The following is a 131,740-nucleotide window of genomic DNA, read 5'->3' as shown; positions in this document are numbered from 1 at the left end:
CCTCACGGGGCAGCCTTGGCCCCTCCACCCTGGCACAAACCAGAGCTGGGGGGTCCCACCCTGCCAAGGACCCCACAATCAGCAGCTGGGTGAGCTCAGGGTTCACCAGCCCTCCCCAAAACCTCCCAGAGCCAGAGGCTGCCTCACCTGGGGCAGGAGGGATGGAGGGGCCGTGGCTGCTGGGGCTGATGGCAGACCCAGGGTGCTTTGCTGGGAGTTTCCTTCCCCCTGCCTGTGGAGCTGCAGCTCTTTGTACCCAGCCCTGGCCTTTCATCTCAGCCTTTCAAAGCACTTTCCAAGCTCAAATTAATTCTGCTGCAGCAGCTGCCCTCCCGTGCTGTTTAGCATAAGCTCTGTCTCCAGGCAGGGCTGCCCCCACCCCTCAGGGCTTCCAGGGATGATTTTCCCTGGAACCACCTCAAGCTGCTGAGATGGGATGGGAGAGCATCACCCTGTGCTTCCCAACACCCGCTAAGAACTGCAGTAATGCCCATGCCGTGGAAAATCCCCTCTGAGCCTTCCTCCCTGCCCTGGGGAAGATGCTCCCACATAAAACATGTCCCATGGGAAGCTGGGGTGCTGTTCAGGCTGTCACAGCCCACCCTGGGTGCTGGTGGGGAGCTGGGTGGGGCCTGGGATGCAGGATCCCAGCGGGAAGGTGGGCCTGGAGCGGGCAGGCGTGCTGCCTCCCTGCGGGGCATTAATAATTAAGCAGGCTCGTCAGGCTCGGATGGCAGCTCTTATTTAAGGAGCCGATATAAATACCGCCCAGACGGCTCTTACCCAGCACCTAAAAAAAGCCCTGCCTGTCTCGGGCCCTCCAGAAGCTGCTCTGAGCTCTGTGGGGCTGGGAGGCAGCACCAGACAAGGTGGGGACAGGGCTGTCCCAGACTCTGAGTCGGAGAGGTGGCAGCATCTGGGGCAGATGCTGGAGCACAGCCCGTGCCTCAGTTTCCCTCTGCAGCAGGGACCTGCCTCAGCCTTTCTCCTGTGCAGCAGCAGGGGCGGATGCTCAGCTCTGTGTGCTGGCTTGGTGGTGTGGGGTAGGAGATGGGGGGATCTCTGCCCACCCACCACCCCCCTCCACCCATGCCAGGGAAATCTGCCTCGTGTTCCAGCGGCTGCTGAATGTCCTTTGTGTTTGTGCTGGCAGCGAGTGACACCCCGCCTCTGCTGTCCCCCCATGTCACAGCTACCCCTCCTGGGACTGGGGTCGGGGACACTCACACCAAGAGCAGCTCAGTCCTCCCTTCTCCCTGCCCAGGAACCCCAGGACGCCCATCCTGGAGCAGCCCCGTATTGAAGGGCAGGGGGGCTGAGGAGGGTCACCAGGGTGGGGAACTTGGACACAGCCACGTCCAGGGGAGCAGCGGGGCCTCCCCAGCCTGGACACCGAGCCCCGCCAGCGTGCTGGCCCCGGGGGGCGGCGAGGAGCCGGGGGCGGAGGGACAGGGCTGTCACAGCAGCCTTGCTGCAGTCCTGCTCGCAGGCTCTGCAGCGTGACTCAGCACAGCCTCAGCGCTCCCGGCCCCACCGCCGCGGCCTCTCCCCCAGCCCGGGGGGGAACACACGCTGCCCACCTTCCCCCTGCCCTCCCACAGCCCCTGGCACCCCAACACCACCCCCTGGTCCCGCTCAGCGCTGTCTGTCCCCAGCCCAGGAGCAGCAGCGGCTCCTTCAGCCCCAGCTCAGGCAGGGATTCCTCCTCCAGGGCTCGGAGCGATGGAGAGCAGGGTGGGGTCAGCCTGCAGGCGCCCATCACCTCTGCTGTGCCCAGGGATCCATCTGGATCTGTCCCTTCCCACCCAAACTCCCTATGGGATCAGGGGAGCTCCTGCTGTGGCACCTCTCCAGGCGTTGGGAGAAAGGATTTAGGGTGGTTTTCTTCTTTTTTTTTTTTTTTTTTTTTTTTTTTTTTCCTGGGGGATGGGACTGAAAGAGATGTCAGGTCACACAGAACAGTCTGGAGATTTTTTTAAAAGGATTTTTTGAACTTCACTTTTGGGGTGTTTGGAGCCTGCCAGGATCAGCTTGTCCCAGCCTTTCTTTACACATCCCCTCTGCCATGACCTGAAGGTTACCGGGAGCTGAGGAGAGTGGCCAGAGGGACTGAGATCCCCAGCTGTCCCCTCTGGCTGTCCCCACATCCCCAAGGACACCGCGTGGCAGAACGCCACCTCTGTGCCGTGTCCCGGGCTCGGGTGTCCCTCCAGTGTCACCGCAGCCCCTCCACACCCCCATGGCTGCCCCGGGGCCAGCGCTGGCTGCTCCCGGAGGATGCACACCGCATTTAACCGGGCACCCGGGAACAGCCGGACCCCCCCAGGCCGCAGGGCATGGCCCTGGCACACACAGTCCCTGTGCTGCTGCTGCTGCTGCCGCCTCTCTCCAAACGCCGGCGGTGGCAGCGAGCTGGCTCAGCAGCCCACGTGGGGAGGCTCCTGCCGGGGGAGCGACAGCAAATTAAATATTAAAAAAAAAAAAAAAAAAATGAGAGAGAGAGAGAGAGAGAGAAGGAAATGATAAGGAAATGATGGATGGGAGGATTGGCAGCCGTGTCCGTCTGTCCTGGCGGAGGGAGCCTGCAGGCGCAGGGATGCTGGCGGTGCCCGTGTGGCCCCCGCCATGGCACGGCACGGCACGGCCCGGCACGGCTCGGGGGGGAGCAGCCGTGCCCGCGGTCCCCCCGCTGCCTTTGCCAGCCAGTCTAATTGCGCCAGTGACTTTGCAGTTCCCAAAATAGCTGCTGGCTCCGGCGGGTGACGCAAGCGGGAGCCGCGGCAGGCCCGGCGGAGCGGGAAGGAGGACGCGGCCGGTACCGGGCTGTGCAGAGCGGCCCCGGCACCCGCCGCCATCCCGCTGGGTGACCTTGGCACCGGGGGCACCCCCGCCAGGGAGAGAGGATGCGGTGCCGCAGGGATGCCGCAGGGAGGTCAGGTCCTCCCTCATGCATCCTTTCGGAGGAGGTGGTCCAAGGCTGTCCGTGCTCTGCATCCCCGCCTTCCCAAAAATTCTGGCTGTAGGGGCTGCGGCAGGCTGCCCCCGAGGGGCAAATCTCGGCGTGAGGAATGTCCCTCCGGACAGGGCAGCGGCGTCCCTGCAGCTCAAGAGTGTCGAGGAGTGAGGCAGGATCACCCTCCCTGTGTCCTCCCCGGGGAAACTGAGGCAGCAAGGAGGGCAGGGGAGGGCACAGTGAACCGCGGGGCACAGAGAACCGGGGGAGGGCACAGAGAGCCGGGGGACAGAGCAGAGCCCAAGGTCACCCAGGTGGCGCAGGGAGCAGCAGAGCCAGGGATGCTCCCGGCCCGGGGCTGCCTCGGGCACTGACTCACCGTGCCCGATAGCGCCCGGCTCCTCCGGTTACAGGCACAGGCGGGATTGCCTTAACCGGGCACGGCCGTGGCAGCGCTGGAAAGGGCACCCCGGGACCGGGCACTGACCCACGGGCCCCTCCTGCCGTCCCTGCAGTCTGCAGTCTCCCCCCACCTCATCCCAGCCAGAATAATTGCTTGTACTGGTCCCATACTGGTCCCAGAATGGATTGCCCATCCCTCGCAGCGCAGCTGGGGTGGGATTTAATCACGAGTGTCCTCTCACCTGCCCCAGTTCCCGGGCAGCAGAGCTCCTGAGCCCCACACAGCACCCAGCCAGAGGCCAGCTTATTATTCCAGAGCGTGGCAAAATAATTAAAGCCTCCTCCATTTCCCCTTGCTGATTTGTGCTCCTTCAGCCTGGATTAATGGGTCTCTTCTCCCAGCACAGACTCATTCCTTATTCCTAATAGCCCATAAATCCCAGCCTCAAAATAACCCCAGCTTTTGCCTGGACCTGCTGAAATATTTATCCTCTCCCCCCCTGCTACCCCCCACACCATCCCCTCTCCGGGGATGGGGAGAGGAACCAATCGATGACATCGACCGGTGTGGAGCTGCAGCTGCTCCGGGCGCCGGGAAACAGCTGACGTCGGCAGGAGGATGGGAGCTGGGCAGGAGCTTCTCCCGGCTCCCCCGCAGCCGCTGCAGCCTGGCTGGGCTCCCGTGGAGGGATGCTCTCACACCCTTGGCACCCCTGCGCTGGTACACCGCTCCGGAGCATCCTCTGTGCTGTCACTGAGCTCCAGAGCACCCCCTGTGCTGCTACCGAGCTTTACAACATTCTTTGTGCTGCTACTGAGCCTCAGAGCATTCCCTGTGCTGCTATTGAGCTCCAGAGCATTCCCTGTGCTGCTAATGAGCTCCACAACGTCCCCTGTGCTGCTGCCGTGCTCCGGAGCATCCTCTGTGCTGCTACCGAGCTCCAGAGCACTCCCTGTGCTGCTGCTGAGCCTCAGAGCATCCCCTGTGCTGCTACCAAGCTCCAGAGCATTCCCTGTGCTGCTACTGAGCTCCAGAGCATCCCCTGTGCTACAACCTGGCTCCACAACATGCCCTGTGCTGCTACTGAGCTCCAGAGCATCCTCTGTCCTGTTACCGAGCTCCAGAGCATTCCCGGTGCTGCTGCTGAGCCTCAGAGCTTCCCCTGGGCTGCTACCGAGCTCCAGAGCATTCTCTGTGCTACAACCTGGCTCCACAACATCCTCTGTGCTTCCACCAAGCCTCAGAGCATCCCTTGTGCTGCTGCCCTGCTCCACAGCATCCTCTGTCCTGTTACCGAGCTCCAGAGCATCCCCTGTGCTGCTGGCCTGCTCCAGAGCATTCCCTGTGCTACAACCTGGCTCCACAACATCCCCTGTGCTGCCACCAAGCCTCAGAGCATCCCCTGTGCTGCTGCCCTGCTCCAGAGCATCCTCTGTCCTGTTACCGAGCTCCAGAGCATCCCCTGTGCTGCTGCCCTGCTCCACAGCATCCCCTGTGCTGCCAATGAGCCTCTGAGCATCCCCTGTGCTGCTGCACCCTGCTGCAGAGGCAGGGCACCCTGCACCCCGCTATTCCTTGCCCCAGGTGCATCCCCTTGCTGTACCCTGCTCCCACCCTGCCTGCCCCTCCCTGCTCCCAGAGGAACAGGAGGGGATGCCCAGCTGGGCTGTGCAGTGTCTGGGGGGATCCCTGTGGATCTCAGCCCATGCCAGGCTGGCTGCAGGAGGAAAGGCTGGAGACAGGGAGGCAGCTGCTGCCTTTCCTGCCTGGAAACCCTTTGCTTGCCGGGTTGCAGGCTGTGAAAGGCAGAAACTCCAGGATACCGGGACCTGCTCTTCCCAGCTCAAAGCCAAGAAGAGCAGGGTGTGGGGTAACACCAAAAAACACAGCCCAGCTCTGCCAGCTCAAAGCAGAGTCCCCAAGAAAAACAGGGAGAACCCATCCAGCCTTTCTTATCTTTCTCCTCAAGAGGCAGCAGCTTCCAGAGCAACTCCTGGCCCCACTCCCATCTCCCGCAGGCACAGGGAGGGGACAGCAAAGCTGGAGGAGCCCTCAGCACCCTCTGACCCATCCCCAGCTGGTGTGGGCTGTGGGATGGGCTGGGAGCTGCTGGGACAGCTCTGTCCCCTCCCTGTGGGGTCCCAGCAGGACCAGGCACGGCCCGGCTGTGCTGGAGGCAGGAGGTGAGGTGGGAAGTGAGGGGGCAGGACCTGTGAGCACAGGGAAAGGAGGATTTTGTTCCCACACCACCTCTCTGCCCTCTCCCAGCAAGTCTTGCCCAGCTGTGCTGCCACAGCCTGCCTGGAAGATGCTTCCATGCCTCAGTTTCCCCACTGATGGAGATCTGGACTGGCATCAGAGTGCTGGGAAAGCTCCATACAGATGGTGATAGATTCCATGGGAAGTGGAAGAGAAGCAGCCAACAGGAGCCTGAGCATGGGGCCAGGGCCACCCCACAGCTCGTGTGACTGCTGAATCCCACTAGGAACAAACCCAAAGAAAATCCAACCTCAACCCCTGATCCTGATGGGGTTCAGGGTTGTACCCCAGAGCTGGGGTGGGGAAAGGCCCAAGCTGAGCTCTCAGCTGAGTGGGAATTAAATTAATTTCAGCCCCCCTGAGCAATTTGAGCCTGGGATTTTGGACAATTTCTGGCACCAAGAACTGAGCTCTCTCCTCCAGTTTTGGGGCATCTCCTCTTCTCCAGGTGTTTGCTTTTACCCAGGGCTTTGAAGGGATGACAGGAAAACAAATCAGCTCTCAGAGCACTTTCAAAGGGCTTTTATGTATTCACAAAAACAAACCCACACACATATAAGAAAAAAAAAATTGGAAAATGAAAAAAAACCCAACCCAGGAATATGCACGGTCTCTTATCAACAACAGAATTGCACAGACAGAGGAGTGAGCTCTGTGCCACTGCAGGAGCCCTTCCCCACCCTTGAACCCCATCCATGAGAACATGGAAATCCTTTTCCCAGTGTCCCAGCAGGAATCAAACACTTGGTGGTGAAGGTGACTGGTGCTGCAGGCTGGGTCTTTCCACGTGAGCTGGGAGGAAAACAGCCTTTATACCCCAAAGGCAGGGCATTGGGGAAGCTGCAGGCTCCTGGGTCCCTTTCTTTGCTCTGGGAAGGGATTTGGGGTCTTCCCTATGGTTTTCCATCTGCTTGTGTCCTGTCTGCCAGCTCCCTGCCTGCCCTGGGAGCTTTTGGGACAGAGCAGCCAAAGCCAGCACAGGATGGAGAAGGATGGGGGGGACTGCAGGGTATCCCCATCCTTTCCCACTCCTCAGGAGGTTTTTAGGGCATGGACTGGCTGTGCTGAAGCCCCCCAGGAAGGGAAATCTCATCTGAGCTCCCCTGAACCCCCCCAGTGTTTGCAGAAGGAACAGGTGAAACAGGCACAAGGATTGCAGATGGTGTGAGATCCAACGCCTGCATTTCTGCTGCATGGGAATGGGGGAGGAATTGGTATTTCTGATGCCAAAATGGGAAGAAAAAGCTGCTATTGGGATTGCTGGAGGGCTTGCAAAGCAAATTGCAGAACAACAGTAACTCACTGCAGAGCCACTGGAGCATCCTGGTGTGATTTCAGCCCCCTTTTTACATTTTCTGAGTATAATTTAACATCATTTTCACAGCAGAAAATCCATTTTTCTTTCCTCATCTCTTAAAAGAAATGGCTGAAACCAACCAGATTTCACACCAGAAGCAGTTTTGTTTTTCCAAGGGGCAGTCTGGGGATGGGTGGAGGTAGGGGGAAGCTTCAGCCACTACTTCAGGAGCTGAGGAGAACCCAGTCCTCACCCAACTCTTCCCATTCTCAGACCCCAAATATCCAATTCCTGGGCAGCAGAGCTCCTAAGCCCCACACAGCACTGAGCCAGAGGCCATTCCAGAATGTGGCAGAATAATTAAAGCCTTCTCCATTTCCCCTTTTGCTCCTTCAGCCTCCCATTCTCAGACCCCAAACATCCAGTGCAGGGAGTGCATCCAGACCAGCACCAAGGGTCCAACCCCTCTCTGTGGCACTGCCACCAGCTCCCTGCAGCCTCCCTGTCCCCCCTTACCTGTGGGAAGGTCATAGGATGTCACAGACAGCACCGGCATCCTCGGAGTGGTCGCAGTTGTGGACGTCCCAGCGGATGTGGGAGCAGCGCAGCAGCGAGGGCTCGTGGCCCTTGCACTTGAGGTTGTCCAGGAAGATGTAGCCGGTTCCTTGGCCATAGTGGGCCTCCCCCCAGGCTGCCAGGGCGTGCCCACAGCCCAGCTGCCTGCACACCACCTTGGCATCCCGCAGGTCCCAGGCGTCGTCGCACACGGTGCCCCACTGGCGCAGGTAGAACATCTCCACGCGCCCCTCGCACCGGTGGCTGCCGTTCACCAGGCGCAGGGACCCTGGGAGGGCAGGGGGTGAGGCAGCTCCTGCCTCTGCCCACCCCAGAGCTGTGTTGCACTCTCCCTGCCTGCCCTGGGCTCAGCCCGGAGCTCCCCTACTGCCTTTTCACCTGTCAGAGCTGGGGATGGCCCTCAGAGCATCATGGAACAGACAATCACCTCTGTTCCCACCTCTGCCCCTTTGGTCCATCGCCTCCTCTCCCCACCCTGATGTCCACCACCTCTGCCTGAACCAGTCTTAGGGGCACCAGGAGAAGCCATAACTTAACAGTGTCATCAGTTTTTCCCCCTCCCCGTGATGTCCCCCTGGTTTTTTAAGATTTTCTAAGCCTTCTGATGTTGACATTCTTGCAATGAACTTTCTCACACACATTCTATAAATAACTCATTGTTTTGCATTCCTTTATGGAGGAGGAGAAATTTGATGGACTGTTAGTTTATCCAGTGTCATTGGAGAGGTGGCACTGTCACCCTCCAATCCACTGTCACTTTTGGAACACTATAAATGTTGGAGTCAGAAAATAAACTTCCCTTTCTTCACCTTGAGAACAGCAGTGTGCACTTGTGTTCTTTTGTGTCCTATAGCAACGTCATGGGCAGCTCTAGGCACTGCCAGATCTTGTGTCTCTGCCTGAGCCATTTATTTTTCCACCCTGTGCCAGCATGGAGCATCCCCAGTGGGCTGGCACTGTGTCCCCAGGTGACACCCCAGTACTTACCCTCCTTGGGACGAGTTGGGGCCAACGTGGTGGTTGTAGCAGTGGCCTCTTGGAAATGGTCATCAGTGTCATCAGCACCTGGTGCAGCAAAGGAGAGGTGGGAAAAGTGACTGAAGGGAGAGGGTCAGTCAGAGCCCCCCATGCTGTGGGATGGCTGCAGGGATGTGGGGGTGGGAGATGTCCCCCAGCAGTGCTGTGGGATGGCTGCAGGGATGTGGGGTGGGATGTGTCCCTCAGCAGTGCTGTGCTGCAGGGATGTGGGGTGGGAGGTGCCCCCCAGCAGTGCTGTGGGATGCCTGCAGGGATGTGGGGTGGGAGATGTCCCCCAGCAGTGCTGTGGGATGGCTGCAGGGATGTGGGGTGGGATGTGTCCCTCAGCAGTGCTGTGCTGCAGGGATGTGGGGTGGGAGGTGCCCCCAGCAGTGCTGTGGGATGGCTGCAGGGATGTGGGGTGGGATGTGTCCCTCAGCAGTGCTGTGCTGCAGGGATGTGGGGTGGGATGTGCCCCCAGCAGTGCTGTGGGATGGCTGCAGGGATGTGGGGTGGGATGTGCAGCCACTCTGCACAAATGGGGACCACAGGGAGTGCCACACTCCAGCCATCACCCACACCATAGCACTGATTGCCACTACTCATTCTTCACCCCAACCCCATTGGGGGACCCCATTTCCCACACCCAGCCTGAGCATGGCCAAAATCCTCCCTACATCCATTGACTTTCCCACTGAGCTGGGCTTCATCAGAGACCTCCTGTCACCCTCTGTTCCAGATTGCAAGGCAAGATGTGTTCTATCACCATCTGTATGGCAGTTGTCTTTTGTCACATGGGCAGTTTGCCTTATCTCTCTCTTTGAGTGACCACATTCACACCTCCCTAGGGAGGGGACACCAGCTGATAACAGCTACTGAATGTCCCTGCATGACTGATAAGAGCTACAGCATCCCATTGGGAGATGTGAGCCCAGGGGGAGGAGCCAAGCATTCCTACATGGATATAATCTGGAGGTTCTGGAACACCAGGACGGCTTCTCCATGGGATTCCCCAGAGGAACAGCAGCTGTCTCTTCTTCCCCTGGATCTTCAGAGGAAGAATCCATCCTTCTTTACAGGATCCCTGCTCCAGCAGAACCACCCCTGACACTGCAGGAGGGCTGAGCCACAATTCCAATGGGACTGCTGCCAACACCCTGACCCACAGGGTGTCAGGTTGGGCTCTGACTCTGTCACTGTTGTGCTGGTGCACTGCATTGTTTATTTTATCCTTTCATTTTTCTTCCCTATTAAAGAACTGCTATTTCCCGCTCCCATAGATTTTTTTGCCTGAGAGCCCCTTAATTTAAAATTTATAGCAATTCGGAGGGGTGGGGAGGGTTTACATTTCCCATTTCAGGGGAGGCTCCTGCCTTCCTTAGCAGGGAGTTTTGGGGTTTACATTCTCCATTTGAATTTGAATTGAAAAGCTTCCTGGCTGCACAGTGCCTGCCAGGAGTGAGCAGAGCCCCTTGTTCTCAGGGGATGGGTGTCATAGACATCTTTTATGAAAAACCCTTTCCTTAGCATTTTTCCTCCTGAGAGGCCTCAGGAACAAAATGTAAACATTGATTATCTGCTGCTGTGGAATGCAACAGGTGCATCTGTGATTGGTTTTGGGTTTACATTCTCCAGTTCAGGGGAGGCTCCTACCTTCCTTAGCAGACTCCTATCTTTCCAAACCAAGACACCCTCTCCCCCCCGTCTCACCTCGGCAGATGACCCCGGCATCCTCGTGGTGGATGAAGAACTGCTATTTCTCGCTCTCATATTTTTTTGCCTGAGAGCCCCTTAATTTAAAATTTATAGCAATTTGGAGGGGTGGGGAGGGTTTACATTTCCCATTTCAGGGGAGGCTCCTGCCTTCCTTAGCAGGGAGTTTTGGGGTCTGAGAGAGTTTTGGGTTTACATTCTCCATTTCAGGGGAGGCTCCTACCTTCCTTAGCAGACTCCTATCTTTCCAAACCAAGACACCCTCTCCCCCGCCGTCTCACCTCGGCAGATGACCCCGGCATCCTCGTGGTGGCCGCAGTTGTGCTGTCCCCAGCCCAGGTGGAAGCAGTCGGCCAGGCGCGCCTCGCCGCCGCCGCAGCCCACGTTGTCCAGCAGCACGGGCCCGCTGCCGTAGCCGAAGGAGCCCAGCACGGTGGCGGCCAGGGCGCCGCCGCAGCCCAGCTGCCGGCAAACCACCTGGGCGTCGGGGAAGTCCCAGTCGTCGTCGCACACGGTGCCCCAGGTGCCGCCGTGCCGCACCTCCACCCGCCCGCGGCAGCTCCCGTTGCCGTTCGCCAGCCGCAAGCCGCCACCTGCGAGCCACGACCCGGGGGGAGCGGGGCTACACAGGGTGTCCCCTGCTGTCCCTCCGAGGGCGTGGGGTGAGCCCCTGGTTTTTGGGGTAAGCCCTGGGGTTGTGGGTACACCCCCCTGGGGATGTGGGGCAAACCCCTGTGGGCGTGGGGTCAATCCCTGGGGTATAAGGTAACCCCCTGGGGACATGGGTACACTCCCTTGGGGATGTGGGGCAATCCCTGTGGGTGTGGGGTGAGCCCCCAGTTTTTGGGGTAACCCCTGGGGACATGGGTACACCCCCTTGGGGATGTGGGGCAAACCCCTGTGGGCGTGGGGTCAATCCCTGGGGTATGGGGTAACATCTGGGGACATGGGTACACCCCCTTGGGGATGTGGGGCAATCCCCTGTGGGCATGGGGTGAGCCCCCAGTTTTTGGGGTAAGCCCTGGGGACATGGGTACAACCCCTGGGAGTGTGGGGCAAAGCCCTGTGGGCATGGGGTGAGTCTCTGGAGTATAGGGTAACATCTGGAGAGCTCAGGGTGACCATGGGGATGTCAGCTGAGCCCCTGGGGACACAGGGTGAGTCCTGGTGATGAGGGGTGGCACTGGGTACATGGGGTGATCCCCAAGCAGCACTGTGAGCATGGAGCAATCCCTGGAGATGTGGGATGAACCCTTGAGTGTCACGGGGTGAGCACCCTGTGGGCATGGAGTAAACCCTGGGGATATGAGATAATTCCTGGGGCATGGATTGAGCAGTTGGAACATGGGGTGACCTCTGGGGACATGGAAGGAGCCCTGGGGATGTGGAGTGACCCCCACCAGGGACATGGAGCCCCAGCAGCAGCTGCACACTTACTTTCCTGCTCGATGGTCAGGAGCGTGGTGGTGACCACCTCAGTGGCCTGGGAGGGCTGGTCCCTGCTGTCTGTCACTGCTGGGACAAGCGTGGGGGACATGTGGGCATTGAGGGGTCCAGACCCAGCACCCACTGCCCCATTCCAGTCGGTGCCAGTGACCACCAGCACCATTTCTGTCCCCTGCCATGGGCAGTGTCACCCCTCAAGCGTCACCCACGCCTGGCAGAAACCCCAGGGTGGCCAGGCTGGGTCACAGAGGACACAGAGGGCACAGCTTCCCCCGCAGATGAGTGACTGCCAACCTCCTACCTGTGGCCGTGGCTGTGAGGGTCTCCTCAGAGTCCAGGGCCAGCGAGGTGGTGAATGATGTGATGGTGGATGTGTCCAGTCCTGTGGTGACACAGAGGGACAAAGGTGACACCTGGGAGATTTATCATCAGGATTCATTAGCATTCATACTTCATTATCCCCTGCCCCTCTAAGCAAGGTCTAGGCGTGGTGGTGCCATTGAGGAGGAGCCAGAGGGGACGGGGATGTTTAGGCAGGAAAGGACCAGCCTGAAAAAATTGTCCCTTTTGTCCTACATCATCCCCTTTGTCCATTAACAGCGAGAAAGGGAAAGCACTGGCACTCACTGCTCCCGTCATTAGCCACGATAATGAGGGAATTCAGGGGGATTATTAAGATTATAAACAGTAATCAGTGGAGGATGGCAGGAATACATCATTTCAGGAGGGGAAGGGGAGGCAGGCTGGGCCTGGCACCGTGCCCAGCCCCTGGCAGCCTCTCCCTCCTTCCGGACACGGGCAGCTCATTTGCAGCCAACAGAGCAGGGAAATGGCAGAGGGAAGTGCAGGATGGCAGATGCATTTCCCTGGCAGGATTGTGGGTGCATTTCCCTGGCAGGATTGCAGGTGCATTTCCCTGGCAAGATTGCAGGTGCATTTCCCTGGCAGGAGGGGCAGGTGCATTTCCCTGGCAGGAGGAGCAGGTGCATTTCCCTGTCAGGATTGCAGGTGCATTTCCCTGGCAGGAGGGGCAGGTGCATTTCCCTGTCAGGATTGCAGGTGCATTTCCCTATCAGGATTGCAGGTGCATTTCCCTGGCAGGGTTGCAGGTGCATTTCCCTGGCAGGATGGCGGGTGCATTTCCCTGGCAGGATGGCGGGTGCATTTCCCTGGCAGGATTGCGGGTGCATTTCCCTGGCAGGAGGGGCAGGTGCATTTCCCTGGCAGGATTGCAGGTGCATTTCCCTGGCAGGAGGAGCAGGTGCATTTCCCCGGCAGGATTGCAGGTGCATTTCCCTGGCAGGATTGCAGGTGCATTTCCCTGGCAGGATTGCAGGTGCATTTCCCTGGCAGGATTGCAGGTGCATTTCCCTGGCAGGAGGGGCAGGTGCATTTCCCTGGCAGGAGGGGCAGGTGCATTTCCCCGGCAGGATTGCAGGTGCATTTCCCTGGCAGGATGGCGGGTGCATTTCCCTGGCAGGAGGGGCAGGTGCATTTCCCTGGCAGGATTGCAGGTGCATTTCCCTGGCAGGATTGCAGGTGCATTTCCCGGGCAGGATTGCAGGTGCATTTCCCTGGCAGGAGGGGCAGGTGCATTTCCCTGGCAGGAGGGGCAGGTGCATTTCCCGGGCAGGAGGGGTGGGTGCATTTCCCTGGCAGGAGGGGCAGGTGCATTTTCCCTGCAAATCCCCACCCTGGCTGTGCTCTGGGCTCCTGGTGTGGGGTTGCTACTCCAGGGTACCATGATGAGTGTGGATAAGGAACAAGGATGCTCCCACAGCACAGAGCTCAGCCTTGAGCATCTCAGCATCTCCCTGAGGCCATTTCTGCTTGGAGAACAGGCTGCCCCTGGGTTTTTCCCCACCCTGAAGGTGATGCCCTACCCGGTACCTGCACAGATGACCCCGGCATCCTCGTGGTGGCCGCAGTTGTGGATGCCCCAGCCCAGGCTGTAGCAGGCAGACAAGAAGGGCTCACTGCCATCACAGTTGACGTTGTCCAGGAGGATCCGTCCTGTTCCATAGCCAAAGTAGGCATTGCTCTTGTAATCCAGGGCTTGCCCACAGCCCAGCTGCTTGCAGACCACGCTGGCATCGCTCAGGCCCCAGTCGTCATCGCACACGGTGCCCCAGCTGCCGCGGTAGAAGATCTCCACCCGGCCCTGGCAGGTGTCGGGGCCGGCCACCAGGCGGACGCTGCCGTCACCTGGGGGTGGCAGCACGAGGTGAGAGGGGTGTGATGTCCCCACACTGCCACCGTGCCCGTGGTGGCAAAGGAAATGAGTGAGAAACAGAGGGGAAGGGGTGAAGCTTTAGAGCAACGGGGCTTGGGAAGCTTGGGAATTTCTGGGATAGGGTGTGGCCGTGGACAGTACAATGATGGGGTTTGGGGTTCTGCAGCTCAGAGAGGCTTCAAGAGGGACAGCAGGTGACAGGGTGTCCCCCTGCAGGCTGAGCAGCTTACTTTCCCCGTCCTGTACCGAGGCTGTGAGGGTCCTGGTGGTCGGTCCTTCGCTGACTTGTGTGGGTGAGAACTCTGCAAAGGGAAGCAGAGAGGTGGCACCTGCTGCTGCTGCTGCTGCTGCTCCACCTGGGAGAGGGAGGGATCCCTCCCACCCCGCTGCTCCAGGAGGGTCTGCACCAAACCAGCCCCAGCTGAAAATAGAGAGGTTTGCAGCTGCACCAGAGCTCTCTGCCAATGCCTCCAGCCTTTATTCTGCCCTCAGACCCAGCTCCCCTCCTCCTTTCTCTCTCCTTCCACCTCTCCTCTCCAACAATTACATGATTTATTTTCCTGCTCGATCCACAACCTCTGTTCTCTGGTTGCTGTCAGTACAACCCACCACCAACCCAGCATCCCCCTGCCTTTCCATCCCTCCTTTTCCAAGCCCTGCTTCTGCAGGACGTGGGGATTCACAGAACAGCTGCTCCAGGTCTGCAGAGCCTCCCTTTCACAGCTCACTGGTGCCTGGCTGATGAGCAAACCTTGCACAGCGAGGGTGGAACGTGTGTGGGGTACATAAGGGTCCTCACAGAGCCGTCCCACTTTCGCTTGCCAAGTTCAAACACTTTCCACTGCTTTTCTCACCTTTAGGAACATCTCCTACTGAAAAGCTCAGCAGTTTAAAGAAACACAAGTCAAAAGGGGAAAGAGCAGTTGGGCAGCAACTGACTCAGAGGCAGGAGGGTGGGTGGGCATGTGCTCCTTCCCCAGGGATCGTGCAAAGTCCCTGATCTGGGAGTGACAAGGAACACAAAACAGGCTGGTCACCTTATGGAGCTGGGAGGCGACCTGGATTGAGCAGAGGGGTGAGAGGAGAAGGCAGAAGATGTTTGTCTGACCCAGGTCAAAGAACCAGGCTCTGAGACTCTTGGGCTCCACCAAGGCAGAGTCAAAAGGGGAAAGAGCAGTTGGGCAGCAACTGACTCAGAGGCAGGAGGGTGGGTGGGCATGTGCTCCTTCCCCAGGGATCGTGCAAAGTCCCTGATCTGGGAGTGACAAGGAACACAAAACAGGCTGGTCACCTTATGGAGCACCAGCCTGTGGAGCTGGGAGGTGACCTGGATTGAGGAAATGGGTGAGAGGAGAATGCAGAAGATGTTTGGCTGACCCAGGTCAGGCTCTGAGATAAGACTCCTGGGCTCCACCAACCCCACTGCAGCCCCAAGCCTTGCCCTCCACAGTAATCCCATGCTCTCCTGTCCCCCGAGGAACCCACCCTCATTACCATTGCACACCACAGCCACATCCTCATAGTGGTAGCAGTTGTGGATGCCCCAGCCATGGCTCCAGCACTCGCTCAGGGCCGCCTCCGAGCCCTTGCAGTCCACGTTGTCCAGGAAGATGGGCCCGGTGCCCTGGCCGAAGGTCATGGCAGCGGGCAGGGTGATGGCATGGCCACAGCCCAGCTGGCGACACACCACGTTGGCATCCACCATGTCCCAGTCATCGTCACACACGGTGCCCCAGGAGCCGTTGTAGAGGATCTCCAGGCGGCCCTGGCAGCGGCTGGGCCCGTTGGAGAGGCGGATCTCTGCGAGGAGGGCACACAGAGCTCCCTCAGCAGGCAACAGGCCGTGGGGAGCAAATCTACATCAAACTCCTGCTCCTTAGAGAAAATCATGAGGATCTCCAGCTGGCTGGGCCCGTTGGAGAGGTGGATCTCTGGGAGGATAGCACAGAGAGCCACCTCAGCAGGCCATGGGCAGCAAATCTACACCAAACTCCGTAGAGAAAATCACGAGGGTCTCCAGGAGGCCCTGGCAGTGGCTGGGCCCGCTGGAGAGCCGTATCTCTGGGAGGATGGCAACACAGAGCTCCCTCAGCAGGCCATGGGCAGCAAATCTACACCAAACTCCTGCTCCTTAGAGAAAATCATGAGGATCTCCAGCTGGCTGGGCCCGCTGGAGAGGCGGATCTCTGCGAGGATGGCAACAGAAAGCTCCCTCAGCAGGCCATGGGCAGCAAATCTACACCAAACTCCATAGAGAAAATCATGAGGGTCTCCAGCCAGCTGGGCCCACTGGAGAGGTGGATCTCTGCAAGGATGGCAACAGAAAGCTCCCTCAGCAGGCCATGGGCAGCAAATCTACACCAAACTCCACAGAGAAAATCATGAGGGTCTCCAGCTGGCCCTGGCAGCAGCTGGGCCCACTGGAGAGGCGGATCTCTGGAAGGAGGGCATAGAGATCTCCCTCAGCAAACCATGGGGAGCAAATCTACACCAAACTCCGTAGAGAAAACCATGAGGATCTCCAGCCAGCCCTGGCAGCGGCTGGGCCCGCTGGAGAGGTGGATCTCTGGGAGGAGGGCAACACAGAGCTCCCTCAGCAGGCCATGGGCAGCAAATCTACATCAAACTCCTGCTCTTTAGAGAAAACCTCTAAGGAAAATCTCTACGTCAATCTCCTGCCCCTTCTCTGGGGCACAAGGCTGTTGTCATCTTGTTGCAGGGGTTCCATACTGTTGTCTCCTTATCACAGAAGTTTCACACCTTCTTGGTGTTTCTCCTCAGAGAAACCCTGAAGAAGACCCTGTTCTTCACAAAGCAGCCAGCTGACTCCAGTTTCCTTCCCAACTAGCCACCCCACTCTTTTATAGCATCTTCTCACTGGTCACAGCTGTGGCCTCTTAAAGTCAGGCTTGTTCCTAATCTTTGATAATTGGCCCAGTTGCAACTCCTTAGGGATGAGATTACTTTCTACATTATCTTTATTTTCTTATTTTCTATCCCCCTACACAAGGCAGTTGTTGGCTTGGTGCTGCCCTGCTGGTGGGACATGGGCCTCCCTCCATCTGCTGGCAGCAGTGGCTGTGCAGACACAGCACATCTCAGCCCAGGAACGAGATGCACCATCACCAAGGCCAGGCTGGATGGGGCTTTGGACAGCCTGGCCTCGTGGAAGGTCTTCCTGCCCATGGCAGGGTAGAGTGAGATGGTTTTTAAGGACCCTTCCAACCCAAACCATTCTGTGGCTTTCGGTGCTCCCATCATCTCCCCTGCTAATGGGCAAAAACCCAAGGGTGAAGGAAAAAGCAGACATGTGGCACCACATCTTGACTTAAATAGGTGACAAGTGACAAGATGCAATTAGCAAATTCTTATTAGCCTCAATGAATGCTTCCAGAGCTGGTGGGATGGATGGAGATGATCTCTCAGGCTGCTGGTGATGGGGTGCAGGCATCAAAGTACCAGGTTCCACCACATCAAGGGAATTATTTACTTGTCTGTGATACATGGCACAGGGACAGAGACTCAGCAGGAGGTAGAAAAAAATCTCCTCTCAGGATAATTAGCAGAATAGGGATAATAAAGAATCTTTATTTTCTTTCTGTAAAAGAAGTTTAGCTTTTTCTTGCTGCTTTTTGTTCCAAACCAATATCTTTCTTTTTTTAAATTCCCCAAATCCCTTCTTTTACCTAAAAAGTGCATTTTTCAACTACAAAACTTCCTGAAGAAAAGCGACTTTCAGAGAAGAATCTCACCTGGGAATGGCAACATCTCAGGCTCAGACTGCAAGGGAGTGGTGCCTGCAAGGGAGAAAAGGAGGGATCAGCTCTTCCCAGGGAGGAGGAGGTGCAGCTTGGAGAGCGATGGCAGCAGGGATGGGATGGAATGGTGGTGGGGACTGGCAGGACTCAGCAGCCCTTGGATCCTTCCCTTTCCTGCAAAGTCCTGGAGTTTATAGGGGGAAAATGAACACTCTTCCCCAGGGCATCACTTCATCTACTTCATGGGTGGGGAAACTGAGGCACATGAGTGACTGTGACTCTGGTGGGATGTGAAGCACAAGGTGACATGTGTGACCCTAATGAGCCCAGTGGCCAGCAGAAGCCACTCCTGTCTTGGGCCAGGTCTTGGGGACCTTTTTGTCCACCCCTGGCCCCATTGCTGCCTTGCTGTTGGCCCTGGGCAGCTCCTGCATCCCCCTGCCCCATCACCCCCATGGAAAACTTGGGTGGTGAGATGGGAACAAGGAAAATCAACCCTGCCCAGCTTGAGAAACCCAGTGGAGATCTCCTGATGGAAGCCTTCTGATGAAACCTTTTCTTCTATTCTTTTAGTATAATTTTAATGTAATATATGTAATAAAATAATAAATCAAGCCTTCTGAAACATGGAGTCAGATGCTCATCTCTTCCCTCATCCAAGAACCCCTGTGAACACCGTCAGAGATGGGGGGTATGGAATGAGATCAATTTTAAGGTCACTTCCGACCCAAACCATTCCATGATCCTGTGGTGCCTCCATGCTGATTACAGCACCCAAGGGCTGATCAACACCTCTGGTGCCTCTGTGGCCTCTTTTCCTCCCTCTGCCTCAGACCAGCCCTGTCCTGCCTCACTCTCAGCCCACCAGCAGAGACGTGGAGTGTCACCCTGGTTTTTTAAGATTTTCCAAGCCTTCTGACGTTGACATTCTTGTAGTGAACTTTCTCACACGCTTTCTGTAAATAACTCATTGTTTTGCATTCCTTTATGGAGGAGGAGAAAGTTGATGGGCTGTTGGTCTGTCCAGTGTCATTGGAGAGGTGGCACTGTCACCCTCCAATCCACTGTCACTCTTGGAAAACTACAAATGTTGGAGTCAGAAAATAAACTTCCCTTTTTCTTCACCTTGAGAACAGCGGTGGGTTCTTTTGTGTCCTACAGTGACATGGAGGTCAATCCCTGCTGCTCTGGGGGTGGATGTCACCACTGTGAGAAGCAGTGTGAGCTGGGGGGACAGTGGAGAAAATGAACCCACTTCCCTTTTCCTTGCTAGGATGTTACCTGGGAGACCATTAAGTCAGCCAGAAATCAGGGCTGTCAAAGAAAGACCTAGAAACCCCAGGAGAAAGGAGAACAAGACAAATGTCTGGCTGTATCCATGACTTAGCAGGGATGCTGGGGTGAACATCAGCAGCCAGGGAGCTCCAGCGTGGTCAGTGCTCCTGCCCTACCCAGCTGGAGCAGGCATGGAAAGGGATGCTGGAGCAGGCATGGAAAGGGATTCCAGCAAGAATTGGGGATTAAACAGGTGAGACCACGGCAGCAGAGAGGACAGGGGAGGATAGAGCAGCCCCATGGGCTGGACAACAGGGTAGAGGTAATTCAGCTCACCAAAAGTGGGGAGATGTGTGGGTTTCTAGGAAGAGTGTTTGATCCTGGCTTGTATTGATTTTTAACACCTAGTCCACTCCAGTGCCAAGAAAGCAGTGGATAAAAAGGACATTGATAAATATTCATCTCCCTTTGAGTCAAAATCAAAGCTCTGAAATATTCATTTAAGAGCATCCTCCAGCAAAGTCAGGAGAGATCTGAAAAGAATATGTCTGGTGTGTCTACAATAATAAGGGGCTGTCTTTTTGAGGAGAGATGGAGCCCTCCATGTTTCTCTGATCCAGCTTCACAAAGCCAAAGGAAAAAGGGAAACTGCTCTAGTAAACAAAAACACCAAACGGGAGGACAAACGGCCCTTCATTAGCGACTAATCCGTGCCCATTAAGGAGGAGAACGAGGAAAGCCAGGCGATGCAGGGGACAGGGACAGAGCCACCAGGGTCCCCACACCAGAGTGTGAGCGCGGATGCTGCCACAGCACCCGAGGGGGAAGGGAAGCACCAGCAGAGCGGGTGGGAAGGTAAAACCCGATTTAAACTCAATTAGGATGTCTGAGCACATCTGACATTCCCAGTTTTCCCGCTGGCTGTGCCTTGGTGGGTTTGTTGAGGCAGGAATGCGTTCCCCACTGTAATGACATGGACAGAGTCACACTGGGATCACCTCGCTGCCACAGCACTGGTGTGGACCCGCCTTCCAGAGCAGGAATGGCTTTTCCCAGGTCTATTGAAAAGCTTCCTGGCTGCACAGTGCCTGCCAGGAGTGAGCAGAGCCCCTTATTCTCAGAGGATGGGTGTCATAGACATCTTTTATGAAAAATCCTTTCCTTAGGATTTTTCCTCCTGAGAGGCCTCAGGAACAAAATGTAAACATTGATTATCTGCTGCTGTGGAATGCAACAGGTGCATCTGTGATTGGTCTCATGTTGGATGTTTCTAATTAATGCCAATCACAGCCCTGTTGGCTCGGACAGAGAGTCTGAGGCAGCTGCCTTTGTTATCATTCTTTGCTATTCTATTCTTAGCCAGCCTTCTGAAAAGGAAATACTTTCTTCTATTCTTTTAGTACAGTTTTAATGTAATATATATCATAAAATAATAAATCAAGCCTTCTGAAACATGGAGTCAGATCCTCATCTCTTCCCTGAACCTGAGACCCCTGGGAACACTGTCACAGGATGGGTGCTCATTCCACCCCTTTCCTTGGCAGGACAGGTCCCAAAGTCCTGGGCAGCAACTTCAGGAGCATCCCTTGGCCATCAGCATCTCCCCATGGGTGCTGCCTGCTCCAGAGCCCAGAACTGCTCTGTCACCAGTGCTGGCAGCACCTGCCCCATTCCCCTGCCTGCCCTGCACGCTGGGCCTGCCATCACAGCCAGGTCACGGTGGGACATAAAAGCTGAACTTGCTCCCCCATCCCTCACACACTCAGGAATGTAGGGGACACCACAACAATCCTGTGCCTGGAGAAAATCTGCCCACAAATCTGATGGAGAGGGATCACGGTGCTTAAACCCCCTCCCACCGCCCCAGGCAGGAGCTCACCGGTGGGGCTGAGGATGAGGAGGATGAGGAGCGTGGCTGGCATCAAGGAGAGAGGCAGCACCTCGGTGTCCGGACAGGGACCGAGTGTCATTGCTGCTGTCAGCCCCTCCTGCAGGCGAATTTCCAGAGGACACCTCCCTGAAACATGCAGACAGCAGAGTTAGTGGTGGTGGCCTGCAGAGCCTGTGGTCACCAAGGGCTATGCAGGACCTGTGAACATGTCACTCCTCAGCATTTCCAGGAGCAGTGACCAGAAGACACATGAAAATCTGGATTAATTGAGAACAAGCAAATTGTTTTTGAGTGGCAAGATGAAGCTGAAGGGCTGTATTCCCCCGCCTGGGAGATACTCAGCAACAGGGAATGTCAGCAGAAAATGAGGAAGAGATTCAGTATCGTAAGATTCTATTTCCCCCTCATTTACTGCTCACTGCCAAGGGGCGGATTTCCAGCTCTGTCTCACTCGAAGACTCTCGAGGAGGGGGATGGGTGCTGGTCCAGGACTCCTCTGGGATCCCAGACCCGCATCCCTGCTCTCCCAGCTGGCGGCAGCGTGGCTGGGGGAGCAGTGCCATCGTGAGGATGCTCCCACCACCGGGAGGATGCTCTGCCATCCTGAGGATGCTCCCACCACTGGGAGGATGCTCCTGCACACCTGCTCCAAAGCCTGGCTGTCAGGCTCAGCTCTGTTGCCACCTTTCTCTTCACAGAGCAAAGCAAGGCACAATTCTTCCCAAAGATTTCTGAGATCCACATTCTCTGGACCTCAGAGAAAGGGAAAAAGCAATTCTTATCACTTGCTGTGCCTGTGTTTGTGCCAAAGTAGAAGGCAATATGGAGATTGTTTATCCAAAGTGATGGTGTTTTGTTTCCTTGGCCTATCGTGTGTGTGTGTGTGTGTCAGGACTGTTGGGTGACAGTCATGAGATTCAGAGCAGTTGTGTGCAGATTCAGTTTAGATTAAACATATATAGTATACTATAATAAAGTGATTAATTAGCCTTCTGATATCCATGGAATCAGATGCATCATTCTCTCTCCCCTCATTGGAGCCCCCTTTGATTTACAATAAAGCTCAGCCAAGCCCCAAAATTAATCCTTGCAGTCCCCACAGGGCACACCAGCTCCTGGAGGGATGCACAATGACTGCTGCCACTGCAGGCATCTGCTGGTGCTCAGAAACTCAGGAAAGGTCATTGAAATCCACATTGAAATCAGTGGCTAACCCTTCCTTCCCATGGAAAACCCTCATCCAGCTTCTAGCTTCTTGCTCTTGAGAAGAGCTCCCAGCTGGTGTCCACCCAGCCAAGGTCCCTCCACACCATGGGCTGGGGTGTCACTGACATATTTTATGAAAAATCCTTTTGCTAAGACCTTTTCTCCTGAGAAGCTTCAGCTTCTCCATGTTTTGCTGCTTTGGAGAATTGTTTACCCAGCATGTGAAATTGTTTTTATTTGATGACCAATGACAGCCACCTGTGTCAAGGCTGTGAGCAGTCACAAGATTTTATCATCATTCCTTCCTTTCCTTTCAAGCCTTTTGATGAAATCCTTTCTCCTATTCTTTTAGTACAGTTTTAATATATAATTTTCTTTTAATATGATATATATCATAAAATAATAAATCAGCCTTCTGAAACATGGAATCAAGATTCTCATCTCTTCCCTCATCTCTGTGAACACCACCACACTGGGGGGCTCCAGAGCATCCAGACCAAGGCTTGGACCTTGTTGCCTTCACTATATAGTTTTAATATATCATTTTCTTTTAACATGATATATATCATAAAATAATAAATCAGCCTTCTGAACATGGAGTCAAGATTCTCATCTCTGCAAACACCACCACACTAGGGGGCTACAGAGCATCCAGACCAAGGCTTGGACCTCGTTGCCTTCACCATATACTATTATTATATAATTTTCTTTTAATATGATATATATCATAAAATAATAAATCAGCCTTCTGAACATGGAGTCAAGATTCTCATCTCTTCCCTCATCCCTGTGAACACCACCACACTGGGGGGCTCCAGAGCATCCAGACCAAGGCTTGGACCTCGTTTCCTTCACCATATACTATTAATATATCGTTTTCTTTTTATATAATATATATCATAATAAATCAGTCTTCTGAAACACGGAGTCAAGATTCTCATCTCTTCCCTCATCCTGGGACCCCTGCATACACCACAACACTGGGGGGCTCCAGAGCCTCCAGACCAAGGTTTGGACCTCATTGCCTTCACCAGGGTGAGATGATGGCGGACCAAAGGGTTTTCTGGGCACCAGCAAGAGGTGATGGAGGTGCAGGAAGGAGCTCGTTTAGGTGGGACACAGCCCCGCTCCATCTCCCCGATCTCTGCCCGGCTCCTGCTGCCCAAGCCTCCGGAGGAGACAGACAAGCTCAGTGATGGGGGCTGAAAACCAATCCACTGGCTGAGGTGGTGGCTTTCAACACTCCATTCATCCCTCCTGCAGCACCGAATAATGTCGCCTTTTGTGCCTCGGGCGCTCCCCTCTCCGCAGCAGGGCAGGGCTGACAGATGGCCCCGGCCCGGCAGCGCGTCCTGCCCGCAGGGACCTTGTCATCGCCGGCCACTCTTGTGACAGAGCCAGCGCGTTCCTGCTGCCTCGCAGGGTGGCAGCGGGCATTAACCACTGCCGCGCTGTGCCACGGCTGACCCCCGAGAGGGAAAACCCAATTTTCCATCTCCATCTGTGCTTTTCCAGCTGCTTCTCAATCCGCGTCCCCAATGCTCGAGATTCAGCTGAAAATTGATGCTCCTTCCTTAAACCCAGCAGTGTTTGGACATTTTCAGATTAAAATCTGATTTTAAGCCTTAATTAGTTGTTATGGCACTGTAGCAAAACCCAGCATCCCTTCTAACATCACTCAGAGCAGCTGTGGCTGCCCCATCCCTGGAAGTGCCCAAGGCCAGGTTGGATGGGGTTTGGAGAAACCTGGGATAGTGTAAGATGTCCTGCCCATGGCAGGAGGGTGGAATGGAATGAGCTTTAAGGTCCCTTCCAACCCAAAATTTTCTATAATTTTGTGATGATTCTATGATTTGAAGAGTGACGATTTAAAGAGCTTCTCAATGTGAGTTTATGGAAATCCCTTCACACCAAGGTTTTCAGGCTTTCAGGTGTCCTGTGAAGCCACCCCTCACCATAAACCTGCTGGAAAAGCAGCAAATCCTCCATCAGCCCCATGCTGCACAAGCACTGACCACCAGGGATGGAACAAAACCCACAGGGGAGGATCAGGGCTTTAACCTGGGGCACAGAAAATCTCTGCTTTCACCCCAAATAACACAGCGCAGCAAACACCCTGTGCCCAGCCAGCCCTCTGCCCTCAGTGAAAACCTCCTCCCACCTGTTAACAGGACCCCACAGGTCCTTTCATCCTTTTTTGTCCCCTTGGCCACAGCTGGAGTAAACCCTAATTCTCTGTTTATCACTTCTTCCACTTTTTGACTATTCAAACAACTTCAGGAGAAATCAGTTTTTCAGCTGCCACCGCCCTGCCAGATCATTATTTGTAATTACCACCCTGACCTAAAAAAAAAAAAAAAAAAGCATCATAAATCCACATACCTGTTTGGTATTTTCTCTCCAGTATAAGGATGGGTGTATCAACTCCCAGAAATATCTGTCCTCTTTTGAAATAAACAAAGGAGCTGGCTAGTTAGCTATAAAATCTTCAAAAGTAACGACTGAAATTAATATTCCTGGTAAGATGGGATGGGGATAAGGTAGGATTTTTTTTTTCTTTAGGTGAGATCTTGCTTAGTAAATTAAAAAAAAATTTAAAAGGGGGAAGAAAATGGATTTCATCCATCAACGGAACAGCTCCAGCCTGTCATCCCTTGGCAGTTCTGGGGCTGCTGCTGGGTTACAGCAGGATGGCAGCCCTGCAACCCATCCTGGGACAGATCATCCCCAAAGCAAAGCAGAAAGAGAAGGTGCAGGGAGAAGAGGAGGAGGAAGAAGCAGAAAGAGAGGGAAGAGCGCTAAGGAGACATGGCGGGGAGGGAATGGCTCGGGTTTCAGGGAGGCAGGCAGGGACACATCCTTAAATTGGGTGCTGGCAGAGCCTCAAGGGGAAGGAAGAAGCTTTTTCAGAGGATTTGGGCTTTTCAGCTCCTTCCCACCTCCCTCCTGGGCTGTGTGAGTGCCCACCTGGAGAGGAGGGCAGCAATAAGCACCTGGCTGGGATTCCTCATGTGGCTGAGCCAGCACTGGGGTGCAGCAGGAGGGGATGGCTCTGACTCCTTCCCTGCCTGGGGACCTGTTGCTTGGGCAAAACATGGTCTGTTCCTAGGCAAGAAATTACCTTTAGAGGTCCCTTTTCAGGGGATTTTTCCTGTCTGACCATCCAAGGCATCTCTGCTGAGGACCTGACCTATCCCTGTGCTCTCAGCCTGTGGTGAGGGATGTCCTGTGGCTGGAAACCTTCCCCCATCCACCTCCACCACCTTCTGCTCCACACACTCATGTTGTCTTCTTCTGCTCCTGACCATGGCATCTCTTCATTTTAAAGAGATTATGTAATTTTTTTATTTAATTTTATTTAATTTTTATTTAATTTTTTCATTTTAAAAATTTAATATTATTTTAAATTTTAAAAATAATTTTAAATAATACAAAATTTAAAATAATTTTAAATTTTATTTCATTTTTAACGATTTAATTTTTTTATTTTTTAAATTTAAAAATATTTTTAAAATAATATAAAATTTAAATAATATAAAATAATTTAAAATTTTATATTTTTTAAAATTTGTATTTAATTTTTTTACTTTAAAAATAATTGTGTATATTTAAGAATTTTTAACTATCGCAGCCTTTATACCATTTTCACCATCATTGCAAGTAAAAGCCAGATAATGTGAAACTCGTGGGTCTCAGCAACCTTGAAGACCACAGAAAAGGAACCTCCAAACATAGTGGATTTCCCAGCATTATGAATTTTTAAATTCCCCAGCAATTTTCAGAGCCTGATGTGCTTTTGGCTTTGAGCAAATTGATTTTATGAGCCACAGGATTCCTGCCCTGGTTCTCACAGGAGGCAGAATTTGCCTTGTGGCTCTTGCTGTTGGATTTTTCACTTGCTCCTATGCAAAGCCCAGACATCTAAATGCCCTAAAAAGTCTGAGTTTTGTATTTTAGCTCTGCACAAAGCCAGCTCTGGCTGCAACTGTGGCCAACTGTTCCTTTATTGCAGGGATTCAGTAATTAGCAATTAGGCACTTTCATTTCCCAGTAGCAGCAAAGTTCTAATTAACCAGATCATGAGCACAAGTTTCAAAGGTGCCTTTTAAGTCTGTTTTGCCTAAACTTTGACAAACCCCCCACAATTCTGGCTGTCTGCCAGGGCCCATGGGCTGGGAATCATCAATCCACAGCCAGGTTTTGCAGACCAGGAGCAAAATGTGGACATGAGTAGGATGCTCTCCACCCCATCCAGGATTTCTGCAGGCATTGGGGCAGCATCTCAGCTTTTTTCCACGTTCCTGTGTGTGCTTTGAGCAGCTTGGCAGTGTCAGGCTGGGGGATTACGCTGCTCTGAGGAAAAGAAAACACAGCCAGCCTTATTCAAGGAGCAGCCACAACATAAGAAAGGCTAATTAGAAAATTCCACAGGACAGCAAGGCTGTTCTCTTGTGTGCCAGGGAAGAAAAAAAAAAGAAAAAAAAAGCTCTTTTTGTGCTTTTCCTGATGGTCCTGCTGCCCAGTCAGACAAGGACACTCCAGAGATGCTCATGGGAGAGAAGCTTCTGGAGGACTCAGGGCCATCCCCACATCCACTCAAGCAGCTGCCACGTGCCACCAGCAGCTTCCTATGGCAGCGGTGGCATCTCCAGCAGACCTCTCTTCTGGCAGCAGCTTGGCCATGGGTAGAAACTGGAGAAAACAAGTGGCCATGAAACTGCAGAAAACACAAGGCCTCCAGAAAAAAAAAAAAAAAAAAACAAAAAAAAAACACCACAAAAACCAAAACTCCAAAGTGATTTCCCTTTTCAATTATTCGGGAAAATACAGAGAAAAGAGATGAACTCATTTGTCCAGGCTATACCATGGTCAGGAAAGCGTTTGGGATGTAAAGAAGGGCCTGGTGCCGGATGAAAAAGCCGAAACAAAAGGCGTTTTCTTGCTGCCAGGAGGGAAACACAGGGCTGAGAACACCAGTTGCTGTTTCAAGCCATTAGCTGGTTCATAAAGAGCGACAGGATTCCCTTGCTGAGCTAAATCACTGGGTATTTAGGGGGCTCCTGCTGCTGCTTTCACTTTTGGGAGCACTGGCACCAAAAATGCTGCATTTACAGCAGGATGGAGCCTCCCCTCCTTCCTCTGCTGCTCCAGGACACAGCCAGGGATGGGACCCTGCACGGTGGGGTCCTGGCAGCTCCCAGACCCAAACCAGCCTGTGTCCTGCAGCCTTTGAAGAAGGAAAAGATGCAAATCTTTCTGTAAAAATACCATTTTGGTTCCCTGTCCTGACATCAAGCCCTGCCTTGATGGAGCTGTGCTCCTAGCACACCCCTGTGCTGTTTGGGAACCACGAGCTAATTTTAAGGTGTTTTCTGGCAGTTCATAAGCACTGAAGGAAAAGCAGGGCTGAGAAAAGAGCATCTCTGGAAGCCCCTAGGGAGGATCAGCATCGCTCTGGCTGCAGCAAACTGAGCTCAGGGAGAGGTACCCATCCCCTCCTGGGACAAAATCACCTTTGTTCCTCCCTAATCTGTTCTGCTTCCTGCAGAAAGCACCTGGGGCAGGTGGGAAGGAGCAGCCCAAGGACACGGTGCTGACAGGAGGCTCTGCTCTCCAGAGGGAAGCAGCCCCAAGCCCTGGGCTCCAGCCTCCATCCAGGGCTGGGGAGGGCAGGAACGGATCACATCAGGGTGGCAAAGAGGGAGCTGGGTCCTCTCTGTCACCAAAGGCACTCAATGTGAACCATGAGCTTTAGGGTGTGTCTGGAGCTGCATTTTTCTTTCTGCCATCACTTCTGAGGGTGAAACCTCACCTTGTTGTCATCTTGTTGCAGGGGTTCCATACTGCTGTCTCCTTATCACAAAACTCTCATACCTCCTTGATATTTTCTCTCTTCAGAGCACTGACACTTTCTTCTTCACAAAGCAGCAAATGAACCCCAGTTCCCTTCCCAACACCACCCCACTCTTTTATAGCATCTTCTTCTCATTAATTACAGCTGTGGCCTGTTCAAGTCAGGCCTGCTCCTAATCTTTGATAATTGGCCCAGCTGCAGCTCCTTAGGGGTAAGATTACTTTCTGCACCATCTTTATTTTCTTATATTCTACCCCCCTACATCACCTGGCAGCAGGATCCTATATATATGTATATCTTATAGCCATATATATGTGTGAAAATGCACATTTTATGATTGGCTTTTCACAAATATTAAAATGAATGTTAGATGTGTTATGTTAGAAAGTAATGCTGTGTTAATTCTCTTAAGTACTGTGTTAAATATAGTTTTAGGTTATAACATAATGCTAAAATAGAAACTATGCTATGTAGGATACTTTTTCTAAAGAAAGGACTTGCACCAAGATAGCAGCCACAGGACACCTAAATCTTTCAGAGACAATGAATTTATTGCTCCATTATCAGAAGAAACTAATTTTTTCCTGCCTTGCTCGTCTCTGAAGACACTGTCAAGATTCAGAGGAAGAAGTTGGCACTGACCAGACAGAATCCTGTGTTTGAATGGAATTTATGCATCACATATGAGATGTAATGAATATTCAACAGGCTATTGCTTTTAAGGGTTAATCCTCTGTTAACAGGTGCCCTTTTTTGGGCTCCTGCTGCCCAGAAAAAGGTACCCGGACATCCTCTAAAATCTCTAAATTCCTTGGAGTTTATGTCTCGGTTTAGCTGCAGGAAAGCTCGGGAGGGATGGATGGAAAGCCGGCCCTGGTGGCTGCTGCGAGGCTCAGTGTGCACTAGGTGGCACGCAGCAGCAGGGAGAGGCTGGGATTCGGGAAAGGAGAGGAAATCTCCGCTGGGAAAAGCAGGCAGGAGGCAGAACGGGATGAGTTCTGCCCCTAATTAGCGTTAATGGCGAGGTGAGTGTGGCCAGAGCAGGTGAGACAGGAACACAACCCAGAGGACTCAGCTCCAGAATTTCCCAGCTGGGTTTAGCAAAGACAGGGATAGAAAGAGCGTTTTAATTGGGGTCAGGATGATGGGAGAAGGGGCTGGGGCTCCAAATGAGAATGGTAAATTTAGGATTGGCATAAGGAAAGAATGTTTTATGATGAGTGTGGTGAGGCCCTGGCACAGGGAAGATATGGATGCTGGAAGTGCTCAGGGTCAGCTTGGGTGGGGCTTGGAGGAGCCTGGGATGATGGAAATGTCCCTGCCCATAGCAACAACCCGGGCTAGTCCCTTTCAACATAAACTGTTCAAGATTGTGTGATTTCCCCAGAGAAGGCAGGCAGTGGAACACAGAGAGCTGAGCTGAGCTCGAGGGGCATCTCCCAGTACAAGCAGGGATGAAGAACATGTCCCTCTGAGCAGGTAAATCCCAGGGCTTGGACAGCAAGGTCACCTGTCACAGACATCTTTTACGAAAAATCCTTTCCTTAGGATTTCTCCTCCTGAGAAGCTGAGAGGCCTCAGGAACAAAATGTAAACAATGGTTATCTGCTGCTGTGGAATGCAACAGGTGCATCTGTGATTGGTCTCATGTGGTTGTTTTTAATTAATGGCAAATCAGACTCTCTGTCCAAGACAGAAGCTTTTGTTATCATTCTTTGCATTCTATTCTTAGCCAGCCTTCTGATGAAACCTTTTCTCCTATTCTTTTAGTATAGTTTTAATGTAATATATATCATAAAATAATAAATCAAGCCTCCTGAAACATGGAGTGAGATTCTCATCTCTTCCCTCATCCAGGAACCCCTGTGAGCACCATCACAGTCCCCCAGCAGCTGGGGGAGGATCTGGCCCACATCAGATCCATCCCTGCTGTGTCTCACTGGCCCCTGGCAGGAACCAGCAGCAGCTGCTGCAGAGGAAAATGAAACGAAATTTCACCTATTATCCTTTGCCTGCAGAGGAATTTCTTCCTAATTCCTGTCACTTTGGGTTTGTCTGCTCAGGGAAATTAATGTGAAATCGAGTGGGCTGTGAATTGCAAGTGCTGCAGCAATCCCAGCAGAGCTTGGACAGGCAGTTTCCTAAGTGGCCAGGCCATTCCCTGGAGCACCAGGCTAAGCCTGGCAATTTAACAGAGCCTCGAGCACCAGGGTTTGTAGACATTAATGTAGGACCTCGAGCCAAAACCCTGTGAGAGGGAGCAGCCACGGAGAAATTAATTCAGCAGCCTTCCAGCAGCACTGCAAGGAAAGGAGCAGGGGGAAGGCAAATGTTTGGCTGGTTACCCCAGAGTGTGGATGGATCAGACAGGAGGTGATGGCTCGATGGAGGACTCAGTGCTTTGCATGCTGATTTGGGGAGCATGCAGAGAAGGGTGTGGGGAAGAGCAGCACCGGGAGAAAGGGGTCCAGCTGAAAAAAAAAAAAAAACAAAAAACCAAAAAAATAAACCTGAAACCCCTCCCCAAAAAAACCACCCCCCAAAACATGAGGGACTATGTAAAAACCTGGGGATCATTAAGGTAAAAATCATGTAAAATATAAAATATTTTTGCAGGCAGTGAGGATTTTGAGGTCTGCATCCCTGTTTTCACAGGGTCCTTAGGGGCAGCAGGACACTGAGGTTCAGCTTTTAGACTTGGGGGTTATTGAGGATCTTTACAGCCACCCTCACATAGCTGGAGGAGGTTGTGCAATGGTGTCTGACAGGCTTAGGGGATCACGAGACCCCTCATTCATGTTGCCCATGGCTCTGTTAACCCCTTCCAGAGTGTTGGATCATCGTGGAATCACTTATCACAGGATAAGTGATGGAGAGGTGTGAGAAAAGGGAGACTGAGGACCAGCCATGCACCTGTACTGCTGAGCTGAGGCACCTCAGCCACTCACTGTGCCTGGCAAAACCCTCCAGGGACCCTGATGCAAAATCAGACCATGAATCCCTGCTCAAAAATAAAAAATTAAATAAACCCAATGCAATTTAAGACTCTTCCCACAGCTCAGCCACCACCTGGCTGCTTTATCTCTTCCCTCCAGCCAGGAGATGCACCCAATTCACCTCAGCTCTGCCCCACCCTGCAGCCCTTATCAGCATCACCCTGAACCTCACCCATCATCCCTCACCAGCCTGGGCTCCTCACTGGGAGCATCCCTTTATCTCCCAGCCATGCCAGGAAGGTCTGCAAGGCTCAATAGAAACCTTTCTTCACCATCCTCAAATCTCCCTGAAACCTTTTCCTATTAGGATCACAGGATATTTAATATCTGTCCAGCCATGCAACCACATGGATCACACAGTCTGCTCCCAGCACAGCTCTATGAAGCATTCCTATCTATTTTTCTGGAAAAGCATTCCTATCTATTTTTTCAGGGAAAAAAAAAAAAAAAAACCCTCTGGATTGCTCTCCAGTTTCTAATTACAGCCTCAGGAGACAGGAATCCCAAGCACCTGAGTTGTAAATGTGAAGCTTATTGCTCAAGCAGACACATTACAAGCAGGCTATCAATCACTTCTGGCAATTATTAGTACTTTGTGAGTATTTTGAACTCAGGAATGTGACAGTCTCATCCATCCTGGAGCAGAGAAATCCATGGGCATTTGCATACCAGGCTGAGCTGTGGGGGGAGGCAGCTCCAGAGGTTTTCACTGCACATTTTGGGATGAAAAACAACTTTATCCAGGCTCTGTAAAGATGAATCTCACATGTTTAACCCTGGAAGAAGAGCTTTATAATATCCCTCCATGCCTACAGTATAAAGTGCTTCTATATTCTTTGTTTGTTTGGGTTTTTTGGGGGTTTTTATTGTTGTTTTTTTGTGTGTGCGTGTTTTTGTTGTTGTTGAGTTGTTTTCTGTAACTACTGACTCCAAACACAATTTCCTTTATTTTATAAACCTTTTGGGGCAGGTGTACCATGGTCTGGGTGAATCAGTGCTGCTGGGTATAAAGTCCAGGGAGGTTTCAAGTCATTTGATAAGGACTGGTGAACATTTCCTGGTTCAGAAGGAGTTGTGATGATCTTAAGGGGCTTTTTCAGCCTAAATTATTCTCTGGTTCTGGGTTCTTTAATTACTGCTGCTGAGGTGTTGGTGGGGGTCCCAGGAAAGGGAAAAACCCAGGTGGGGCCTGACCAGCCTCGAAGAGAGCATGAATAAGTGATGCAGCACCTCCAAGATGCTCCAGGATCAGAGGAATTCCTAAATAAACACACACACATCTTGCAAGGGTGGTGATGGAGGAGCAGTAATGTCTCACCCCCCAGTACTACCCATGCTCACACTCACACGGATGGTATCACACTGACATGGACAGTATCACACTCGTGCACAGTCACACACATTGTCACACTCCCACTGTCCCACATACACACACCACCAGTTCTCTCTCTCACACACCATCACTGTCACTATCATTTACACAATCACTTTTCATGATACATTCGCACTCACTGTGACACACAATCATTCACACACTCATTATCATTCACTATCTCACACACAGTCACTAACACACGCTCATTGTCACACACTCACCGTCACACATCGCCACTTGCACTATCACACAGTATCATACACACTCATTATCACTATCACACACTCATTACCACACTCATTATCCCACTCATTACCACCCTCGGTCCCTCACACTCATTATTACACTTATTACCATATTCATTATCACATTCATAACCACTCTTGGTCCTGCACACTCACACTTTTTATCACACTCATTACCATATTTATTATCACGCTCATTACCACACTCAGTCCCGAACATTCACACTCATTACCATATTCATTATGATACTTATTATTACATTCATTACCACACTCTGCCCTGCACACTCACACTCTTTATCACGCTCATTACCATATTCATTATCACACTCATTACCACACTCGGTTCAGCACACGCACACTCTTTACCATATTCATTATCACGCTTATTATCACTCTACTACACTCGCTCACACATTCACTACCATATTTATTACCATATTCATTACCACACTCATTACCATATTCATTATCACACTCATTTCCACACTCGGTCCCGCACACTCACAGTCTTTATCACACTCATTACCATATCATTACCATATTCATTATCACACTCATTACCAGCCTCGCTCCCACCCCGCCTCACGCTCGCCGTTCCTCTCCCTCACGCCTCCACCAATCACGTCCCTTCCTCCCCGCGTGGCCCCGCCCCCTGGGCCCCGCCCCCTCAGCTGGCCCCCGGCGGTCTCTGGTGCGCACGCGCGGAGGTTCCGTGACCGCGGGCCGGGAGCGGCGGCGCCGGGCCCTGCTCGGGGTGAGGGGCCGGGGGCGCGGCTGAGCGGTGACGGGACCGGGGCACAGCGGGACAGCGGCGGCGCCGGGACGGGGAGCTGGGTCGGGTTGGGCCGGGCTGTGCTTCGCGGGGCGGGCACCCGCGGGCGGGCACCCCCGGCACCCCGTTCCCTGTGCCGCGCAGCCCGGGCCGTTCGCGAGGGACCGCCGGGGCGGTTGCGGCCGCTCCGGGCCCGGCCTGCCTGGGGTCCCGTGGGCCCGCGGGAACGGGCGCTGTTCCTCTCGCACCAGGCCCCCCGCCCCGCCGCACCTTCCGGAGCGGTCGGTGTCGCCCGGACAGCCGGGGGTGTCTGTGGTACCGGGGGCGGTGGGAGCCAGCAGCGGCTGCGGTGGTGGCGGTGCTGCCCAGGGCCGGGGGAGCTCCCTGAGGGGCGGGCGGCCCCCATGGGCTCCTCAGGCGGGACCCGGCTTGGCCCTTCCGGAGCTCCAGGGGCTCCTGCCACGAGCCGAAGGCATTGGGGAGTTGGAGGAGCCCTCCAGATGGTGCCAGGCTCTCACCTCACAAATCAGCGATCTCCCCGTAAATAACAACCCCCCTGCATGCCCAGAAGGACCCAGGAGCGGTCGGGCTGCACGCAAAGTGTGGTGAGATCCCGTGGCCGGGTGGGATCTGTGTCTGGCTGTACCTGCCCTCTTCTCGCTGCCTCAGTTTCTCAATTCACCCGTGCCCGAAACCAGCCCTCGGCTGAACTGTCAGGCAAACGCTTTGTTCCGCCTCAGTTGCCGTCTCTATTTTCCCCCTCCGAGGGGAACTTGCTTAAAAGCTTGTTTTGAATGGAAGCAGTCCAGATTTGGAGCAGCCGGGTTTTATTTCTTGTGTTGTTTTGGCTGTCAAGCCAGGCACCTTGTGCCGTGAGGATCAGCTTAGGGCAGGACTGGGATGGATCTGCGTCTTTCGCTGTTCTTTCTCTTTGGTTGGCGCTGATCGGTGCTGGGTGCTTGTGTAAGGGAAGGTGTGTTTGGGTGTGAATTACCTGGCAACAGCTTCCAGTCCTGTTGCATCGCGTTTTGCTGTGCCCACAAGTGCAGCTCAGCTGGTTTGGGGTCGGGGGAGGGCACAGGGCACCTGTAATGCTGCTCCAGTCGTGCCCCCTGCACAGGGTCACGTTTTACTGCAGCCCTGTGGGCTCCTCCCTGTGCTTTATGTGCTCCCCTAATCCCTGGGTAATCTCTTCCCATGGGATCTGTGGTGCCTTCCCAGTCCTGTCTCTAAAAGTGGTGTCGTGATGTTTAACGATCCCTCCTGGGCGCTCTCTTTTCTGAACAACCTGCTGGAAAGTCTCTTATTTTACCAATCTGGTGGTTTTTATTTTTAATTCAGCCCAGCTCAAGAGCTCCCGAGGCTCCTTTTCTTTTCCAGGTACAAGCTTGCATTTCGTGATAACTTTTATCAGCTCTGGCAATTCAAGTTCAGAAACTTAACAAAAGGAGTTGGCATTTTTAGAAATCGTCTCAGACCCATGAATTTTAAGATCCTACATTTAAAGCGAAAGAGAATTCTGCTTTCTGGAAGTAGAGCAGAGAATTAAACACAGCTTTCAAAGGTTTCCATTTCCATTCTCCAGCTTTCTCACCACCATTTGCTGGAGTTGGAGGAGCAGGGAGTGAAGCTGCTGGAAAACACATCTGAAATGCACTCAGCTTTTTTCCTGTCCAAGTCCCCAATTAAAGCCATGTGGACAAATGTTTCAGAGGTTGTGCTGGGAGTAAAGTTCCAACCAAACAAATCCATGCTCAGACTCTGAGCCAGTGTTGCCAAATACCTTCAGAGTGAAGGGCATCTGGCTGGAATATTTAAGTCTGCACTTGAATTAGCCAAGGTTTTGTTTTCACTGGAGGAAGGGTGGCTCAGAGGATTTTGTGACTGGAGCCACAACTGTTTGGTGAATAAGAGCTTTTAGGGCTGATGTGAATTTCAGCTCTTCAAGGTACTTTTAAAGCTTGAGGTGAAGAGTTCTAGTCCATGGGATTTGAGTAAAGATGTGAGCTGGGATGTGTAACACATCCCAAACCACGTCCCACTCTTCCCCAAACCCTTTTTGCTGTGGTGTAATGCTGAGCACTGTACAAGCAGCTCCAGTATTGAATTTCTCAACTTTTACTATTTGTGTGCTGCTGAACTCTCAAAGAGAAATCAGGAACTGCAACTTTAGGTCTTTTCTTTGTTATCTGCCATTACTGCAGGAGACTTGTGTAATTCTGGCTTACTGATGCTCTCCCACATTCCTCACTTCCCAATCCATGCAAGCAGCTGCTGGCTCCAGCAGCTTTAGCAAGAGCTGGCAGGAGGCTGAAATGCTCCCCTTGCTCCTCCTTTGGAGCAGCAGTCCCAGCACAGGAAATATTTTCCCTCTGTGATGGGGAAGTGGATGCTGGAGCACGCGACGCTCGCGTGCAGCACCTCCACGTGTGCTGCAGCACTCACAGCATCGCTGCCACCCGGGGCTGAGGGACAGGCTGGTGTCACCCTGCTGTCACCCCTGAGTGTGAGGTGGCACGGGAAGGAAGGAGGTGGCTTTTCTGCCTCGGTGTCTGCTCGTTTGCGTTTCCTGCTGCTGTTTCAGAAAGGAAGGAAAAGGAGCCGCTGGGTGCCTCCTCACAGCCTCCCTCTCCTCCCTGCTCTGCGTGTGGCTGCTGATTAATGTTTGGTGACAACTTCGGGGGGGGGAAAACAGTGTTGGTTCTGTATTTGGGGTTCAGAGCTCCTCGTGCAGCTGGGGGGGACAGAAAATGCCACAGCCTGGCTTTTGCTCTGAGTTAAGCATGGACAATGCTGGTGGTCCTTGAGCTGGAAAAGTGTTGGTGTGAAACCTGCCATAAAGTGCTTCTATATGTTTGTTTTGTGGGTTTTTTTTTGTTTGGTTTTGTTTTGTTTTTGGGGTTTTTTTTTTCTGTAACTACTGACTCCAAACTACTGACTCTTTATTTTATATGACTTTTGGGGCAGGTGTATCGTGGCATGGGTGAATAAAAGAAGTGGCAGAGGCAGGTGTTGGATTTGATACCTTAAGTCTTAATTTGCTGTTTGGAGCAGTGAAATAACTGTCCTTGGAGTGGATTCCTAGGAAAAGATTAATAGCAGAGACCAGGGTAGCATCTTGGTGATGTTGGTTTGTCACCGAGACCAGTTGAGCTGAGGGTGTTGTATAAAATCTCAGAGCAGCTCATAAAGTGATTTACACTGAATTCCTGGGGAAACTGTTGCCTTCCTCTTCTGAATGCAGACGTGTGGGTGGGTGTGTCTGTTCTGTGCTCACTCTCCTCTGTCTTTTTTAAGCTATCAGGCCACACGGGCGTGACGGATGGGACGCTCCACGGAGCGTGGGCTCTTCCCCCATCCGGCAGGGATGTCATTCTCTGTGCAGATGGCATCCTCCAGTGGAAGCCACCCACTGCTGCTCTGCCTCTTGGGAGACCTGAACTCCTCCATTGGATGGGGAGGAAGCTCACGGCTCCCTGCTGGCTGCTGGGAGTTAAGCGAGCAATCAATGACGCGAGGCCTCGCAAGGGAGAAGGAGAATTTATTTTAAAACAAAATGAGTTTCACTCATTCACAGCCGAATCCACCTACACACGAGCACTAGAGCACTAACATGGGGATCTCCAAGTGGTTGTCCAGCATTTGGACAGATGTGTGTGCAGATAGTTTGGACAGGATTCCTTGGAATGACACAACAGATAAGGAATGTTAAATATCAGACCTCTGGTGATCACGTGATGCCTTTGGATCTGTTCTTTTTACATCCCTTGGAGGCTGAGATGGTGATCTCTTCTTGTTGGAATTTATTCACTGTCCTTTGTGTCTTTGTCTGGTCCTTGGGCTCCTACTCTTTCTCTGTTCTTCTCCAAATCATCTCTTAAGGGCTTGAGTCTCTAATGCTGCTTGTCCTTCATTTCAAGACGGTCCTTGTTTTTCAACTGAGAAGCTGCAAATAGGTGTGCTTTGATCTTGAAGATCTCCTAAATCAGTGCCCTCAGCACAGGCAGTTGATTGTGCCCTGTGTTCCTCCTGGCTCTCTTGTACTCCTTCCCATCTGTTTTTTGCTGGGATCACACTGAACTAAAGAAGAGTTTGTACCGTGATTTGCAAACTGTGCATTAAGAGTTGTTTCCTGGCTCTGTTTGCATGTGTAATGCCTCACAGGAGTCGCAGGACTCATCCTGGGCCAAAACTAAGTGATCAGAAGCCTGAATGGAGCTGATGGTGTAGCCCTGGAGCTCAGATCAGTGTGAAGGGTTTGGGAACCGTTTGTGTGACTCAGTCATTTCTGTGAACGAGTGTTTGGCCAGCATTGGGGTGGTCAGTGTGGTGCTGCCAGGAGCAGTGCTGAGCATGGGCAAGGGGCAGAATGGCAGCTTGCCTTGGCACACTGCTGGCTGCTGAGTGTCTGCCTGAGCTCATGCCAGGGCTTGCAGGTCTGCCTGACACAGGGAGGGTTTGGTACAGATGTCTGGTGGCTCAGGTGGTGTTTGGTGCCACAAACCATAGGAAACAGTGTCTCCCTGAAGAGTGCTTGCCCTCAATTAGCACAAATTGCCAGCACTGGCAGGGAGTGAGTGGTGGTACCTCACTCACCCTCAGCCAGAGGGTTCTGAGGCCAGTCTGCTTCTCTGGAATCCCTTAATCCATAGTGGACATCCTCTGTGAAAGTCAGAGCTTGTTCCCCTCTGTCCTGGTTTAGGACAAATTAGGGGAAATCTCCAAAAGGGAGCCCCCCCAAACAAAACAAACCTCCAGCCACCCCTCACCCAACACCGGGTTCGGGAAGGAATTTCTCGGAGGAGCAAAGTGGAAAACAAAACCTATTTATTTACAAGTAACAAAAGAACACTCCCCAACACAAGAAAAGAAAAGAAAACAGACTGTGTTGTGAGGGCGCTAAGCTTCTCTCACAAGCTCCAGGTGTCCTGGACGTCTCAGGTCAGGTCCGGAGCCGGTCCAGTACCTTCAGGGGAGGGTAAGAAAGAGGGAACAAAAGAAAAGGGAAAAAAAAAACAGCGCAAAAAGCAGAAAGCAAGCAAGCAAAGCGGCTAGCCAAGCCAAGCAGCCAAAAGCAAAAAGGCCTGGTCAAACACTCCCCACCTCTCTTCCCCGCCCCGCCACAGCAAGGCGGCCAGGGTGGGGGGCGGGAAGAGAGAAAAGGCACAGCTGCCAGACACAACACACGATATTGGCATAAAGGCTGTCACCCCACGACACTCTCTCTTATGTGATGTGGGGTGGGGTGATTTGGGACATCGTTCTCAGCTCCCTGTGCTTTCTCTTTCTTGCCGCAGGTCCCCAGGAGAAGATGGTGTAAGGCCAGCTCAGATGGCTTGTATGATGTGGGGCGATTTGGGACATCGTTCTCAGCTCCCTGTGCTCTCTGTGTTTCTTGCCGCAGGTGCCCAGGAGAAGATGGTGTGAGGCCAGCTGGGCTGCCCCTCGGAGCCGCGCGGTGCCCGGAGCTCAGGGAGGAGCATGGCCGCAGCTCAGGGAGCGGGAGGCGGCTCAGCCTCGGCCGCGCCCTCGGGCCCGCCCGCTTCTGCCGCGGGGCTCGGCGGCGGCTCCACGGCCGTGGCCGTGTGGGAGTGGCAGGATGAGTTCGGCAGGTGGAGGCCGTACCGAGGCAATGTCTGCAGCTACATTGAGCAGGTTATCCAGGCCTCGCAGCAGAAGGGCCGGCGCTCGGGGTCGGGGCTGGTCAGCAGCATTCCTTTGGGACACGCCGATCCCGCCTTGGCTCCCTATGTCATCGACATTCCAAGCCTGACACAGTTCCGGCAGGATACAGGTAAGGGAGATTCCCCACCCGTTCTGCTGGTGTGCTTGGGGACAAGCAGGGCCTCGTGCTGTGTATGAGAGCCCTGCAAAGCTGTTTGTTACCGTGCTGGGCAACTCTGAGCATCTGAGCAGCATCTGCTGCTCTCCTAATGCTGTGTGGAAAAATCTCTGGAGCTGGGGGCAGGCAGACAGCCATGATCTCTGCAGGAGCATCATCAGGGGACCCCTGGAGCTCCCAGCCTGTGAGCCAGAGCTGTCAGAGCTGGAAACTTCCCTCCCCCCCCCAATCCATTCAAGATCACTTGCGTAAAAAAGGCCTTTTTACGATTCCAACCCTCCTGCTTGAATCCCTTGCTCCCTCTGGAGTTGGAGTGCCAGCTGCTTTGCCTTGGCATGCAGCCCTGCTCAAGCTGCTTGTGAGTGCCTGCAGCCCCCGCACGACACCAAAACGCTGCAGCAGAATCTTCCCTCCACTTGTGCTGGGTGAGCCCGGCTCGCTTCCTCCCAGGGAGAAAGGGCAGGGTGGGATCAACAGCAGAACTGAAACCTCATTTTCATTCTCCTGTCTCTGGGGTCACTGGGAGTAGCAGCTCAGAATTTGCAGAGATGACTCCTGCCCTTTTTTGCTGCAGATGTGCTGAGCAGCTGGAGCTTAGAAAAAGGGCAAGGGTGGAATGCATGCACTTCATCCCTGGAAAATCCAGGGAGATCCCGAATTACACGCCCCAGATGAATGGCTGCTTTGGAAAGTTTTTCATCCATCAGTTTCCCCTTTGTCAGTGTCTCTCCCATCACTCCAGGACGCAGTTGAGCATCATGCCAAGCTTTGTAGAGGGGCATGTGCTGGTTTCTTGCCAGTTGAAACAGTAAATGAGCAATATTTTGAATTAACTGCATGATCAGCCAGTTCCAGCAGGAAAGGGAAGTGGTTGGAGCAAATGTCAGTGGTCATCACATCTGCATCCGTGTTTTTATTCTGACTTGGTGACCTTAGGCTGAGTTTATCTAGTGGTGTCCTGGGTGAGGTGAGGAGCTTCTAAGCTGGATGTCCTGGCAGGTGTGCTCAGCTTGGCCTGTTCAAACACCTGGAAGGCCAGCTGAGGCTGTGGCTTTGAGTGGTACAGTGTGGACCACCAGAGCTGGCACCAGCAGCTGTTTCTCTCCTGGTTTTTTTCATGCCAAACTTGTGAAGGAGCCTTCCAGCCTCTGGCCCTTCCAGTCAGTGCTCCAACCTGTGGGCAGCAGCCCTAAGCCTTGTGCTGAAGGTGAGCAGAGAGCCTGTGGGGTGGGTGAAATGTGTCCCAGTGTGAATGGGACATTCTTTTCCACAGGTACAGCTGTCTGTCCTTAGAGGGTTTGTATCTCTTTAGGTCCTCAAAGATCTCTTTAGGTCCTCAAAGATCTCAAAACAGCCAGTGAATATTGTCCGTTTTAGGGTGGTTTGGAGCTGTTCTTCTCTGGGGGACAGTCCAGTTCAATTCTGGAAATGCTGTTGGCTGATATGATCTCATCTTTCCACTAGATCTGAGTTTGAGTTAATAACAAAAAGGCTGATTCTGCTCCACAGCTCTCCTGCAGTGTTTCCCATTGATCCAAAGGGATGCTGATCAGTGCTGTGAACTCTCTCCACAAATACCTGTGTGCTCTGCAATGTGACTGTTGGAAAAGCTCTCACATCCCCTTGCCATGGCCCAGTTCTGAGCAAATCTTTTTCCCTCTGCAAGGCTCTGCCTTCAACGTGAGCCCTCCTGAGCCAGCCGCCAGCTGAACTTTGTCATGTGCTGGAGAAAAGAATCTCTACAGGAAACATCCCCATGAAAAATCTTTAAACAGTGCAAAAAATAGGCTGTTGTATTCTGCTCATTAGCTGTTAGACAGATAAATAGGCTCTTCAAAGGAAGCCAGGGAGAATAACAGGAAGCCAGTGTTAAGGGGAGCAGCGTCCCCAGCAGCAGGGAGTGACAGCTGTGCGGGGGATCTTGGGGCAGAATTAGCTGTGGGCTTCAGCTGCTGCTCAAGGCAGATTAGCTGGGAGTGAGTGCAGGGGAGCAGCAGGAGTTGTCCTCTCCCCACAGCTGTTTGCCCACCCTGGAGAGGAATGCCAGTTTCCCAGCCAGCCTGGGGGAAGGGAGATGTTTTCCAAGCACATTGCCTTGCTCTTGTTGTTGACTCCTAAAAAAATCTTCTTTCTACTGCTGTTTGAGGGTGTTAAAAACACAAGTTGCTTGCAAGTCCTGCAGTCCTCTTTGTGCTCTTTTAGCTTCTGAGCTGCCAATGGAGCAGGGGAAGCCTTGCTAATGTCCTGAGATGTGTCCCACTGGATACCTTGTCTTACCTGTAGCAGTCCCCTTTCTCTGGGAGCAGGTTCCTTGCACTCATGTCTCACCATCTCATTCCCAGTCCAGTCCCATCCTCCTCCTGCTCAGGGGTTCATTCCTGAAGTTATCCACCTTTTGAGGCTGTTTGTGTTTCTGAAACTTGCTGGATAGGAGAAGTCATTGCTAGAGTTTGCTTTTGGCTGTTTAGTCTGCTTTTCCACTAAGGCATCAATTCCAGGCTGGGAAGGTCATCTTGGTTCTGATAGTTTCTGCCAGAGGAAGGTCTGGTGCCACAGCAGTCCTGAGCTCCATGGTTGAGCTGTTGGGGAGGTTGCTGTAGTGTTTTAAGTGTGCTGCTGAGATGTTTGTTGGCTGGTGTCACTGGAGACTCCTGCTCTACAATAAGCAGGGTGCTTGGTGCTGCTCTGGAGCAGAAACACAAGTCCTTGGTCTGGCACATTCTGCCTTGGAGAGAACCTTGGCCTTTGTGTCAGCTCTGGAGCTCCAGCAGTGCTGAGATAAGGAAACAGTTACAGTTTTCACAGCTGTTGGGTACAATAAGAGCAGCATGATCCTCATGCCAGCATGCAGAGCCTGAACACAGCAGCAGTTGGATTCTGGCAGTGTGGAGTCCCACATGGGCTGTCCTCCCTCTTCTTTGGGATGTGCTTTTGGGTGTGAAGCCTGCCTGGATTGTCTGTGCCCCACAGAGTCTCCAGTGATATCCTGGGGCAATTCTCCTCAGGCTTTAGGTGTGGGTATTTGTAAACGTGCCAGTTTTCACCTGGGGTCCTGGAACATAGTGCCATAACTCTCATGACCTCTTTAGAGGCTGTATTTTTTTTTTCTCTTGGTGCTCTTCTTTGAACTCATCCTGTGCTGTAACATCTCACTGCACCCCTGTTCACCCTCACCTTCTTGGATCCCCAGACTTGCCTTCCCCACAGCCTTTCCTGCTCCTCTTTCTCTGTGCAGAATGCTGCTGAGGGTTTTTTCCTGCAGTAGCAGTTTTGACCCTGCTGCAAGAACCCATTTTCAAAGATTACAGAGCTTCTGTCCTGTTTGGTGGCTTCCTTCCCTCTCATTAGGCTGCTGCTTTTTTGAAGTAAGGGATGAAGTACCCAGGAGTGGAGTCATCCTGGAAAGCCAGGCTTCCAGGGAGTTCGAGCTCCAGCTGTCGCTGTCGAGCGGCCTTGCAAGAGTAGAGTTTCTCCTTCCATTTCTCTCCTTTGTCTGAACAGCTGCTCTCTCCAGTTTTAAGTCACTTCATTGTCTTCCCCTCTCTAGCCTTGCTCTCTCAGCAGTCAGAAGTTTGCCCTTCTCCAGAGTCTTTGCCCTTGCCCCTTGTGGGACTTCCCCCACTCTCCCAAGACTGAAATTTCCCCGTCCCTTGTGTAACAAAGTGGGTGTTCAGCCCCTTAAGTGCTCCTACAAAGTACTTCCCGATGGTGTCTTGTCTCTATAGTTACTCTGTTGTCAAGGCTGTGGGAGTTGTGTTTTTTTTAACCAGATCTGTGCCTCAGCCTGATTTTTTTTTTCTTTTTCCTTTTTTTTTTCCTTTTAACGTCAGGGAGGCATATGTGATCACTGTGCCTTTGTGCTTGGGTGTGTCTGCGTCTGCATCCTCTCTCCTTCCCTCCTTTCCCACCCTTCCTCCTTGCAGCTTTTGAACCTGCTGCCAGCCCACAATCAGATTTGGCAGAGGGACAGGGATCTCAGGGATGTTGCGTTTTTCTGAGCTTCATGAGCAAACCCAGCCCTTTTGGGAAGAGAAGATCTTTTAGTGTCCTTCTTGAAGGGACAGGGAGAAAGGCAGTGTGGATCTGTGCAGAAACAAATCCCCAGGACAACATCCCTCTTGGTTCTCTGCTGGCTAAATGGTTGTGTGTGACAGTGTTCACAGGGGTCTCAGGTTGAGGGAAGAGACGAGGATCTGACTCCGTGTTTCAGAAGGCTTGATTTATTATTTTGTGGTATATATTACATTAAAACTATACTATAAGAATAGAAGAAAGGATTTCTTCAGAAGGCTGGCTAAGAATGGAAAAAGAAGGAAGGTTTGTGGCTCGGGTTCTTTGTCCAAGGCAAAGAGGATCTGACTCCATGTTTCAGAAGGCTTGAGTTATTATTTTGTGATATATATTACATTAAAACTATACTATAAGAATAGAAGAAAGGATTTCTTCAGAAGGCCAGCTAAGAATAGAAAAATAGAAAAAGAAGGAAGGTTTGTGGCTCGGGTTCTTTGTCCAAGGCAGCTGACTGTGATTGGCCATTAATTAGAAACAACTAACATGGGCGAATCAAAGATCCACCCGTTGCATTCCACAGCAGCAGATAACCATTGTCTACATTTTGTTCCTGAGGCCTCTCAGCTTCTCAGGAGGAGAAATCCCAAGGAAAGGGTTTTCCATAACAGATGTCCCTGCAGCTGTGTTCATTGTGCCCTGCTCTCCCCACAGGGACCATGCGGGCTGTCCGCAGGCACGTCTTCCCGGGGGACTCTGCCGCTGGCCAGGGCGTGGTGTGGGAGTGGCAGAACGACGAGGGCGGCTGGTCCCCGTACGAGATGAACGTCTGCGTGTTCCTGGAGCAGGCCCGTGCCACCAACCACCAGCGAGTGGATCTGGGGCCCTTGGGCTACAACTATGAAGTTGACTTTGTGGCTCAGGTGCAGACCAACAAGAGCACGCGCTTCCGCCGCAGCGTCCAGAGGCGCTTGGACGCCCCATACCCGGTGACCACCTCCACCACGCCCCTGCACACTGGGGTGGGATGTTCTTGCCAGCAGTGCTGGCCAAACAGCGGGACTGGCCCCATCACCACGCGCTACCGACACTCCACAAACTCTCCCAACTCTGCCACTGCTCACCAGGTTCCCGGGAGGACAGCGTCTGGAAGTTCTTCCAGCGTCGGCTTCGTGCCCTATAACAAACCCGCTTTGACTGGAGCGAGGTCAACACCAAGACTCAATGCACAGAGCACCTTGGTTTTGGCTCAGACTGGGAGCCTCAGTGCAGCATTGGCAGCATCTAATGGAGTCAGGTACAGATCCTAATTCACCTTTAAATACCATATCTGTGTCCAAGAGATCCTAATTCACCTTTAAATATCATGTGTGTGTCCAAGAGATCCTAATTCACCTTTAAATACCATATCTGTGTCCAAGAGATCCTAATTCACCTTTAAATATCATGTGTGTGTCCAAGAGATCCTAATTCACCTTTAAATACCATGTGTGTGTCCAAGAGATCCTAATTCACCTTTAAATACCATATCTGTGTCCAAGAGATCCTAATTCACCTTTAAATATCATGTGTGTGTCCAAGAGATCCTAATTCACCTTTAAATACCATATCTGTGTCCAAGAGATCCTAATTCACCTTTAAATACCATATCTGTGTCCAAGAGATCCTAATTCACCTTTAAATACCTTATCTGTGTCCAAGAGATCCTGATTCACCTTTAAATACCATGTGTGTGTCCAAGAGATCCTAATTCACCTTTAAATACCATGTGTGTGTCCAAGAGATCCTAATTCACCTTTAAATACCATATCTGTGTCCAAGAGATCCTAATTCACCTTTAAATACCATATCTGTGTCCAAGAGATCTGCTGTGCTCAAGTTTGCATCCAGGAGCCTCTCTATCCCACAGGACCTCCCACAAGGGTCTTGTCCCTAGGAAAAAGAGAGGTTTGTGCCTGTATGTCCAGTACAGTGGATGAAAAGACTTCCCCTCTGCTTTCTACCTCTTTTCTTCCCATTTGAAATACAATCCCTGTCTACCAGTCTCCCTGAACCACAGGCCAATTCACTCAAGTTGGGATTCTGAAGGCTTGAGAAAATTAATAGTGAGCAGTGGTATTTTGAGTTAGGTTAGAAAACAACTTTGAGGGGAATTCAGTGAAGGAAAAGGGGACTTGTAAACACACCTATTTAATTCAAATTAGGCAGTAGAGTGGAACACTGCTCTGCATTCTAAGCTCTTCCTCTTCAAGGAGGGACCACAGGACTCATTGCATGTGGCTAGGACTTCATGAACTCCCTGTGAAAATCAAGTTGTTTTTCAGGCTAAGTGGTGATGAAGAGCAGAGGTGCCACTGGATCCATTTTCACTATGGCTCTTCTCTGGAACCAGTGTGCATCTCTCAGCCCAGGATTTCAGCTCCTGTCAGCTAGAGCCAAAGGAGGGCTGTGTTTGCACCTTACTGGTGGGGGAGGAAGAGCCTCACTTCTCTTGAGGCCTTTTGGTTGCTGCCAGCTCAGTGAAAAGCAGAGGCTTGTGGTCTGACAGCCTGACTCCTCTCCATGGCACGGGCTGCTGGGGCCAGCCACAGTTGGTTATTCCACTTGCAGGATCTTAACTCTTCCTGTGCTCCAGCCCTTGCTGGCAGAGGTGTGTGTGGCCTGTCTGTGGCAGTGCTGGCACCAAGTGTGACCCAGCAAGGGCTGGCTGACTGCTCCCTCTGTTTGTGAGTGGCTGGAAGTGGCAGAGCCTTACACTCACCTCACTGGGAGTAATCCAGCTGTTGAACCCCTGAGAAACTGCAGGGAACTTGCCAGGGCTGACTTACCTGTCCAAGTACACAGGTAAGAGATCTTAGAAGCACATTCTGCTAATTGCATGAGGCACAGGGGTTTGAGGTTTGTTTTGCATCTCATTTGTGTTTTAAACAAGGCTGTGAATCTTGAGATGTTTTTCTTAGTGTCGTGTCAGGACTTTACCCTCTTGAGGGTCACCCAAGTGAAATGACTTCTGACATCCTGTTCTTCTTTCTCACGGTCTTTTTTTGGTGCTTTTTTTCCACCTGGTGATTTTTTGTGTTGCCTTAAGCATCCACAGTGCTGCTCAGTTCTAGTCACCTTCAAGCAGGGCTGAAAATCAGCCCCCAGTAAGGCTCTGCCTGTCTCCTGAAGAAGCTGCCAAATTCCCCCTCTCACAGGAATTTCTGGTGGGTGCATGGGGTCACTGGGCTGCCTGGAGCCCCCAAAAGATTTGCAAAGTGACTCAGGGTGGGGAGGTTGAACAGGAGGAGCCAAGTGCTGCAGCAGTTGCCCCACAAGCCTGTCTGGAGCTGATCAGGGTCTGGGTATGTTGTGTGCTCCTGGTGGAGGGAGGATGGGACAGAGATGCTTGGAGGGGATTGTCACAGGCTCCTGACCATGAACTGAGCCCGTGGTCCAGGCAGTGCTGACTGGGAGGAGAGGGGTGGCCAGGATGTGCCCATGGCTGGCTGAGGCTGGGCTGTTTGAACCTGTTTTGCAGCTCAGCTGTTTGTGTTGTGTTGGTGTCCTGGCAATCACCCCCAGCCAAGCCAGCCTTTCTGGGGCATTGTACAGGTAAATCTATGGCACACAGGGCAGGTGGCAGCTCTTTGGGTGCCAGGGAGTGTGTGAGTGCTGTCAGACCTGTGTAAAACCCACACCCCCAGTGAGCCCCACTCCCCTGGCTGCTGGCTGGCTGTCTGTCCCTTGGGCTGTGATCTTCACTCCTTTGGGATTAGTTTTGCAGCTCTCCTTTATCCCTGCCAGAACAACAAGTGCACACAGGGGGGCAATCTCTGTCTTCCAGCAGGGTGCCATGTGTCAAAGGGACTTTTTCATCCCCAGCTGCCAGCTCAGGATGGCTTTTCCCCATCAGCCCAGTGCTGGGGTTGGCAGGAAATGCCACTGGCTGGGTGTAATTGTTCCTGGCTGGAGTTACAGGCTCAGGCTCATGGAACCCGTGTCCCAGCAGAAAATCCTTTAATTTCTGTGAATTAGGGGAAACCTGAGTAGCAAACTCTAACAATGTGTTTCATTTAATTCCTAAACCCAGAGCATTCCTGGGTTATTTTATCCATTAGGTTCTGTGTCTTCCCCTCCTCAGACATAGTGTGGTGGTTAGTTCCCCTTCCCTTGCAGTCAGTGCCCTGCATCTCCCTACAGTCTGACCATTGTGGTTAATTATCCTGCATTAATTATCCTGCCACAGGTTTCTGGCTGTGCTCTCTTAGCTGTGATGTGCAATTCCTGTGCTCAGAGACCCAAGGGAAGGGAGCACTGGGCCATGGTGCATCCTCTGGAGTCTGCTAAAGGTCGTGTTGTGTTCACTCCAAAGCAGCCCTGACAGATTACTTGCTTTTACAAAACTGCTGATCTCCACTAAACTTGCAGAGGTGGCTGAGCTGCAACTGGCAGAAGGGCTCAAAAACTCCCTGGGAGTTTTTGAAATGCAGTGCAGTTGTTCACACCAAATTTCTTTAGAAGACACAGCTAAAAATGGCAGCTGTGTTTTCTAGAGAAATTGGGTGTAAATTTCTTTAGAAAACACAGCTAAAAATGGCAGCACCTCTCTTACAGGGCTGAGAAGGAGGTGCAGTTCATCCTGGAAAGCTGCCTGGCTCCCTGTGTGGCTCTGGCTGTTATTTCTAGCAGGGGTAGCCCCCAGAACAGGCATGCCCAGGCTGCTGTGCCACTGAGGTGATTAAATGCATTTCCTGCTTGCTGGAGGGTGGAGCTCCAGCCCTGCCAAATGCACTTTAATTTCCTCCTGCTCTCAAGAGGGTCAAAGCCACTGGAAAACCCAGAGAGGAGTGCCAAGGCTTAACTAGATGCTAATATCCTTGGCTGTGCTGCTAATAAATTACATACATGTGGGCAAGTTATTTTGCTTCTTGGTGCATTAGTTTCCTCTGGTGGGTTAAACACAGTTAATGAATCTGGCCTCTCTCATGGGCAGTGCTGGAATCTGCACATGGAGTGTGCCATGGCAAGGGCTGTGTCCTTACTCAGCACTGTTAGCCAGGATCCCAGGCACCTCCTGGCAAATCCTTCCCACCCCACATGGGAAAGCATCAATTCCCTAAGGCAAGAGCTCCCTGCACTGCCTAATTACAGAGTAAGGCACTCCTGAAGCTCAGGAAGGAGTGCCCTGTTGTAATATGAGCTAGTAAAGCTGCAGGAAGCAATCTTCTGGGGGATATTAATTAATGTCCCAGCCAGGCAAATCCCTACAGCAGCTCTGCAGGCTTCTCTGGGCTTATGTGGCTTTGGCTGCTGGTCTGGGTTGTGTCTGCTGAGGGGGACAGGATTTTGTATAAAACCAGGAGGAAAGGGGGTCTTGGGAGCTGGAAAAGGATGGTGACAGAACTGGGGTGTGTGACTGTGTTCACAGGGGTCTGAGGATGAGGGGAGAGATGAGGATCTGACTCCATGTTTCAGAAGGCTGATTTATTATTTTATGATATATATTACATTAAAACTATACTAAAAGAATAGAAGAAAGGATTTCATCAGAAGGCTGGCTAAGAATAGAAAAAGAAAGAATCATAACAAAGCTTCTGTCTCAGAGAATCTGAGCCAGCTGACTGTGATTGGCCATTAATTAGAAACAACCACATGAGACCAATCCCAGATGCACCTGTTACATTCCACAGCAGCAGATAACCATTGTTTACATTTTGTTCTTGAGGCCTCTCATCTTCTCAGGAGAAAAAAATCCTAAGGAAAGGATTTTTCATAAAAGATGTCTGTGACGGGGGTGTTCTGGTGCTGCACCCCAAATCTCCCACGGAGAACAACACACAGTCAGTGTTTTGTAGGATCAGGAATGACCCAAACCAGGGCCTTTCCTTCTTTCCCTCCACCTTTGTATCCTTCAGCTTTGTCCATAGGCATTCCCATGAGCTCCTTGGGTGTTCAGGAGCTCCCCTGCTGCTGTGCCCACTGTGAGTTGTCCTGCAGCCCTTTTAGCCAACAGGGTGCTGGCTCCAGCTGACATTAATGTCACCTGACAGCCCTGGGAAGGGGTGTGGACCTTAAGGAGCTGTGGTAGCACTTGGTGTGAAGCAGATGCTGCCCTGCTCTGTGAGAAGTGTTGGCTGTTGCCCAGAGGGCTACAAAGATGCCATGATACAGAGATCTGTGGCCTGCTGGTTGTGTGCAGGGGAGAGGAAGGAAGGAAGGGCCATACCAGATGGAGAGGGTGAGTCCCTACAGGCTTCTGGTGATGGCTCCAGCCTGGCCACCCAGTGTTTGAAGTGGCAGCAGCCCTGGATTCCAAGCTGTTGACACAGCTCCTTGCTGTACTTGTGCTTTGCTGTCTCAGTGGCGTTGCAGATTGTTGAAATTCTGGAGAAGCCAGTGGGTTTGTCATGCTGGAATCTCAGTGTGCCCTGTCTGCCTCCTGTAGCAGGCTGCCTGGGAAGCAGTGGTAGGAAATCTTCTTGCTGAACCTCTGATTTTACATCCTTTTATTCACAATTTGGTGATCCCTGTTACACTCAGGAACATCCAGCACACAGAGCAGTGGGAGGGCAGGAGCTGCAGCAAACAGCAGGACAGAATTGAACCAGGAAGGAGGAATTGATACCAGGACACTTTCAGAGAATTCAGGTGTTGCAAGCACCTGCAAGAGCACTTGGCCAGGAGTCAGAGGCACTGCCTGGTGAGCAATCTCCATGGGCAGCAGGAGCAGGTGGCTCAGTGGCTCCTTCTCATCTCTCCACACTGCAGTGCTTGCTCTTGCACTGATGCTACCCACATCTCCCTCACCCAAAACATCACTTTTTCTCCTAACTCAGCTGTTTTCAATGAATGAGCAGGATCTCTCCCCAGAAGCCAGCACTGGTGAGGCAATGCTGGAATATCTGGAGCTTGTGCTGTTCCATTATTGGATGCACAGTCCACATTACACTACAATAGCAACATCCTTCCTTGTTACCTCATCCCCTTCCTCCCCTAAGCCCCCACTTCAGACCCAGGGTAGGCTCTGGGAGCATTTCCTCACCTTTTTTGGCACAGCAGCACTTCCTCCCACACACTGTGAATGCAGACCTGCCCAGGCAGTGCTGTGGTACCTCAGACCTCTGTGGATTTCCCTTGATTTCATCACCCTTTGGACTTTCTGCAGTTGTAACAGAGCTCAGGGAGCGTGGCAGCCCTGCTCCCACGGTGCAGAGTGGATGGCTCAGCATATCCCACAGCACTGTCAGCTGAGATGCTGCTACTGAATGAGTATTTAGTGAAATAAGAAGGATTTGGTTTCTCCATCATCACATCAGTTGGCTCAAAGCCCTCCAGCAGCCAAAGCTGACACACTTTGCCTTTACAGCAGGAGTGCAGCTGACCAGTGACTGGTTCCTGGATGGTCATTTATCTGGTTCCTGGCTCATGGATGGTAATAATTTATCTGCAGTGCACTCACAGCTCCCCAAACTTGATTGCTTGCAAATGCATCAAGTGCTTATCTTGTGTTTCTCTCTGCAGATCTCAAGGGCTCTTCTCACTTCTGTTGTGGTTTAACCCAGCAGACATTTTATCACCACACAGCCCCTCAACTCTCTCCATCCTCCCCTAAGTTAATGGGGGAGGCAACTGGAAGAAAAAAATAAAAATTGTGGGTTAAAATAAAGACAGTTTAACAGGACAGAGAAGGGAAGGAAAATAATAATGCTGATAATAATTGAAACTACAAAACAAGTGATGCACCAAGCAGTTGCTCACACCCACTGACCACTGCCCAGCCATTCCCAAGCAGCAGCCCCCACTCAGTTTTCCCCTTGGTTTTGCTACAGATCATGGCATCCTGTGTTCTGGAATGTTCCTTAGGCCACTTGGGGTCAGGTGTCCCAGCTGTGTCCCCTCCCAGCTTCTTGTGCCCCCCAGCCTCCTCACTGCTGGGGTGGGTGAGGAGCAGAAAAGGCCTCACTTGGAGTAAACACTGCTCAGCAGCAACTAAAACATCCCTGTGTTATCAGCATTCTTCTCACCCTAAATCAAAACCAGCTACTAGCAAGGAAATTAACTCCATCCCAGCTGAAACCAGCACAACTTCATACAAATTCCAGCTCATGGATGATTGGATTTGAGTCTCACAAGTAGAAAAAAAGAGTGAAGGACTTATCTGCCTTGATGGTTACCAGTGATCCCCTTCCCAGGGCAGCTCTGGGTTTGCTTTCTCCAGCCTCAGGTGTAATGACCCTGTGCTCCAGTTTATTAGAAGAATTCCCTGCCCCCACCTCTTTCCCTGGCACAGCAGAAGGTTCAGCTTTGTGCTTTATTTTATTTTTACCTTCCATGGGGAAGTGAAAGCGCCCAAGGTGCTGCTTCATCTCAGATCTCAGGGCTTGACTACAAAACACAAACTTCTGTGTTGGTCACAGGCTGGGGTGGAGGGGGTGCCCAGGCTCAGTGGTGTTTTGGCTTCTCAGGAGGAAATGAGGGAAGGTCCAATGTCTCTGATTTTTTGGGAGCAGCTCTGTCAAGTTCCTGGTCCTCAAATATGTCTGCAGCTAGAGGAGTCTTGCTCCTTGCCATTTTCTGAAGAGGATCATAAGGGCAGAGATGCAGCAAAGGGATGAAATAAAGAAGTAGGGAAATACCTGAGAAAGAGCTGTGACAAAGAGGGTGAATCAGGAAAGAGAGAGAGTCATAAAGACATCTTATTTACAGCCCTTTGAAATCACAGGGAAGATTTTCCCTATGTTTGGTGGGTTTGAATTGGAGCCAGGACAATCTGTTGCATCATTTGAAGGCATTGTGAAATTTGGGGCAGCAGAAGGGAAAGCACAGCCTTTGAAAGAGGCAGGAGGGAAACTTCTGTGGCCGAGAGAGCTTTATAAGGGTCTGGGGGTGCTGATCTCACTTGGCCAGAGCTGCACCAAGCCCTGGGTCCTGCCCAGGGCTCTCCAGGGAGGCCAGCACACCTGTGGGAACCTGTTCCAAACTGAGGCAGGTAGGAGAGGGGACAGGAGGGGTGGAAAACAAAAACCACTTGTGTCACTCAAAAATCTTTTCAGCCCTGGTCATGTTATGTGAACATGAACAAAGATTTAGCAAGACTGAAAGGAGGGACCTCTGTGGTACCTTTTTGGGCAGGGCAGTTCTTGCATCCCAGCTGGACACAAGAAGGTTTCCCTTAAATAGTGAGATTTGGGCTCTTGACCACCTTAGTCTCTGAATTCCTAAGCAGCTGGCCAGGTCTGTGTCATTTTGGAGAGTCCTTGGAGGTTGTTGTGTGAATGCACCATGCATTAATTGCTGCATGAGCCTCATCCATCCCAGACACAGGGGCCACCTGAAACAAAGCCCTGGGTGGCTTCTCTGTGCCACCATTTGGATTTCAAGTATGTGGATCCATATGGTTGGATTCCATTTGGATTTCAAGTATGTGGATCCACATGGATGGATTCCATTTGGATTTCAAGTATGTGGATCCATATGGATGGATTCCATTTGGATTTCAAGAATGTGGATCCATATGGTTGGATTCCATTTGGATTTCAAGTATGTGGATCCACATGGATGGATTCCATTTGGATTTCAAGTATGTGGATCCATATGGATGGATTCCATTTGGATTTCAAGTATGTGGATCCATATGGATGGATTCCATTTGGATTTCAAGTATGTGGATCCATATGGATGGATTCCATTTGGATTTCAAGTATGTGGATCCATATGGATGGATTCCATTTGGATTTCAAGTATGTGGATCCATATGGATGGATTCCATTTGGATTTCAAGTATGTGGATCCTCTTCTAATGAAGATCCAGCTTGGTTTCTTCTCTAGTGACCCCCATCAGTGTTGATGCTGCTGCTCCCCTTTCCTCCCCATCTCCTGCTAATGGCATAACCCTGGCTGCCCATATGTCCCAAATTTGCCAGCACTGCCAAAACAAGTAGGTGAGGAACCTGAAAGGCATGGTTGGTGTCCATCTTCTCTTGATTTCCAAGTGAAAACAGGCCAAGCTCTTCTAGGTCTCCTCCAGCCTTCCTTCCCTCATCCCCCTTGGATGTTGGTGCAGGTTGGAAGCTCTTTGGGTGGGTGGTGAGAGCAGGGAGGTATCACAGGATCAGAGCAGGGTCCAGCAGGAGGAATGGATGAGTTAGGAGAAGATGGGGCTGGAAGCAGCTTCACACAGCAGAGCTCTGAGGCTCCCCTTGCAGGTAAGTAAATCCAGGAGAAGGGCTCTGGTAAGGACACAGCTCCTTAAGTGCAGCTGCAGGAGCAGGAGAGGGGCCATGGGTGAGGGTCCCAGCTGGGGCTCATCTGAGCAATCAATCCCTGCTCATATATCCAGGGCCCTCAGGAGGGAGCAGAGCATTGCTGAATTCTCTTTGTTTTGGGTGTCTCTGATCCTTGCTGGTAAAGTCATCTCTTCTTTCCTCTCCAGTGCCCAGGCCCTGCCTGTCAAGATGTCCAAATCCAGCAGGGTGAGCCAGGCCCTGGCAGGTAAGAACTCCCCTGTGCTTTATTTGTTCAATCCTTAGGAGTAGGTGAATGAGAGGTTTGGTTTTCTGTATAATTTACTTTCTAATTTTGACTTATGGAAAGAGTCAGAAACATTGCTGGCCTTTGAGGTTTTAGACCCAAAGATTTTCCAGAAAAGCAAAGAGGGAAGGTTTGGGGCAGAATGAGATAGGCAAACCTTATGAACTGTTTTTATCATCCTGAGTCTTTCAAAATAAGTGGGATTATTTGAGGCATGGCTATTCATCTTTTCCTGTACATGTGGATGAGCAAGTAGCAAAGGAAAAGGGCCTGTGAATCAAGCTCAGTGCTAGCTGCTATTTTCTGCTTTTTTTAAAGTCAAAAGAGAGGAGTGGTGTGAGATTTTGTGTGGTTTTTAATATGATTTTTTGCAATGTGGCTTTATTTAAAAAAAAAAGCTCTGATGGTCTTTAGTTTAAAGAGGATTGTGATGTCTTGTGTTGGGAAAGGGGGACAGAAGTTGAATCAGACATTGTCTCCTGGTTTGCTTGTTATCCAAACCTGTGAACACACTACTAAACATACTGAGCAATATATCTGGGAGGGATGAAAGTGCCAGTTTTCAATGCTCCTTTTCAGAGTAGATTTGCTTGTTAAAGTTGAAATGGCTTTGCCTTGAAAATGCCAATTTATGCTGTCAGCTTCCCATGGAAGTGTTGCTGTGCCCAAAGCCAGTGGCACCTTTGCTGTGTTTGGCTCAGCCAGTGTCAAACCAGTGACCCTGGTGTGGTGGAACTGGGGGATTTGGGTGCTGTGGTACCAGCTGTGCTCTCAAAACTGTATCATCACCTGGTGGAGGAGTGCTAAACATCTGATATCTGATATTTTCTGGAGTTTTCTCTGTTGCAGACTCTACAGAATGTGTGTTAACCCTCTCCTTCCTCTGTCTCTTGTCCATGCATGGTCTCTCGAGGTTATTATCTCCTGGCACACCAAACTCTGCTCCTGAGTGAGCAGAGCCAGTTACATTCTTGTTTTTCAAGACAGTGGTTCCCACCTTATTCCAGAAAAGGTGTTGAGTGCCAAGTTTTACCCTGGCTGAGAAGAATTGATGTTTCCCTTCATCTAACATTGGCACCATCTGAGAACTGCCCTGCATGTGTCTGAAATGAAAACTAACCCAGGTGTCCTCTGACACGCAGCCCAACTGTCTCCTCCTTAATAAATCACTGTGGAAACGAGGTGTGAAGTCAAACTCAGCCCTTGTCTAGGTGGGTGACCTGAGCAGAGCTCCCCTTGCTTGTAACAGCTCAGCCTTTCATGCCCTGGCTGTGTCATTAGGTGCTTAATCACAGAAAGGTAAATTCAGCCCAGAGCTGATGAATCTAGGCTGTGTTGATGTTGTTGCTGTGATCTCATTCTCCTTGCACAGGAGGTGAATTGTGTGCAGTCTGGTGCCATGTTGAGATAGAAAAGGCAGCAGGAAATCCCAACAGAATAAACCATTTGCTGCCATTTAATACAATAGAATGGTTAAAATTGTAATTGGTATCTGTGTTCTTGCAGTCTGGGGGTGTAAAAGAAGGGATAATTCCTGATTTTGATATTCTTTACCTCTCCCTGGGGCAGCCAGCATGAGGCACACAGAGATGTAGGGAAGTGCAGAAGCAGCTCCTTGGGATCCAGGTTTTTACACAACACAGCTTTGGGTGCTGTGCTGCCTGCTGCCAAGTGTCCCACACCTCAGAGGTGCAAGGGAGGAGGGAAATCTGAATTTGAGTCCTCAAAGTCACATGGAAACAGAGGAAAAATTAATACAAGTTAATTAGGGAGTGGAAGGAAGGTAAATCTCTGGGGTATTTCTGGTGAAAAGCAAGCAATGGGGTTCTGGTAAAAAGGAAAAATTTTGCTGAAATATTAATTGGCTGGGTCTTTAGGGACACCTTCTTCCCCTCTGTGCTCTGCTCTCTGTTTTTAGAGCCTCTTCTGGGAAGTGGTATTTTGTTCATAATTAAAATCCTGCTGATGGTGTCCAAGTTACTCATTCCTCAGGTTATTCTCTCACACAGGCTGAGCTCCTTTTGTTTTTCCAGTCCCCACTGTGTGACTGCTTCCAACAGCATCAGTGAAGGCTGGGAGGACAGTGTTGTGGGAGGAGAGAAGTCTCAGTTGTAAATAAAAGAGGCTTTATTTTTATTTTGGGAAATGTGTCTTGGTCTCCATCCCCTGGTATCTCAGCAGCTTTGGCTCTGGTTTGAAGCTGGGCAGATACAACCCTGAATCTCATGGGTGATGTTGAGAAATGCTGCAGGTGCAGCTCTGGGATGCAGAGGGAACTTCTGGTGGCTAAACAGGAGAGGAGGAATGCTGTGAGTCTGAATTAGAAGCTGGGACTTGTTTGTGTGCTTGGGGCTTTGTAACACTGTCAACCCCACATCTTCGGGAAGCACCTCTTGGGATCCCAGAAATCATGAGACTAACTTTAAAACCATGTTTTCTACAAAAAAGTATATTTTTTTTCCTTGCTTTCTGCTATTTTAATACTTCAAAGTGCATGTGGAAACTTATCTTTTAAGCTTTTTCTTTTCCCTCAAGTATTTGATCAGTAGAGTGAAATGCCAAACAGGTCTAAGCAAACTGTTTAACCACAGTGTTGGTGTTTAAGCATCAGCTGGACTGACATTTCCTGGGAATAATGGATTTTAGCTTCTGTGCCTTGGGGCTGAGGGGTGGCAAGGTACTCAAATAAAAGCCCTTTAATACTATGTCTAAAATGAAGTCTGAAAAGGAGCTTTTTGTTAAATAAAACTGGGTGTTTCTTGTTTGCATGATTCCAGGAGCTGGTGCATTTGGGGATGTACTAACCATACTGATTTTGCTGGTGGATATAATTGTACATATTAGCAATGCTTTTCTGAGATCTCACATTATCTGAAGGTAAGCTCTGCCCTGTGCCAGTCTGAGGCCTGTGCAAATCCAGGTCAGTGTTGGGCTGGGTGGGAGTGACTGTGTGGCCAACACTCATTACATAATGTCAGGCTGTTTTTCCTGTGCTCAGCTTCTGCACAGGATATTACAAAAACTCCCTTATTTACACAGCAGGCTGAAAAAAAAAAGTTGGTGGATGTTGTCATAGCTCCAGTGAAAATAATTTTACCCCAAGGAGCCACTAATTTTTTATTTCTGGCCAAATAAGAGGCTTTGAGCAAGAGAAAAAAAAGGCAGTTCTGTATGTGGTTATTGCACACATAGAATCAGATCAGATCCCAAAGGATTCCTTGCAAGGCTTTCTGTCTCCTCCCTCCTGCAGTCCTTGCAGGGAGGAAACCCAGAGCCCAATGGAAAGTAGGAACATATAAAATAATATTTTTCAAGCTCCTGGACTAGCTAGTGAGCAGCAGGAAGTCTCACAGGAGCATATCCAAAGCAATCGTGGTCTGGGCAAACTTGTCATGTTGCAACTTGCATTCAGGTGAGAATTTCTCCAGGTCCAGGGCTGCACTTGCTCCTGGCATAACTCCACAGATGCCTGGAACAGGTTCTGACTTGAAATTCTGAGAATTGGAGACTCCATCTGCAAATGTGATGTGTGTCTGTATTGTTTTGGCAAATTGTAGGAAAATGCTCTCCCACCTAAGGCCTGGGTCAGGGATGTCACTGCCTGGGGACTGCAGTCCCCAGACTTGTGGGAGGATTGATAATGTTGAGATTTCCAGAATTGTATTTAAACTTTAAAGGCAGCATTACTGCTGGGGGTTGACATGAGGAAGCAGAGCAATGCAACACCAGAACATTTTTGAGTGCTCTCTTGACTTGAATCTGCAGAAGAAGATTCATTGCATGTGGCTCCTAAGGCAGCAGAAGGTTTAAAATTGGCCAAGAAAAGGTCATTTCCCACTTAGACCTTTTCTTGACCAATGTAAGATAGGAGAACATTGAGTTGGGATAATTCTCCTGGTCCCTCTTTGCCCTGAGCTTGGGTTTCTGTGTGGAGTTGTAGATGGGAATGCAGCTCAGAAAAAGAAAATTAAGTTTGTGGAACAAATGGTGGATTTTTGGTTGGTAGTTTTTGGGGTTTTTTTGTGCTGATTCATGATGCTGGCAGGCAGTTTTGGACATCTTATTCCAGGTATGAGGGGGCTGTGTTACAGAATAGCTGAACTCACCTGAGCTTCTGTGCCTCCTGCTTTTTGCTTGGTCTGAATTTTGTCTCCCTCTGCCATTGAGAGTCTGAAGCCAGTTGTTCAACCTGCACTTCTATTTTCTCTTTTTTTTCTTTTTTCTCCTGAGCTCTGGCAGCTAATGTTAGCAAGGCAGTATTGATCTCTTCAGAAGAACACATTAATTTTGCATTTGCCTATCAGACAGCTGTGCGTGGGTGGTGATAATCCCTGGTAGTCTTTGGACTCGCTTTTCAAATGTCAGTCTGTGCCATCAGTGCTGCTGCACTGCTTAGAAACAGCTTTTTTAGAGCTTTTTCTGCACCAGTTCTAGGAATAGTGTTGTGCAGCCTCAGTGGGGTCAGACTGAGATGATTTCCCCAGCTGTGCTGGGAGACCTTCCCTGTCTCTCAAGAATTTTGTTCCTGCAGCCTCTCTAGTCAGAGCTGCTGCTGCTCTGCTTGGAATGCCTGTGAGTGTTCCCTGCTGGAAGGGAAAAGGACCTGAAAGGTGCAGGGGGCAGCTGTGCTGCTGCTGGGCTTTGGGGCTCAGCTGCACCCGTGAAAAAACAAATAGCTTTTAGTTCTGAGGACATTAAACTGTTCCTTAAGGCTCCCTGGGAGTGGTGCACTGCTGGCTTTGATGGGTTGGAAGCTTGCATTGGGCTTGTGGCCTTTAGTTAGGACTTAAAGGGAGAAATTTTGGTGGTGAAATTTCTGGATCTGGTGAGCTCTGGTGCTGCCAGTAGGGCAAGGGGAACTAACCTGGCCTCTGTGTGCTTTGGAGATCCTCCTCTGGCTCTGCAGCTCCTGGGACCTGGGAGAACCCTAGATCTCAGAGCTGGATCCCCTCTGAGGGTGACCCTTTGCTGCCTGGTTACCCATTTCCATTTCAACATCCATTGGGCAGCCTGCTCTTGTGGGCAGCCCAGCTCTTGCAAAAGTAACCCTGGGGAAACTCCTTCCTCCATCTCTGTCCCTCTCCCTCTCTGGTGAAACCCCTTCTGTCTGCCTTTTGGCCTTTAGATGGGAAAGTTTCAGTAAAAACATTCAACTGTGGCTGTCAAGAAAGGAGTTGAACAGCTTCTGGAATATTTGTGCTCAGACCTTAGGAGAAGGAGGTACAAATTGTGGTCAGCACTGTGTAGGAGTAGTTCTGCTTGTGGGGCACTGAGGCAGGCTTTGCTCAGGGGATTTGTAGTCACAGGACACATGTTCCTGACTGGTTGCATATTTGAGGTAGAAAATAGTCTCACCACTTGCACACAAAGCTGATGCTTCCCATCATAACTCGATTTTTCAGTCATGTGTGGGCAAGGTGCCTCATTTTTGTCCTGAACAAATGTGCTCTAGAATCTTCCTTTCCCCGTATGACTGAATAGAGGCTTGCAAAAATAAAATGCTTGGAAATTCAGCTTTGGCCATGTGTTACTGAGCTGGAATGTCTGTAGCATTAGGATGTGGTTTGCATGGTCTGCCCTCAGAGAGGATTTCTGAGGAAATGCTGGCTTTTAGGTTTTCTGCTGTTGGTTTGCAGCTATAAGCATTTTTTTCTTATTTCTGCTGCTGCTTTTTGCAGGTGGGAAGTGGCTCTAGGGAAAGCAAAAGCAGGTGTTGTCTTGGATGTAAGTGTGAGAGCAGTGTGGTACCTTGGAAATGTTATGATTTGTAACCAGCCTGGATTTCACAGGCAAACATCATCTTGGATCAGCATGATGAGTCCTGTAGCTTTGTGTGTGCCAGTTTTACCTTCAGGGAATGGCTGTCCTTTTTAATGATTCATTAGTTTTATCAAACTGCATCCCATGGATACAGCTGGCTGGGATGGGGGAGGTTGAGGATTGCATTGAGGGAAAACCAAGAGTGCCAGGGAGGAGAGGCTGTGGGGGGCTGTGTGGGGCAGCTCTGCCCTGGTGTGTTTGAAGGGGGATTGGTTCAGTGTGACACTGTTGAAATGTTTGGTTTTAGGGGGCAGCAGCTGAGCAGCACCTGTAGGGGTTATGGGTGATGCCCTTCATCCTTCAGGCTGCTTCCAGGGCAGCAGGGAGCTCTGCACCACAGCAAACTCAGTGCCTGAGCAGCCCTAAAGCCCAAAGAGGAAAGTCACACAGCACAAAGGGTCACAGACAAACCATGTGCCCACATTTCCCTCCCTTAATTTGCTGCCTGGGCTCCTCCCTCTGAAAACCTCCAGATCCTCTCCTTGTGCTGACTCCCACCCTGTGACCTCTCGGACGTTTTACGCCCTCACAACTAAGGGCTAAAGGTTTTATTTGATTTGACTTTATTTTGATTTTCTTTGAAAGGTTCAAGTTTTGTTTTTTTTTTTTATTTTAATGAATGTGTTTCCCCATTGTTTCCTTCCTGCATGTTGACCTTGTACCACTGTAGGCATGACAGCTATTCTGATGTCAGCCGCCGGACTGCCCGTGCACCTCACCCGTGTGCCTCAAGCTGCCAGCACCCATAAGGCCACTAAAAAACACAGCTCAGTTAAGGAGGGGAGGAAAGTGTCCAAGAAAGGTAGTTCCTGCTCAAACTCTGATATTTGCTTCCATATCCTTCTCTTTATCTCTCTGCACCCCTCTTTTTTCCTCTTGTCTCTCTCCCCCGACCCTCTTGGCTCTTGGTTTGACTGATGATGTTCATCCCAGGACATGTCTGCCCTGACCTGCAGGCTCTCTCACAACCTCTAAAATAACATGGTGAAGTAGGTGTGGTCCTGTGGTAGGTCAGCTTGTTTCCACACAAAATGAAAGCTGGAACAGATCTGTGCTCTGCATGTCAGACTCCACCAGCCTCCCCTGTGATCCTGCTGCACCCTCCTGGGGAGTGTCCACGTACCAGGACCTTCTGAGGTGTTGGTGGGACCATTGAGAAGAACAACAAATCCATATGTGCTCTGCAGAGAAGATTTACTTCTTGATTGAGCCATGATTGAGTCATGGGATGACAAGGATCTCCCAGACAAGCAGGCTCCTGAGTCATGTAAGGCTTTTGAGGTCAAACTGCAGAGGATTTGTTCTCTCCACCTCAGTCTGGGGTGGAAGGGAGTGAAGTGGAGTGCTCTCTGGTGGATGTGTGCTGTCAGGAAGGGATGGATGACCTCAGCTCTCTTGCTGAGTGGAGCCCTCTCCAGGGCAGGGCTTTCATTTCTCCTTTTCATATCTCACTGGCCCCTCTCACCTTCACAGAGCTGAGAGCCTGGATGCCATCCAATCCCATCCATATGCCTGGGACTCTGCAGGGGCAGGTGTGAATCCATCCTGGTGTAGCTGTAGGGGTTGTTTGCCAGCCTTGGCACTGGGGTGTCAACACCACCTCACCTACAGCATGTCCCCCTTTGGATATGCCAGGTGGGACTGGAGATGTTCAACACAGATCTCTACATTTAAGAAAGGAAAGAGCCCAGTGGTGGAGAGGAAGAGGCATCTGCCTGTCTGGGGGGAGATTTTTTTGTGCCTTTTTCTCTCTTTGGAGTCCATGAGGTCCAAAGCTGTCTGAAGGAGGCAGGAAGGAAAATAGAAATGAAATGAGGAGGGAGGTATTTTATGGAAATGCATTCTGGAGAGAGCTGTGAGAAGGAGTGAGAAAGCAAATGTGGAGTAGGATGTGTGATGGAGGGGGAGGAGAAAGCAGGGGCGGCAGGAGAAGCAGCAGAGAACAGGAGGAGCAAAGGAAAATGGGAGGTGAAGGAGAAGAGCTGAGGAGGGTGGCAGAGGGGCTGGATGAGGATCCAGCTGGCAGTGTGGTGGGGCTGTGGCATGGGCAGCAATGAGGGCTGGGTGGTGGGGATGCCCTGCAAAGTGCCAGAAGGGAGCTGTGGTGAGGCCAGGCCCTCCCACAGAGGCACTGGCTTGCCCCAGTTTGTGGAGGAGCCAAAACAACAAAAGGGCCAGGCCTGCACTGCTGTTGGTCACCTGCTGCTGCTCAGTGACATGAAACACTGTATTTTAGGTCACAGGGTGGCCACAGACACAGCCTGGCTGGCTGCTGCCTTCTCCTCTGTGGGGTCTGTCTGCTGCCAGCATCCAGCCCTCCCTGGCACTGTGTGAGCAGCCAGGCTGCTCTGAGGGTGGGATGTTAGCAGGAGAATTGTCTTGTGACCTCTGGGCTGGGTGGGGAGAGCAGCAGGGCAGGGAGTGGGAAGGGTGGGACATGGGCTGGGAGGTGAGAGCAGCACACACTGCCCTGGGTGTGTCCAGTGGCTGTGTCTGTGTCTGTGCACCCCCTCAGCATCACTTCAGCTCCTCAGTGCTGGCTCAGCCCCAGGGCAGGCTGTCACCTCCCTGCCAGCTCTGCAATGCCACCTGCTGGGGCTGGGACGTGTCTGGAGGAGCAGAGGGGCAGCACCAGCAGGAAGAATGGAATGGGAAAGGGGCATCAAGCATCTCCTTCCATCCAGCGTGGAAGGATTTGTCCCAGCTGTCCTCATCCTGCAGAGGAGACTTGCAGATCAGCCCTTTCCCACACTCACCCATGAGAAGGGAGCCTTTCAGTGCTTTAGGTTGGTAAAATCCCCCCCTGTTATTTTAAAAAGCAGGATTGCTGGTGGTGTGGGCTGGCATGCCAGTCCTGTGGAGTGCCTCACTTCTGGGGTACAGAGTGTGTGCAGTCCATTCTAGGAACAAGCTGTGTTTGTACAACACCCCTCAGGGCTGAGGAACATCATTCTGCAGTGCAGGTACCGAGCCTGACTCTTGGCCAGACTGTTCTTTCCCTTCACAGACCCTGAATTTCTGCATTGTGTGTTCTTGGCCACTTCCCTTGAGGATTTTCCATCCTGGAGATCTCACACAGAGCTCTCTGCATCCAGGACCAGACCCAGCCTTGCAGTGACCACAGCCAGCTGGTGATGGGTGCAGAGTGCCCCTGATGAGCCCCCTCTCCCTCCCTGCTGCTGCTCCCAGGCAGTGCTGCTGGATCTGCAGCTGGCTCAGTGAAAAGCTGAGGTGTGTTAAACAGAGGCACTAATTAGTCAGGACTCGTTAGCGCTGTTGCTGCTCTGGCAGGGATGGCTCTGGTGCAGCCAGGTGCTGCAGGGCTTGGGGAAGCTGTAGTTTCTGGGCAGGCTCTGTGCTCTCCAGGCTGGCACAGGGCCTGGCAGCCTCTGCCATCCCCATGGGTTGGTGCTGCCCTGTGCCAGCACTGCTGGGACCTGGCAGGGAGGCAGTAGGGCAGGTGTGGCTTGTCCTGCTCTCTCCACATGCTGTTTGTGCATGCTGCTGGCCTCCCCAACCTTTGCAAGGACCTCCAGGGGCTGTTTGGCTCTGCTGTGTCACTTGTTGCCCACTTCCACCTGGTGAGGAGGTTTCATCCTCTCTGGGATGGGCAGTCACTGCAGGTGCTGCAGTGAGGAAGGAGAGGAGCACACTCATCCTCCTTCCTATCCCCCTGCAGCTGGAGGTACAGACTGTGCCAGTACCTGTGGGATTGGGGAGCCCCTCAGAGCTGGGAGAGTTTGTTGTTCTCATGGGGAAACATCTGCTGAAGGAGACAGAAAACAGGGATGCTCTGACCAGAGCAGCCTGGTCACTGATTATCCTGCTGAAATGCTGAATATGGAGAAATCTGTAGACACAGCATTTGCAAGTTCAGGGAGCTGAGGTGATGGGAGCTGTGTGACTGTCCATATAACTAAGAATAACAGTGTCTGGCCTGCAGAGGGTATCAAAAAAAGCCTGCTGGAAAGCATATGGCTTGTTTAGGGCTACAGAAGGAGACATTACTGGTTGCTGTGCAAGGATTCAAAACACATCTGTTAAATGTTGCCCATGGAAAGCCCTTGCTGCAGCAAGCAGCTTATTATCTACAGGGAGGAAGAGGAAGCATTAAAAACAATTTGATATTCCTCTCTTTGTAAATGAGAGAATGGTAAACATTCTTTGGCATCCTGGATAAATCTGTAGCACAGCTCTGGGCCAGCTGGAGATAAACAGCACTGCTTGATTCTTCCAGTCCATTTTCAATCCACTATTGAATCCAGACAACTCTGGGGACTGGCCAGGCTTTGATGATCCCAGGGGATGGCCAGAACAAAGATTTGGAGGCAAACACTTCATTATGGAGTAAACAGCCCTGTAAGGAAGTGATTCATGTGCTGGAGCACACGTGGCTCGTGCCATGGTCCCAGCTGGCTCCCCCTGTGCTGCTGGGCTGTGGGCAGCCAGATGTGCTGCTCTGCCCAAGGAAGGCCATGTGGGTTTGCTACCCTTCCTGAAAGAGAGCTCTCAGCATCTTCTTTGGGACTGGCATTTGAAACCCTTGCAGCTGGGGATGGATTTTTCTGAAGTGTCAGGGCTGCCCAGCCCTTTGTCTCTCCAGGCAGCTTTGGTGGCTCTAAATGCATTAGAGCCTTGTCACAGCCAAGTGACAGGGACAGATTGCAGATGCCACAGTGCAAATCCATCAGGCATGGGTTTCCTCAGGGTAGCTGAGGGCTGCATCACCTTCTGCCTGCTTGCTTCCCCCAGCTCCATCCTAATGCCCAAAATCCCAAGGACTTTCCTGTCTCGCTGTTACCCAGCTCTGCACCAGAACTTTTGTCTCCTTTCATTGATTTCATCTGAACGAGCCTGGCCAGTTCTTGGGTGACTTATCTCTTTGTTCCCTGGAGCTGCTCCAGAGAAGCTGCTCCTGAGATCTGCTGTGCAGGTGGGAGCAGGTGAGCTGGGGCTCTCAGCCAAGGGCAGGGCAGGTGTTGCTGCTGGTGTCACATCCCCTCCTTGCTGTCTTCACCTTGGCTGTGCATCTTTTAGGCTCTGCTTCCTCCAGCCCAAAGCCAGAGGAGACAAGAAGGACACTTCAGAAAGAGCCACCTGGAAAATGCAGGTTGGGTGGAGAAGGACTTGGTGTTGGTCTGTCTGTCTGTCAGGCAGCAGAGGATCCACAGGGATGGGAACACAGTGATCATCATGGAAGTGGATGCCCTTGGGAGATAATAGCTAGAAGAATAGAAGCATCCTTCCTAAAACCTGTGAAGCAGAAGGAGCTGAAGCCTCCATCTCCTGTAGGGCCATGAAGGTCTCCAGAAGCTGATTGAAAGTGCCACCCTGTGTTTGCCAGGAGCACAGACATCACAGAACACCCAGCTGGGGGTGCCAGGCACAGAGAGCTGGGACAGCTCAGACTGATCTCCTCCCCTTCAGACTCATTCCTACCTCTGCCTGCAAGCAAGGTCCCAGCAGAGAATTCCTGGAATTTCTTTTGGAAAAGACAAGACAAGGAGCCATGTTCCCTGTGAGATCTGCTGATGAGACCTTGAAGCAGCTCCTGGCACTGCTGAACCCTTGGCCTCAAAGGTGGAAGCCTGAGGCTTGCCCAGGCTCCTCCCTGTTTCCTGCTCTAGGGACAGTTCTTGGAAATGCTTTTCCAGGGGATTTTGGGCCCTGAAGAGGAAAGAGGAAAACACCTGCTTCTGTGTTGTTCTTTGGCTTAATGCTCAATCCTGTTGCCACCTATCTGCCTTGGGATGTCCAGAGATTGGTGCTCACAGCCCTGCTCTGCCTGAGATACCAGGAATCCCTCCTGCCCAGCACTGGCACTTGGAGTGAATGTCCCTTCACCTCCTGGGCTCCTCTTCTTGCTCTGTGTGCTCAGCCATCCCTTCCTGCTGCTGCTGCTGCCAGAAATCACAGGCTTCAGGATGGCCAGGAATCCCCTTCTGAAAATAACTCATCTTAATGACTGTGTTTTCATTTAGGAGGGTCCAGCCCACAGCTCCTCAGTCTCAGCTAAAGGATGTTGGTGCTCTGCCTTGCTCTGTTCTAGGGAATGAGGGACTTTACCTGGGATTGGATCTGTGCCATCCAGGCCTTTGCCTGTTCAACACCACTTCCCTTCTGCTTCATGTTTTCTCTCCATGAAAAGTGTTTGTGCAGAAAATAGCACCCCCTCCTTCCTGCTTGAGTCAGACATGGATTTTTGGACTGGAATAGCAGCTCCAGAGGCTGCCTCTTGATGTGCAGCTCTTTGAACCACAGAGCCAATGCTTGGGAGCCCCAGAGTGGATGGAGGGAGCTGCAGAGGGGTAGTGCAGGTACAGCTGCAGCTCTGATCCCTGGCTGCTCCATGGGTGATGTTCTGTGTCCTCCTGGGAGTGTGGAGTTGGGAGCAGCAGCACTCTCCATGCTAAAGCTTCCATCTGGCCAGGATGGAGATGGGAGAAGGAAGAGCTACACCTTGGCCAGCCTGTTTGGCACAGCACTGCTTTCTCCTGGTGCCCCCAGGAGTGGATTTGGGAAGGAAAGATGAGGTTCCCCCAAGCCAAGTGTCTGATCTCTCTTTGCCTCCTGCCAGGTGGAGCTGTAGCATCACTTGTGCAAACGTTTCCTGTCCCAGGCTGGTGGAAAGCCTGGCAGCCTCTGTGGCAGGCCTGGTGCTGGTGAGGAGCTCCTCTCCTCTCCCCCAGGGGCATGGGATGCTCCCTCCCTGAGCCAGGCCTTGCTGGGCAGCCCCAGGAGGGTGGGCTGGGAGCTCAGGTGGCAGTGGATGCACTCAGTGGTGATTGGATCTTGCTGTTGTGTGATGTTTGTTGCTTCATCCCACGAGGCCTCCAGGGACCAGGCTGGGGCTGCTCAGGTGTCTGTGCCTGGGTGGGTGGGACCAGGGATTGTATTTGGGGAGATGCAAAGATACTCTCTCATGCTGCAAGTAGGGTTCATGTTCAAAGCTGGTTTATTTTATACACCTAGTGACTTGCACTGTGTCTTGCCAGGTGTGAGTGTGTGGAAGCTCAGGACCAAGGCCACTGTTTGATGTTGAGGATGTGGAGTTCATTGTGCTGCATCCAGAGCTGGGCCTGAAGCTCAGAGTGTTGCTGGCTTTCCTTGCTGGGGTGGTGTGGAAATGCCTTTTTTCTCCTTTGACAACACAGACTCTGTGATCCTCTGTCCCATCAAAGCTGCCAGGTTTGATCCCAGCTGGTTTCTGGTGTGCACAAAGTCCAGCTGGGACATGCCTGGTGTCACTTGGGGTGTGTGAGGAGAACAGCAGCACACCAGCTGCACATCTGTCTGTGGCACTCCCAGCCCTAGTGGGAGCCATGGCTGACAGCAAAGCCTTTGCTGGGCCTGTAGGGATCTGTTGGAGTCTTCTCTTCTCCCCCTCCCACCTTGACCTTGCTCCTTGGCATCCTGGCCAGTGACCTGCTTGTCTGCCTTCTCTCTAGCTCACCCCACCCTGCCCATCACAGCACAGAGTGTCTGACTTGCCTGTCTCATCTCTCCTTGTGCAGCCACACCAACAGAGCCAGAGTCAGTGGTGAAGAAGTACCTGGAGGAGCTGAAGGGAGCTCCTGCTGATGAGGTAAGAGGACAGTGAAGCACCTCCAGCTTGCCCAGGTCACTGGGGTGCCAGGGAAACCACAGCAGTGCCCAAGGACCGTCCCTCATTGGGTGTCTGGTGTGGGACATGGTGCTGCTTGCAGTGGCACTGTTGATGTGAGGTGGAGAGTCCTTAGCACTGCCCAAAATTCACATGTGACAACACAGTGGACTGTGATGAAGGCACAGTGTGGGTTGAGCAGCTCATCCTGACAGTGCCTCCCCATTTCCTTTAGAGGAAGAAGTTTGGTTTTGGTCTCAGTGCTGAGAGGTCAAAACTACAGATCAAACCATTTTTGAACCACAGAGCCAATGCTTATGCACCCTCTGTCTTCCCTGAGAGCCACTGGAGCTTTTTTTTTCCATCCTGCAGAGAAGCAGGATGTAACCATACTCTCCTCTCTGGCTGGTGACAGCTCTCCACCTCCTGGACAATGCAGGAAGTGGAGTGCAGCAACACCAGCCAGATAAGGAAACCTGTCTCTGTGTCCTTAAATCTCAATTAAAGCTGAAGGAAATCCTCCTGAAGCATCTCGTTGGTGTGTCAGCCCTCAGGAGCAGGCTGTGCTCACACCACCTGGTGGTTTCTCCCCAGGACTGCATGATCTGCATGGAGAAGCTCTCCTCCCCCTCGGGCTACAGCGACTCGTGCCCCTCCAGCAGCATCAGGCCAGAGGCCGTGGGACGCCTGAGGAGCTGCCAGCACTCCTTCCACCTGCTCTGCGTGCTGGCCATGTACTCCAACGGGAACAAGGTACTGAGCTGGCCCATCCTCACCAGGCCCCTGTGTGCTTGTGGCTCTGGGGCTCTGATGTGGCTTCTGTCCCCTGGCAGGATGGCAGTTTGCAGTGTCCCTCCTGTAAAACCATCTACGGGGAGAAAACCGGTACCCAGCCCAAAGGGAAGATGGAGATCTCCACTTTCCCCCAGTCCCTGCCAGGACACAAGGACTGTGGGACAATCAGGATTGTGTATCACATCAGCAGGGGCATCCAGGTGAGTGCCCAGCCTGCTGGCAGAGAGCACAAGCTGGGAGAGCCTCCCAGAAAATACCTGGGATCCAGTGCAGCACCTGCTGGCAGCCCTGTGCTGAGCAGCCTCTGGTGCCTGGAGCCAGCAGCTGCTCTGGCTGCTCTTCAACATGTGAGGGTCTCCTCCATCAGAGATCTTTTCCTGCCTGAAGCAGGGAAGAGACTGTCCATGATCACAAGGTGGGAAACATCCCATGGTCTGGTTTCATAACTCATGTTGGTTTCACTGGTGGGAGTGAACTTTGAAAGGTTTGAGCTCTGTGGCCTTTTTAAGGTGTTACCAGAGCACATGGAAAAAGCAGTGATTTGGGGCTATCTCTCACCAGAATTTTGGTAGATTTTAGATCTGGCTTTGTATCCCAGCATGGTGAAGGATCTGTAAAACTCTTGTATCCTAGAAGAACAAGTCAGACATGCACTCACCAACAATACCTTGCTACCTCTACATGGAAGAGTTGGTTTGGGCTGGGCCTGTGTCAGATCCTGCTGTTGATGGGTTGCCCAATTCATCTGAAGATGGATATGTCCATGACAAACGTGTCTCATCTCTTGCAGGGCCCAGAGCACCCCAACCCTGGGATGCCATACACAGCCAGAGGCTTTCCTCGCTATTGTTACCTGCCAGACAACGAGAAGGGCAGGAAGGTAAGGCATCACACCCTGCTAACATCACCCTGCTTCAGCTGGCAGCCTCCTGACAAGCTGCATTCATGGCACAAGTCTCCTAGCTTTGTTTTTCCTTCCCCCTGTAGGTCCTGGAGCTGCTGAAGGTGGCCTGGAAGCGACGCCTGATTTTCACAGTGGGCACCTCCAACACCACGGGCGAGAGCAACACGGTGGTGTGGAACGAGATCCACCACAAGACTGAGATGGACTCAAACCTCAGTGGCCATGGCTACCCTGACCCCAACTACCTGGACAATGTGCTGGCAGAGCTGGCTGCCCAGGGTGTCACTGAGGACTGCCTGGGCCAGTGAGCCTCAGGGGCCACTAGTGCACTTATTCCTGATGCCTTAAGCTCCCTGTCTGACCACCCATCACACTGAGCAATAACAGTTCTGTGGGAGCCCTGCCCGCTCTTCACATTTTTTTGGTGGGGGGGGTGTGGGGGAGGGAAGGATATTTTTGTAGAAGCTGTGCTTGTGTCTCTGGGTGGGATTGATGGCTGCAGCCTGGAGCAGCTGGGATGGGACTGAGGTGACAAATCCCCTGGGGAAGGCAGGACCTTCCTTTGGGAATGCCTGGGGACAGGATGGGAGAGGAGAGTGCCTTGGAAGTCAGACAAGGTCCTCCTTTTGGGACACATCAGCTCCCTGTCTGAGGCACCTCTTGCCTCCCTCCTGCTGTGTATCTCTGCTCAGCCCCAATAAACTCTTCATTCTCACAGCAAGACCCTGCTCTGCCTTCCTGCTGCCTCGGGGCTTGGGGTGGCTCTGGGGAACCAGCCTGCTCCATGGAGCCATGGACATGAATCCAGCCAGGAGGGAGAGCTCAGATCTCAGATCTGCTGGGGGGACACACCAGGCCACTGCCCCCAGTGCTTTGGCCTCTGGAGTTTTGTGGTCTGTGCCATGGTGCCAGCACAGGTGACTTAACAGTGCCCACCCTGTGGGGAGCTGCAGCCCCCTGCTCTCATCCCAATGATGAGAGGCAGAAGCTGTCCCTGTCTCCCCTTGTCTCAGGTGAAATGGCAGCACTTCAGTGAAGCCTGTGCAGGGGGAGGAGCTGCTGTGCTTTGTGCTGCTGGTGCCACCAGCTGGTGACAGTCACCTTCCTCCCAGCAGCAGAGGTGGCCAGCCCAGGTGCCAGCAGCAATGCTCTGGCTCAGAGCCTGTCCCTGCTGTGGCTGCTGGCACCTTGCAAATGGGACATTGCCCCAGTGGCCTTGCTGTACATTGTCCCCAGGCTCTGTGTCACATGGGAGCTGATGTCTTTTTCTTGTCACCTGGGAACGGATATCTTTTGAAGAGCTGTTTCTGGCTCTCCCTCTCCCTGTAGCCACCAGACCCAGCTGCACACTAAATCCATCCAATCCATCCCTTTGGCACTGGTGCCATCTGCCACTTCACCTCCTTGCTGGGAAATCTGGGATGGGGCTGGGCTTTGTGGCAGCTCTCCAGATGAGGAACATTTTTTGCTTCCTGTCATGCCAATATCAAGATTAAAGGTTTTTCTCAGCCAGTGGAGCTTTTCCCAGTGTCCATCTTGTGCCTGCAGCTCTAAGGAAAAACCCCTCAACCATCCAGGGGAACCTGGGCATGCTGCAGGAATGGCAGCTCCTGGGGAGCTGCAGTGACGTGTCTGTGTTGCTAAGCTCTGCACAAATGGGCTCTGTCTGCTCCTCTCCCACCCTGGTTGCAAAAGGGAGAGGTCTTGAGTTCAAACCTCAGCTTTGTATCCCTGGATCATCTTATGCCAGCAATCAAAGCAATGAATTGAAGCAAAAATGGAAGCAGGGTTCATTCAGCCCTGTACAAAGCAAGAATTTCCTGCTGAGCCTGGCCTAAGGCATCTCCAGCAGCTGCTGCTGGGTGTGAATCAGCTGGAGCCTCCCTCCCTGCATCTGGGCTGGTCCAGGGCAGGGGCCGGGCTGTGCTGAGCCAGCCCAGCTCAGCAGCTCATCCCCGACTGCCCTGGATTTGGACACATCCCCTAAAATCCCTCTTGTCTCTGTGCTGGCACCAAGGTGGCCTCACCCCTGTGGCAGGGGAATCCAAGGGGTGGGAGGGGGCAGAGCCAGGTGCTCAGGCATGGTGGGAGGCTCAGGGAGATGCTTTGAAAAGTGAGGAGAAACCATAACCACGGTTCTTCTCAGAGCCAGGAGGGGACAGAGCCCCAGATCAATGTTTATGATGCTCCCAGGCCCATCTGACCAAGAGCTTTGTGCCCCCCATCCCCAGCTGGAGCCCCAGCAGAGGAGAGGGGGGTCTGCCCCAGCCCTGCAGGGATGGCTCATCTGCCTCAGGCTGGTTATTCTTAGCCCAGCCGTGACCCCGCAGCTATGCTGGGTACCGGCAGCTGTGAAACTGTGACTCACTGTCCCCCTGCGTCACCCCCGCGTCACCCACCCTGCCCTCACCTTGCTGCGGGCACCCTGCCGGCCGGGCAGCACCGGCGAGGGCTCGGGGGGAATTTGGGGGGTCCCGGGGAAGGCATTGCTGGTCAGGTGTGGGGGATAAGGGGGGATGAGAGGGAGGAGGCACAGAGGCTGCAGCTGCGCCTGTTTTTCCCCTCTGCAGCTGCGCCACGCAATAATCTTTGAATGCTCCATTTCCACTTAATCTGAAGGCGCGGTCCCGGCCCCTGGGGAAGGGGGGGGAATCTCCTCCCACGCAGCCGCTCCCCTTGGCAAACACGGCAGAGGGAGCGGCCCTGAGGGGCTCCCGCTCCCGTCCCGAGGGCTTGGAAGGGCCCCGAGAGACGGGGAAATGTCAGCGTGGGGTGGGCCCGGAGCTGAAGAGGGTTCCGCGCCCCGGCTGCTGGGTGGGACCGCTCACCGGAGCGCTGGGTTCGGGTTCGTTCGGGTGTGATGCTCCGCAGCGCTTCCCTGCCCGCGGGGCAGGGCTGGGGCACCCGAACCAGTCGGGCACGGGCTCAGCCTGGCTCCGGGCCCTGGTGGGCACAAGGCATCCGCAGGGAGTTGGGTCTTGGTGGGGCGAATTTGCCTGGCTGCCCCATAGCGCCAGCAAAGTCTGTGAGCCCTGCCAGTCCATCCGGAACATGGCCCCAGCGCCTCCTCTGCCTCAGTTTCCCCTCTCACATGACTGCCCTGTGCCCTGACTCCCCGCAGGTGCCCCAGGGTCCCGCAGGGTTCCCAGCGGGTGGCTCGGGGTGCTCAGGTGTCCCCTGTGCCCGCGGGGCCGGGCCGGGCCGGCAGAGCCGGTGCAGGAATGCGGGGCTGGGAGGCTCCGGCTCCGGGACAGGCGGTCCCTGCTGCGGGGGCACCGGGGGCAGCTCGTCCCCTCGGCAGTGGGACGGGGAGAGCAGACAGGACAGCGCACCCAGCAGCACCGGGAGGACGCCATGGAGCTGCCGTGGGTGCTGCTGGCGCTGGCTGGGACGGCGGCCGCGGACCTGGGTGACTCCTGGGGACAGGGCAGAGGGGGACCGGGGCCGGGGGGGGGCTGCGAGGGGTTTGTGCCAGGGAGGGCTGGGCATGGCTGGGGGGTCCCCACCAGTGCTGGCACCTTGTGACATTGCCGTGTGCCAGCACCGCTGTGGGTGCAGGGTCGGGCACTTGAGCAGTGCAGGAGGGTGCAGCACGGGGATTTAGGATCCCCTTTTGGGGTGTCACCCCTCTTTCACTGCCCACTCCCCAGCCCGGCTGCCCTACGTGCCCCAGGTGCCCCCCATGGCCCTGCTGGGCAGGGTCACCGCCACCACCTTCGCTCTGGAGCGGCCCCGCTGCGTCTTCGACGGCCACGCCGATGCCTCCGACGCCGTTTGGCTGGCGGTGGCCTTTGCCAACGGTGAGCCCTGGCTGTTCCTGGGGCAGGGGACGCGGGGACCCTCCCGCAGCCGCTCACCCACCCCCTGTGCCGGGCAGCCTCGGCCGCCTTCAGGAACCCGCAGTGCCGGGCCGAGGTGCCCCCGTACAAGGAGCTGCTCTCTGCCCGCTCCTACATGACCCTGGAGACGGCGGCGGCCGCGTTTTCCTGCTCGGCCCCGGGCCCGGCCGTGCTGCGGGTCGGGGCTGACACGGCCTGCAGGGACCAGGGCAGACAGGACCCCTGCAATGGGCCCCTGCCCTCCCCGGGACCCTACCGGTAAGGCCAGAGCCCCAAATCCCGGCTGGGGAGACCCGCCTGGACCCCGGGATTGTCCCCCCCACCCCGTCCCGGTATCAGCGCCGTCCCCCCGGCAGGGTGAAGTTCCTGCTGATGGGCTGCCGCGGCCCCAAAGCGGAGACGCGCTGGTCCGAGCCCATCCTCCTGCGCACAGGTACTGGTGGCACTGCCACCCCTTCCCCCCGCGCTTCCCTGGCTGGGGTGGTGGCATCAGCATCAGCGCTGTGCCATCACCCCGAAAGCTGCGGGGAGAGGCGATCCCCGACTCTACATCCGCCCCACATCCACCCCACATCGCCGACCCCACATCCCCGACCCCACATCGCTCATCCCGCTCCCTCCCAGCGCTCAGCCCGAGCACCATCGAGGCCGCTCCCGCCCGCCCTGGCAGCGCCCTGGTGGTGATCGCCTCCATCCTGGCCAGCCTGGGGGCCGCGCTGGCCGCCGCCGTGCTCGGAGCCCTGGGGTACGGGGGTACAGGGGGGCTATGGGGGGTACAGGGGGGGCAGTGTCCGCAGGGGCCTCAGGAGAGCACCCCAACTCGGCAACCCCATCAGCAAAGGAATGGAGATCTTCCTAACATCGAAAAAGCCTTTTTATTCCTGAACTGGGGGTTTGCCGTAGTTTGCGGGAGAAAAGGCTCCTTGGGGGTGGCTGGTGCAGAGCCCCCCAGACCCCGTTTGATGCCTCTGTCTCTGTGTCCCCGCAGTGCCGCGGTGTGGGGCTCCCTGTGCCACCGGGCCTTGGGGACCTTGGGGACGCACAGATCCTACCGGAGCCACCACATCCCCCCGGGGCTGGGCCCCTGTGCCCCCCAGCCTGCTCCGTGCCAGCGAACCCTGCAGCTGGTTGGGTTGGACGGGACTGTGAAGGGACCACCTCGTTCCGACCCCCCTGCCACAGGCGGGGACAGCTTCCACTAGACATGAGCTGTCCTGACAAGTAAAATCCGATTTTCCATCCGCAGCTGTCTCCTCCTGGTCTTTGGCCACGCAGGGTGGGACGGTGAAGGTGGGAGACCTAAAAAGCCACTTGGGGCTCTGGCTTGGTGGCACTTGGTGTGGGTGTGGGGGACATTTGCTGCCACGGGTGGGGTCTGTGGGGCGCATCCCCGCGGGTCATCCCCTCCTGTCACCCACCCGTGCCCCAAACCCAGCGGTTCTCATCACGCCTCGCCGGCGGGCGCTCAAACACAACAAAAGCTGCCGGGGGAACGAGCCCAACCAGTTTGGCACGGGGCTGCTGCAGGAATGTGGGCGGACGGTGCCCACGGGCGGCTCCCCGGGGACGCGGAGCAGCTCCCGCACTCCCGCCCTCGGCACCGCGGAGCCCGCACCATGATCCCGCTGCTGCTGCTGCTCCTGCCCGCCGCCCACGGCATCGGTGAGTCCCGAACGCCACCGGCACTGCCCTGGCACCGCGGGGATGCCCCGGGCTCACACCGGACCCCGCTGGGCCGGGAGGTGCGGGGCGGCTGGTGCCCCCTTCGCTGGGTCCCGTTCTGGGTGCCAGTCTCTGGTGCGGCTGGTGTGGGCTGGCTGGCACAGCGCGGGTTTCTCTGGAGGCCACCCGGGCTCCGCTGAACTTAGAGGCGTGAGGCAGCTGATTCCCCCCATTCCGGTCAGGTGTCCAAGTGTCAGGGACACCAATGTCCCTGGTGTCACCCACCCTGGTCCCCCGGGTGTCCCCCCGCGGCCGGGAGCACGGAGCGGTTTTGCTTCCTCTTTTAATGCAGCGTGTGTCTGACTGAGCCACACTGGGAGGGGGAGGTGAGGGGGGCCCAGTGCCGAGATCCCGGGGCTTGGCTGCCCCCTGTCCCCCTGTCCCTGTCCCCCTGTCCCTGTCCCCGAGCCCTGGCACCCCGGTCAGGGCCTCGGTGCCGGGATGCAGCGGGGGATCCGCGCCCTCCACCGCCCCCTCGGCTTCTCCCCGCAGTCGAGCTGGGGACCAAGCCAGCCCTGACCCAGGATCTGGAGGGGGTGACAACTGCCACCACCTTCGTGCTGGAGCAGCCCCGCTGCATCTTCGGGAACTTCAGCAACGCCGTCATCTGGCTGGTGGTGGCCCTGGACAAGGGTAGGTGGGAGCAGCCCGGGGCAGGGGGCGTGCGGGGGTCCCTGTACCCCCACCGAGTCCCTCCTCACCCCCATCCCCATCCCCATCCCTGCAGATGCACCCGCCTTCAACAACAGCGCGGAGCCGGGGACTCCCGAGACCGCGTTCCAGAGCTTCCCTAACGCCGTCAGTGCCTACATGACCCTGAACGCCACCCTGGCCAGCTACCCCTGCCCCAAACCCGCCGGGGACATCACGGTGCTGCGGGTGGGCAGCGAGACGAGCTGCGCCACCGATGTGTCGCGACCCACGTGCAATGGCCCCCTGCCCGGCCCCGGGCCCTACCGGTGAGCCTGCCCTGGACCTGCCCCTCTCCGGGGCTGCCACCAGCCCATGGCACCGCGGCCAACCTCCCTTTCCATCTCAGGGTGAAGTTCCTGGCCCTGGAGGGCTCTGTGCCCGTGGCCGAGACAGCCTGGTCGGCGCCCATCACGCTGAGGACAGGTACTGGAGCTCGTCCTGCCCCCATACCCAGCCCACAGCCGGGAGATGGGGCGGTCCTGGGCCTGTGGGGCGCTCCCGGGGGGCTGAATGCTGAGCAACAGCGGTTTGGGGTGAGGGGAAACTGAGGCAGGGCTCTGCCGCGGGCGTCGCCCGTGCACGGTGGCACCGTGTGATGGCACACACGAGCACACCATCACCCGGCTGGAGCCCTGAGCCTCTCCGGAGCGTGTGTGCCCTCCATCCCGCCATCCTGCTCTCTCTCTCGCTCTCTCCCCAGCCAAACCACTCAGCAGCATCTCCACGGCGGGCAGCGGGCACAGCGCCGGCATGATCGCCATCACCGCCATCCTCTCCATCCTCCTCGCCATCCTGCTGGCCGCGCTGGTGGCCATGCTCTTCTCCTGCGGGTGAGTGCCACCACCACCGGGGCAGGGTGACACCGCCAGAGGGTGACACCGCCACAGGGTGACACCGCCACAGGGTGACACCGCCCTCCCCCTGTCCCCACCCTCACCCCGCCTTCCCTCCCCAGCTCGGACTCGTGCGGCAGCAGCACCTTCAGCAAGCCCGAGTCGGTGTCGGTGCAGCGCTACAACACCCACCACGTCTATGACCAGGCTGCCGCCCGGCTCTGAGCGCCGCCGCCCCTCCGCGTGTCCCCGTGCGGGATAAATGTCACCCGCAGTGCTCCCTCCCCATGGTGACACCGGCCCGCATCGCTCCTTCCCCATGGTGACACCGGCCCGCAGCCCTGGTGACACCGACCCGCAGTGCTCCCTCCCATGGTGACACCGGCCCGCAGTACTCCCTCCCATGGTGACACCGGCCCGCAGCTCTCCCTGCCCGTGGTGACATCGGCCCGCAGCCCTGGGGACACCGGCCCGCATCGCTCCCTCCCGTGGTGACACCGGCCCGCAGCTTTCCCTGCCCATGGTGACACCGGCCCGCAGCTTTCCCTGCCCATGGTGACACCGGCCCGCAGTGCTCCCTGCCCATGGTGACACCGGCCCGCCGCCCTGGGGACGCGGCCGGAGCCGCCACCCGGAGCGCGACATTAAAGGCTTTTCCCGTGCTTGTGCCCGGCTGTGCCGCCTGTTTGTGACCCCCGGCAAGCCCCAGGGTCCCCGTGCCCCGCTGTGAGCCCAGCGCTGGAGGGACGGAGCTGCTGCACGGGGTGCTCTGCACTGGGGACGCTGTCGCACCCAGCTGGGCCATCGGTGCCACCTTCGGATGGGGAATGTCCCCTGGGCGCAGGGCAGCGAGGGGAGCCCGAGCCCAGCCCTGGTGCTGGGGTGAGAGGCGCGGAAATGCTCCGGGAGGGGGTGGTGGATGTGCGGGGGTTCCTCCAACCCCTTTTGTCCTACATAAAGGATGGATATCCCACAACGATCCTCCCTGACCCAGCCCAGAGGAGCAGCTCCCACACCCCAAAATGACTCAATCTGTCCTGGGCGCAGCTCGGGCTCCTCTGAGAGCCATGAGACCCCAAAAGGGACCCAAAAGGTGTCTGATCCTGCCCCGGGGGTGTCCCTGAGCCCGATCTGAGGATGTGGGGCTGATCCTGCACTGGTGGGGAGGGGAAGCTGATGCTGATCCCGGGCTGGAAGGGACCGGATCCATCGCGGCTGATCCGACAGTGGGGTGTGGATCTCCGGGGCTGATCCTGCAGCCTGGGCAGGATGGGACCCCACTGGGGCTGGAGACGACCCCGGTGTGGGTGGGGCCGGGGCAGGTGTGGGAATACACCTGTACACATCATACACCGGGCAGGTGTGTGAATACACCTGTACACATCATACACCGGGCAGGGGTGTGTGAATACACCTGTACACATCATACACCGGGCAGGGGTGTGTGAATACACCTGTACACACCATACACCGGGCAGGGGTGTGTGAATACACCTGTACACATCATACACCGGGCAGGGGTGTGTGAATACACCTGTACACATCATACACCGGGCAGGGGTGTGTGAATACACCTGTACACATCATACACCGGGCGGGTGTGTGTGAATACATCATACACATCATGTACCAGGGCAGGTGTGTGTAAATACACCTGTACACATCACACACAAGCATTACCAGCCCCGTTTGTCCCCGCAGGCGCCACGCCAAGGGCAGCGTCACCCTGGCACCCCCGGCCGGTCACAGCGCCCTCCCGGGCCGTCCTTGTGCCACCCAGGGGGGGTGTTAGCAACCTGCCCCCCCCGCTGCCTCCGTGGAGCCCGGCCGAGGGAGATGGAGCGAATCCAGCGATTGACTCCTGCCGGAGCAGCGTGGGAGCAGCGGAGCGATGGTTCCATCCGGCAGTCGCGGGTCCTCTCCGCCCCACACCCCGTAAATAAAACAATGCTTCACCTGCAAAGGGTTGTGGGGGTGTCACCTGTGTCACCTGCCACCCGTGTGTCGCTGCAGGTGGCACATGTGGCCCTGACCGCCTGTGGGGCTGGGGATGGCACATGGTGAGGCTCGTGGGGTGGTGGCGGGGACAGCACCTTGTCCCCTCGCTGTGCCCTGTGCGGGGGAGGCAGAGGGGCGGCGCGGCAGGGACAGAGCGGTGTGCTCACAGCGTGTTCCCAGCGTGTCCCCGCAGTGTCCCCGCAGTGTCCCCGCGGCGGAAATGCCAAGGACCCTCTCGGCCGGCACAGCCCTGAGCCCCAGCTGTGCCCGGGGGGGGTCTGGCCATGGGGGGCTCCCCGACCCTCCGCTGGTATTTAGGGCACCAAGCACCCAGTAATGCCGCCTGTCCTGGGGCGCACTGCAGTACTTTAAAAACAAACAAAATAGTTAAAAATCAGTAAAACGCTGGAAGTTTGGGGTGCAGAGCAGCACTCCCGATGCTGCACCCCCCAGGTTCGGGGGTACGGAGGGGTTCGGTGTGGGTTCGGTCCAACACAGGCGGGCGCTGGGCTGGGCAGGCGGGGGCTGAAATGCCCTGGGGCTGCGGGACATGCTGGGGGCTGAGGGGGACCGAGGGGACAGCCGGGACACACCGGGGACCCTGCGGGGACACAGAGGGGACACAGCGGGGGGACCCAGGGGACAGAGCGGGGTGACCGAGGGGACCCCGCGGAGACAGAGCGGGGACAGAGCGGGGACTGAGGGGACACAGTGGGGACACAGCGGGGACACAGAAGGACCGAGGGCACCGAGGGGGAGTGGGGGACAGACCGGGGGGACCCCGCGGGACCCCGGCAGCGCGGAGAACCCGGCCCCGCCCACCCGCGCAGGCCACACCCCCTGGCCGACAGCCGATAGCGTCACCCAATGGGCACCTCGGATTCGCTCTAGACCACGCCCCTTTCCCCGCCCCCGCACGCTGATTGGCGGCCGCCGGCGCCGGCCCGCACATGGGCGCTGTGCTCGGGGCCGCGGGTTCGAGGCCGCGCTCGGCTCCGTTTGGCTCCGTTTGGCTCCGCTCGGCTCCGCTCGGCTCCGCTGCCCGCCCGCCATGGCCCGGCGCAGCGCCCTCTCCATCCGCATCGTGGAGGGCAGGAACCTGCCCGCCAAGGACATGTGAGTGCCCCCGCGGCGGCCGGGGGAGCTTCGGGGCGGGGGCATCCCCAGGGAGTCGCCGCTTTCCCAGGGGGGCTGCGGGGTGTCCCCCCAACAGGTCCCTGATGGGGACCCCACCCTGGGGGTGGCCTCAGAGCCTCCTCCCTGCCTTGGGGGCTTGCCCAGAATGGTTTGGGGGCCCCCTGGCCATGCACGCGGTTTAGGGGCTCAGCCCCAGGTGGGTTTAGGATCCCCTCTTGGGGTGTCACCCCTCGGGGTGCTCCCTCCGGGGTGGCTTTGGAATCGCCCCGCATTGAGGATTCCCCCCAGGGTGGCTTTAGGGTCCCCCCCCAGCAGTGTGTTTACCTTGGGGGTTCCCTTCAGGGTGGATTTGGGGTACCCCTCCAGCAGTGCACCTACTTTGGAGGTTCCCCTTAGGGTGGCTTTGGAATCCCCCTCGCTTTGGCGGTTCCTCCAGGACGGCTTTGCTGTTTCCTTGTTTTGGGGGTTCCCCCAGTGCGGCTTTGGGGTTCCCTTCAGGACATTTTTGTGCGCCCCCAGCAGTTCTTGGCGCTTTGGGGGCTCCCTCAGCAGGGCTGTGATTTGGGGACACCCCTCGGGATGGGGTTGAGGTTTCCCCCCGTGCTGTGGGGTGCCCCCAGCCGTGTTTGGGGTACCCCAAGCAGCGCTCCCACTTTGGGGGCTCCCCCGGGGGTGCCACGGGGCAGGGCTGTCCCCACCATGGAGGGACCCTCGCAGGGACCCCCGGGCGGGCAGCAGGACGTGGTACATCGGTCCCCAGAGGAGCAGGGGCTGCCCCAGGGCTGTGTCCATCCCCGGCTCCATCGCACCTGGCTGAGCTCCGGGGGCCGCCCTTGGCTCGGGATTTCCCTCCCAGAAATTCCCGGTGCTCTCTCTCCTCATCGCTCTGATCCCTGTGGGGCGGGATATGGGGACAACACCGGGGTGGCCCCAGCCGCCACCAAGGCAGCGGGAAGCTGCTGAGGAGCAGCCGGAAAACCAGCAAAAATCCCTGCAGCCGTCATGGAAAAAGAGGATAAACAAGGAAAGAAACATGACTTTTTTTTTTTTTTTTTCTTTTTTTTTCTTTTTTTAAATCCCGTGTGTCAGGGCCTGATTTTTAAATCCCCTGGCACAACTCCCCGCCGGAGCTTGACCCAGCTCTGGCTTTTGGGAGGTTCTGGGGGGTTTTGGGAGCTTTCCGGACCGGTGCCTTTGGGACGTGGCGCTGGGCTGGGACAGCGGGGAGGGAAACCCGAGCGCGACCTTGGCCGAGGCTGCCCCGGCCCCCTCCCCGCTGCCCCGGGATCCGGTTCCCTGCCCTGGCACCGCTCTGGGATCGCTGCTTTCCTCCGGGAGTTCCCTCCGCGGGGTGTCCCCAGCTCAGCCCCTGCTGGCGGCAACCGGGGGTGATGGGAGCCCCCAAATCCCCGGGGGGAACCCTCAGATCCCACAGGATTTGGCTCAGGGAGTTACGGGAGCTCCCCCAGCTGAGGCTGCCAAATGTTCCCCTCGTCTTTATCCCAGGAAAGCAAGGGAAGGGGGCTGCCTGATTGTTTTCAATGGCTTTTAATGTTTAAATTTGCTTTATTTAGTATTATTTTTAATTGTTTATTATTATTATTATTTATATTAATTTATTTTATTTTCATTTCTGTTTTATTATTTATTTATTTTATTGGATTCTTTTAATGTTAGGATAATAAATAACGCAAATAATTTTTCATCTTTAATTTCTTCAAATCTATTCTATTTTTATTTCAGTGTTTTCACTTAACTTTTTATTTCATTATTTTTTACTTCATTTTTGCCCTTTTTCATTTTTTTCACTTAGTTGTTATTGATTTCTTCACTTACTATTCCTTGTTTTATTTTATTTTATTATTTTATTTTATTATTTTATTTTATTATTTTATTTTATTATTTTATTTTATTATTTTATTTTATTATTTTATTTTATTATTTTATTTTATTATTTTATTTTATTATTTTATTTTATTTTATTATTTTATTTTATTATTTTTTTCTTTTAATCTATTCTATTTTATTATTTTATTATATTTTTTTACTTTATTTTAAATTTTTTCCTTTATTTTTTATTTTTTATTTTATTATTCTATTTTATTTTCTTTTGTCTTTATTTTTTTCTTTTATTTTTCTTTTATTTTTCTTAGATTTTCTTTTTTCTTTTATTTTTCATTATTTAAAAAAAATCACACCACTTTTCTTTGATTTTTCTTTTGTTTTAATTTATTTTTTTATTCTACTTCAATTTTCTTTGATTTTTTTAATTCTATTTTCCTTTTATTTTTTTTTTTTTTTATTCCATTTCCCTTCAATTTCCCATTCTATTTTTTCTTTCCCTTTCAGTTCCATTTTTAATTTAAATCTTTATTTACTCATTCTCACCACCCCCCCAGGGCACACCAGCTCCGCTGCCTCCACCAGTTAATTTTTAATTCCATCCCTCCTCGGCTCTGCCTCCCGAGGGGTGGCTGCGGGTTCCTTCCCCCTTCCCCCAGTGCTGGGCTCATTTCCTCTTTCCAAAGCTCTTCCCCTTTCCAGCTCGTTCCGCGCACGCAGCGCGGGTGTCCCAGCCAGCCCCGTGCCACCAATCCTTGGTGACATCCCTGGTGACATCCCGGGACAGGGATGCTGCGCGGGCGGAGCCTTTGGAGCGGGGATTTCTCCTCACCCGGGCTCCTCCCGCAGCCCATCCTGTGTTTGGATGCCCGTGCCCGGGTGGCTCCCGGCGCTCTGGCTGTCGCCACGCTGGGGACAAGGGTTTGCCGCTGTCACCGCTGTCCCCGCGCGTTGCCGGGCGCAGCTGGAGCGGGCACAGCTGCTCCCGTTCCGCCTGCCCGCTCCCGGCAGCGCCCGTGGTTTGTACCAGGCAGGAAATGTCAGCGAGGGGCTCTGCTGGATGGCATTTCACTAGCGGCTCTCTTTAAAAATCCTCTCTTTAAAAATCCTCTCTTTAAAAATCCTCTCTTTAAAAATCCTCTCTTTAAAAATCCTCTCTTTAAAAATCTTCTCTTTAAAAACCCTCTCGGCAGGGCTGGCAGGGAGCGGGAGCGGCTCTTGGCATCCTGCTGCATTCCAGCCCCGCGGGTGGAAGCGCCTGCGAGCGGGGATGTTGTCGTGGTACCCGCGATGCACAGCCCAGAGAAAATCCCTGCTGCTGTGTTAGCAGGGCAGCGGGCTCCACAAAGCCTTTCAGTTCCTTCCAACTCTTTTGAATCCCCTAAAACCCTTTCAGTTCCCCTCAAAACCTCTTTTGAATTCCCCCCAAACCCTTTTCAGCCCCCCTCAAAACCCTTTAAATCCCCTCCACCCCTTTTTGATTCCCCCAAAATTCCTTTCAGTCCCCCCCAAACCCTTTCAGTCCCCTCCAGCCTCTTTTGATTCCCCAAAAACCCCTTTCAGTCCCCCTCAAAACCCTTTAAATCCCCTCCAACCCCCTTGGAATCCACCAAAACCCCTTTCAGTCCCCCCCCCCAAATCCTCTCAGTCCCCTCCAACACCTTTTGAATCCCCCAAAACCCCTTTTGGTCCCCTTCAAAACCCTTTCAGTTCCCTCCCACCTCTTTTGATTCCCCCAAACCACCTTCTGATTCCCACCAAGAACCCTTTCAATCCTCCTCAAAACGACTTCTGTCCTCTCCAACTCCTTTTGAATCCCCCAAAGCCCTTTCAGTTCCTTTTGATTCCCCCAAAACCCCTTTCAGTCCCCTCCAAACCCTTTCAGTCCCCTCCCACCTCCTTTGAATACCCCAAACCACCTTCTGATTCCCCCCAAACCCTTTTCAGTCCCCCCCAAAACCCTTTCAGTCCCCTCCAACTCCTTCAGTCCCCCCAAAACCCCTTTGGATTCCCCCAAATTCCTTCAGTTGTCCCCAAAACCCTTTCAATCCCCTCAGCAGCTGCCTCTCAGCCTCTCTAGATTTGGGATGTGGAAATCCCTCAGTGCCCGGGGTCCCCCCAGCTGTGCACCCTCCCTTTCCCCAGGACACTGCCTGACAGCACCTCTGGGGTCGGTGTTGATGAGTTCTCCATGCTCCGAGCTGCTGTGTGTCACTGGGATGGGAGCCACAACCTTTCCATGGCCTTGGCCACCCCCCAGGTCCTGGCTCCTCTGTCCCTGGCTGGAGTGCCCACCCCTGACCCTGTTTCTGATGGAGCAGGGCAATAAGCTGTAAAACTGTGATTATTTTTTGGCAAAGGTGATTCATGTTGTCGCCAGGGAGGAAGCGTGGTCAAAGCCTGCTGGTGGCTGCCCTTCACACCCTCTGCATCCCTGGGGGTGTCCCTGGGGCTGTCCCCATCCCTGTGGGTCTGGGGACGCCCTGGGGCTGGAGGAGGCTGCTGTGGCCTCACTCCTGCTGTGTGAAATTGGGCTGCAGGTACAGCCTGAAGCTGTTTTGGGGACAGGGTGGGGTTTGTTTGCTCCTTGCCTTCCTGCGTGGAAGAGGAAAAGCCACTTCTGGCAGCAGCGGGACGCAGCGGCCGGACACGGTCAGGGAGGAGTGTCCCTGGTCTGGAGGCCAGGCCAGGGTCACCCTGTGCTGGCAGCTGTGGCCAAGTGTCCCCATGGAAGCCTCTGGCAGCCTCGGCCTCACCCTCAGGGCTTGGGCTCTGTTCTGTGGGGGCTGTCAGGGCTGGAGGCTTTGGTCACTATGGCCAGGAGTGTCCTGTGGGCTGGGTGGTGGCCAGGCTGTGGCTGTGGCACTGACAGGGCTGTCCCTTGTCCTTCCAGCACGGGGAGCAGTGACCCCTACTGCATCGTGAAGATCGACGATGAGGCCATCATCAGGTGGGTGGCCCTGCTCCCTGGCTGTCCCTAAAACTGCTGAGCCCCAAACCTCGCTCCTGGCAGGTGTCTCCATCTGCTGCAGGCACATTATTGTTAATATATTTATTTAATGTTATTTATCATTCATTATTATTCCCTGCTTTGGGCTGAGGTGCTCCTGCAGACACAGCAGTGTCAACAGCTCATGGCCCCCTCCCCTCTACCCCACCCCTGTGTGACAGGACAAGAACAGGGACAGAGACTCATCCCTGCCCCAGCTGAGGGTTCCAAACTCTGGGTGCTGCCCCCAGCCATGGGGGAAGGTCCCAGGGCTGGGGACATCCCTGAGGAGAGCCCTGTGCCCCGTGTCACCAGTGCCACCTGCCCCACAGGACTGCCACGGTGTGGAAGACGCTGTCCCCGTTCTGGGGGGAGGAATACGAGGTGCAGCTCCAGCCTGGCTTCCACAGCATCTCAATCTACGTCATGGACGAGGATGCCCTCAGGTGTGCTGGGGGCTCAGCCTGGGGACTCTCTTGGTGGCTTTGGCTCCCTGCATGCTCAGCCTGGTGCTGACACCCAAGAATCCCCACCTGGCTGTGCTGCCCTGGCTTTGGGACACAGATGGGGGAAGTTTTCTCCCAAGGATATTGTCCAGCTGGCAGCAGAGGGTGGTTGATTGCTCCATGGGGACAGACACACCAAGGTGGCCCCTGTCCCCCCAAAGTGGGTGCTGTCCTACCTGAGCACCAATCCCATGCCATGTCCTGCTCCCCACTTTTGTTTTCCAGCCGTGATGACATCATTGGCAAGGTCTGCATCACCCGGGACATGCTGGCAGAGCACCCCAAGGGTAGGGGAAAGGTGGCTGAGAGGTCCCAGGAGGGACCCACCCCTTGGACAAGCTGGTCCTGAGGGGTTCCCCAACAACCCCTTTGTGGGGATCCCCCCTTTTCCCACAGGATACAGTGGCTGGATGAGCCTCAGCGAGGTGGACCCTGATGAGGAGGTGCAGGGGGAGATCCACCTGCGGGTGGAGGTGCTGGGCAGCCAGGGCAGCCGGCGGCTGCGCTGCTCCGTGCTGGAGGCCAGGTGAGAGGGGACACGGGGGTGACAGGGCTGTGTGTGCAGCTGGGACATGGGTGCTGCTCCATGACTCAGTTTCCCTGGTGTATCCGGTCCTTTCATCACCCAGCAGGTGCTGGGGGTGCTGGGGCAGGCTCTACCTCATCTGCAGGTCTTTGGGACATACATCTTGAGATTCCCCAAGAGGGGATGGGTGTCACGGGTGCCTGTGGGTATTTTGGGAGGTTGCTGGTAAGTTCCCCCTCTTCTGGGCAGGGATTTGGCCAGGAAGGACCGGAATGGTGCCTCTGACCCCTTTGTCCGCCTGCGCTACAATGGGAAGACACAGGAGAGCACCGTGAGTGCAGCTGCAGCCATGCCAGGGCTGCAGGGGGAATCCATCCATGGGGAAACCCAGAGCCATCCCCGTCCCCCAGCATCCCCAGCCTGGTGTCCCTGAGGGACAGACCCACCCAGCAAAAGGGACAAAGCTGTTGCCTTTGCAGGTGGTCAAGAAATCCTGTTACCCTCGCTGGAACGAGACCTTTGAGTTTGAGCTGGCTGAGCCTGCTGGGGAGAAGCTCTGTGTGGAGGTGTGGGACTGGGACCTCGTCGGCAGGAACGACTTCCTGGGCAAGGTGAGCCCCAAACCATTCCTGTGCTGCCAGGATCCTGCCCAGCTGCACACCCAGCCCTCTCCTGCCTTCCTCTCTCTCCCAGGTGGTGTTCAGCGTGCAGGGGCTGGAGGCGGCCGAGCAGGAGGAGGGGTGGTTCAGGCTGTGGCCAGACAAGTCCAAACCGACAGAGGATGGGTGAGTGGTGGCACAGGGTGTTGGGGTGTGCTGGGGTGGTCCCAGTGCCCTCAGGGGCATTAGGGAGGGGGGTTTTCCTGGGAAGCATCATCACTTTGGAGGGGTAGCCTGGCCTCTGGCTGCCTCCTGCTTGGTGAAGTATCCATCCATCCACCCATCCATCCTTCCATCCTTCTGTTCACCTATACATCCATCCATTGTACGTCCATCCATTGTACGTCCATCCATTGTACGTCCATCCATTGTACGTCCATCCATCCATCCCTGTCCATCCATCCATCCCTGTCCATCCATCCATCCCTGTCCCTCCATCCGTCCATCCATCCATCCGTCCCATCCATCCCTGTCCGTCCATCCATCCCTGTCCGTCCGTCCATCCATCCATCCATCCCTGTCCATCCATCCATCCCTGTCCATCCATCCATCCCTGTCCATCCGTCCATCCCTCCATCCCTGTCCGTCCATCCATCCCTGTCCGTCCATCCATCCCTGTCCGTCCATCCATCCCTGTCCGTCCATCCATCCCTCCATCCATCCATCCATCCATCCATCCATCCATCCATCCATCCATCCATCCATCCATCCATCCATCCATCCATCCCTCACCCACCCACCCTCCCTGTGCTCCTGCAGGCGCCGGGGCAGCCTGGGCTCGCTGCAGCTGCAGGTGAAGCTTCGGGACGAGACAGTTCTTCCCTCCCAGTGCTACCAGCCCCTGGTGCAGCTCCTGTGCCAGGAGGTGAAGTCGGGGCGCCAGGTGAGGGGTGCATGCCCAGCCCTGCTGGGGCACCCACATTTCCCAGCTCTGTGCCTGCCTCGGGCTGCCACGTTATGGTGCCTCTTCCCTCCAGGATGGCCAAGTGCACCTGGTCACCCTCCTGGACGAAACCGCCACGGCCGAGTGCCGCCAGGAGGTCGCCATCAACTTGGTCAAACTCTTCCTGGGCCAGGGGCTGGTCAAGGAGTTCCTGGACCTGCTCTTTGAGCTGGAGCTGGCCAAGCCCTGTAAGGCTGGAATGGGGAGTGGACCCGGAGGCTTCTTTATCATCTCCTGGGGCTGCAAAACCTCCAGGGCTTTTTGAGGGGATTTTTTGGGATGGTTGAGGCTCAGCCATCACACTGTGGAATCTGTTGGGCTCATCCCAGCAGCTCATGGGCTGGGGTTGGTGGAGGAGCAGGTGGGCTGAGGTGAGGAAATCCCCATGACCCCCATGGAAGTGGCCAGGTGAGAGGGGCACAGGCTCTGGGAATGAGCCCATGACTGCAGCTGCGGGTGCTGCCTCCATGGGGTGCCAAGCCAGTGACAGGGGAAGGAGAAACCAGAGGAAGTTGTGACACCAAGTCCGTGGAGGAGTCTGATTTTCCCTTTGGGAGGGGTAACTCTATGGTCAGCAGTTACTGTTTCCAGGGCTGAGGGCTTGGGGATTGACCAAAGAGAGTCCATGGGATGCTACATGCAGCTGCCCAGGGGTGACCTGTGGCTGTCCCCCAGGCCATGGCCCCTCTCCTGTTCTGCAGGTGAGCCCAACACTCTGTTCCGGAGCAACTCTCTGGCCTCGAAGTCCATGGAGTCCTTCCTCAAGGTGCCACACCACCCAAAACCTGCTCTTCCCAGGTCATCCTGGCCCTGGGCTGTTCCCAGGAGAAGGAATGGGAGAGCTGCTGTGCTTGTGCCTTCCCCTGGGGGCGGGAGGCCGGACAAAACCCACTGGGTGACCCTGGCGGTGTCGGGTGCCAAATCTGCAGCCCATTCCTGTCCCCTTTGTGGTCCCTGACAGGTGACAGGGATGCCATACCTGCACTTTGTCCTGGGCCCCACCATCACCCGCGTGTTTGAGGAGAAGAAATACGTGGAGCTGGACCCCGGCAAGGTGGAGATCAAAGACGTCGGGTAAGGGGCTCGTGGGGCGGCAGGGCAAGGCTGTCCCCGGCGCTGGGGGTGACGGTGGCGGTGCCCGCAGGTGCTCGGGGCTGCACCGGGTGCAGACGGAGGGCGAGGTGATCGAGCAGGGCCGGCAGCACCTCCAGTCCTACCTGGGCGAGCTCCTGGACGCCATCGTCAGGTCGGCCCCGGCGTGTCCGCCCCTGATCCGCGCCGCGTTCCGCCAGCTCTTCCAGCGCGTCGGGGAGCGCTTCCCGCAGCACCAGGTGGGGACGGAGCGGGGTCAGACAGGGACATCCCCAGGGGACGGCGCTCTCTGGGTGCGGTGCCCCTCTCGGGCAAGCAGCAGCCCCGGCCACCGGGGCATCGCTGTTTGTGGGGCTGTCCCACGCTGGGAGAGACCCTCACGTGTGTTCCCCACCCCTCGGCGGTCACAGCACGCCAAATTTGTGGCTGTCACCAGCTTCCTGTGCCTGCGCTTCTTCTCGCCGGCCGTGATGACGCCCAAGCTGTTCCAGCTGCGGGCCGCACACGCGGACGCGCGGACCAGCCGCACGCTGCTGCTGCTGGCCAAGGTGCGACCCCGGGGCTGGCCTTTGGGGTGCCCGGCCGCTTCTCCTTGGGGCCAGCCGGGGGTGACGCTGCCGCTGCCGGGGTCCCCAGGCCATCCAGCTGGTGGGGAACATGGAGCCGGCGGCCGGGCGCGCCAAGGAGACGTGGCTGTCGCCGCTGCTGCCCGCCCTGCAGCAGGGCACCGCCCGCATGAGGGACTTCATCACCCGCCTGGTGGGCACCGAGGAGGAGCAGGGCCAGGAGCAGGGTGAGGGGCGGCCCCCGCCCGCCGTGCTGAAGGAGGGGCTGCTCCTTGTGCACAAGACACGGGGCGAGGGGCCGCTGCTCGCTGCTGCCGCCGGCAAGAAACTGCATTTCTGCCTCACCGGGGAGTCCCTGGGCTTCGGCAAGAGCCCCGGAGCGGAGGTACGGCCGTGCTGGGGGGACAGGGGGGCGGCAACGGGGCCATGGCCTGGGGGACAGCCACAGGTCATCCCTGGGCAGCTGCATGCAGCATCCCGTGAACTCTCGCTCTTTGGTCAATCCCCAAGCCCTCAGCCCTGGAAACATTAACTGCTTACCATAGAGTTAGCGCTTCCAAAGGGAAAAACAGCCCCCTGTGTCCCCTGTGTGTGTGTCCCCTCCATCAGCGCATCGGTGCCATCGCCCTGGGCGACATCCTGGCGGCCGAGAAGGTGGAGGAGAAGAGCTTCGGCAGCTCGCACGTCATGCAGGTGGTCTACCTGGCCACGGGCGGGCAGCAGGAGACGGCCTACCTGCAGTGCAAGGTGCGGCGGGGACAGCCCCAGCAGCGGCACAGCCCGGGGGTGGCACTGCCTGTGTGGTGGCACTGCCCGGCGTCCCTCTGAGTGTCCCCAACCCCGCAGTGTGTCAACGAGCTGAACCAGTGGCTGTCGGCCCTGCGCAAGGTGTGCGGCAACAACCCCCGGCTGCTCCGCTCCTACCACCCCGGCGTGTTCCGCGGCGACAAGTGGAGCTGCTGCCACCAGCGCGACAGGACAGGTACAGCGAGGTGGCCCCGGGCGGTGCTGGGGTGTCCCCAAGTGAGGTGACACTGTTGTCCCACAGGGCTGGGATGCGACCGGACCCGGCACGGCGTCACCCTGCAGGACTGGAGTGACCCGCTGGAGCCCGCGGTGGAGGCTCAGCGCCTCTTCCAGCACCTGCAGGGCCTGCGGGACACGCTCAGGTGAGCCCTGCCCCGGGACCCCGCACGGCCCCGGCCGCCCCTTCCCCTCCTGCCACGGGCCCGGCCCTCTCCTCTCCGCAGGGACAAGTACTGGGAGCTGCTGGAGCCGGAGCACGCCCAGAACGGACCCCGGGGGGAAGGTGGGTGCGGGTCTGGGGTCCTGCTGGGGATGGGAGCTGTGGTGGCTGGGGTGACCCCGGGGCCTGTGGTGACCCCAGGGGCTGTAGTGGCTGGGGTGACCCCGGGGCCTGTGGTGGTTTGAGGTGACCCCAGGGGCTGTGGTGACCCCAGGGGCTGTAGTGGCTGGGGTGACCCCGGGGCCTGTGGTGGTTTGAGGTGACCCCAGGGGCGCTGTGGTGGTTGGGGTGACCCCAGGGGAGCTGCGGGCTGTCACTGTCGCTCCGTGTCCCGCAGACGCTGCCCTGCCCGAGGGGCTGAGCCGGTTGCTGGCGGTGCTGGCGGAGCTGGAGCGCTGCCACGGGCGGGCGCTGCCTCCGCCGCCCCCGGCGCCGGCGCTGCTGCGGCTGCAGACGTGAGGGCCCGGCCGGGGAGCGCGGCCCTGCAATAAAGGCACTTTGTACCCATCCTCAGCCTGTCCGTGTGTCTGCGGGGCGTGGGGACGGGCCGGGCACTGCCCAGAGCCCTGCTGGTGGCACTGGTGACGTTACACTGGGGACAGCTCTCAGGGGCCTGCTGGTGCCATTGCTGGTGCCATCACTGGCGGCCAGCACTGATGGCAGCACTGGGGATTCTAGTGGTGGTGCTCCTAATGGTGGCAATGCTGCCATTGCTTGATGTCCCTGCTGTGCCATTTCTGATGGCCCTGCTGCTGCTGGCTCTGTTGGTGCCATCACTGGTGGCTCGGCTGGTGGCTTGCTGGCAGTGGTGGCATCCTTGGACTCTGCCCATGGTGCCAGCTGGTCAGCGCGGTGCTGTCTCCAGCGGGGACACCGCTGATGGTGTCGCTGGTGTGTGTTCTCCTCCCGGCCCCGCCGCTGGCCGCAGCGGTGGCTCTGAGGCGGGAGCCGCCCGTGTTTGTGCCGGTGTCCCCGGCCCCGCTGTCCTCGGCCCCGCTGTCCCCGCTCCCGCTGTCGCCATTGCCCGCTCCGGGTCCTCCCGCCCGCCTGGGGGCGCTGTGGGGCCGCCAGGAGCACGGAGATGGCGGAAGTGACGTAGCGGAAGCGAAGCGGCCGCCATAGCAACGGCGGGATGAACGCGCCTCCGGCCTTCGAGTCCTTCCTGCTCTTCGAGGGCGAGAAAAAGTGAGGGGATACCCGGGGGCGGCTCATTAAACCCGGGGGGCGAGTAATTAAACCCTAATCAGAGCTGGGAGGGGGAATGCCGGGCTTTCCCCCGCTGTTCTATAGCGCGCACGGCTCGCTGACATCCCTGTATCCCATAATCCCCAGGATCACCATCAACAAGGACACCAAGGTGCCCAACGCCTGCCTGTTCACCATCAACAAGGAGGACCACACGCTCGGCAACATCATCAAGTCGTAAGTTGAGGCGGGGAGGAGATTTCGGGGGAGGTTTGGGGATTTCCTGCCCTTCATTTCACTCTTTGGGGTTTTTATTCCCCTTCCAGGCAGCTGCTCAAAGACCCCCAGGTGCTGTTTGCAGGGTACAAGGTCCCACACCCTCTGGAACATAAAATCATCATCCGTGTCCAAACCACGCCAGATTACAGCCCCCAGGAAGCTTTCACCAATGCCATCACAGACCTGATCAGTGAGCTCTCCCTCCTGGAGGAGAGGTTCAGGGTAAGGGCATTCTTTTCCTTTTGGAAAACTCTTTGGCCTTGTTGTAATGTTGGTGTGTGTCTCAAAGCTGCTGGGTTTAGGTTTATGAATTAATCCAAGCCACCCTCCTTGTGTTGTTCAGCTGCTGTCAAAGCCTGGCTGCTCTTAAGTGCATTTTTATTTTCTTTTTTTTACTTCTTCTGACAAAACTCTGGGCATGTATTTTCACTTCTCATCACTTCTGCTCAGTTTATTTATTGATTCAGCCCCTGAATCCTAAGATTTAATCTTACTCAGACTGAGATAGTACCTCTGATGTGCTGGGAAAAGGCACCAATTTGTAAATAAGTGTTGATTTTAATTCCAGTATTATTTTTCTGGTTGCTGTAGAGATTTCCATTGTGGGTGGTTGTGATTCACAGAAGATTCACAGGAATGATTAAACACCAACATCCAGCCCAGTAACAACTCCTCTCTAAGCATGTGTATTTTTCCTTTTGCTTTCCAGGTTGCAATTAAGGACAAACAAGAAGGAATTGAGTAAAATGGAGCAGACTGTTACTTCTGAGGCAGAATGACATGTCTGTTACTGGATGAAATATTTAAACCTCCACTCATGGCAAATATTTTCCCCCTTGTCCCACTTCTGTTTAATTTTTGACAGCAATATTTTAATTTTTTTTTTTCATAGCCAACAGGCACTTTGCCAAGAGGATAAATGTCATGTTGGATTTGGTGGATAAGTCATTAAAGTGATTTTTAGTTTTCTAATTGGAGCTTTAAGGCAAATATTTGTCCTGGGCTGCTGGGGAGGTTGCTGTGGGTAGGATTCCAGCATGAGAAGCTGCTCAGTGACAGCTGGACATGAACTCTCTGCTTTTTCCTGCCAAAAATTCCAGGCACTGCCAGCTGAACTGGTATTTTGTTTTATTAAGTGTCATTTCTATAAAACAAATGCACAAATTGTGAAAACTTACAGTAAAAGGAACCGGATGTTCACAATGAACTGATGAGTTTAACAAACTCTTACCTTGTTTGTTTTTTGTTTTTGTTTTTTTTTTTTTCTTTTTTCTCCATCTGGCACATAAAGCTGCTCTAGAAAACGTTGATGGGCACATGGGGAACAGTCACTAATACTGCACTAGGTCAAAGCACGGGGGTGGAGCAGTGGCACAGGGGACTAGGATTTCTTCCAGATGGCTGTAATGTTCACACTGGTCAGCACAACAAGGTAGGTGAAGGCAGGGTCTGCCACCACGTTGTTCACCAGGATCTCAGGGGGCTGCTCCCCGTTGACGCGCAGCTCCGGCCACGTCAGGATCTGTGGGAGAGCACAGGGAGGGGACATGGGCACCTGGGGCACAGGCTCTTCCTGCTCCTGAGCAGCTCTGGGATGTTCCTAAAGGAGCAGGCTTTGGTGCACAAGTGAAATCACTTCAGCCCCAGAGGATCTGTGGGAGAGCACAGGGAGGGGACATGGCTGAGGGGGACATGGGGACCAGGGGGGCATGGGGACCTGGGGCACAGGCTTTTCCTGCTCCTGAGGAGCTCTGGGATGTTCCTAAAGGAGCAGGGTTTGGTGCACAAGTGAAATCACCTCAGCCCCATAGAATCTGTGGGATATTCCTAAAGGATATTCCTAAAGGGCCAGGGTTTCATGCACAAGTGAAATCAGCTTCACCTCAGCCCCAGAGGATCTGTGGGAGAGCACAGGGGTGGGGACATGGCTGAGGGGGACATGGGGACCTGGGGCACAGGCTCTTCCTGCTCCTGAGGAGCTCTGGGATGATCCTAAAGGAGCAGGGTTTGGTGCACAAGGGAAATCAGTTCAGCCCCATAGCATCTGTGGGATATTCCTAAAGGATATTCCTAAAGGGGCAGGGTTTAGTGCACAAGTGAAATCAGTTCAGCCCCATAGGATCTGTGGGAGAGCACAGGGAGGGGACATGGGGACCTGGGGCACAGGCTCATCCTGCTCTGGGATGTTCCTGAAGGAGCAGGGTTTGGTGCACAAGGGAAATCACCTCAGCCCCAGAGGATCTGTGGGACAGCACAGGGGGGGGATGTGGCTGAGGGGGACATGGGGACCTGGGACACAGGCTTTTCCTTCTCCTGAGGCTGCTGGAGCTGTAGGATATTCCTAAAGGGACAGGGTTTCACAAGTGAAATCAGCTGCACTTCAGCCCCAGAGGAATAACTGGTGGCTGAGCAATGTATTTCCAAAAAACCTGAGGAATTACAGAATTGTTGAGGTTGGAAAAGAGCTCCCAGAGCATTGAGGCCAGCCTGTGACTGAGCAGCACCTTGTCACTCAGGGTGCCACCTCCAGGGATGGTACTTCCTTCCCACACCTGAATAACCCTTTCAGGGAAGAAATAATGGAACACTCTGTGGAATGTAGCTGCAGAGCAGTGGCTGAGAGCCTTTGGCGTGTTTGATTGTCCTTTCAGAGGGACAGGCAAGGGGACAGTGACTGCCCAAAAGAGAACTGTCTCCAGAGGGAATACTGGGCAGGAAAAGGGTGAGTGAGCATAGGGGAGCAGTGAGGCCTTTCCTGCCAGGGAATGTTCACTCTGGCTTCCCTCTCCTCCCTGGGGGATGTGGTGCCTGCACACCTGTGATTTGTGCTCCTCACCACATTTTAGGGCTGTTTTAGGAGGAGCTGCAGGGGGGGGACAGATTTGCTTTGCAGCTTCTCATTCCTGTCCCCAGCGAATGGCCTTGGCCACAGTCTGGAGATTGCTTTAATTGTTTGTGAGGGTCATCTGTGGAAACACAAGGCATGTTCTGGGACAGGCCTGCTCAGGAGAATGGGATCAGCTGGAGGGAGGCACAGAGAGCAGCTCAGCCCTACCTGAGTGGGGGAGATCCTCCGCTCCGAGCGCTTTCCCTTCGCAGAGCCCCAGCCCGAGGTGTAGGTGGAGAGGTTGTACATCCACACACTGCCCTTCTCATCCCCACAGAACACGTATTCTTTTGCTGTGAGAGCAGAAGAAAAAGCTGGGAAACAGGTGTGGAGCTGGGAGTCTGTTCTGCTGTAAAGGACAGCTGCAGGATCCCAATGGAGGGTGCCACATTTCAGCAAAGTTCCCTTACTGGCACAAAAATATGAATTTACCTTACTCTGAAAAAATTCATTTGAACATAAACCAGCTCTCTTTAGTGTAGAAAAGCTAGTGCTAAATGCTTTGGGATTCTCCTGACTTCGTTTTGGGAAGTGCTGACTGGATCAGGTTTGTTTGTTCCTTGTCAGACTCCAAACCCAGCTGCCCAGTGTGTGACATCCCTGATGCATCCCACAGATGCACCCAGCATCCCAGTGACTCCTGAGCTCTGTGCTTTGAAAACCTGTGCAAGAAAGACCCCCTTAGCCTCAACTGTCCCCCCTTATCAGGCAGAAGGTGCAGCTGTAATTATTTATTACTGTTATTTCCACCCAGCTGTTGCTGGAGCTGCACTGCAGAGCTGCAGAGGGGAGAGCAGAGCTCTGAAATTCCAGGCCTCTGCCTCCAGCTCCAGGCTACTCCCATGGATCAAAGGAGAGCCATGGCCCCAGGAAATGAGTGCTCCTACCTGGGCAGGTGCTGAGTGTCAGGTAGGACATGTCTGTTGTGGACCACTCCAGCTCAGCCAGGATAACTGCAGACATTGTCCTCTGGCATCCTTTTCCCTTGGCATCAAAAGACTTACTCCAGCTCCACAAGTATATGCATCCTGGTTTGGAGCTCTTGGAAACTAGGGAAGAAAGGAAGGGAGAGGCTGTGGCAGCTGCTGGGAAGGAAAATGCATTGAGACAGAGGTGGTCCCTCCAGAATATGGATTTCAAGCCATGGGATCTGATCCAGCAGCAACTGTTTGCACGTGCTTTACCTTATTTCAGAATAACTGGAGGTTGCAGAGAGATTTTCAGTGCTATGTTTATGTTCCTGAGCTGCAGAACAAGCATAAGCTGTTCAGAAGGAGCCAGCCCATGATGTGAAACCCACAGTTCCCCTAAAAAATACCCTGTTGCCACCAGCCCTTGAGCAGAAAGAGACTCTTTCCCCCTTCCACATTGGCACTGCTTGGCCATGTGTGCACTCAGGGATGTGTCCAGCTGATTTCTGGTCCTGTCCAAGCATAGGTGTGCACTCTAAGCACATTTTTGGGAAAGACAAGTGACTCTGGGTGACAACTCCATCCTGTGCAGCCCCCCAGAAGGTAAAGAGGCTGTCACACTCCTTTCAGCCCCTCTGCTTGTCATGCTGGCTTCACCCTGCACACGCTGAAGTGCCCCACTGTTTTTGGGATTGTGCTGTTGTGTTTATACTCACCAACCACATCATCATTGAGAAAAGCCAAACCGTCAACCCTGTGAGACGTTGTCAAGCTCTCCTCACTAGGAAACTGGAATATGGCTTCAAAAGGCCTAGAGCAGGGGGGAAGGGTGAAATCAGCCAAACCCTGAACAGCCAGCAGTGAAAGGGCACCTGGCTGCAGAGCCCAGAAGGAAATCTGTGTGTGTTTGTGAGTCTCTTGCCAAGCTCAGGTGAATTCCAAGTTGAGTTTACACTTTTGGTCACTTGGGTTTACTTATACAGCAGAAGTCTGTTTGCTCAAGAGATTGCTGCACTCCATCAGGATCAGGATATTTGTCAGCAGGGCATGACTTTGCTTGCTTCTTCCTCATAATTTTGTCCTGAGCTCCCACAGGGTCCCAGTTTCCTGGGTTACCTCACGTACCAGGAGCAGGGGAGGCCTCACTGTGAGACTGGAAATGGATCCAAAAGTTTACACTCTGTTACACTGCCTGGAGATGACACACCCTTAACTTTTGGGGTATTGGATTACACTCCTGCCAGCCTTCCTGCACAGCAGCCTGCAACACCTGCAGCTTTAACACAAGCCGTGAACACTCCTTGAGTAACATGCTCCTATTTTTTCTGGCCACTCTGGGAAGGGGAAGATGTTCTAAGTTTGATAGGATGTGCTGCTTTTGCTCAGACCTCCTCAGTTAAAAATCAAACCTTTGCTAGGACTATCCTATTGTTCTGGAAAGCAAATGCACATTCCCAGCTTGTGCTTCTCACCTGCTTTTTTGTCCCTTATCCAGTTTTATATTCCAGGCAAAACAGCCATCTTCACAGCCTGCCAGCAGGTACTGCTCTGGGCAGGTGGGGACCAGGGCAATCCGGAGGGGGATTGAGGCTGTTTCCAGCACCAGCAGCTGGCTAAAAAAAAAGCAGAGAACAAGCAGTTAAGTGGTGCTGTGATAGTTACAGGCTCTTGGACTGGCCACATCTGGTTTTTGAACCTTTACCTTGCTTTGAAATTGTAGTCACAGTCTGGAATCCCAATATCCCAGAGTGCAATTCGCTTGTCATAGGATGCAGCTGTGGGACACAGAAGAGAAGCAGGTAGTGACACCACCACTGCTCATCTGGCTCTTCTCTGCTAGCTGGCACTTCTGTCTGAGTCACAGCCACCCTCTAAGGCTCCAGAGAGCTCATTAAAGCACAGCAGCACTCCCTGAGGCTCCTGGCCCAGCATTTCCCAACACTGTCACACATGCACAGTCAGTGTTTAGTGTTCTTATCCTGTGCTCTAAGAGGGGCAGATAAAACAGTTTGTTTCCTGGTGTCCATCACTGAGTTGTGGCTTCACAAGGTCTTTAGTTAGTGGCCCTCTGAGCCTGTTTCTGGTCAGGGCTTGTAGTGGAATCTAAAATATGAGCTCCAACCTCTACTCTCAGGTAGACATCACTTTATTTCATGTATCCATGGCTTACTGTGTTCACATCCACAGCAGCTCCCAGTGGGAAAGTCAGGCACTCACAGAGGGTGAGAAACATGTCACCAAGCTGATACACTGGAAGCAGAAACAGTTCTAACAGATTACTCTGAGTAACCTGGACCCTCATCAGATAGCAGCCCTCAAATTCAGAGTTTGTTGGTGTCCCCTCCCCAGAAATGATGCAAAGAATCTCCCTTAATTACTCTAAATTTTTCTATGAAATATAACGAGTCTTGCTGTCCACACCATTAAATGGCTGTGCCACCAACCTCCTTATCCCTTCCACCACCCTCCTAATCCTTTCCTCTGCTTCTGCTTTTGGCATTCCTGAGCTTCTTCTTGAAAAGTATCCCCTATTCTAAAAAAAAATTCCACTTTTAATGGTTCATGTAGCACTTTAACCACTCCAGGATGTGGGTAATTGTAGGCAAGAGAAACAATGTGCTCTGGGGTGCAGGTGTGGCCTGAATGGCTCTGTCCCAGCTCACTGTACAGCCTGGCAATGCAGTTACAATTTGTAACATGATGGTCCATTACCAGTCCATGAGCCACAGCCTCTGTGTGTGGCAAAGCTCTCCTTGACATCAGGACCTGAATAGAAATCTCTGTCGAGGCACAGAGTTCACATTAAAAAAATCAAAGTAAATTAAGCACATTGTTGGATAAAATGAAACCCCACAGCCCATAATAAGCTGCTGTGCTGCAGGAGAGCCCTGCCACTGCCTGGCTCCCAGCTGCCTGCTCTGCCATTCTTCTTACTCATCCCTGTGGAACAGATCCACTACTGGGCTTGTTTGTGGCTAATGTGTGTGTGACAGCCACCCTGAGAGCCACCAAGGGAGAAACAGGAGCTGCTGCACCTCAGCTAAAGAGGCAGGCTCTGGCTGAAACAAGCTGTTCCTGCTGTCACAGGAGAGTCACAATGTTCTCTCCCTAATGCCTGTCCATGTCTTTTGTTCCTGTGTCCCTGCCTGTCCTGGTGACAATTCCCCTTGTTAAGGAAGCCCTGACTTTTCCACATCACAACTAAACCCAGGCATTCCGAGGCAGACTTACTGAAGAGGTGGGTCTCCTGGGTTGGGCTGAAGCAGACAGTGGCAATGGGCTTTTTGTGAGCCTTTATCTCTCCATAGCAGAAGTCAGCTGCCACGTGGATGAGTTTGACAATGCCTCTCCTCCCTGCAGCTGCCAGGATGTTGTGAGCTTTCTTGCGGCTGTCGCTGAGCACCATCGTGAGGGTTGTCCATGCAACGCTGAAGAACTCCTGGGGCACAAGGAAAACAAGGCTGGGGTGACAGACAACAGAGAACAGCCAGCAGGGTGGTGGCTGTTAGCTCAGAGAAAAGACAACTGTCACAAGTGCTACTCAGGTGGAATGGCACGACTATTTAAGATGGAGCATCAAAACTCCAAACAGCTCTCAGAAGAACATAAACTACAGAAAGAGGATTTTATACCTCTGTGCTGTCAAGCAGGCTCAGCAGCCAGACACATCTGTGTGAGGACTGGCAGGCTAATCTCCTAAACTAATAAAAACATAAACCCAAACCAGGCTAAAAGGATAACAAGCAATATTTATTATCTATCTTCATCTTAACACCTGTAATTGTAATTGTTACAGGTTCTGGTGTTGTAATTATTACAGGCTCTGGTATTCCCATTCAGTGCTCACCCTTCCCACTTGCAACCCACCTCTGTAGCCACTTTATACTTTTTCAGCACTGTCCCTGTCTCACAATCAATCAGACAGACAGATTCCCCTCCACAGGTTGCCACGGTTCTGGAGGAGCTCACAATGGGATCTGAAAGAGGAAAATAATGGGTGGGAAGTTCCCAGGTTCAGGGATAACACATGAAGACTGCAGTTTATCACTGCCTGGTGCTCTCCCAGTCTCCTGTTTTCAAAGTCAAAGGAGAATTTACGTAAGCAAGTCTCTTCCTGACAACGGAGACTACAGCTTGAAGGAGCAGGGGTCTAAGGCATGGAGTCTGCTGGGATTCCAGAGCCAGGTGGTTCTGGGAATCCTGCAAACCTCTTTAAGAGCTCACCTTTCCTGGCTCCAGAGTCTATCACTGGCTCGAAGACACAGGACCAGAGCTGTGTTTTAAAATCCTCGCGGCTGTTGCCTTTACTGTGACACTGAAGAAAATGCAATGGCTCTGCACTGACATCCTCCTACAATAAACCATCCACATTTAGAAAATTCATTCCCCTGACACGGTTGGTCTGTGATTGCCTTGACAGAACCCTCTGCTGAACACAGCAATCTGAGTTAAACTCAAGTATTTTTCAGCCTGTCTGTGCTATGGAGAACAGGAGAGACCAAGGTGCCACAATGCTCAAGACTCCTAAAGCAGCAGGGAACTGTTTAGCAAAGATGTGCCCAGCAGACCCCAGCAGAGAACCCCATTTCCTACAGCAGAGAAACATGGAAAACCCTTTAGATCCCCACTGGCCTGAGCTGAGGGGGAAACACCTTTCCCCATGCAGCCCCTGAGTTGAGAGCAAGGCTTGCCAGTCCCATTTCTAAGCACGGGTTTGCAGTGCACCACCTCGGAGCGCTGGTCCATCCATCCCCCAGAGGGGATCCACTGGGCTCTCCTGGGGGGGTTCCTCCTCTCCCTTGATGCCTCTGAGAGATTTAAAACAATGACAAAAAAAAAAAAAAATCCAAACCAAAACTCACAATATATTTGGCCAACTATGAGCTCCAAGCTGTGCAGAGCTCTGAAGAAACCTGAAGGCAGCTCCTCCCACTCTAAAGCAAGAGGCCCCAAGCCAGTCCCAGGGGGCTGTTGGATGTACCTTGCGCTTGGAGTTCTTCACAGGGGTCAAGGTAACCACACTGCTGTCCTGCTCCTGGCTTTTCTGCTCCCCTGTCATCTGACTGGATCTTCTGTTGCTTTTCCCCTTGGGAAACTGCTCTCCATTCTTCTGTGTCCCTTCAGCTCCCTGCTCAGGGGTTGCCTCCTTGGCTGGTTGGTTTGATGTTCTTGGTTTGTCAGGAGCTGGGTCATCCTCCACATGACTGGATTTTCTGGGATTGACTTCAGCTTCCTCCTCGGTGTTTGCCTGGGTCTTGGACCTCTTTTTTCCAGGGCTTGATTTTGAATGATTTCTTTTCCTCTTGCTGGGTGTTACTGTGACCTGTAAAGCATGTTGTCATGTTGTCAGGTTCTACAGAAGGTTTTTAGCTTCCCCGAGATGTGCAGACAATTTGTAAGTCAAGGACATTAATTATTCAAATGCAAGTATCCTCCCACAGTTACAGACTGGGTTCCAGGAATCAGACAGCCCAGAGCTGCAGGGTTCCTAGAGGCAGAAGCTAATGAAAACCACACATCCAGCCTCCTTTTCAGCTCCCTTCCCCTGTCTCATTATTTGCAATTTACATTCAATGTGGAAAAACAAATCTGGTCTATGGACCACAGGGGTTCAGTCTGCAGTGATTTCCAAGCAGGAAAACACCAGCAGAGCCTGGCCAGGCATCAGCCCAGGTCTCTAATTAAAATATCTCTTCCTAGAGGAGAGGTGGAGTGAGTAGCACTGCACTCATGAAATGTTTTTGGTCCCCTATGAGAATGGAAGCTCTCTCAGGGAGCAACTCGACCTTCACATTTCTGGGAAAGCTTCAATCTGGCTGTAAAGAAGAACCTGAGCTGTGGGATACAGGCTGGAGCCTGAGACTGCCCCTGTGGTTACCAAAGGGTCATAAATGTGAATTGACAAGAGCTGCTGAATTTCCAGGAAACAGAACATTGCTAATGTAACTGGAAACATCACCTACCGGAGCCACCTCTTCTGCAGCTTCCCTGGGGCTTTCTGTGCTTTCTTCCTCATCCTCATCTGTCTTTTCCTCTGGTTCAGTATCAGAGTTTAACTCCAGACCTAGTGAGTTTGCCAGAAACTCTTCTGCAATCATTTTCACCTGAGAAGCAAATATGTGGATATGTTAAAAAAGAAAAAGATGATGACAAAAGGGCCACAGCATATCAAGCTCTGATGTGTCATGGCACAAAGAGCTTCTTTGCTGAGGTTTTAATATCTGCTCCCACTATTCTGTGTGAAGTTCACAAGTGGTGGAGGAGTCCCCAGCTGACATTACATGACCCAAGAACTTCACTTTGTCATGGGCATTCAGAGTACACAGCTGTGGGAAAAACAGCACAGCAATACAACAAGACAAAGGAGAGATAGAAGTCTCAATTGTATTGAGATGTGTCTCAATTGTGTGAACAAACAAAACAAATGTTATCAACTAAATGGTAACTACACTTCTGTCATTATCTTTACTCTTTCATCAAGAATAAAAGTTACTATTAAACTAATTTGCAAATAATTCAGTATTAAGGATACTGCAGTCTGATTAATGAGTACAAGTATCATTATTGCTTATGAATTAAAAAATAATATTTAATGACAGCCATTTCAACTTGGTGCACGTTTAGACCTGATAACTGCTTAACAAAGCAGTGAAGAAAGAGAAAAATGATACCACTTGTCAGCAAGAGCACCCAAATCCATGGAGTGTTTCACTGCAGCCCATGCAGGAGCAGGAGCAGGGTCCTTGCCTGGGATGTCACCTACCCGCCAGCGGGTGAACTCGCTCAGTGAGCTGGGCCCATACACCACGTTGGTCTGCACTGACTTCAGGAACTTCTTCTTGATGGACTTCACCTGCTCAGCTGTGTATTTCTCAGGGAGTTGGTCACTGAAGAATTTTTTCCAGTGAGCAGTAACCTAGGCAGAAAGACTGAGTTTATTCAACAGAAAAGCACGAGAGAACTCATGAAAGCATTTAAGAAGTGGCCAACCCTACATGACGGAACCACTTTAATTCATTTATTCATGTTCAAATGACCACTTCAGCTAAGGAGAAGTGGTTCAGTTCCTCTGTAGCAAGCTGGAGTGAGTGTGGCTAAGCAGACACTGTCAGCATGGACCCAGTTAGAGAGATAGCTGGACTCCAAAAGGCTGCTGATACAGGATGTTCACCTGCCAGCACAGTTTCCCATTGGAGTTTCTGGTGGGCAGTTTCACATCCATCAGCATTTGGACCCAACAGACATTTTTACATTGAAACACAGGACTAAGAACTGGGCAGGCAGGTACAAATAACACCAGGGCAGAGACACCACAAAAAGAACAGCACAGGGGAGTGTTTGGTGTCTCATTAAACAGCCAGCCATGATCAGTTGTCTGGGACAAGAGGCTGAGCAGCTCTCAGAGACCCTTTGAGGTTCACAGGTTTTATGCAGACAACACTCAGCACAACTCATCCCAGTTTTCAGGATCTGAGTTTTCCTCCACTGTTACACAGAAGGAATTAAGAAGATAATTAACTAGAATACAAATGGTAAGAGTAGTAATACATGAAAAAAAAAACAGCCAACCAAACCTTTTTCATAATTGAACAATAATTTTGCTCAAGATCACAACGATGCCTTGTGGAGACAATCTGTCAGGAGCTAAATTGTGTAGACAAATGAAAATAGAGTTCTACACATCCACAACTGAAGAAGAAAGAACAAATCCTTATTCCTGGTGAATGGTGGAAAAAGCAGGATTATCCAGAGCTTGATTTTGTGCTCCCTGCTCCTGGGGCCTGGACAGTAACTTAAATTAGATGGGGAGGTGTTTGCAGCTGTTCTGGCAGCACCAGGCTTCTCCCATTCCTGAATGATGATCAGAGTGACCTGAAAAACTACAGGATCAGACACAGGCCTGGTTGGCCCTGCTCCTGTCACTTAAACCAAAGGCAAATTGCTTGCATAGAGCAGGTAGAGCAGATGCCAGCAGTGAGCAGAGAAAGCAGCTGTAAGACATTTCCTGGGTGGCCCATTCTGCAGGCTGGGCTCAGATCATACCACAGGTATTGATTGCAGCTCTGTCACTACACTGAGCACAGGATTGAGTTATTTTTGAGGTTTTTAGAGGTTAAGGAAATATCCCACACCTTACCTTGCTGGTGAGCTTTTGGCTGTTGACACGCCTCACATGGTTGGCCAGTTTGGTTATGTCCTTGCCATTGAGCAGACGAAGATTTTGCAAAAGAAACATTACTTTATAATCATCATTGAGCTAGAAGGAGAAAAAACACTGGAGTTACAAAATTTGCATATGTGGTACATGCTTTACCTTTAGTCCTTGATTAAAATACAGCCTATATGAGAATGATATATTTAGTAAGGGAAAGCGATGTCGTAAAATCTCCTCAAGATTTTCAACTTGTATTTCACATTTTAGGTGTGAATTAATGTTCTTTATGAGTTGGGATCTTAAACTGCAGGCAGAGCTGCCCAGCCTCCAGTCAGTGCTAACATCTAGCACAAGGTGGGGGCTGTGTAACTGCTCATCTGCTGGGCCTGAGTGCAAGACTGGGAGCTCTGCTCATATCCCTGACCTCTAACACAGGGGAAGGCCTGTCCTGCCTCCAGTCAAGGAATTCCAGCAGGAATTCCTTGGGTCAGATAGTTCACCATAGAGCCACACACATACTAACAGTGTGCAACAACAAATAAGTATGTGGGGATGGTGAGTAGCTGATGCCTGTTTGCAGCACAAATAAAATCAGTTTTGGATGTTTGACTTGTATAGATCATTGGATGTTTGACTTGTCAGCAGATCCTCTTGGGAGAAGTCAAAACCTAAACCAGACTAATCACCAAGTTTAAACCCTCATCTGAGGACCCAGTCTGTGCTCTTTTCCAGAGCACAGAGGGCACTAAAACTAATACAGATATTAGAATATAAAACTAGCATTAGATATTAGGAAAAAAATTTACTATGGGGGTGGTGATGCACTGGCAAATGCTGTCTAGAGAAGCTGTGGCTGCCCCATCCCTGGGAGTGTTTAAGACCAGACTGGATGGGGTTCTGAGCAACCTGGTGTTATGGAAGGTGTTCCTGCCCATGGCAGGGGGTGGAACACGATGAGCATTAAGGTCCCTTCCAATCCAAATCATTCTGTGATTCTGCATTTCTCTAAGAACCTCTCTACACAGTCATTCCTGTATTTTACACTAGTAAAATGTTTAGTATGAGCATGAGGTACTGTACCTGATAAGGCACCTAAGACAGGACTTTGGCCTAGAGAATCAAGACACAGATTTTAATATCTGAGCTGTTTTAAGCAAGTCACTTCTGCAGATTGAGAAGCAGAGGCACAAAGTGGTTAAAAGTCACACAAATGCTGGCTGCTCTCTAAATGCCCTCGCACTTGCTGCCCAAGAACAATGTATAAGAACTTTGCACAAGTGCTGTTTGTTTTTGTCTCTGTTTAATGCAAGGAGGGGGGTAACTCACTGTCAAGTACACATTGTTCTCATAGGTCAGCTCCTCGAGCAGAGGGAACTGTTTCAGAGCAGTCACATCTTCCAGCTTGTTATTGTTGCAGTTCAGGACACGCAGATCAGGCAGGGTGAGGCTGTTGGGAAATTTGTCCAGTAAATTATCAGAGAGATCAAGTTTCTGCAGGTGCCTCAGGCGGGAAAACAAGCGCGGGTCTAAATCTCCAGTCTTCAACTGCAGCTTGGACAGGCTGAAAACAAAATAAAAAACAAAAAAACAACCATGAACTATCTGTAGCTCACTGGAGAAACAAATGCTGATTTCATAGCATAGATAGTCCCACCTGGTGGCACCTCAGTCCAGTACAACTCCCTGGGTACAACTGACCATTGGTTTTTTTAGGGTTAACTCAACTATCTCTTGAGTTATCACCTCCTCACAATAGAAGAACCATTTTGTAAGGTTTTAAAATTTTTATAAATATTAAATAACTAAAAAGTGTTTTAAAAATTTTATTATATTATTAACCTCAATAAATAGTAAATCACAAGAGATGTAAAACTCAACACCATTCCATCAAAAGCTAATTTATTTCTTAGTCGCAATGCTTTATAAATGTTTTTCAATCTATCAACTTTCTATCAAGTTTTAAGAATTCTTTACAAATCCATTTCCTACACTGGTGGCAGCATTCTGGATTGTGAGCACAGTGTGGGACAGCTGATGTGTCTGAGCTAACAGCCACCATCAGAGACTCAGGTCTGCCCAATTACAATTAACCTGCAACTCAGATCATCTCCTAGGGGTTACTGAGGTGGCTGGGAGCAGTAAATCACCAGAAAAATTCTTATTTTATATTAAAAAAAATTACTACACCTCTCAAAGGTTTGGTATTTTATTCCTGTGCAATGTTAATCCAACAAGAGAACTGTGGCAATTCAAGACACAGGACCCTCAGTGTACCCAGTCCACAGAATGCACTGCATTCATTATTTCACAGTTCATGCCAAGTGCAGAGTGTGTCCTCAGATAATCTGGCTGTTTTCAAAGAACTAACTTCACAAAAAAGCGTTTTTCCATTTCTTTTATAGTGAGATTTGTTGCAAAAACTTCCAATGGTAAATGTAGAAATTCACCCAACAAAATCCCAAAACTGCCACCAAAACAGAACTTTGTCCTGAAAGGGGAAGTGATACAATATTGGTGAGGGGAAAAGAAATATTCCTTCTCTGTAAGAAAGTGAAAACTGCATAATATAAGCTGGGTCATTTATATTTGTTTAGATCATTCAGGTGAGCTCCAAAGGGAGCTTCCAGCCAACATCTCTTGAGGGCACAAGTTTGGGTTCCTTTAACAAACAGAATCTCTTTCTCTAATGACCAGTTAAAAAAATAAGCTTCTAGATATTAGTGAAGTGTGAATAAATGAGACAAATAAATCCAGAAAGCAAGAACTTTTCTCCTTCACTTGCCATCTCAGAAGTGTAGCCAGCCTGTCAGAGCTGCTAAGACAGGTTGAGGACAATCCAGCTGGCTGCAGAGCTGTGACTGTGGTGTCCTTTTGGGGAAAAAAACTCAGTGGTGTTCCCCAAACAGACTTTCTGAAACACATCACAGTACAAAGCTGCATGGAGAAAGCCACAGTCCAAAAATCCAGAATTCAAACATCTCCCTACCACTCTGTTATTGAGATTATTGCAGCTGATACTCAGAGGAACTGCAGAAATTCAAGCACACACCAATCAAGGACATCATTTCCTCATCAAGAAAAAAAAAATCAACAGAGTTCTCTGTCTTGTTGGTGATTAACTGATGTTTCTTACTAAAAATAATTACTTTAGCACAAGGCAAACTGAAAGAAATAACTTTAAGGAGTACATGTGAAACCCAAACCTCCTGACTTCAGCAACAAAAACAACAAAGGTGCCAGCCAGAAATTGGCCAGCTGAGCCACTTGGATTGGCCAGCTCTGTGTCAAATATTTGGAAGGACACAGTTTTGCAATGACCTCTGTCAAGGACCTGAGTGACAAAACTGTTTTTAGTGGTTTTTAAGTGATTCAGAGTTTATTCTCTCCCCCTGCAATGTTTGAGGTAGTAGGATTACTGAATATAGGAGAGATGGAACATGATGGAGGGAGAGAAAAATGGAAGGGAAATAATGCCAAAAATACTTTAAAAACCCTCTGAAATCTATGCTGGAAGATTCTTTTATTCACATTAAGAAATTGCTAGAAAAAATGCAAGGGCTTTGGGGGTAGGGATGATACCTTGGGCTTAGGAAATTGGGATCCAGCCTTGAAAATAATGGCAGCAAATATACAATAGAAATGGCAAAAAAAGGTGACATCTGCCAATAACCAATTAGAGAATGCAGTGCCACCATTGCTCACTGATCCTGCACTGGGAATGCCTTCTCAGCTCTGTGCTTTGATACTCTCTCCATTTAAGTAAAAAAATGTTTAGAGGAAGATAGACACACAGACAAAAAGCCATTGCCAGGTTGAATTAATCTGGAATTTTCCATGGGCCTGTCTGCACTTACTTGAGCGTCTCGATCTTTCGGAGCCTCGTGGATCTTGGAACTGCTCTTTCCAAAAGAAGTTCTGTGGTGATTTTGGACATTTTTAACCTCCACCTCTCTGCTGGAACCACCAGTCAGTCAGCTGGAGGATGTCTTCTGGTTACCTTGATAAAACAAATGGGAATAAGAGGAAATCTTTCAACAGCTCCAAGAGAGGGGAAAAAAAAAATTATGAGGTTATCTACTGGTTTTGCTGCTGTGTTGGAAGCCACCTTTTTTACTTGGTTGAAATGAACATGGCAGAGATTTTTTATTGGATTGGGCACAGGTTCTCAGCACGCTGATCCAATCCATCTCCAGAACAACAGGCATCCATCCCCTGGCTGTTGGAGTGACAGACTTGCTGCAGGTGAAAGCTGTCCATGAGTGATGGCACTCAGGACCAGGACAGCATCACAGGGACCTGCTTGTGCCTCTCCCGGGCTCTGCTCCAGGAATTCCAACATTCTTTCAAACAAAAAGCAGCAGTAAGAGTCAACACACCTGCTGTGAATGGTTTTCTCCCAAAAAAGTGACACTGAGCTCACTGGCCTGGCCAGCTGGACAGACTCTTGCCTGATGACTTCCAAATTGCCCAAAATTTTTGGAAAACTGAATTAACCAGCAGAAATTCAAGCACATACCAGTCAAGGACATCATTTCCTCATCAAGGAATAAAAAACAAAAATCAACAGAGTTGTCTGTCTTGTTGGTGATTAACTGATGTTTCAGTAGACACAAACAGAGGGATATGCTGATATTTGGAATAACAGTGCTGACAGGGCCAAAAGAGCTCCATGAAATGACTGGTCCAGGGCATCCCATTCTTCCTGACACAGATTCCAAGAGAGGGAAATAAAAGAGAACAGAGCTCCAAGGCCAGGCTTGCTCCTGTCTTTCTGTGTTAGATCAGTGCTGCCCAAATGACATTCCAGCACATCGTGAGGGGACACGGGGCACTGAGCTGTGCTTGGGCTTGGTTTGAGCAGCAGCAAACACCTACAACACCTGCAACATTGTGTGATGAGCAAGAGGCACAATATCATATATACTGAAATATTGTATGCACTGAAATATCGTATACAGTGAAATATCGTATACACTGAAATATGGTGTACACTGAAATATTGCATACACTGAAATATTGTATACACTGAAATATTGCACACACTGAAATATCGTATACACTGAAATATCGTATACCCTGAAATATCATATGCACTGAAATATTGAATACAAGCACAAAGAGCTGATCTGAAAGCCAGCTCAAACAGCAGCTCTGTGGGATTTGATTGTTCAAAGGACAGAGCTCTCCCTGAGAGTCCAAGCACAGGGTCAGGCTTGTTCAACCAAAGCTCCCTCAGATTCTGTGTCTACAATAAAAATGTGACACCAGTGACTGGACGTGCCATGGCCTCTCTTTGGCACAGTGGCACAGCCGAGACAGGGCAGGAGCCGCAGGGAAGGCCAGACACGGCCGGTCCCATCCCACAGCCCCGGGGATGCTGCAGAGGCACGCTCGGTAACCGGGGGTGCCGAACGCCGGGGTTACTGCACAGGGAACGGGCCCCTCCTGCCCCCCGCAGCTCTCGGGATGGAGCCCCAGGGCCGGGCATCCCCTGACCTGAACGCGTTCCGTGCAGCTGCCCCGGGACGCGATGCCGCGGCGGTGACAAGGCCACGGATGCCGGGCTGTCCGCGCACGCCGGGCGGCCTCCGGGCCGCGGGGTAGCACCGGCCGCAGGCCGCGGCTCCGCCCGTGGGCAGGGCCGGACCGGGCCGGGCGGGGCAGGTGCGGCCCCGGCCGAGGCCTCGCCCGTCACCGCCGCCTCCGGACACCGAGCACCGCGAGGGGCCGGCGCCGGCCGCGGCCTGAGGCGCCCCCGCGGGGCGCGCGCCGCGCCTACAACTCCCAGCGTCCCCCGCGGCGCCGAACAGCGGCGGGGAGCCCGGACCCGACGCGGGGGCTGCTGGGAGCGGGAGTCCGCCCGCACCCCCCTTTCCACCCCCGCTGCCCGACCGCGCGGCCTGCGCCCAGCCCCGCTGACCTCACCTGGAAGCGGCCGGGGAGGAGGAAGAGGAGCCGGGGAGGAAGGGAGGGCGGGAGGAGGAGCGGGGAGGGAGATGCAGGCGGGAGCCGGCGGGATGCAGGCGGCGGGCGGCGGCGGAGGGCCGGGCTGCGGCTGCAAGGGGATCCGCTCCTGCCTGCTCTGCGAGGGGCCCGCGCCGGCCGCTCCGCCCCCGCAGGTACCGGGGAGGGGGCGGGCGGCGGGGCGGGGAGGGGCGGGCAGGAGGGCGGGAGGAGCCGGGGGGCGGCGGGGACCGGGGCCGGGGGATGGCGGGACCCCCGTGCCCGGAGCGGGGACCCCGGGGCCGCAGGGTCACAGCACGGGCCCGAGCAGAGCTCCCGCGGCGGCCGCCCCCCACACAGGGTATTGTGAATTGTTCAACGCTCAGAGCCGGAGCTCACCTGAGCCTCACGTGTTACGTTCACGTTCATTTGTAACAGCTCAGCCTTGTGGCCTGCGCGGTTTTCATCAACTTTCCTCGTTCAGCATTTATTGCTATGACCAACCGTGTCTCTGCAGCAATACCCACCATTAATCTCCTTATACCTGTGGCCCTGAGGGTCATTGGTTCTTCCCTGCTCTTCCAGGATAAAGACATCACTAGGAAAAAAAAAATTGGCTTCAAACAAGCAGCACATTGATGCTGCAGCTGAAAAAAAAGAGCAGGGAATAGTTCCCCAAAAGCAGCTGTAAATTTTTCTGTCTGCAAGAACTCTGTGCAGTTTTCATGCTGCAATAGCAAGGTTGCAGGGGTAAATAATGGAAATATCTTACTGCTTTTTTCCCCTTTTCCGTTGATATTTCCACAGGGAGAAGATAATTTCACTTACTGTCCAGCAACAGGCCTAGCTAAAGGAAATGAGCACTCGGAATTTGCTGGCTGGGCATTTCCCTTTCCAGGGGTGTTCCTGGTGGAGGAATTCATTAGTGAAGATGAAGAGTGTGAGATAGTGGAACTGATGGATCGAGATGACTGGAAACCATCACAGTCTGGCCGAAAGAAACAGGTTGGACTTTGGAAGCACATCTGATCTTAGATCCCTCTGGAAAAGGAAAGCTGTTTTCAGTTAAAACCCACAATATTGAGATATTTTATGAAGTGTTTTCCTTTGAAAGCTTTTCCTGAAATCAATGGCAAGAATTATCTGTAATTAAAATCAGCTTCTTGCAAAAATACACGATAGTTACAATAAACAGTATTTGATGGTGTGTGTTCCAGCATTAAAGTTCACATAATCTCCAAGGGAAAGAAGTGGGTGTTCAGATTTGGTTTTACTTTACAAATCCAGAGAGATTAATGTAGATTCACTGAGTCCTTTTGCAACCTGGCAACCAGGTCAGTGGAAGAGATGAGAACAGAACTCTGCAGGAACAGCCTCTCCAAAAAGACTTGTCCTAGATTTTTCCTTTACACCAGCTTTCCCCTCCCTCTTCTTTTCCAACAGGACTACGGACCCAAAGTGAACTTCAAGAAACAAAGGCTGAAAGCTGGCAGCTTTACTGGCTTGCCAAGTTTCAGCAGGAAGATTGTGGCACAGATGAAGGCCTGTGCTGTGCTCAGTGGTTTCTTACCTGTGGAACAGTGTAACCTGGACTACAGACCAGAGAGGGGCTCTGCCATCGACCCCCACTTTGATGACTGGTGGCTCTGGGGGGAGCGCCTGGTCAGCCTGAACCTGCTCTCACAAACTGTGCTCTCCATGTCCTGCGACTCACAGGACACCATCCAATTATTTCCTATTTCAAATAAGGAAGAATTAACCCCCCCTGCACCTTCCACGCAGACATCAGCGTGCAGAAATCCAGGAGAAGAGGGAACAGAGTGCTTTTTGTCACCGAGGCTGGTTCCAGGGAAGGAGGTGAGCGTGGCCATCCTCTTGCCCCAGAGGTCGCTGGTGGTGCTGCACGGGGATGCGCGGTACAAATGGAAACACGGCATCCGCCGCAGGCACATCCAGCACCGCCGCGTCTGCATCACCTTCAGGGAGCTCTCGGCCGAGTTCTGCGCCGGGGGCAGGCACGAGGAGCTGGGCAAAGAACTGCTACAAATTGCTCTTTCCTTCCAGGGGAGGCCCGTGTGACCAAGGGGTGGCGTTTTGTTGGGAGAGGTGTAAAATGAGGTATGGAATTTGTGTGATGAGGTTTATTTCACGTGTGTGCATAGATAAGCTCAATAAAATCAAGATTTAACAAACAAATAAAAGGGGGTGAGCTCTGAAACCTCCTGGGCAATGACAGCTTTTAGGCCAAAGCCAAAAATTTTAAGTTGCATCCATTGTCTGTGTTGTAACAAAAAAGCAAACAACCAGTTCCTAAACACTTAAATGAACCCAAGAAAGTTAGAAACACTAAACAGAGTATCAAACAGCCATTGACACAGTTTCAGCCCAAGCCCTGGCACAGATTTTAAGCTTTCCTGGCCCAAACTTGATACTGTCAGACTGGTTTGAATGTTACATCCAGCCCTGGGGGTACAAATATCCCCTCACCCACCTCAGACAGGTCCTGTAGAGACCAGGCCTCAGGGGAGGAAGGTAAGCAGGGATCTTTCCACATACAAAACACTGAGAACTAATTAAGGTAATTGTCCTTTGCTTAAGATTCATGCTCTAACAATGAGGATTAATCATAAATTCCATGTGTGACCTGTATCTTCTGGGACCAAAGAGCAGCATTTGCAGAGGACCAGTGCTGACTCTTCAGGCTTGGACAGAGATCAGACCAAAGGCCTGCACAGACTGTGTTATTTTCTGATCATTTGTCATCTCTGAACCCTGCTGTCAGCTCTCAGTAGCAGGAGTGAGATTTTGGGAATTAGCTGGGCAACAGACTGCAACCCTGGCAGCTATCATTTATTTTCCTGGCACCCCTAGCAGTCAGGTTTGAATCATGCCTCATACCTAAGATTCAAGCAGTCATTTGCAGCAGAAGCTGATCTGAGGCCATCTGTCTGCTCTGAACAAACTTCTGTGCTCTTGAAAATGAAGTTGTGCTGCGGAAGAAGTGTGTGATCCTTTAATAAACATGGTGCTTCCTTCAGCACAGTGTCACCTGCAGCAGGAAAACACCACCTTGCCACCAGCAGGCAGTGCTGCCTGGCTTTGGTTGGCAAGGGAAGGGACAGGCAGATCTCGGTGTCCCTGCACTGCTGGGCTCTGCCCCAAAGTGCTTCCTTGGCACTGACTGCACAGGATTTGCTGCACAGCAAAGCACTCTGCTTTTCTGCAGGGGAGGGAGCTCTTCACCCAGCACAGCTACCAGGGATCAGATGGGTCACTCAGGATGCTTTTCAAGCAGAGCGCTTTGTGGGCTGCAACGAGCCAGGTTCAGTTTAGTGCTGATTCCAGCAGGGCTCCCATGGGCAGCCCCAAACTCCAAACCTCCATCCAGGTGGGCTGGTCAGTGTCCTCAAGCAGCTCCAGCAGCAGTTCCAGCAGTCACAGCACATCCCCTCTGATGGAACCTCTTCACTGCAAACACAGACACACAACAGGCAGGCCACACCTGCTCAGAGTGAGCTCTGTCCCAGGAAATTCCTCATAGGCTGCAGCTGGAAGAGGGTAGATCTAGATTAGGTGTTTGGAATTAATTCTTCCCTGTGGGAGTGGAGAGGTCCTGGCACAGGGTGCCCAGAGAAGCTGAGGGTGCCCCTGGATCCCTGGCAATGCCCAAGGGCATCTTGGAGCAACCTGGACTAGTGGAAGGTGTCCCTGCCCACGGCAGGGAACTGGGGGTGGGAACTGCACGATCATTAAAGTCCCTTCCAAGCCAACCCATGTTGTTGATGTCCAGCTCTCTCCCAAAAGCAGGAGTGTGCTGAGAGCAGCAGTTCCTCCCTTCTTCTGCAGCCTGGCACCCACAGGGCTCAGCAGCTCTGGGAGTGGAATATCCCCAGGACAGCACCTGGAGCAGAGGGGCTTTGTCCAAGCAGGAGGAGGAGCCTGGCACAGACACCCAGGGAGGAAACCCAGCCCAGGCTGTCACAGAGACAGCAAACACTGCACCTGGATCCTCCTCACCCTGCAGTTCCAAACCTCTCCATGGATCTGCTCTCTGCTCAGCACACTGCAGCAAAGTGTTGCCATTAATGCTTGGCCCAAATTTCCAATGCTCCAATTCTACATTTATATTGTGCTCTCAGGCTGCTAAAACACTTTCTGTGTGCATCCCTGCTGCTCCATTCTCTCCACAGTGAAAGCAGATGATGGATTCTGATGAATCAGATTGCCACAATAACTTACACAGTGTCAGTTCATCTTGTGCTCTGCATTTGCTGGCTGGATTTTTCTGCCTTGATTGAACTATACAGGAAGCTGCTGTTCTTGCCAGAAGATTCCAGCTCTTCCTAGCTGATATCTTAAATGTGAAAAAATGCAAATAATTAAATAATGAGCCAAAAAGTGAGGGCTTTTTCTTGGTGTTTTTGAATTCCAAAACTGAATCTAGTCACTACACAGGCATTGCTGTGCCAGTCTTTTGACATTTTTAACCTGTTAAACAGCCTCTTGGGCATCATCCTTAAAAAAAAATGCAAACCCATCTGGTCAGTATTACTCCTTAAAACTTCACGTACATTCTCTCTAAAAAGCCAGAAAAAAAAAAGCCAGAAAATAAACATTAACAATTTACTGTCAAGGACCACAGAAATTTGAGAAAGGTATGAAGATGTTCTAATCTTAACGAGCTCTTTAAAGTAATTTTGTCCACTAAGCTGGTATTATTATTAACAGAAGGCAAACTTTAATGGTCTCTCTGTTACAGGAGTTTCTTGTCTCCTTAACCTCCTTGTAAATGCCGTGCCAAGACCCAGACCCTCATTAAAAGGAATTACATCTAATTGTTATCTCCCTGTGCACTGCAAAGGGAGAATGATAATATCTGACCAAACTTGCTTCAAAAAAGCAGAACCCAAGTTAACCCATAAGAAGATGCTGGAGGACTTGAGCTGCCTTTCAAGAAATCAGTCTGAAATCACCAAGAAGCATAAAACTGAACGAGTTTATCCAGTTTCTCTCACACAGCTGGACAATAACTGAGATACATTCGTTGTTCTATATTAAATATTGTTCATGCAGAGGTAAAACAAGAATAAGCAAAGCTAAAATACAGGTTTTTTTTCTTTTTCTCTTAGCACTCATGGCTGTCACACCTCTGGGCAGAAAGCAAGCTCCCAGCTGGATACAGAGGGATTCAGGGAAATACTGTCCAAATTCAGCCAGTCAATTTTAATTACTGAAACTGCTTTGAAATGGCTGCAGGGGAAAGAACCTGTGAGTTAACCAGAAAATATCCCCTCTGGCCCAGCTGAATTTGATTGCAGCTTGAGGGGGCGTTGAGGAAGTTGATGCAATGAGATTTAAAAGATAAGGAATCTACAGCAGCAGGGAAACTCCAAGGGCTTTTTGTTTGTTAGAAGGCAAGAAAGGAAAGGGGAAAGAAAGGAAAGGGGAAAGGGAAGGGAAGGGAAAGGAAAGGAAAGGAAAGGAAAGGAAAGGAAAGGAAAGGAAAGGAAAGGAAAGGAAAGGAAAGGAAAGGAAAGGAAAGGAAAGGAAAGGAAAGGAAAGGAAAGGAAAGGAAAGGAAAGGAAAGGAAAGGAAAGGAAAGGAAAGGAAAGGAAAGGAAAGGGAGAGGGAAAGGGAGAGGGAAAGGAAAGGAAAGGGAGAGGGAAAGGAAAGGAAAGGAAAGGAAAGGAAAGGAAAGGAAAGGAAAGGAAAGGAAAGGAAAGGAAAGGAAAAGGAAAGGAAAGGAAAGGAAAGGAAAGGAAAGGAAAGGAAAGGAAAGGAAAGGAAAGGAAAAGGAAAAGGAAAGGAGAGAGGGAAAGGAAAGGAAAGGAAAGGAAAGGAAAGGAAAGGAAAGGAAAGGAAAGGAAAGGAAAGGAAAGGAAAGAAGGAAAGGAAAGGAAAGGAAAGGGAGAGGAAAAGGGAAAGGACATTGTGAAAGGCAGGAGGAGCACCTCCATCCCAGCCCAGCCCAGGTAACCTCGAGGCCATTTGGGATTGCTCATCCCCACATCCCAGAGGAAGGATGTGGGAGGGAAGGATGTGGAGGGATGTTCTCTCTGCAGCTGCACCCAGCCCGGTGCTCTCCAGAAACATTTCCAGCCCTCCCTCGGCCCGGGGCTCTCGCACGGTGTCACTTTCATCCCTCATATGCTCAAATCCAACACGACTCCACCTCTCACAGTCACAGTTTCCCCGAGAGCCTCCTCTCCATTGCAACAGGGAGCCAGCCCGGCCCCGGGGCGATGTTAAAAATAGGGAGACCACAGAGTGAGAGCTGCCACTGAATCCTGCAAAGGGAGAACCCGATCCTGCTCCCTCCAGCTCACGGTCGTGCCCCTTCTTTACTCCTGCCAAGATGGAAAGGGAGAGAGGAATTGCCTCCAACCAAGGCTGGTGCACGGGAATGACACAAAGAATTGTTGTTCCCCTGTCCTTGAGAGCTCCTTCCCTGCTCCAGGGTGGGCAGCAGGGTCCCTGCAGCGGCATTTTCTTGCTGGGCAAAAACAAAAAAAAAATCTGAACAAGATCATGGCTGTCCCTAGATCATGGCTGTCCCTGTGCTAAGCTCCAGTGCAAAAACTGGAGAAATAGCTCAGACAAGGCAATAGCTGGTCCAGAGAGCCACAGCCCAAGGGGGCTGAGAATTAGGGCAGCAGCCACCCCAGAGTGCAGCAGCCCAGAGCCCAAAGCTGGCACAGAAAGCCAACAAACACCACAGGAGATCCTCAGCACTCGTCCCCAGCTGAGGGTGGAACCCTTGGAGAAGCATCTCCATGCTGGCATGGCAGGATTGCAGCCACACAAAACCTGGGGCACTCCAGGAATGACACACACCCCAGGAACGACAGAGAGGTGACAGCACAGGACAGACATGGCCAGGCACAGCCACACAAACCCAGACGTGCCACAGAGAGCTGGCAGCCCTGTTGGGACAGCAGTGACAGTGTGGAAAGGCTGGCTTGGCTGATGGGAATCCTGCTGACAGCCACAGGAGCAAGGAGGATTTTGTGGTGCTGGAGCACAGAAACACCCAGCTGGACAAGTACAACATCCCCACTCCTTCCTTTATGGATGAACTCCTGTGCCTGGAACCACAGGTAATGTTTCTGCAACACAAACCTGGACCCAACAGTGCTGAAAATGTAAATAAACTGCAGGAAGAGAGGCAGGAGCAGGAAAAGCAAGTGCTGTTGTTGGGAAGGGAGAGGAGTTACAGCATGAAGGTGGATGGGTAACCTTGAGAATCAAAGAGCAAAAACACCCCCATTAACTCCTCATGGAAGGGAGAACTCAGTGCCCAGAGAGACACAAGAAACAGAGCTGCAAGCAAAGACAGGGAAGCAAGTTATTGCTCTGTTTTAGGAGCATTTGCCCTTGGGACACCATCCCAAACTGCACCTCAGACTCACCCCTGGAGCAAGGTGGTCCCACTCCAGTCACAGGTGCACTGACTTGAGACTGATCTTGAATGCAATCCCACCCAAGCCTGAATGAGTTATTCTACAAAATCAAAGCAGTTTCTGCTGCTTTTCTCAATTTGCTGTTGCAAAAAAAAAAATTAAATGAATGATCTGGCTGTTTCCAGACAAGCTGAATTGCTTTTGCAGCACTGTATGCACAGGGGAAGCTGTTTAAAAAGATATTGCAAAAATGGTGCAATACTTTCCTTGAGAGCTTTCTGAGCCTATCAGCACACAAGGTCCTGCTATTACTGATATTAAATGAGAGTGCAAAGTACAGATGAGAGATTCAGCCCATCTGGTCTGGCTCTGGCCTCTCAACAGAAATTCTGTTGGTAGAGGAGCTGACACGTGTAGCACTTGGCAGAGAACCCAACTCTGATTCTGTTGTATAAACCTTTAAATTTTTATTATGGTAAAAAGAGGAGGGAGAAAGGGGAGAGTCCTGGGGAGTTCATATGAATTTCACGACCACCCCACTTCCTGGAGGACACTCCTTGTTTTTTGCATATGCACATGAGTACAGATTAGTCATTTAGCACACAAAGACTATTTTCTTTGCTGCACATCAGCCAATATGGTACATGCCAACTGCAGCAAGAACAGCAGATGAAAGCCACAGACACAGTGCTAAGCAACTTGTTCAGCAATGCTCACATTCCCATGTAACAAGAGAGATGAGAGGTGGTTTCCAAGGCCCTTGACAGAGGGGAATATTGGGATAGGCTCACCCTGCTCCCCTGGGGTCTGCATGTGCTGTCCCTTCTGGGAAGCTGACATGCATTACACTGCCTCAAATCCCAGTGGAATAAGGGCCCAGGGTTAAATAGAACATTATAAACATCCTTAATGATTTCAGAAACCTATAAGGCCTCAGAGACTCTGTAACTGCAGTTTTGGAGTGCAGAGGAGGAAACTAGCACAGGATCAGGCCAAGAAAATGTGCTTATGCTTCTTGCAGCCCTGTGTGTCAGAAAGCCTGACTTTCCCTTAAAAGAGCTGATGATTGCAAAACACTCTTTTCTCTCCACAAAGTTACCCAAAATAATAAAATTGGTTTTCTTTTTACAGAAGTTTTCACCCACGAGGATGCTGTGGAATTTACAAGCTTCCCTTGCAAAGCAACACAGACATGCAAGTGTCATTGTCTCAGCTGCTGAAAAAAGAAATGAGCTCAAAGGAAAGGGATAGCTCTTTAATGGCACACAGCATTCCTGCCAGATCCAGCTCCATCAGGCTCGCCAGGACAGCTCCAGGTTCCACCAGAGGACTCGTCTGCTTTGGTGATGGGAGAAGGAAGCATTCATTTCTGACAGAAAAATGCTACAGCCAATTAAAAAAGAAAAAAAGAAAAAAACCAAACACCCAAATGATGAAATAGTACAGGACTGGCTTGTTCTCCCAGCAAACCAGGCAAAAGGCATTGCAGCAATGCACAAATGAAGAAGACACAGTGGCAGATTTCTACAGTACTTGCTGTCACTCCTTTACCTCCTTGAAACTTGCTTTGTTAGTCCTTCAAAGTCTTGTCTCATTAAATTCCCTGTCACTGTTCTGTTTTAGGAATGTCCTTGTTAAATCTAAAACACCTGTAAGCCTTCCATGGGCACTCCTGCCTGTTATTGGGAAAAACACGATCTTGGCACTTACTCAAGCTAAGGTGACAGATGCCACTGAAGAAAGTGTGAGAGAACTTCCCAGGCCTCCTGCAATTCCAATTTCTACATCCCAAGCTGTAAAAATACAGTAAAGAACAGCAAAAAAAAAAAAAAAAAAAAGAACATAAAAGCTAAGGCTGTTTTCTTTCTGGTTATGTATTTATAGAATACTTGCTTTGGAACAAACGGTGATCAACATTCTCAGTTTCTGTTGTGCTTTCCTGGATGTCCTTGAGTCAGCTGCAGGTGCCCACATTAATCAGCTCTGCTCTAGGAATGAGCTGCCAGTTAATTGTGGATGCACGGACAGCCAGGGAGTTCTGACAGGTAAGACAGGTCCTACACACACACATACACACAGAGAGACCTTTGGGACAGCCGATGCAGTTTCACTTTTGGCAATGGAATATTGCATTTGTAAAAAATACAGATTTTTGGCTACCAATATTAAGGTAGATAAAGTTTTGACCTTGAACACCACGGCAGTGTCGACTTAAGTACCAAGTGTGTGGGACCAGAACCAGGGCAGAGCCCCAGCACGTGGAACAGCACAAGAACCCACAGCTAGAAATGGCAGGCAAGTAGCATTTACAGATTTAAGCCTCAAGAAAATCCATCCCTGGTGCGTCTCACCAAGCAGCAGACCAGGTTATTTTGCTCTCAGCCCTGGCTGAGCTGTGTGCAGGCTCTGTCACACCACCTGCATGCCTCTGTCATGCCCATCCAGCTGCACTTTCAGTTTGTGGAGCTCCTCGATCTCCCGGTTGTGCCGCTCCGTTTTGTGCCGCACCAAGGAGCGGTAGAAGTGGATGGTGAAGACGACAAAAATCAGACCCACAGGGACCATGATGATGGTGGACACCAGTGCTGACTGCCACCCTGCGTGGCTGCTGGGCTTCTCCACGTTGGTGGTCTCGTTTTTCAGGATGGAGCCCACTGGCAGGAATTTTATCCAGCACAGGAGCACGACTTCAGCGAGGAACAGGAGGATGCCCAGGACGGTGGAGAAGCCCCAGGCCAGCTCGATGTAGGGGTGCATGCGCTCGTGGGGGGACTCACTGATGGAGTTCAGGTTGTGGATGTTGCTCACAGCCTCCACGTTGGGCAGGATGCAGGTGCTGATGAGGAGGGCGAAGAGGTGAACGGCCACCAGCACCGTGGTGCAGGCGCTGAAGGCGATCAGCAGCATCTGGGGGTACTTGTACTGCACCTCCAGCTGCACCTCCACCATGGCCACCTGGGGAAGGAACAGAGAGCTTGTCAGCACCTGCTGGCTTTCCTCTTTTCAAGGCTTTCAGCCAGAAAAGCATCTCGATTCAGGAAGAACAACTAAGGTCAAGTACACACTCCAGAGTTTTTTTGGAATGGCAGCCAGATGGATCACTGCTTGTCACCCACGAGGACGCCTGTGCTGTGGCCCTTCTGAGAACGTGGTTTTCTCAAACACGTCTCTCCTTGCCACCACAGCCACAGGAACTGCCCAAACCCAGCACACAAGAGAAGGATCTCATTAGATGCCACGTGGGGCTGAGAGGCAGCTAACAGCCTGCTATAAGGCACCACCACAGCCTCCAGGCCACTCCTCCCTTGCGGCTGCAGCACAGGAAGTTTCAACTTCAGGCGTGTAAAGAAAAGCTAAACCAAGCAGCTCCTCTGGCCAGTGGCCAGCCAGGTTTCACTGCCCACCATGGGAAGCACACAAACTACAGCTTAAGTTAGCCATAGTTAAAATAACTGCCTTCTATTCTCAGGACAGTTTGCATTTGTTTTTATTACAAATATGCCTAGATAAATAACTTGTAAGTTATTTATATCCTCAAATTTCTCCCTTGAGAGGTAATAACTTGGTGATACACCCAGCAGAAGTGGTCAGCTACTGGCTTATGGGTGTGCTCAGCAACTCAGGAGTCCTCCTTCCCAAAACAAGAGCTATCCCACAGCAGGTCTCTAAAGCTATTTTTACTTTAATCAAATAAAGCTTAAGAAGCAGAATATGTGCAAGAGAGCAGGAGGCTCTTTTGAGATCAGAACTGGAGTCCTGTTAACTGGTTTAGCTTAAGAATTTTTACAATTAAGCTACCTGTGAAGCAAACCAATACTTCTGTGTGGTGGCATCCCTGAAAAGAAGCACAAACTCTCTGCTAAAAAAAGAGACACAAAAGCAGTGGACAAGATTATCAAACATTTCTCTCTAGCAGCTGGCTTGCATCTGTAGCTGCACTTCATGATTGCAGAATTTAACTATCTTGGCAGCAAGGAAACCTCTGGTGATCCCAGCTGACCTGCTGCTCCAGCGCAGCACAGCTTGCTGGAAAGAAGCCCCTCTAAAGAACATCATGAGAAGGCAAAGTTTCAAATATGCACTTGATTCTGGGACACAGAAGGATTTTGCAGAACTGACTCACAATTATGTTATCCAGACTTCACATGAGACTCCCCTGAGCAGCCATTTCAGGCTCTGTATAATCACCTGCACCACTTGCTCTGGCATTACTTGTTCATAATATTATTTAAGCACTTGAAGATTAGGGGTATGCTCATGTTGTCCCTGCTGGAAGCCCTGAAAAGGATTAAAGGGAATGGAAACCAGCTGGCATGACTGCTGCCTTACCTACATTTGCTCTGAAACCCATCAGATCACAGTCAAGTCTGAACACATTTACCAGCGAGCAAGATACAACATGTGTGGAAAATGGTCAGTCTCTATAAGTCTGGATTTTATAGCTCCATCAACTATTAAAGACATCAAAACCAGCAAAAATACTGTGACAGTCCTTGGGCATTCCTAGCCTTGTTCTTACCATGAGCATGTTGGGGTTTTACCTTTGTTTTTTATCAGTTCCTAGTTGCAGTTTAGTGTAGTAAACAGTACAGAAGTTCATGTTGTATAGCAGAGAAAATCCTTCACAGGAATCCTTCACTATCAATTGCAAGGTCAATTGAAACAGAACAGATTTCACATTGCCTTGTGTATGTTCCCTTTGCAGTTCCCCTTATATTGATCTGAGAGGGAGGAGATCAGGCTCATTCTCTGCTTCACTGTACAGTGAATTTGTGCAGCACTGGGGTTGCCAGTCATGCCCCATCAGCCAGGAAAAGCTGCAGGTACATTGTTCATTATGGGGTGCTGTAACACCCAGAGACACAGCTGAGTGGGAATTGTACCTGCATGTCCAATTTATAGCTTTATATTAAAGCTGAAAGCCTGGCTGATGTCAACATATCAATTTCTGCTTGTTATCCTTCACATGAGCAGCACTTTTCAGCTAATTGGATGTTTCCTCCCAGACTAACCTATTCCCCAGGGCGAGCTTCAGCTGTGCAATGTGATGAATTTTTAACACTGACTGATGGCTCAGTAAGAGGTATTTTAGTGAAAAACACCAACAATCCAGATAGGGCAGCAAGGCAGAAAAGCAGTTCATTTAACCCAAACAAGTACTGAAAAGGTGAGTGAGCTCTTATTGCTTCACCCAGCACAGGCTGTCATGTCATTTCCTGACCAGGATAAGAGAAAGAGGACAAGCTGACATAACCCATTTAAAAAATCATTAAATAAGCTGTCTAACCTGTAAAACTATTAATATGTCATGTTTGATACAATTATACTCTTCCATGTAATAGCCCCCTTCATTTTAATCTCTTCCCAGAAGCAACTTTGCAAGGCTGAGCTCTCTGCCAAGCCAAGGAATATTTCAGCAAAGACTTGATTTTAAGCTTGAGAATAACCCAGCTGAACTCCAGAATTACAGGATCAGGGGCTCACAACATTTTAGAATTAAACTGCAGTTAAATTACATGCAATGATGGTGAGGTTTAGACCAGTATAGCTGAGACTGTCCACAACAAGGATGTTATTCATTTTGAGAAATTTAGACCAAGACAGATAATATCAAGCAAAAGGATGACAAATGGCTTAACATAAACCATGACACACTCACACAGATGGTTTGGCAGACTGCAAAAACAACCACTCCAGTAGATCTGTCGGGTTTTTGTTTTGTTTTAGTTTTTTTTTTTTAATCAAACACATATCCTGTAGCAATTGGATAAGTATTGAGAAAATGGATTAGCAGTAATAGCTCTTATTTCCATCAGGAAAATTATTAAGCAGGTTTCCTAAGTTCCCACTGAATTTCCTTTATTTGCAGCCTCCTTGGGGCAGGTGCAGCTGCCCCACAGCCCACCTCCAAGCAGCCCTGGCACTGGAATGACCCACAGCCTCCTGACCTGCCCCAGTGCTCTGCCAGGAATACCAGAGATGGTAACGAGGAAGGTTTGCATTATTCTGCAGCCTGTCCAGAAGGAGCTGGATCAGAGCCATGGCCTGTTGATCAAATATCCACCAGCTCAAAATAATTTCAGCCAATATGAAGCTAGCTTGCATCAAACACACCGACAGGGAAGTAAATACAACAATAGCCAAGCCTTGGTTGACATTTGTTTACATAGTCAAATGCACTCGAGGCTTTGGGGAAGCTGTTTAATAGAATCACGGAATTGTTCAGACTGGAAAACACCTTTTAAAGATCACAGAATCCAACAGTGCCAAGTCCACCACCAAACCACGGCCCCTAAGTCACACGTCTACACATATTTATCTCTAAATAACTTCTTTCATCAACAGCCAGAGGTGTTCTTATTAGAGAGTAAACATCCGTGTACAAAACTCCTGCATACCCGTGGAGAAATAACCCAGGAGGAAGAAACACCAGCTTTTCAATCAGATGGGAAAAAGCTAATAAAGAGAATTCCTTATTGCAAGAGATTTTATTTCTTAGTTACTGATTTCTATTCTTACATAGGCTGCTGAGCATAATCAACACTACTTACACTGTGTATATTCAACTGCACTTTAAAGAGTTCAAAGAGAATGTAAAACCAGTGGTTAATTTTGTGTGTTTGCCAAGGACTTTCAGTAACTTTCTGCTGTAAGAGCTGAGAAAGCATGATCTGTTTTCAGAGATGTGGTTCAGCCCTGCAGTGTGGGTGGGCTGCAAGCCCTGAGTCCCAGTGGTGCCAGTGACAGCACACCCCCAGCAGGGACACTTTGTGGGACCATGCTGATAGATCAGTCCCCAACAATACCAAATGTTAATTTAATAATTGGGTTAAAGACAACACAATTATTAGAACTTATTATTAGAACTCCAACAACCAGAGGCACACAGGGCATGCAGGTGAGAGGTTTTTTAGAGTAAGAAAACTCCTGCCTGAGAGAAGTCTACAGGAGAGCACCCAGCTTTCTCCAAAAGAAAAGGGACTTTCTGCCCCTGCAGCACACAAGTTGGTTACAAACCAACACAGACTTTGTGAAAAGCTTTGAAGAGGCATCTTTTGCACCCAGCCACTGAGTGGAGAGCAATGACAAAGCAAACTGAGCACCCTGTCCCCACTCCAGCCTGCTCCCACTGAAACCCCGCCTGCAGCTTTCCAGCTTCACTTTGGGTGACCAACTTGTAATGTTATGGATGATTCATGGTCTGGGGGGCTGGGGGAGGAAAAATCAGGGAAGAAGCTAAAATAAAGCAAGAAAGGCGATCTGGGAAGTTCCTGAAATCTGTCTTTCCCCCCCAGCTTCTGAGCTGCAGGATGAAACATCTCCACATCACGTCCCACAGCACCAGGCACTGCCCCTGTGCTGCCAGACCTGCCCACTTCCTGAGCAGGAAACCTCCCCCAAACTGGTTCCAACTCTCACTCACAGGGAGCAAAAGGTGAGGGGAGATAAAGGGCTCACACAGCACGGTGGTGTTTTAATACACAGCTCAGACAGGCCTGAGCACTGGACCACTGACTGTCTCAGTCTTGTTTATTTGCTCACTCCTGACATGGTTCTGACCTATGCAAATCACTTCCAAATAACACCCAATGCTGCACAGGGCGAAAGCAAGCTCCAGGGATCACTTCAATAGGCAGCACTGACAAAAATACACCAGGTTTGGCTCCCTGCAGGCTGCAGAGCCCTCTGACACCGGGTCTGAGGCTCAGGGCCTCTTCTCACACTCAGCGGCAGAACACGATCTCCCTGATCACGCTATGCAAACTTCACTTTGGCAGACTGTGACCAACCTCCACCTTATTTTAGACACTGTGACCTGAGAAAACACGCAGAGAAATTAAAACAACGTTCAGGACCACAGCAGCCACAGGGGCCTGAAAGTGCTCCACACCCAAGAGCAGCCTTGCATGCATGAGGGCAGCCAGCCTCGGGGCCAGAGGAGGTCCTGGATTGTTTAGCAAGGCTGCTGGAGCCCTTAGGATCACTTGCAGTAGGGGATCAGTATTTTTAAAGGGCTGACTCGGGAGTGTGTGTGTGGGTTGGCTGTTAGACAGCTCATGTATCCCTGCTGCAGTGAGAGAGCCAGCCTCAAACTTTGCAGCAGCAGCAGCCAAACAGAAGCCCCCAGGCAGATACCTCCTGTTTCTTCAGGAAACAACTCCCTGCTCCTTCCCAGGAAGAAAACACTGATTAATAGTTGATTTGAGGCAACCCAAAAACCTTCACCATCCAAAAACCTATGAAACACACATTATCTGTGAAAAATGCATATTTATGATTGGCTTTTTGCAAATATTAAGATGAATATTATATGTGTTGTGTTAGAAAGTTATGCTGAATTAATTCTCTTAAGTAGTGTGTTAAATATAGTTTTAGGTTATAATATAATGTTAAAATAGAAACTATGCTGTAGGATACTTTTTTTTCTAAAGAAAGGGAGATACTGTCACAGGACATATAAATCCTTCAGAGAAAGGACTGCCCCACTATCAGAAGAAATGGACTTCTTCCTGCCTGATTCAGGCTTGAAGGCACCGTTTAGGATTCAGAGAAAGAAGTTGACCAGACAGAATCCTGTGTTTGAATGGAATTTATGCATAATGTATAGATGTATGAATATGCAACAGGCTGTTGCTTTTAAGGGTTAATCCTCTTTTTAAGGGTGTCCTTTTTCAGGCTTATGCTGGCCAGAAAAGGTACCTGGACGTCCATAATTCTTTGTTTCTATTGTCTCAAATTGTCCTAATTCAAATTAGGACAATATATTAGGACAATATGAGACAATTACTCTAAATTGTATTACTCTTTTTATAACCATTTTTATTACTATTCAACTTTTAAAAGTTTAAAACCAAGTGATTGGCGTTTTTCACATTACCATTGCAAATCCAGAGAGCAGAGCAGAGGTTCTGCTGGAGGCTTTCAGTTGGCTCGACTCAGGTACAGTTTTCTCCAGGACAGGGCTTGCACAGAGTGGTGGTTGGAGGTGACCAGCTCCAGGTAGCTCCTTCGGACCCAGTCCGATAATCCATGCCTTGGTGCCAGGCTCAGAGCAGCAGGCAGGAGTGGAAGGATCCACCGGAACGTTTAATTCAGTGCTCATGATGGGAGAAGTGCTGAGGGAACAAAACAGTCATGTTCAGGAAGGGGGGTGGACAGGATGAGCATTAACTGCTGGAAAAGCTGCAGTTGAACAAAGTTCCCCTTGGTCAGTGGAAAATGATGGATCAAATAGCATCACAGTTGGAATTCAGAACAGAGAAAGAACCATCCATAACTGCCAAAAAATGACCATGAGAACTAGGAAGGATTACAAAGGTACACCTGGGCAACTATTTCAGCAGGAATTCAGGAAGGCTGCACACCATCTGGATTTTATTTCAGAGCAGGCACCTCTACTTTGCCCTTTAATTCCTTCTCGCTCATAAAAATTTGTTTTATATAAATACACTTCACCCCCATCTTATCTTTGTTTTGATTTGACTGTTCATGTCCCAGTGCACCAAATGCACCTCCTTAGAGTATCAAACACCAGTTGAGGGAGTCACTTTTTGCTCTTTCTTTGGAAACAATTCTCCTGGGTTACAATGTGGGGTGTAACCAAACTGAGTGTTCTATTCCCATCCACATTATTCCTGATGACTGTTAATGGCCGCTTGCAGGAGCTGCAGGGTGCACACCCGACCCCCAGGCTGCGAGCTGGCTGTTAGATAAGGGAAGGAGGCAAACCCTGCATTGCAGGGCGGTGTTTTATTGTGTTCACAAATTGCTTCACTCAGCCGTGACAGCTACACCCAGCCCAGGGATCATCCCTGCCAATGATGGGCAGCTGGAAGGACCGAGGCCATAAAGGACTCCCCAGAATATCCCGTGACTCAGAGGATCACATCATTCCACTGTGAAATTCCTGGCTCCGGGGGAGGTGCTGAACCTTCCTGCCTGCATCTGACCGTGTGTTATCTACGGGATATGAGCACCACCTCCACTGGACATGCAGGGGACGATCTGAACTGCCACAGAACCAGATCATCCACAGGAACACTGCTTGTGAGAGGACTGCAACCATCACTTCAACAGCACTGCAACCACTCCTTGATCAGACTGCAGCCACCACCCTGACCCTCACTGGCCAGGCTGTACTCTGACTTTGTGGGTTTAAGCCAGTTTTTCTGTATAATTATAATTCTATATAATTAATCTACTGTAATTTTCCTATTAAACTGTAACTCCGACCTGAAGCCCGTCTCAAGGTATTTTTGTGGGTGATAATGTCTCCCCTGGTTTATTTCAAACCAGCACATCAATTTTTCTCAACCATTGGTCATCAAAGGTCAGTTAGATGGGCACAGTGCTCCCTCAGTATCACAGAGATGTGCAGGGTTAACAAATGAACTTCAAAGCTTTTGCAGTGGAAGTTAAATTTCCTGAGCTGCTCACACTCCATTTATCAGGCACATCTGACCGAGAATCCTGAGAATCCTGTTCTCTTACTTCCACCGGTGGTTCTGAGCAGAGGGCAAGGAAAAGGCAATTCCAAATGGGAAAGCAAGCTGCTTCCAGGAAATTCCATCATCTTCAGATGGAAGGGATTACACTGAGAGATGCATGGAAGCAGCAAGAGTACTTCAGGTGGTGGAAGCTTTCAGCACCACGTCCCCAGGCTGCTGCCAAATGGCTCTGGTGATCCCCAGACACAGAACAACATCCATGGAATGTTTTATGCAAAATTTCTCAACTCTGACACACATCTGAAACTAACTCAGCCTTCCAAAAAAATGGAAACCACAATTCCTTGTTTAATCCCCTCACTCACAACTCTGTCACTGAGCACTGAGGAGGTGGCAGACAAAGCAGAGCTGCACCTTCTGGCTATGAAACACTCACCAGCTCCCAGGAGGAGATGCTGCCCAGAATCACACCTGGTGTGGCACTAATTAGTCCCAGCACCATCTCTCAAGGTCACAGGCACCTTTCAGCTCTGCCTGCATCCCCCCATGTACAGGGGCCACGTGGGGACAGCTAATAAAGCCATGGCTGCTGGGAGATTGCAGAAGTGGCAAAGATCAAAAGACATCAACTGCCCACAACTCTGAATGCTGTTACTAAAAGGGAAGGAAGCTGTTTCAGGCACAATAACAAAGAATAGCAAATAAAGCACTGCAGATCCAAGATTGTTTCTCCTGAACATGGGGGGGCTTTTAGGTTCCAGTCCCCTCAGACATAACAAGGATGGCAGCACAGGATGATTCCTGGGCAGGTTTTGACAAGGCCGTTATTTCAGCCCCTGCAACACTCCAGGAAGGCTCCTGACCTGCTCAGGAATTTTCAAAATATTTAAAAGTAGCAAAAAAAAAAAAAATTCCCCAAACAAACAAACAAAAAAGAAAGGTCCAGTAGAATATACATGCCATAATAAAAACAAGAAGAGAAACAATAACAGGGACAAACCTTCCTGCTTGATCTGTGTTTCCAGAAAAGGCAAGAATCAACCTATTTTACAGAATTAAAAAAAGCCTCCTGGGAGGATTGGAGGAAGAAATAATCTGTGAGCAGCAAAACTGTAAAGCTGTTTCCTGTGACAACATCCTGTGTGGGGCCTGCAATGTATAGCAGGGAGTGAATTCATCCCTTTGTCCCCAGCTGAGACAGTGATGGCCTCTGCTCTGCCATTTAATTTCATAAAATACTTAGGAACTTTCTATGTAGGAAACTTGACCCCTGGGACAAATTCCATTAAAAAGACAAATGAATTCAGAGGTTACAGAGAGAGGGCAAGAGAACCCAATCACATCTGCTTTTTCCCTTAGAAAAATAAGCTAAAAATACCACAAGGCTGAATTTTCTCTCTGGAGCAGCTCAAGAGATGTTCTCAAATAAGTAAACAGCTTCAGAACGAAATCCATAAACACAAATGTAACCCAAACAAGCAGTGCCAGGAAGTTAAACTCACCTTGCTGGCTATGGACATGGAGGGACTGGATGGAGGGCTCCAAGGGCTGAAACACAAGACCAAAGAAGAATTTTACATGCGCTGTTTCCAGAGCAGTTTTACTCTGGAAATACTTTGCAACCTGTCATCTGCAGCAGGGGAGGCTTATTCTGGAGATTTCACCTTCCTGCCTTGCAAAGTTAAAGGTTTAGGACACTTTTTCTTACAGAAATAACTATCCTACAGGGTTTTACTGCACAGGGCTGTTGAGCTCTGAATGGGGAATGAGGAATTCTCCAGACCTTTTCCTCAGGCAGCCCTGGCAAAGTCCATCCCAGCTGTGTCTTCACTGCACCACCAACGCATCTGACCCCACTTTATCTCGCACTGGGAGGACAGAAAGCTCTCTGTGATTGCTCCCTTATGTGGATTTTCTTAACCTGCCAAGTGCTGTCCTTTGGAAAAGGGAAAGCCTTTGCCTCCTCCCATCTCAATGCCTGTGTGGGGATTTCTCCACAGCTGGGAATGAAGGCGACAGAGTGGGTCCCCCTCCCACCACTGCCGTGCTCAGGCACCACACAGCGCTCTCTCTGCAGCACTGGCAGCTCCTCGGCCTGGTTTCAGATGCCAGGTCCCTGCTCAGTCCCAGGTTTCTGCCCCACACTCCCAGACTGATCTGTGGGTTTGTGCCAGTCCCTTCCCTCCCATTGTTCAAGCCCCTACAGGCCATGGCTAAGCTAAATCCCGAGCCCTTTTACTTGACTCGGATGAGTTCCAGCCGTCTTTGCCATGGGAAATCTCTTGATACGTTCTCTTCTGGCTTGGGACTCCTCCAAGCAGCCCTGCTGGGGTGCAGAGCAGCCAGGCAGGGTGTGAACACCCCATAGGTGTGAACACCACCCCTGTGGCAGCAGGGCATCACTTCCCAGGTAGGATGGGCGCCCCTGGTCCCACGGCCACAGCTGGGCTCCTCCTCACAGGGCACCTCCTTCCCCGCCAGCCTCGGCACACGCTGGGCAGGAGGCGACCCCACACTGCCAGGATCTCCCCTCCAAAGCAGCCTCAGACAGGGCACCCCTCAATACAGGATGAGACTCACTCCCAGCGAGGACCTTTCCCTCCAAAGGCAACCTGGACAGAGGATCTTCCCTAGACAGGACACAACCTCCTACCACTGCATCCTGATCCAGCATCCCAAGGATCCTCCACATCTCCTCAGCCAAGATGGGACCCAACACTTCAATCCCGTTCTCCAAAATCAGCCTGGCTCAGGGTCTTGTGCTGGAGATGTCCCCTCACAGCGCTCCAGCGAGAGCATCCCTGTCCGGATATATCCCACAGGAGCCTTCTGCATCCCTCGGCACCTCCGAAGCACGGCCGGACAGGACGGACCCTTCCGGGTCACCCCGTCCCTCCAGGTGCAGGGGATTGTCCCCAGCCAGGCGGGACGAGGCGCCCATCCCGGCACCACCATCCCGGCACCACCGCCCCGGCACGGCATTCCCCCCGCCCGGGCAGGACGGGGCGCGTCCCCCCCACACCGCCCCGGGCAGGGGAATCCCTGCTCGAGCAGGATCAAACCAACTCCCCCCAGCAGCCCGGGCAGGACGAGACCCCTCCTCCCGGATCCCACCTCTGCAGGACGAGCCCGCCACCTCCCGAACACGCCTGAGGGGAAGCCGCCCGCTGCCCCAGAGCGCGGGCCCCGCTGGGGATGAGCTCCCTGCGGGCGGGATGCGGCCCCGGGGGCGGCGGGGGCGGGCCGTGTCTCACCGCGGTGCTGTCCGGGGGCCGCGCCGGGAGCCCCGGCAGAGGGACCGGGAGCGGAGCCGGGGCAGGATCGGGATCAGGATTGGGAGCGGGATCGGAGCCGGAGCCGCCTCCGCCGCTGCCACGGCAACGCCGGGCACCGGCCACGTGACCCGCAGGAAACGGGGGGCAGCGCCGCCACGCCCCCGCACGTGACCGATCGCTCATTGGCCCGCGGTGGGGATGGCCACGCCCCCTCAGCGAATGGGGCGGGGCCTGGGGACGCGACCCCCGCCCTGCCGCAGCCGGCGCCCCCCGCCCCGCCCGCGGAACTGGGGCCGCGCTCGCCCCCTGCGCACACCGGGGAGCCCTTGGGGGTCTCACGAAACGGGGATGGACCCGGCGGTTACACGGAAAGAACATCCCTCCGGCACGGAGCCGTGCCCGCAGCGCTCGGGGGTCCCGCTGTGAGCATGCATCTGTAAGGGGGAAAAAATGTCTGCGGTTCCCTAAGGTCGCAGTCGGGCTGAAAACCGCCCACTGGTAAAGGTGTTAGTGGGTCTGGACCTTGCGTTATCTCTAAATCTTGCCACAGAGAAGGTATTGGTGCAATGGGATGCAAATGTGCTTTTATTACAATTATTAATTATACAGCAAAAAGTCGCCACTTACATAAGTCAAAAGGCAGCGCTGCTCTGCCTCCGCCGGGCTGAGGCTCCTCCGGCTGAGCACAGGCTCCCTGCGAATCCCGACTGCTATCTCCCTGCACTCCTCCGCTATTGACTCAGCAGGAAATCCTGTATAAACCCATCAAAAGGATAGGGACAGCCTTATGGGAAAGAGAGGGAGTTCCTGCCCTGGAAATGAGATAAAGAAAATGCTGAAAGGCAGCACAATGGGTCAGCTTTATAACAGGGTAATCCCATCTTCCTGAATTCCATTCTGCCTGGGGGAGGGAACAAAGGATAACAATTCTTAAAGACCTAATAAAGAGACAGATACAAGTTATCCTGAGTGTGCTTTTCACCTCTGAGAGCAGGAACACCCCTGCTCGGTTTCAGCACAAACACTGCTCTCAGGCTCCCACATTTGCACAAACACACGTACAGAGCAACTTTAGCCCTTGAGGGTTAATCTCCACCAGAGAACGGAGAGGGACTCCTCTAGAAAAGAACCCAGAGCACGAATTTAGTGTAAGCAGGTCAAACTCCTTGGCAGTTTCAAGCCTGTAAGTTATTACTGCTTTCTTGGTGCCCTATTTGGAATAGCAATCAGTTGTAGAGCTGCTCCTATTTTACTATGCACAAGAGCACTTCCCCTGTTCTACTCCACGGATGAGGTTTTCCCCGTTTTGAGGTCACACAGTATTTGCATTTTTATTCTAAACGAAGAAACATCCCTTGAAACCTCCCTTTGAAGTGCTTTGTATTCTCAAACAAGCTCCTACTGCCACGAACAACCACAACAGAGTGTTTATGGGAATTCACAGCTACACCTACCAAATGCAGCTCCTACTGCTACACTCAGCCACCCCGGCGAGACAGAGCGTGAGGCAGATGCCACCTTCACCAACATGCTCCTTTTGCTGTTTATGGATTTCAAACTCAGCATTCCCAGAAAACACAGCATGAATTATTCAGCACGGGCATCTCAGGGAGGCAGGATGAGGCCACACAACCTGAATTTGTTCAATCACCAAGACAAACTGGAGTTCACCTTCCTCATGGCTGAGGGAAGTGTGTCCTCACTCTGCTTAATGCAGAGCAGCACTCACTCAGCTCAGAGGCAGAACATTTTTATTTGTGAGACTCTCAGTTCTTTGCCCATAAAAACCCCTCATGTTTTTGTGGCTCATCCTACAATATCCACAGGGTTTGCCTGCCCTAAGGGGGATTCACATGAAGCAATGCTCATAAATAATCTCTCCACAGGGAAAATGGATCCTGCATCTGAAT

The 131,740-nt window shown here is 52.3% G+C and overlaps 8 protein-coding genes and 1 long non-coding RNA gene across 11 annotated transcripts; 5 read left to right on the top strand and 4 right to left on the bottom strand.

Annotated features, from left to right (window-relative positions):
• Positions 1 to 7,439: 7,439 nt before the first annotated feature.
• SSC4D (scavenger receptor cysteine rich family member with 4 domains) lies at positions 7,440 to 20,900 on the bottom strand. The gene is made up of 10 exons (XM_063174080.1): positions 20,810 to 20,900; positions 17,650 to 17,694; positions 15,392 to 15,697; positions 14,128 to 14,199; positions 13,555 to 13,869; positions 11,966 to 12,046; positions 11,656 to 11,733; positions 10,500 to 10,811; positions 8,476 to 8,553; positions 7,440 to 7,756 (listed from the first exon to the last, which is right to left on the bottom strand). Exons 1-10 carry the CDS (start codon positions 20,898 to 20,900, stop codon positions 7,440 to 7,442), a joined length of 1,695 nt encoding a protein of 564 aa, XP_063030150.1.
• A 12,279-nt stretch (positions 20,901 to 33,179) lies between these two features.
• On the top strand, positions 33,180 to 69,477 carry DTX2 (deltex E3 ubiquitin ligase 2). 2 transcript variants are annotated; one of them, XM_063174072.1, is made up of 10 exons: positions 33,180 to 33,254; positions 38,677 to 39,066; positions 43,837 to 44,419; positions 53,537 to 53,595; positions 60,125 to 60,256; positions 66,969 to 67,039; positions 67,652 to 67,810; positions 67,891 to 68,052; positions 68,643 to 68,732; positions 68,840 to 69,477. In XM_063174072.1, exons 2-10 carry the CDS (start codon positions 38,754 to 38,756, stop codon positions 69,062 to 69,064), a joined length of 1,794 nt encoding a protein of 597 aa, XP_063030142.1. In that variant the 5' UTR covers positions 33,180 to 33,254; positions 38,677 to 38,753; the 3' UTR covers positions 69,065 to 69,477. The 2 variants fall into 2 exon arrangements, with proteins under 2 accessions (XP_063030142.1, XP_063030143.1); XM_063174073.1 differs by lacking the exons at positions 33,180 to 33,254; positions 60,125 to 60,256 and having other exon boundaries at positions 38,739 to 39,066.
• Positions 69,478 to 74,171: 4,694 nt separating this feature from the next.
• LOC134427752 (uroplakin-3b-like protein 1) lies at positions 74,172 to 76,228 on the top strand. Its single transcript, XM_063173824.1, has 6 exons — positions 74,172 to 74,257; positions 74,810 to 74,950; positions 75,045 to 75,276; positions 75,357 to 75,433; positions 75,711 to 75,840; positions 75,966 to 76,228. The coding sequence occupies exons 1-6, from the start codon at positions 74,212 to 74,214 to the stop codon at positions 76,066 to 76,068; spliced, it is 729 nt and encodes a 242-aa protein (XP_063029894.1). The 5' UTR covers positions 74,172 to 74,211; the 3' UTR covers positions 76,069 to 76,228.
• Positions 76,229 to 78,847: 2,619 nt separating this feature from the next.
• LOC134427816 (ras GTPase-activating protein 4-like) lies at positions 78,848 to 89,821 on the top strand. The gene is made up of 20 exons (XM_063173930.1): positions 78,848 to 78,957; positions 83,714 to 83,770; positions 84,142 to 84,255; positions 84,541 to 84,602; positions 84,712 to 84,841; positions 85,091 to 85,172; positions 85,321 to 85,452; positions 85,535 to 85,626; positions 86,260 to 86,383; positions 86,478 to 86,631; positions 87,145 to 87,209; positions 87,405 to 87,517; positions 87,588 to 87,774; positions 87,946 to 88,083; positions 88,172 to 88,486; positions 88,711 to 88,848; positions 88,948 to 89,083; positions 89,150 to 89,270; positions 89,352 to 89,410; positions 89,685 to 89,821. Exons 1-20 carry the CDS (start codon positions 78,893 to 78,895, stop codon positions 89,804 to 89,806), a joined length of 2,406 nt encoding a protein of 801 aa, XP_063030000.1. The 5' UTR covers positions 78,848 to 78,892; the 3' UTR covers positions 89,807 to 89,821.
• A 583-nt stretch (positions 89,822 to 90,404) lies between these two features.
• POLR2J (RNA polymerase II subunit J) lies at positions 90,405 to 92,035 on the top strand. The gene is made up of 4 exons (XM_063174164.1): positions 90,405 to 90,532; positions 90,680 to 90,769; positions 90,859 to 91,033; positions 91,521 to 92,035. The coding sequence occupies exons 1-4, from the start codon at positions 90,480 to 90,482 to the stop codon at positions 91,554 to 91,556; spliced, it is 354 nt and encodes a 117-aa protein (XP_063030234.1). The 5' UTR covers positions 90,405 to 90,479; the 3' UTR covers positions 91,557 to 92,035.
• LRWD1 (leucine rich repeats and WD repeat domain containing 1) lies at positions 91,923 to 108,801 on the bottom strand. Of its 2 annotated transcripts, none has more exons than XM_063174162.1 (16): positions 108,690 to 108,801; positions 106,619 to 106,761; positions 104,091 to 104,325; positions 102,747 to 102,866; positions 101,373 to 101,525; positions 100,573 to 100,713; positions 99,591 to 99,932; positions 98,834 to 98,960; positions 98,477 to 98,586; positions 97,841 to 98,048; positions 96,312 to 96,384; positions 96,082 to 96,222; positions 95,326 to 95,420; positions 94,586 to 94,747; positions 93,867 to 93,991; positions 91,923 to 92,333 (listed from the first exon to the last, which is right to left on the bottom strand). In XM_063174162.1, the coding sequence occupies exons 2-16, from the start codon at positions 106,696 to 106,698 to the stop codon at positions 92,193 to 92,195; spliced, it is 2,253 nt and encodes a 750-aa protein (XP_063030232.1). In that variant the 5' UTR covers positions 106,699 to 106,761; positions 108,690 to 108,801; the 3' UTR covers positions 91,923 to 92,192. The 2 variants fall into 2 exon arrangements, with proteins under 2 accessions (XP_063030232.1, XP_063030231.1); XM_063174161.1 differs by lacking the exon at positions 108,690 to 108,801 and adding an exon at positions 108,261 to 108,346.
• ALKBH4 (alkB homolog 4, lysine demethylase) lies at positions 108,761 to 110,938 on the top strand. The gene is made up of 3 exons (XM_063174163.1): positions 108,761 to 108,883; positions 109,515 to 109,712; positions 110,151 to 110,938. Exons 1-3 carry the CDS (start codon positions 108,761 to 108,763, stop codon positions 110,784 to 110,786), a joined length of 957 nt encoding a protein of 318 aa, XP_063030233.1. The 3' UTR covers positions 110,787 to 110,938.
• On the bottom strand, positions 110,524 to 114,352 carry LOC134427950 (uncharacterized). The gene is made up of 2 exons (XR_010030276.1): positions 112,947 to 114,352; positions 110,524 to 112,255 (listed from the first exon to the last, which is right to left on the bottom strand). It is a non-coding gene; the product is annotated as an uncharacterized LOC134427950 (long non-coding RNA).
• Positions 114,353 to 116,549: 2,197 nt separating this feature from the next.
• On the bottom strand, positions 116,550 to 125,219 carry ORAI2 (ORAI calcium release-activated calcium modulator 2). Its single transcript, XM_063174128.1, is given in 4 exon segments — positions 116,550 to 119,062; positions 124,986 to 125,035; positions 125,038 to 125,138; positions 125,140 to 125,219. Coding segments are annotated over 4 exon segments (768 nt in total). The 5' UTR covers positions 125,211 to 125,219; the 3' UTR covers positions 116,550 to 118,516.
• Positions 125,220 to 131,740: the final 6,521 nt, after the last annotated feature.

This window comes from Melospiza melodia, chromosome 21 (genome assembly GCF_035770615.1).
Source record: "Melospiza melodia melodia isolate bMelMel2 chromosome 21, bMelMel2.pri, whole genome shotgun sequence".
In the NCBI taxonomy this organism is placed as follows: Eukaryota; Metazoa; Chordata; class Aves; order Passeriformes; family Passerellidae; genus Melospiza; species Melospiza melodia.
The sequence above is the reverse complement of the archived record's forward strand: the minus strand, read 5'-3'. Positions and strand labels throughout refer to the sequence as shown.

Excerpts from the sequence above, each read along its gene's own strand:
- POLR2J (XM_063174164.1), top strand. The coding sequence starts at position 90,480 with ATGAACGCGCCTCCGGCCTTCGAGTCCTTCCTGCTCTTCGAGGGCGAG. Across the intron at positions 90,533-90,679 it reads CTCTTCGAGGGCGAGAAAAA|GATCACCATCAACAAGGACA; the intron begins GTGAGGGGATAC and ends CATAATCCCCAG. Across the intron at positions 90,770-90,858 it reads CTCGGCAACATCATCAAGTC|GCAGCTGCTCAAAGACCCCC; the intron begins GTAAGTTGAGGC and ends TTCCCCTTCCAG.
- LOC134427752 (XM_063173824.1), top strand. The coding sequence starts at position 74,212 with ATGATCCCGCTGCTGCTGCTGCTCCTGCCCGCCGCCCACGGCATCG. Across the intron at positions 75,277-75,356 it reads CCCGGCCCCGGGCCCTACCG|GGTGAAGTTCCTGGCCCTGG; the intron begins GTGAGCCTGCCC and ends TTTCCATCTCAG. Across the intron at positions 75,841-75,965 it reads GCCATGCTCTTCTCCTGCGG|CTCGGACTCGTGCGGCAGCA; the intron begins GTGAGTGCCACC and ends TTCCCTCCCCAG.
- ALKBH4 (XM_063174163.1), top strand. The coding sequence starts at position 108,761 with ATGCAGGCGGGAGCCGGCGGGATGCAGGCGGCGGGCGGCGGCGGAGGG. Across the intron at positions 108,884-109,514 it reads CGGCCGCTCCGCCCCCGCAG|GGAGAAGATAATTTCACTTA; the intron begins GTACCGGGGAGG and ends ATATTTCCACAG. Across the intron at positions 109,713-110,150 it reads AGTCTGGCCGAAAGAAACAG|GACTACGGACCCAAAGTGAA; the intron begins GTTGGACTTTGG and ends CTTTTCCAACAG.
- LOC134427816 (XM_063173930.1), top strand. The coding sequence starts at position 78,893 with ATGGCCCGGCGCAGCGCCCTCTCCATCCGCATCGTGGAGGGCAGGAAC. Across the intron at positions 86,632-87,144 it reads GCTGGAGCTGGCCAAGCCCT|GTGAGCCCAACACTCTGTTC; the intron begins GTAAGGCTGGAA and ends CCTGTTCTGCAG. Across the intron at positions 89,411-89,684 it reads GAACGGACCCCGGGGGGAAG|ACGCTGCCCTGCCCGAGGGG; the intron begins GTGGGTGCGGGT and ends CGTGTCCCGCAG.
- SSC4D (XM_063174080.1), bottom strand. The coding sequence starts at position 20,900 with ATGACACTCGGTCCCTGTCCGGACACCGAGGTGCTGCCTCTCTCCTTG. Across the intron at positions 14,200-15,391 it reads TGTGGCTGTGGTGTGCAATG|AGTTCTCACCCACACAAGTC; the intron begins GTAATGAGGGTG and ends TTCCCTTTGCAG. Across the intron at positions 10,812-11,655 it reads CCTGACCATCGAGCAGGAAA|GTGGCGGCTTGCGGCTGGCG; the intron begins GTAAGTGTGCAG and ends CGTGGCTCGCAG.
- DTX2 (XM_063174072.1), top strand. The coding sequence starts at position 38,754 with ATGGCCGCAGCTCAGGGAGCGGGAGGCGGCTCAGCCTCGGCCGCGCCC. Across the intron at positions 67,811-67,890 it reads TGTACTCCAACGGGAACAAG|GATGGCAGTTTGCAGTGTCC; the intron begins GTACTGAGCTGG and ends GTCCCCTGGCAG. Across the intron at positions 68,733-68,839 it reads ACAACGAGAAGGGCAGGAAG|GTCCTGGAGCTGCTGAAGGT; the intron begins GTAAGGCATCAC and ends TTCCCCCTGTAG.
- LRWD1 (XM_063174162.1), bottom strand. The coding sequence starts at position 106,698 with ATGTCCAAAATCACCACAGAACTTCTTTTGGAAAGAGCAGTTCCAAGA. Across the intron at positions 104,326-106,618 it reads CGAAAGATCGAGACGCTCAA|CCTGTCCAAGCTGCAGTTGA; the intron begins GTAAGTGCAGAC and ends TTTTGTTTTCAG. Across the intron at positions 96,385-97,840 it reads CCAGGAGACCCACCTCTTCA|CTGCATCCTATGACAAGCGA; the intron begins GTAAGTCTGCCT and ends TGTGTCCCACAG.